Source organism: Hemitrygon akajei, chromosome 8, assembly GCF_048418815.1.
Source record: "Hemitrygon akajei chromosome 8, sHemAka1.3, whole genome shotgun sequence".
Classification (NCBI taxonomy): Eukaryota; Metazoa; Chordata; class Chondrichthyes; order Myliobatiformes; family Dasyatidae; genus Hemitrygon; species Hemitrygon akajei.
Window position 1 is genome coordinate 119,672,961 of NC_133131.1, and position 121,896 is coordinate 119,794,856.

General features: G+C 39.9%; 1 protein-coding gene across 3 annotated transcripts; it reads left to right on the forward strand.

Annotated features, from left to right (window-relative positions):
- The first annotated feature begins 24,209 nt into the window (after nt 1-24,209).
- On the forward strand, nt 24,210-121,365 carry LOC140732196 (V-type proton ATPase 116 kDa subunit a 1-like). 3 transcript variants are annotated; one of them, XM_073054466.1, is made up of 21 exons: nt 24,210-24,370; nt 24,537-24,727; nt 25,046-25,124; nt 25,259-25,356; nt 28,737-28,865; nt 36,825-36,934; nt 41,464-41,590; nt 45,137-45,219; nt 45,304-45,397; nt 56,618-56,830; nt 59,608-59,758; nt 82,059-82,198; nt 82,501-82,661; nt 85,196-85,289; nt 85,830-85,948; nt 92,917-93,133; nt 98,474-98,581; nt 103,262-103,339; nt 103,699-103,816; nt 111,763-111,934; nt 119,208-121,365. In XM_073054466.1, exons 2-21 carry the CDS (start codon nt 24,611-24,613, stop codon nt 119,287-119,289), a joined length of 2,490 nt encoding a protein of 829 aa, XP_072910567.1. In that variant the 5' UTR covers nt 24,210-24,370; nt 24,537-24,610; the 3' UTR covers nt 119,290-121,365. The 3 variants fall into 3 exon arrangements, with proteins under 3 accessions (XP_072910567.1, XP_072910568.1, XP_072910569.1); XM_073054467.1 differs by having other exon boundaries at nt 103,277-103,339; XM_073054468.1 differs by lacking the exon at nt 111,763-111,934.
- Nucleotides 121,366-121,896: the final 531 nt, after the last annotated feature.

Genomic DNA, 121,896 nt, shown 5'->3' on the forward strand with positions numbered 1-121,896 from the left:
AACAACTGTTGGAAAGTTTCAAAGGCCCGTACAGTAAGGGTGGGAGGCAGCAGAAAGAAATCTATAGACCTGTTAGCCTGACACGAGTGGTTGGGAAGTTGTTGGAATCGTTTGTTAGGGATGAGATTATGGAGTACCTGGAGGCACATGACAAGATAGGCCAAGCCAGCATAGTCTCCTGAAAGGAAAATCCTGCCTAACAAACCTACTGCAATTTTTTGAGGAAATTACAAGCAGGGTAAACGCAGTAGATGAGGTGTACTTAGATTTTCAGAAGGCTTTTAACAAGGTGCTGCACATGAGGCTGCTTAGCAAGATAAGTGCCCGTGGAATTACAGGGTTGTTACTAGTATGATTGGAGCATTGGCTGGTTGGCAGAAAACAGAGAGTGGGAGTAAAGGGATCCTATTCTGGCTAGCTGCCGATTACCAGTGGAGTTCCACAGGGGTTGGTGTTGGGACTGCTGCTTTTTACAATGTATGTCAATGATTTGGACTATGGAGTTAATGAATTTGTGGCTAAATTTGCCAATGATACAAAGATAGGTGGAGGAGCGGGTAGTGTTGAGGAAACAGAGAGCCTGCAGAGAGACTTAGATAGTTTAGGGGAACGGGCAAAGAAGTGGCAAATGAAATACAATGTTGGAAAGTGTATGGTCATGCACTTTCGTGGAAGAAATAAACGGGCAGACTATTATTCAGAAGGGTAGAGAATTCAAAATAGAGATGCAAAGGGACTTGGGAGCCCTTGTGCAGGATACCCTAAATGTTAACCTCCAGGTTGAGTTGGTGGTGAAGAAGGCGAATGCAATGTTGGCATTCATTTCTAGAAAGTATAGAATATAAGAGCAGGGATGTGATGTTGAGGCTCAATAAGGCACTCGTGAGACCACACTTGGAGTATTGTGTGCAGTTTTAGGCTCCTTATTTTAGAAAGGATATACTGACAATGGAGAGGGTTCAGAGAAGATTCATGAGAATGATTCCAGGAATGAATGGGTTACTGTACAAGGCATGTCTGTTTAGAACAGAGGTGCGGAGAAATTTCTTTAGTCAGAGGGTGGTAAATCTGTGGAATTTGTTGCCATGAGCAGTTGTGGAGGCCAAGTCATTGGGTGAATTTAAGGCAGAGATAGATAGATTCTTGATTAGCCAGGGCATCAAAGGGTATGGGGAGAAGGCAGGGGAGTGGGGATGACTGGAAGAAGTGGATTTGTTGATGATTGTACGGCGGAGCAGACTCAATGGGCCAAATGGCCTACTTCTGCTCCTATATCTTGTGGTTTTATAGCACAGAGAAATATCCTCCATGAAATCTGAGTGACACATGACTATCCAGAGTACGGCGCGTTATTCTGCAGAGGGCCTGGACAAACCGTTTGAGAAAACACTGCAACAATTGCTCCAGGATCGTAACAGCAAGTCATTTCCCTCGTTATTTTTGCCCTCTGCAGGGTCCTGAAGGTGTTGCTGGTGGAAAACTACCAACCAATGCTGAACATTTTTTTTTTTAAATGCCTGCACGTTACTTTTTATGTAGCACCATCAAATCACTCGAGAGATTTGGGACCTATGGTTAATCATCTCCTACTTAGGTTAATGGTGCCCAGTCGGAGGGAAGTCTTTCAGTATTTATTTCCCTAAGGCATCGTTTTTACGTACAATAACTCTATATCCTATTCCGCTGAGTTTGAATATCAAGTTCCAAGTCTCTCCCAAGTAAGGAATGATGAGACAACGAAACGCTTACTCACTCATGTACCAGAAACACTGGGTGAAACAAAGTAATGAGGTGGGTTGAGGACTGTCTGCCGAACCTTTTAAAGTACGATTGGATTTGGCAAAACCCCTCCCATGCAAACATCAGTATCCCTGAAGCCAGTGGCAGAGAAAGGCATTCAGCCCGTATTGGAAGCATTCCGACAAAGGGGGATTTTCATTCCGACAGAGAGTCTATATAATATGCCCATATGCCAGTGTGGAAGCTGGGAAAGAACACCTGGAATTTTGTCCAAGTTCTGAAGGCTGTTAACAAACCTGTAATACTAACCTATCCCATAGTTCTGAACCCAGCCACGATTCCACAAACACTATATACTATACAGCTGCTGATATATGTGGGGCATTTTCTTCTCAATCCACATTCACCCAGATTAACAAGAGTTTTCACCCTTGCAGCCAGAACTACTGAGAATATAAAGACTCTTGTTATGTCTTCAAAATGGCACATGACTGCGGACAACGATGGAAGCTACATGGATTTCTCAGCTCCTCTGCAATGTCAATAAAACATGGCAGATAGATTGTTAATCTTCTCTCTGCTATTCGATTGCCATCTGCTATTGCAGTTATGGCTCACACTAACAGAAGTGATGCGGTATCTAAAGGTAAGTGGATAGATTTTACTGCCAGGGCAGCAGCAGATCTTTATGGGCATGTGGTACCTTAACGTGCTCAGGCTGCCAATTCTTTTTCAGATTCTATTGATGAACTTGTACAATTTCAGTGTGATGTACCCGAGGCCAAAAAGATTTCCAATATTTGGTGAAAAGAGTAGCGGTGAACTGTATGATTTGTCAGAGACACAGTCCTAGGAAAACTCTGCCTGGTTCCAGTGCTGTTAGACCCTCCCCCTGGAGACCATTCACACATTGCCAAATGGACTTCATGCAATTAACCAATTACATGAGTTATCATTATACACTTGTCATTGTACGTTTGTTTTCTCAGTGGGTAGTAGTGTACCTGGTTCATATAAATGATGCTAGAACTGTCACTAAACTCTTATTATGAGAACTTATACAAGAACTTAATCACCTACTGACACAACCGATCAACAGATGATGCAATAGCCACAGCCCTAGACACCTGGAGAAGAAGGATGCTTATGTGAGAATGCTGTTCTTGGACAACAGTTCACCATTCAACACCACAATTTCCTCCAAGCTTGACAAGAAGCTCAGAGACTCTAGCCTTCACCCTGCCTTGTGTAGCTGGATCCTGGACTTCCTGTCAGATCACCAGCAGGTGGTAAGAGTGGGCTCCTTCACCTCAAACCCTCTGACTCTCAACACAGGAGCCCCTCAGTGCTGTGTTATAAGCCCCCGCCTTTACTCTCTGTATACCCATGATTGTGTCGCCACCCACAGCTCCAATCTGCTGATGACACTGCACTGATTGGCCTAATCTCAAATAATAATGAGGCAGCCTACAGAGAAGAAGTCATCACCCTGACACAGTGGTGTCAAGAAAATAACCTCTCCCTCAATATCTCAAAAACAAAGGAGCTGGTTGTGGACAACAAGAGGAATGGAGACAGGCTAACTCCTGTTGACATCAATGGGGTTGAGAGAGTGAACAGCTTTATGTTCCTCAGCATAAACATCACTGAGGATCTCATATGGCCCGTAGGTACCCCAACCACAAACTGTTCCAGCTGCTACCATCCAGGAAACTATACTGCAGCACAAAAGCCAGGACCAACAGACTCCGGGACAGCTTCTTCCACCAATCTATCAGACTGATTAATTCATGCTGATACCATTGTATTTCTATGTCGTATTGACTGTCCTGTTGTACATACTATTTGTTATAACTTACTATAAATTGCACATTTAGACAGAAATGTAAAGATGTTTACTCATGTATATGAAGCATGTAAGTAATAAAGTCAATTCAATTTATCCCTAGCTCTGGAATTGCTGAAAAGATCAAGTGATCTGGTCCGCACTTCACAGGCAAAGCAATACAGGTGCAAGTGAAAGTCTTACAGTGTATGAGAAGCACAAGAAGTGGTGACAACTTCAGAGTGCCAGACCCACCAACCAGGACACTGGGTACTAGTGAGAGCCTACCAATGAAAGAACTGCCTGCGGCCTCGCTGGGAAGATCCATTCCAAGTGTTGCTGACAGCATATGCCAATTTAAAGGTCCAAAGAAAGCCGGCATCGATACATACCTCACGTATCAAGCCAGTGCCACTGGACCGGGGAAAAGGGGACCATAAGAATGGTGGTGATATATGTTTTTATTAATCCGGTAATCCGTTCAAGATGGCGGCGCGACGCAGCAGCTTGCGGCGGCCACTCCGGAGCTGATATCTGTATTTGTTAAGCAGGGTGCCGTGCTCAGTCCTAATCAGATGAAAAACGGACGTGGGAGCATGGAGGAACATCTGGAAATCTCCAGGAAGGCCCTCTTCGTTGCTGCTGCTGCTGTGAGGTCCGGGACTCTGCTAGGAAGAACAGGCCCCCAGTCCTCGGGGTCGCGTTGCCGGTGGCCATTGGTGGGGGCGTCTTAATACGCTCGGCAGAGGAAGGTGCTCGGAGAAGCTGTGCCAGAGGGGATGGTCAGAGGCTTGGAGTTTCGACAGACTCGGAGTCCGCTGCGGTCAGAGCACTTTCACTGTGTGCTGTGTCTGCAAGGCTGGGTTCAACGGAGCTTTCATTGTCTGCTGCATCTGCGAGGCTGAGTCCGGCGGCGCCGTGGAATCCATAGCGTGGGTACTCTCTTCTGCCGCCGGAGTGGGATGATGAGTCTATCGGGACCCTGAGGACTTGTGGAAGCTGTGTGGTGGTTTCTTTCAAACTTACAGTCTTTTAACATCTCTGGACTATTTTTACTGTCTGGTCTGGGTTTTTTTTAAAATCAATTATGCTATTGTTTGCATTGTTGTAACTACGTGGTTTTGTGCAGGTCTTGTAGCTTTAGTTTTTGGTCTTGTTTTGTCTGGTGGATTTGGAGCTCCTTTCCGGGGAACGCGCTAAGACGGTAGCGCAATATTAATACGCAGCAGCCTCTCCGGACTCTGAATTGGGGATTGCCAAACATTATGTGGATTTTCTGGTGTAGTCTGTTTTGTCATATGCTTTTGTGATATCATTCTGGAGGAACGTTCTCATTTTTTAAACTGCATTGCATTTGTGGTTTCTAAATGACAATAAAATGAATCTGAATCTATTTTCTGCCTAAGTGCAGAAGTATCACATAACACTAATACTCCTTCACCTTTGTTGTGAATATGCATTGTGTACTAACTGATCAGGCTGTAGGGTGTGCTCTAGACGGCCTACACATTTGAAAGGTGGGTTGCTAATGCAGTCTGTACCCCCTGAATCATAGCGAGTTTGATTCTGCGTTTTACTTTGATAACAAAACTCAAACTGCAAAAGGGAGCAGGGTACTGCACTGCCATGGGAATGGCCTTTGCAACTATTTTGAGGGTCAGTCTCAACCTACCTACAATGGAGTGAATAAACCACCACCACCCACCCTGAAACTGGTCCATGAGGATAGGGGTGAAGTATGTTACTGTAATCTGCAAGGGATGGGACTAGGCTATCCCACTGTTACCAGGTGTATGGCCACCAGGATGTCAGCAGTACTGGCTATCAAGACAAAATGGGAAACTTAGGCCTGAACCAAATCTGTGGAGGGTTGCTGTCATCTGGCCTACGTAGTACCATATATGTACCACCTGCTTACTCTCTCTCGACATCCCACTGTGCAGGGCTGCCGTTGAAGGAGCATTACAGAAGCTAAGTGTTTCTGAATAATAGCATCCCTGTTCTGGGGACTTACCAGCCACCCTCAGCTCAGCGCCGGAGAAAATGGTTAAAGATACAGCCTGAGTGCTATGAAATACGATTCAGGCCATCAATGTCATCAAGACCTAAATAGTGCCAATCCACACTGTGGCCCTTCAAAATCAATTAGCAATTAGACTTCTTGTTGGCCAAAAAGAGTAGCACGTGATATCATTCGCCAGGGGTGTTGGATGTACATCCCTGGTATAGAACATAAAAACATTTATCTGAGAATATCACCAGTTTAGCAGTGCACATCTGAGCAAAGCTGATAATTTAGGGCAATTGATCCTCACTTTGGGAATCCTTTAGCTGGCTTCACTCTTCACTCGTGACCTGGGGCAGCTCCATTGTACAGTGTGCAATTGGTGCTGTATTCTTGTTAGTTGTCATATTCCTTTTAGGCTCTTGCCTGAGATTACCTTGTGGGAAGTTAGCCCGCAGAGCAGTCATTTCCAATCACCCCTGACGATTCTGTCACAGAGTTTCAGAGATTCTGTTATAGAAATTCAGTAAGATTTATGCAGGGCAAAGAGGACAGAGAGTGGAAGTCACAGTAAGACAAGGATAGCCTGGAGCAGTTATAACCAAGTGATACCTTTGAGGTGAAACAACAGAGACTCCTCTGCCTACTACAGATGAGATATTGTGCAATCAAGCCAAACGAGTGAGGCCTGTGCCGAGATTTCCAGAACAATCTTCCTAAAACACAACTTCCCTTCACAAAACAGGGGGTGTTGGGGACAGATGTGAAAAATGCCCAAAAACTGTGGCTCTGTTGTCTTTACCAACCTCAAAGTATCTTCGGATGTCTGTTTGAAGTTTTGATAGACTTCTAACACCACAGTTGCGATCTTCCGAGTAAGGAACTCAAACATATACAATTTACAATAATCAATATCCCCAATTGATAAGCCAATTCTATACAAAATAGTAGTTTTCTGTTCAGACTTCAGAACAGTGTGGGTGACAAGGGCCCTTGCTGTTCTCCTTGTGCACAAACAAAGTTAAAGAAATACTTAAGTTGCAAGAAAGCATGTATTCAGGGCCCAGTTATTTCATTTTATTATCAGCAATGACAGGTACTTTGACATCGCAACAGATCTATAGTGAACACAATCACACTGGCTCTCCACTGGGCTTTAGAGAACCTGGCTAACAACAATACCAACATCAGGCTGCTGTTTATTAAATACAGTTTGGTGTTCAACACCATTTCCTTTTCAATACCAGTCAACAAACTTTAAAACTTGGGCCTCTGTACTGTCCTCTACAACTGGATCCTTGCCTTCCTCATCAGGAGACCACAGTCAGTTCAGACCAGAAGTAACATCTCCTTCTCACCGACATTCAACGTGGGTACACCCCAAGGATGCATGCTGAGCCCACTGCTCTACTCCCTGCACTCATGACTGGATGGCTATGCACAGCTCAAACACCATCTACAAACTAGCTGATCATACAACAGCTGGCAGAATCTCATTTGACAACAAGAGACCATATAGGAATGAAATAGATCGACTGATCAAGTGGCGTCACAACAGCACCTTGCACACAATGTCAGCAAGACCAAGGAATTGATTGTGGACTTCAGGAAGGGGGAGTTAGGAGAACACACGTCAATCCTCTTTGATGGGTCAGCAGTGGAAAGAGGGAGAAGCTTCAATCTCCTGGGCATCAGCATCTCAGAAGATCTATCCTCGGCCCACTATACTGAGGCAATCACAACAAAGGCAAGCCACCAGCTATACTTCTTTAGGAGTCTGAGGATATTGAAAGGTGTACCATGGTGAGCATTCTGACTGGTAGCATTACAGTCTGGTGAGGAGGCCCCAGTTCACAGGATTATAAGAGCCTTTAGAGGGTTATAGACTCAGCCAACTGCATCACAGGCACAAGCCTTGTAGTGAACTACATATACCTGTCTGGACACGCTCCCCACCCCCCCCCGCTGACTGCTCCTGTGACTCCTCCCACAGACCCCGGTATAAAGGCGATTGGAGGCACAGACCCTTCCTCAGTCTCCAGGATGTAGTGTGGTGGTCACTTGCTGCTTGTGCTTTCTTCCAGCCAATAAAAGCCTACCTTAACTCACGTCTCAGAGTTATTGATGGTGCATCAAGCCTCCACCGTTGAGGATACCTTCCAAAGGTGGGGTCTCAAGAAGGTGGTATCCATCATTAAAGGCCTTCATCACCCAGGATGTCCCAATTCTCTTACTATCATCAAGGAGGAGGCACAGGAGCCTGAAGACACACACTCAATGTTTTAGGAACAACTTCTTCCCCTCCACCATCAGATTTCAGAATGATCAATGAACCCATGAACACCACCACGCTACTCCTCTTTTGTGTTGTTTAGTTATCTTCATTGTAAGTTCTAGTGATCTGTCATGCCTGCACTGTACTGCTGCCACTGAACAACAAATTTCATGCCTCATGTCAGTGACAATAAATCTGATTCTGAAAAACATCACATGATTAATACGAAGTCATATTTAGGCCTTTTACACAGTATCATTTTAGTATATCTGTTTGATGAACTAATAAATTTCTACACAGGTTTGAAACAGGATTACTTTTGCAGAGACTGACTTCTCAGTGGTAACTGCAGCTGAGTTCTCATGCTGACTGAACACTTTACTATAAAAGCAAGTCAGCAAGCTTCTGGCAAACAGTGGATTCTGTCAAATCATTTAAGCAGTTAAAATAGTCTGTGCTTCGGAAGAAGAAAAAATATTTGTCCACCTGAGTCCTTACTTGCCTTAAAGGCAGCAGACATGGTTCCACACGAGCAGTCTGTGCATTTAATTTTCATCTGGTTCCTTCAGAAGATCTGAGAGCAGCAAACAGCAAGACCATGGATCGACCAAAGAGAGAAATGTCTTTTGAAATGAAATCCATTCTTGAACACTAAACAACTTTGGCAGCGCCATAATAATTTTTTGGGTATTTTCTAATTTACTAAACAATGAACAACAGACAGAAAAAACAGGCACTGCAATTCCTTTTTTGAAGGGTTTCATGCTTTCTTGTCCTGCAGCAGTGTTTGTTTGAACCAGCTATGGTGGGCCTGTCAATGCAAGGGTGTATTAATGGAACATTTGGTATGAAGCAGCCTGGCGATGTAAACCAGAGTACACACAGGTACACTCCGCCCAGGTAACGTAGCCACAAAACTAGAGGGCAAGGAACTCATTAAAATACTTATAAGATTTTAGTGCCTAAATTTTGTTAGAAGCATGTTTCAAAAACAATTCTAAGGAATCAATGAATAAAGAAATATTTCACAGTTATGACTTTAGAAAAATATTAAGACTCACTTCTCTTTTGCATTGTTTTCTATTAAAGAACCATAGAAAAATCATTCTTCTTCAAATATAGAGTTATTACAGAGGCAGTCAAGGTCATTTTGTGCTCAAGGACATCACCATTCATATTTCAGTTCAAAGCAAAAGCTGCTTCCAACAGCAGTTCACTTTGGATTTTATCCAGCAGAATAACTTTGAAAAATATATCAGAATTAATCTGCTTTCCATGCATTTTTATTAACATGCAGAACAGAATAATAATAAGCTACTGACAAAAACCACCAAGTGATTCTGTCTAGTTTTAACGATAGAAGAGCTTAAAATTATTCAAATGTAAACTTAGTGAAGTGAAAAGAATTTGCTCTCATTTCCAATTTGCCTAAAAGCAAGAACAATTCTGTCACATAAACAAAGTGAATAAATATAATACACACTTTTTCAAAAAGAGTCACAGAATCCTTAGCAGTGATCTATATTGCTCTATATGTAACTGTTGTTACATATAAACTGAACACCAACACAATGTATTTGTGGACTTTAAATCATCTTGTAAAAAGATCAAAATTACTTAAATACCAAGACACAGTTGTGATGCAGCTGTTTGAATTTTGAAAGATACAACTCTTCATATTCACAGTTAAATCCATTGACTACTTTAGATTCAACCCAAAATTATTAAGGACCTCCAGCACCCAGGATATGCCCTTTTCTCACTGTTACCATCAGGTAGGAGGTACAGAAGCCTGAAGGCACACACTCAGCAATTCAGGAACAGCTCCTTCCCCTCTGCCATCCAATTCCTAAATGGACATTGAAGCTTTGGACACTAATGCACTTTTTTTTTATATAAAGTATACAGATTTCTGTTTTTGCACATTTAAAAAAAATCTATTCAATATATGTAATTGATTTACTTGTTTATTTATTGTTATGTTTTATTATTTTTCCTTTCTCTGCTAGATTATGCATTGCATTGAACTGGTGCTACTACGTTAACAAATTTCACATCACATTCCAGTGATAATAAACCTAATTCTGATTCTGAGAGGTTATTGCCTGAAATTATCCTCCCAAATCTGTCCTTCTATCAGAACACTCGAAAGCATTGGTCCTGACAACCCTCATCACTCAGCAAATCCACATTCTCAGCAAGATTCCCTTCCCTCAATCAAAATGGGTTTCCCCTTAAATGCAAGAGATTCTGCAGGTACTGGAATTCCAGAATAACACAGAAAATGCTGAAGGAACTCATCAGGTCAGCTACCAACTACAGAAAGGAACAAAGAGACAACATTGAGCTGAGGCCCTTCATCATGATTGATGTTGGGTCTTGGCTGAAAACATTGACTCCTTTTTTATCCCCCACAGATGCTTTCTGAATTGCAAGTCCCTTCAGCATTTTGTATACATTACTCCAGCTTTCCACACATCATACCTTTCTATTGAAAGCTGTACTTCCGTCCAACCAGAATAATCCCACACAGGAAGATCTCTCCCACCATTGCTTAAAGTTGATGGGATTTATTCATATATGCAAATTGATCACCTGGGAATAATCAGAAGCTCTAACTCCCAATTCTCTTCAAATTGTTGCATGTATTAACAAGCATTTCAGGTCATTTATAGAAATTTGGTTCAAATGCAGTGTAATTTCCTTACATTCATGAATTCAGTAGAAAAATATATTTTCAAGGTATGTTTTTAAACTTTTTGTTTTCACCTCAGAATCTTTGAGGAAACAGTTCACATTGGGGCTGTATCTCTCTACATCTTTCCTATCCAAATACCTGTCCAGGTGCCTTTTGTACTTTATAATTGTATCTGCTTCTATTTCTTCCTCCAAGATAGTCATCATCCTCCATGTGAAAACCCAAGTTCAGAGTAAATTTATTACCAAAATATGTACAATGTACCGTATGCAACTTTGAGATTCACTTTCTTGTGGGCACCCACTGAAAAACAAAGAAATACAATAGAATCCACACACAACAAAATCCAGCAAGCGTCCAATGTGCAAAAGAGGACAAAACATGCAAAAATAATTAAAAAGTATGCAAATAATGTAAAATGAGTCCATAGGCTGTGGAGTCAGTTTAGCACTGAGGCAAGTGAAGCCAGTTCAGGGACCAGTGGCTGCAGAGTAATAACTGCTCCCACACTTGGTGGCGTGGGACTCAACACCTCCTGCCTGACGGTATTAACGAGAAAAGAGGGAGACAGGTCAAACACGGGCAGACTCAGGTGGGATATCCTGACTGGGCTGAACTCTGTTTTGTTTACCACTCTCAGGCCTCAAAGCTTCAGTCTGGCTTGAAGTCTGCCCCAGTGATGGCTGACCTTTGCCTTCAGAGTGCTTCATCTGCATTTCCAAGAGTCAAGTTTGCAGAACCCTTCAGGAGATCACAAAATTGCTAGTTTGTTTACTTTAGACAGTTCAAAAGAACATTTCTTAAATGGGAAATTACATGCTGCTCATTGCAGCAATTGCAGTTCAGAAGTATATCTAATAGAATATCTAGAATATCATGTTATCGTATATCCTCAGCACCACCTTGCCCCCAGATTTCCGTCTTCTCAGTTTAAATCAGTGTTCTCTTGATCTAGATGCTCATTCCCAAAGGGAAGAAAAGATTCCATCAGCATCCCTCATTATAATGCTGAGGCTTTATGAGGCTTCACTCAGACTGCACTCAGAGTACTGTGAGCAGTTTTAGGTCCCTTATGCAAGAAAGGGTGTCCTGACCTTGGAAAGAGTCCAGAGGAGGTTCAGGAGAATGATCCTGGATTAAAGGGTTAACCACGTGAGGGGCATTTGATGGTTCAAGGCCAGTACTTGCTAGATTGGGGGAGGGAGTGTGCAGAATCTCATTGATACTTATCCAATATAGAAAGGCCTAGATAGGGTGGATGTGGAGATTCTTCCTATAGTGGGGGAGTTTAGGACCAGAAGGCAGAGCCTCCAAGTACAAAGATGTCCCTTGAGAACAGAGATGAGGAGACATGGAGGCCAAGTAATTGGGTATATTTAAAGTGGAGATTGATAGGTCTTTGATTAGTAAAGCCATCAAAGGTTATATGGAGATGATAGGAGAATGGGGTTGAGAGGGAAGATAAATCAGCCTTGATTTAATGAGTGAGTCGACTCAATGAGCTGAATGGTCTAATTCTACTCCTATGCCTTACGGTCTAATTGTAATCAGCTTCCTACATTCCACTGAGAACAAACCCAGCCAATTCCATCTCTTTATAATTACAGTTCTCCATTCCAGCAAACAGCCCAATGAATCCCTTCTGTACTTCACATTCTTCCTGTAGTGTGGCAATCAAAATATACAGACGTGATATTCCAAACACACTCCAATCAATGTTTTGTGAAGTTGTAACATTACATCACAACCCGTACTCAGTGTCTCCTTAAAGAACATTAAGGACTCCACTGAAACTGATCTAGGTATGTTACTTCAAGGAAAGAGTGTGGATGGAAAGCTCCAGCTTTGGCATAAGACTAGCAGAATCATTACATGCCTTTTTTCTGTAAATGTAATTACAATTTTCTCATTATCCTCTTCATAGAACTTCTCTCACAATGTTGTCCAACTATCTTTTATTAGTTGTGATAAATCAAAAGGCAATGCTCACTCCAATCCTTTTATGGTCTAAATCGGTATGTTGTTAAACAATTCAAATTTGAAAGCTACTATACTTGTAGAGATGGAGTCCATTAGTTAGTCTTTTTCTACAATAATACTCTATCACCAATAATGACTTATTTTTTGTACCATAAAGCCCACAGAATATAATATCTTGGAAGGTATTCCAAGGGACCAGATATAGAAGTAGTTGTGTAAACAAGGACTGACTAAGGATAGTCTGCATGCCTTCATGCAAATAGGTCATGTCTAACCAATATTATAGAGATTTTCAAGGAAGTTACCAGGAAAGTCGTTGAAGGCAAAGCAGTGGATATTGTCTACATGGACCTTAATAAGGCATGGGAGGCTGGTCAAGAAGCTTCAGTCACTCAGCATTCAGGACGAGGTACTAAATTGTATTAGACATTGGCTTTGTGGGAGAAGCCAGACAGTGGTAATTGAGGACTGCATCTCTGACAGGAGACCTGTGACCAGTGGTGTGCCGCAAGGATCGGTGCTGGTTCCTTTGTTGTTTGTCATCTATATCAATGATCTGGATGGTAATGTGATTAACTGAATCAGCAAATTTGTGGATGACATCAAGATTGGGGATGTAGTAGACAGTGAGAAAGGTTATCATGGCTTGCAGAGGAATCTGGATCAGCTGGAAAAATTATCTGAAAAATGGCAGATGGAGTTTAATGCAGACGAGCGTGAGGTTTTGCCCTTCGGTAGGTCCAACCAGGCTAGGTCTTACACAGTAAATAGTAGGGTACTGAGTGTGGCAGAACAAAGGGAACTGAGAATACAGGTCTATAATTCTTTGAAAGTGGGGTCACAGGTAGATAAGGTCATAAAGAAAGCTTTCCTACATTGGCCTTCATTAATCAATGTACTGAGTACAGAAGATGGAATGTTATGTTGAAGTTAATCAAGATGCTGGGAAGGTCTAATTTGGAGTATTGTGCGCAGTTTTGGTCACCTACCTACAGGAAAGATGTAAACAAGATTGAAAGAGTACAGAGATAATTGACAAGGATGTTGCCAAGTCTGGAGGGACGACAACTAGAGTGTGGAAGCTCATGCATGCAAGCTTGACCTCAACATTTCAAGGAAGTTTGGATAAGTACATGGATAGTAGGGATATGGAGGGCTATGTTGCCAATCCAGGTCAATGGGAGTTTAAATGGTTTCAGCAGGGACTAGATGGACTGAAGGGTTGTTTCTGTGTTGTACTTCTCTATGTCTCTATGGATCTGTGTATTGAGACACAAACCATTGCTAATGTGGCCCAATCCATTTTATATCCTCTTGGTGCCTTTGTGATGGATATTCACTGTCTGGGGCCAGGGACCTTTCTGTTTTGTTAAGCTCTGCTTTCTAACATAGTAATTAAACTTCTAAAGATCAAATGGTTGTTTTTGAGTAAGATAAACATCCAATATTCTTTGTTCAGCCTTTTGTCATAAACAGGTGTCAGTCTTCAGTTCTTAATGTAAATGGCAAGTAATTATCAATGTGAAGTTAAAAGAACAGCTTTGTAAACAAACATAAGACCATAAGAAAGAGGAGCAGAATTAAGCCATTCAGCCCATTGAGTCTGCTCTGCCATTTCATCATGGCTGATCCAATTTCCTCTCAGCCCCAATCTCCTACCTTCTCCCTGTATCCCTTCATGACCAATCAAGAATCTATTAATCTCTGCCTTAAATATAAATAAAGACTTGGCCTCCACAGCTACCTGTGCAAAGAATTCCATGGTTCACCACTTTCTGGCTCGAAAGATTCCTCCTAATCTCCATTCTAAAAGGACACCCCTCTATTCTGAAGCTGTGGTAAGTGAACAATTTTTTGAACAGTAGGTAGTCGCAGTATAACCTCCCTTTAGTGAGTGGACCCAAAGCTATCTATATCAGATAGGGGTTAAAGTCTTTGAGTTTAGAAATTAGCAGTCAGCAAACCCAATACCATCACACCTTCTTATAGAGATGCTTAAAGTTTCATTTATATTAAATCCAAAAGATCACAGATAATTATTGACAACATTATATCAAAAGACCAAGCCAATTCCATTTCATAGGAACACATAAAATGCTGGGTTAATAAAAAGGCACTGTACCAGTAAGTTCACATGCTCTCATCCTGTTAAAAGGGAGAATGTGTTGAAAGTGAAGTTGTTGACAAATGATACCATCTATTCCTATCAACTAGTCTACAACTGACAAAACTAATAAGCAAGGGTGTACCTTGTCAATGACTCAATTAACAAGATGCATTCTTAACTAATGAGCAAGCATACATCTTCCCACAGTTCAGCTAACAAGATGATACCATCTTATTGCTGTTATTTAATTACACAGGACTTCCTTCCTGCAGTTAACTGCTGCTCAACCATCAACATTTCTTGATTCTGCATTCTTGATTCCCTCGATTCTGCTTTCTTGGTTCTTAGATCTGCATTTCTGTAAACTAGCCGATTAGTTTACTCAATCATGACCCAATTAAGAACCCCAAAAACTACATTATTAAAGTGTTTTTCAATCGGATGGTTAACTCAGTGAGGCAATCATGAATTAAAGTGGCCAATGCTGTAAGGGTTAATTTCAGATCAAACATTTATTACAGAGTGCTCATTTGGTGGAAGACAAGCTGGAATGTGTATGTGTTGACAGATCACTGAGAACTGCTTGTTCTTGCCCACAACACACATGCACTAGCAATTTACAGGTCATGTCACTTGGGGACTTGGATTATATATATTATTTTTGTTGGATTGTATGTTTACTTCTGTCTTATATGTGCCTGTGCTGTGTGTGACTGCTGATACTGTCCATCTTGGCCCTGGAGGAACTCTGTTTCATTTGGCTCTATTTATGGGTGTTCATGTATGTTTGAATGACAATTGAACTAGAACTTACTTTTAATTCAGTACAAACAATCCTGACTGGAAGCATAACTAGTCAGCAATTATATTTCAAAAGCAAAATACTGCCGATGCGGATGAAAAGTCATAAATGCTGCCTGACATGCTGAGTATTTCCAGCACATCGTACTTTTATATGTAATTGATTTTGATTTTGTATTAAAACATCTGCTTAAATACAACATGCAAGGAGGTGAACAACATGCAGTAATTATTTCAACATTTTCCAAGCATATTCTACAAAACATGACCTGCTTCTTTTCATTATTTAAATAGAGAAGAGATAGTTAGTTTAGATGTTTTTATGGTACCCCACAAAAGATCTTGGAATGAGCATTTTTGTTTTTAAGTGCAGTTGTGATGCTATTATTGTAACACCAAGTGCAAGAGTAAGAATGTACCTGCACTATTGCTTCTCTTGTCCGTACTTGTAGACATTTAAATCTTTATTCAATTTCTGATCATGCAGCTTTCTTCTCTGACTTCTTTGTTGAAGACCTGTGGTGAAGCATTGACATCATTTAAGAAGTGTCTAGGTCAAGTCCTGGAAGATGGGGGTAATATAAATGAGCGCCATTGGTTGGTGTGGGTTGGGGTGGGCCAAATAACCTGTTTCAATTCGGCGTGACTATGTCTCTGTGATTCTGTGCTCAGAAGCAACCTCCTGAAAATTCATCTTGCAATGACCCTTCATTTCTTTTTGGTTTCAAGCAAAATGCCTTTTCTGAATTTACTAAGATTCTCTCCTATTTAGAAGTTGATTAAGAATGTCTACCTCAACAGATCTCTAATTCCAGACAACCATGTTTCCAGTCCAGATCCTATTGTCTGTATTCCTGTAATTGGCAACACTTTGGAAGCCCAGCAAAGGAGCTGCTTCCCCACTCCTGGCACAAGTCCATCTGTACTGTAAGAGGGCATTTCTTGAAATTATTTGCATCACAATTTCAGGACTGCAGTTATCTTAAGTGTGTATATTACTCTTTGGTAATTAGCATAGTAAATTAATCTTGCATATGAAAAAATTGAATCTAATGGTTCATAATGATTTATGAACTCTCTGTAGCAGTTTCTTAATGTCTATTCTTTCACAAAATCAATAAAAAAAGTTTCATACTTAGATTTGTCTGGAGCTGCAGTCAATAGTATGGTCTCAGACAATGCTTGAACTTGCTTGAACAATACTAAAACAGAAACAAAAATTATGGCACTGCCTTACCACTGTTAATATTTTCTTAAAGAAGTAATTAGCCACAGGCATCCAAATATGGGGACTGGGAAATGAGTGAAGAGCCAATTCCACAAAAGGGGGAGAGATTAATTAAAAATGGAGGTTTAGAACAGGAGCTAAACCTGGTAATAAAGAATGCATAGATATTATTAAAATACTCATACTGGGTGGCATGGACCATAGCAGTTCATGTAAAACTACTGCAGAGCCAGCCATCACAGATTCAATTCCCCCTGCTGTCTGCAAGAAGTTCATTATGTTCTTCCTGTGACTGTGGGGGTTTCCTCTGGGTGAATCAGCTCCCTCCCATATTCCAAAGAAGTTCACGTTAGAGTTGAGGAGCTGTGCCTTTATTGATGCTTTGCTGCATGCTTGAGTGCTCGGTGGTTGGTGTCGATGCTTTTATTTGCCGGTGGGGGAAGGAGAGCTGGGGGGGGGGGGCTTTGGGGTTCTAACATCTAACTGTCATTCATTCTCTGGGGCACTCCTCTGTTTTTGTGGATGTTTGCGAAGAAAAAGAATTTCAGGATGCATATTGTATGCACTTCTCTGACATTAAATGTACCTTTGAACCTTTGCAGGCATGTTATGTTGGACCTGGAAGTGTGGTGACACATGTAGGCTGCCCAGCGTAATCCTCACTGATTTGCTTTGACGAAAACAACACACTTCATTGTATGTTTCAGTGTTTTGATGTACGTTACAAATAAAGCTAATCTTTAAGATTGTTATCTTGATTGAAATTGTATATTATAATTTGTTTTGAGTACCTCAGATCACTTCAAGCTTTTCTCTTTAAAGATTATCCATTTGCTTGTACTGGAGCCTTCAGGCAAGAACTTGGGATCTAAGAGTAATGCAGGTGCTGTAGTACTTGGAGTATGTGATTGCTGGCGCTGACAAATGCTTTGGCATTATGATATATGGTGTTCAGCAAGCCATTCAATTGTATTGTTACTACAGCGGTGCAAGTAAGAAAGTGCCCTTCCAACACCTTCTCAAGGGCAACTGGGGCAGGCAATAAATGGGTTTTCTTTTAGTGCCCATATCCTGAACAATGAATACAAAGTTTAAAAAAAAGCATTAGAATGCTTGTGAAATGATTGACAATTCTGCTGAGTTTAAAACCTGCCCAGGACGATCTCAATGTTCCCATCTTCCTCGCATCCTCCTGCAGCACTGACAATTTTGTCTGGCTCACCCAGCTCTGCTTCTTCCGTTCCTGTTTATTCTGGTGCCCTTATGAACTCCCCCCCCCCCCCCACCACCCCACCCACATCATGCCACCCCCACCACCCCACCCACATCATGCCACACTCTGTGCCTCCAGTGCTTTTGCTGACATGTTCCACAACATTAGGACCCACATGGGGAATTTTGTATTGCTGCTGTAAATACCCTCACACATACAAAAGTAGCATCTTTCACATCACCACAGCAGCTGGTTAGCAGAACCTTGAATGTGATTTTTACTCTATGTTTGAAAACATTGAACAGTACTTATAAAAAATAATAATGTGAATGAATGAAGTCTGTCCACGATGGCTTTCAAAGTTCAAAGTAAATTTGTTATCGAAGTACATATATGTCACCACATACACATTGAGATTAATTTTCTTGTGGACATCGGTAAATACAAGAAACATGATAGAATCAATGAAAGACCGTGTCCAATGTGCAAAACAAAAACAACAAACTGTGCAAATACAGAAAGAAAATAAATAAAGAATTAAGCAATAAAGATCGGTAACATGAGGTGAAGAGTTCTTGAAAGTGAGTCCAGTTCAGTTGGAACTGTTCAGTGATGGAGCGAGCGAAGTTATCCCCTCTGGATTGGATATTATGCTCTTACTTCCTGCAGGAGTTCCCTAGCTGAGATCATCAAACCCTTTGCTTAATGGTATTGGTCCATGGCATAGAATAGATTGCGAACCCCTGCAAAGTCATGGAGTCATAGAAAAGTTCAGCAAAGAAACAGGCCCTTTGACCCATCAGGTCAGTGTCAAACTATTTAAACTGCCTACTCCCATTGGCCTGCACTGGGAACAAAGCACTCGATATCCCTACTATCCATGTACCTATCCAAACTTCTCTTAAATATTGAAATCAAACTTGCATGCACCACATGTGCTGGCGGCTCATTCCACACTCTCATAACAGTCTGACCGAAGTTTCCCCTCATGTTCCCCATAAACCTTTCACTCTTAGCCCATGATCTTTAGTTGTAGTTCCACAAAACTTCATTAGAAAAAGCCTACTTGCATTTAACCTATCTATACCCCTCATATTTTTCTATAGCTCTATCAAATCTCCTCTCAACCTTCTATGTTCTAAAGAATACAGTCCTAACCTGATCAATTTTTCCTCTTACTCAGGTCCTCCAGACCCAGCAACATTCTTGGAAAATTTCTCTGCACTCTTTCAAACTTGTTTACATCTTTCCTGCAGGTGGATGAACAAAACTGCATGCAGTACTCCAAATTAGGCCTCACAAATGTCTTGTACAAATTCAACATAACATTTCATTTCCTGTACTTTGATTTATGAAGGCCAATGTGCCAAAAGCTTTCTTCACAACCTACCTACTTGTGACGCCATGTTCAATGAACCATGGACCTGTATTCCCAAATCCCTTTGTCCTACCACACTCCTCAGGGCCCTACCACTCACTGTCTAAGTCCTACCCTGGTTGGTCCTCCTGAAGTGCAGAACCTCGCACTTGTCTGCATTAAATTCCATCTGCCATTTTCCCAGGGTCCAGATCCCTCTGCAAGGCATAATGGCCTTCCTCACTGTCCACTATGCCCCCAATCTTGGTGTTGGCTCCAAATTTGCTGATGCAGTTAACCGCATTATCATCCAGGTCATGGATATTGATGACAAACAACAAGGGACCAACAACGATCCCTATGGTACTCCATAGTCACAGACATCCAATCAGAGAGGCAACCATCTACTACCACTCTCTGACTACTCCCACAAAGCCAATGTTCAATCCAATTTTCTGCATCCATGCCAAGTGACTGAACCTCCTGACCAACCTCCCATGTGGGATTTTATCAAATGCCTTGATAAAGTCCATCTACTGCCTTGCATTCATCAATTTTCCTGGTTACGTCTTCAAAAAACTTTATAAGATTGGTTAGACATGACCTACCATGCACAAAGCCATGCTGACTATCACTAATTAATCCCTGTCTATCCAAATACTCATATATCTGATTCCTTAGAATACCTTCCAATAACTTTCCCACTATTGATATCAGGCTCACTGGCTATAATTTTCTGGTTTATTTTTAGAGCCTTTCTTAAACAACTGAACAACATTAGTTTTCCTCCAATCCTTTGTTACCTCAATTGTCACTTGGGATGATTTAAATATCTTTGCTAGGGCCCCTCCAATTTCTGCATGCCTCCCATAGGGTCACACAGAACATCTTGTCAGGCTCTGGGGATTTATCCACCCTAATTTGCCCCAAGACAGCTAACAATTCCTCCTCTATAATCTATATAGGGTCCATGACCTCACTGTTGCTTTGTGTCACTTCTATAGACTCTGAGTCCATCTCTGGAGTAAATACCAATGCAAAAATTCCATTTAAGATCTCCCCCGTCTCTTTTAGCTCCATGCATAAATTACCATTCTGATCTTCCAAAGGACCAATTTTGTCCCTTGCAATCCTTCTGCTCTTAACATTTCCATAGAATTCCAAAGGAGTCTTCTTCACCTTGTCTGCTAGGGCAACCTTGGGCCTTCTTTTAGCCCTCCTGATTTCTTCCTTAGGCTACGTCCACACTACACCAGATAAATCTGTAACAAAGCTATTGCTCTTCATTTTTACCCTCCGTCCACACTAAAACGGCACTTTCGTCCCCCGAAAACGGAGATTTTCAGAAACACTCTCCAGAATGTGTAATTTTGAAAACGCTGGATTGGCCGGAGCAGTGTGGACGGGGTAACTGGAGAAATCTAAAAACGCTGTTATGACGTGCCGGAACAGATGGTGACGGCAGCACGCCATTTCATTGTTTTCTTGAACGCAACCTAACAATTTCAGAACAGACGGCAACGAGACTGAAGCCAGAAGAGTTAGAAATGTACTCACCAAATACTTCGACCCATAACTTACTGAATAAATAAGTATACTCACTTTGCCCTGTTTTCTGTCCTTGCTCGTATGAAGGTGGTTTACCTATTTATGCAAGTACTTCTCTGACAATAGATGTGTAACAGCCTAATGTAACATTGTATGGAAATACAAGATAACACTGATGCAGACGTATTTTATACATTTAACAAGGGGTTTTATTAATGCAATAAAGTTCGTCAGTTTTTCAATGTTCGTCATCAGCCGTGTCATACTATCTGTGAACTCCCTGTCGGTTGCCTCCATACGCTCCAGTATTTGTTTTTTCTAGTTATAAGTCCTCCTGCGCGAGAGCCAACAGCTGTCCGTCATTTAAGTTTTTCTAGTCTATAACTGGACAAACACGTACCAAGTCTTTCACAGCGAGATTCGACACAAACATGTCACTTGTTTTTGGTAGATGTGTCCTGCACATGTGCAGTAGGAGATTCACCGAAATATCCATTTTAATGTGGACAGAGATATTTTTTTAAATGCCTAGTGTGGATGCCTATCATTTTTACACGAAACCAGCATTTTCAAAATTATCTGGTCTAGTGTGGACGTAGACTTAAATGTTCTCTAACATTCTTATATTCCATAAGCACCTCATTTGTTCCCACCTACCTATAACTGCTATGCAGCTCTTTTCTTTCAGAAGGAAGGCCTCAGTATCTCTTGAAAACCAAAGTTCCCTTAACCTGTTATCTTTAACTTTTATTCTGACAGGCACATACAAGCTTTGCACTCTCAAAATTCAGGTCTTGAAGGCATCCCAATTGCCAAGTACACCTTTGGCAGAAAACAGCCCATCCCAATCCACACTTGCCAGATCCTTTCTGATACCATTTATACTGGCTTTTCTCCAATTAAGAATCTCATCCCAAGGACCAGGCCTATCTATTTCCATCTTTACTTTGAAACTAATGGCATTATGATCATTAGATGCAAAGTGTCCTCTACACAAACTTCTGTCACCTGCCCTGTCTCACTCCCTAATGGGAGAACAAGTATCGCACACTCTCTCATTGTGACTTCTATGTACTGATTAAGGAAACTCTCCTGAACACATCGGACAATCTCTATCCTATCTAGTCCTTGTACAGTATGGAAGTGCCAATCAAAAGGCGGAAAGTTAAAATCACCTACTATAACAACATTACGTTTCTTCCAACAGTCTGCGTTCTCTCTACAAATTTGTTCATCTAAATCCCGTAGACTGTTGCTTTTATATGATAGAACCCCACTAATTGCATACCCTTCTTATTCTTATTCCTGGGTTCCACCCAGAAAGCCTCACTAGATGAGTTCTCCAGTCTGTCCTGGCTGAGCTTTGCCATGACATTTTCCATGACCAGTAACACCACCACTCCCACTTTAATCACTGCCGCTCAGACGCGTCTAAAACAACAGAGCCCTGGAGCTGCTATTCTCTATCTATTTAAGAACTGTTTCTGCCTGTCATCCTATATGCTTTTCCTCTCTGCATATAGGCTGGTCTGCTGGGTACATCCCAATATGCCATAAACACATCTGAAACAAATAACAGCTTCACCTAATTTCACCTGCCATATTCCCTCACTCTATTGTAGAAATTCCCTTTGTTTCCACCCACATTTCACCGAAACCAAGATGAACTTATTTTTCTCTTTCCTCGGGTCTGATGAAGGGGCTCTCATCTGAAATATTAATGGTTTCTCTTTCCACAGAAGCTGCATGACTTGCTTAATTTTTCCAGTACGTTCCACTTTTCTAATACTGTATTTACCCAGTTATTCTAATCCTACTGGGTAAGTCCCACCAACTTACCATTAAAAGCTCCAGACATTACCTGTCCATGAATCTGCCAAACTATCTTTAAAATGTTGTAATTGTACCCACACCTACCACTTTCTCTGGCAGCTCATCCACTGTGGTCTGTGTGAAAACAATGCCTGTCTGGTCCCCTTTAAATCTTTTCCTTCTCATCTTAAACCTGTGCTATTAGCTGTAGAACCCCTATGCTGGGGGAAGGCTGTGGCCATCCACCTTTTCTATGTCCTCTCATGATATAAACCTCCATAAGGTCATCCCACAGCCTCCTTCAAAGTTGCATGCTTTGTCACAAATTTGAGTCAGAGTACTGAATAATGTAAATGTTGTCCAGGGCTAGTGTCAACTTCATATAGTCTGTGGAGTCAAAGACAAAGCATTCTCAAATGAGGATGCTCAGTGGGAAGAAACTGAATTTCTTGCAGGCATTTAGTGTTGCTTTGGTAGTAGATACACCAGCAGATACACTGGCACAAAGTTTGCTGAGTCTCTCAAGAAAGGCTCAGGGTGTTAACAGATTGACACCAGGTTCTACAACATCTGTGGGAAACAGAAGAACTTCCTGTTGAGAAAACACTATTGCATTGAACTTTGAACTTACTCTGAACTTTGAACTTCATAGTAGCAGCATGCGATGTCAAGCTAATGAGTGCAGTTGCAAGGAGTCTGTTGCCATAATTGCGATATTAAGGGATATCTGTCATCAATTTCCCAGAAAGCAAAACAAAACTATGAAAACTGAAGCAACCAACCAGTATGAAGCTGATTAGGAAGAACTTTGAAGACTTTGGTATATATGAAAACAGTAATGACCTGCAAAGATCAAGAAGACTGTTTACACTAAGACAAATTCTAATGAATCTTTCCATTTATTAGTTTAGAAGGAAATCCAGACCAAAAAAAAAGTACAAGTATCCCCTTAATGGCCCCAGAAACCATTTTGCCATAGGATCACCCTATCATGGATATTCCTTTTGTCCTTTCCATGTATGTTGCCACTTTCTCAGCAGCTGAAAATTGTGTTTATTATCTCTCTATTGTAATTATGATGAAGGACCTTTGATCTGAAACATTAACCGTTTCTTTGTCTGTAGGCCCAAGTGTATACAACATTTTCTGTTTTTATACCAGTTTTACAGCATCTTTTTTCTTTCATCTTCCTTTAAATAAGCACATCGCGAAATCCTTCGATTGCCTTTTGCCATATAACACAGCCATCTCCTCAAGCTCTGCCTCAGCCTAAATCATCCATTCCCCTAGTTCTGGCCCCCTGTGAATACATTCTCTTTATATTCCCCAGGCTGTAATGGAACTTCAGAATTCTTTCTGTAGTATTGTACAAATCTATACTTTTGTTCTAGATGGTATGTGACTTTCACAATTTGACAGTGAATGATCACAGTAAGTATGAACGGGTTGAGAGATTATATTGGCAATTCTGTCACATTAAATATATTGATTAATGACTGAAGAGCCCTGAGAAAAGTTTTACTGTTTTGCCTTTGGATATGGCCACTAATTGAGTTTTTGTACAATTAAAGGGGGTCCGTAGTCACATTGTTCATAGTTCATTTTTGTGCATCACCAGAACACATTTGCTTGTGTTTGTCTCAGTGACTGGTCTCATTTGTATATTATGCTTAGTTTTATCATAGAGTATAAATATAAACAGTTGTGTGATAAGATAAGGTTTTCCTAAGCTCTGTTAGACAAATTTACATTCATGTTTGCTGAACGGTGAAACAACGGACGTGGGTATTCCTTGCAATCCTATTGTATGCAGCTGAATTTCCATGAAAGTTAACCATAAAGAATCAATGCTAATTATCTTAAATATGCTTTTCATCTTAAATCCTTGGAGAAGGAAGAAGACTCAGGATTAATATATGAACTGATTGTGCAACTTTTTTTTTCCAGGAGAGAACTCTGAGATCAAATAGAATGAAGTAAATCTTCTGACTTCGACTTCTTGGAGAGAAATCGCAAGTGAAATGGGTTCAATTTTCAGGAGTGAAGAAATGTGCTTGGTTCAACTCTTCTTTCAGACTGAAACAGCATACTGTTCGGTTAATGAATTGGGAGAACTAGGACTTGTACAATTCAGAGATGTAAGTACCTTTACATGCAAAACAAAATCTGCTGACAATGCTGTTTTCTTCCTGTTTGCAAAAAATTGACAGTGTAATAAAATGTATTCAAGCATATCTTTATAACTCTTGAAAACAAAAAGAGCTCTTAGATATTTCACTACTGAAACCACGTAACAGATGTGACATGTTTCCTGTATTCATTTAGCAAATTTTGAGTAAATGATTAATAGTTTCAATTGAAATTGAAACATTTCCATATTGGACAAAATACTGTCTATCAATAAGCCTTTCACATTGTTAATAACATCTCATCTGATTCTTCCCTTACACTTGGAGCTGAATCCAGGGATTGTTGCATTCCAGAGAAAATTTGTGAATGAAGTCAGGCGATGTGAAGAAATGGAAAGAATTCTACGTAGGTTTCCAGAGAGAGATTGTACCCCAGTTGCATAATTACAATTTTACTTATATAATTTATTTAGAAAAAATATCACCATTGTTAAAAGTTAATGTGCTTCAAGCTGAGTGTTATTTATTTCCCTTCTGCAGGCTTTTTAGAAAAAGAAATTACAAAAGCTAATATCCCAATCATTGAAAGTGCAGAAAATGATAAAGCCCCCTGCCCCAGGGATGTCATTGAATTGGAGGTAAGCATTGATTTCTGCAACTACTAATGTTACTGGTTATGCAGGATATTCTTACCTTCTTCCTCCATGATTCCTTTATAACATGGATAACATTTTAAGAAATATTGAGTCATGTTTAGATTTTAAAAATCCCTTAAGGTTGATGTTGTAGTATTACATAGCATGATTAGGTTTGCTCCTTGGAAACCTTCCATGATGTAAACATAATTGTTCTTGGTAAATAAGATTCAAAATTTAATTTAGATTTGATTTAATATTTATCACTTTCTTCTGATATATTTATGAGGAATATGCAAATTAATTACTGTATTTTACACATTGTTGTCCACTGTTGGTTATATTTTCCTTGCTGTATTTCCACACACAGATCTCATTTCCAAATGACTTTCATCTTTCACATTATTGTACTATTCACTGACTTATGAGAAGACAAGATGACTATTCCTTCTACTCCTTTTTGTTCTGTACCAATTTCCTTGTTAGAAATTGGTGAGCCACATTCAGTTAAGGAGTCAATCAAAAAATATTTTTTAAAATGTATGACTTCTGATTGAGAGTTGAATGGCCAATCACTATTCATTATTATAGTCATTTTCTTTTTATTTAGATTCTAACCTCTTCCAGTATTACTCCTTTGGTAACTATTTGGAGCATTTTGATTATCATGCATGTGACAATAATCATTCTGGACAGTACAACGATCTAGAAGTCATAGACCATAAGACATATCGTAGGAGCATAATTAGGCCCTTTGGCCCATCAAGTCTGCTCTCCCATTCCATCATGGCTGATTTATTATCCTTCTCAATCCCATTCTCCTCTCTTCACCTTTCACACCCTTACTAATCAAGCTCTGCTAATCAATTTAGTGAACCGGTTCCACAGCCATATGTAGCAATGAATTCCACAGATTCACCACCCTCTGGCTAAAGAAATTCCTCCTCATTTCTGTTCTAAAAGGACATCCCTCTATTCTGAGGCAGGTCCTCTGGCCCTAGACTCCCCCACTATAGAAAAAAATTCTCTCAACATCCACTCTATCTGTGCCTTTCAATTTTCAATAGGTTTCAGTGAAGTCCCCTGTCATTTTTTTAGCTCCAGCGAGTGTAGGCCCAGAGCCATCAAACACTCATCATATGTTAATCCTTTCATTCCTATGAACCTCTTCTGGACTCTCTCCAATGACAGCACATCTTTTCTTAGATAAGGGCCTCAAAACAGCTCACGATACTCCAAGTGTGGTCGGACCAATGCATTATAAAGCCTCAGCATTAAATACTACATTTATATTCGAGTGCTCTTGAAATGAATGCTAACTTTGCATCTGGTTTCCTTGCCACCAATTCAACCTGCAAGTTAACCTTTAGGGAATCCTACATGGGGACTCCCAAATCTCTTTACACCTCCAATTTCTGAACTTTTTCCCCATATAGGAACTAGTCAACACCTTTATTCCTTCTACCAAATTGCATGACCATACAATTCCCTTCACTATATTCCATCAGCTTCTTCTTTGCCCATTCTCCTAATCGGTCCTTCTTCCCTTCTCCCTGCTTCCTCAATTGTACCTGCCCCTTCAGCTATCTTCTTATTGTGTGCAAATTTGGACAAATAATTTGGACATCCAAATCATTTACTTATCTTCCTACTGCCTTAACAGGGACCAACCCCTGTGGAAAACCATGGTTTTTGTCTTGTTTAGGAGCCTCATGTGCAGCGCCTTATCAAAGGTCTTCTGAAAATCCAAGTAAACAATATCCACTGACTCTCTTTTGTCTATCCACCTTTTATTTCCTCAAAGAATTCAACAGATTTATCAGGCAATATTTCCCCTTAGGAAAACTATGCTGATCTTGGGTTATTTTATCATGTGCCTCCAAGTACTCCGAGTTCTGACTCCTCATCTTTTTTCTCCAGTCCTGCTGACATGTTTTGGCCCGAAATGTCAACTGTACTCTTTTCCATATATGCTGCCTGACCTGCTGAGCTCCTCCAGCATTTTGGGGTCCTTTTACCTCAAGGATTCTACATCTTCTGATCCTATCACCTCTTTCTAAGGATTTAATTTCATTTTTTACCTATCAAACCACCCCACCCGACCCCCTCTGCCTACCTACCTGTCCTGTCAATACAAGGTGTATCCCAGAATGTCAAGCTCTCAGCTATGATCTTCTTTCAGCCAAGACACAACTATGCCAAGAACATCATACCTGCCAATTTCTAACTGCGCAAAAATGATCATCTACCTTATTCCCTAGACTGTGTGCATTCAAATATAATGCCTACAGTCTTGTTTTCATCAGCTTTTTTGATTTTGCCCCATGTTACACTTCAATTCATCCCACTGACTGCAATTTTGTACTATTATTTGCCCGTCCTTCCTGACACTGCATCTGTTTGTATACCAACTACCCAACCTCAGCCATATCATTCTGGTCCCTTTCCCCCTGCCAAATTAGTTTAAACCATCCCAAACAGTTCTAGTAAACCTACCCACAAGAATATTGGTTCCCCCTTAATTTCAGGGCAACCCATCCCTTTTTGTACAGGTCAGATATTCCCAGGAAGAGAACCTAATGATCCAGAAATCTGAAACTATCCGGGCTTCTAGGATAAACATAAAACAGCATTTCTGAAATAATAAATGGCTACTAATTTCACAATTTAACACAATCACAATAGCAGAATCAGTTGGACATAATTTTTTTTCATCAGAGTGCAGTAAGATCAAGCACAATTTTATTGAAGGGGGGAAGATGTCTGTAAGGACTGGGGGGCTGCAATTTTGCTCATTGTTTGTGTGCACCTTCAGCTTGTACTGGACTTTATAATCCTATTCTCGAAGGACTATGTAGATCTCCTCTGGTTTCTAGAAATAGTTTTTGCCAATATTTTCTTCCCCAAATGGTTGTCCTCACAATCTGAGCAATGAGTGCCACAGACCCTAATGAAGTATATGATCCTATGTTCCACATAACCAAACCTTGTCACAATGGTTCAGAATAATTACAGTTAAAATTAATCCTGGAAGCTATTTCCATTGAAATGTAACAAATGTTCTAAGTACTAACTGAGAAAAATTACTCAATCTTATCTCCATAATTTCTATCTTTAAAGAATATTTATATACTTATAGATTCATAGCAATCTGTCTGTGATTTAAAGCAACAAAAAGGCAAAGTGCAAAACAATTTATATTTTGCTTATAATTTCAAAGGATATTTTAATCTTTTTTATAAAATGATCTTTTACCTATTAACATTTCAATCCATTGTTTTCTCCGTAAATTAATTTTAATTGTGCTTATCTGCTCCCTATAAGGGTTTTTAGCAGAGCAATAAGTAATTGAAGGGGTAACATCCTCGTGGTTTCTCATTTAGACTGCTTTTGAAAGGCTAGAAAAGGAGTTGAAAGAGATCAACACAAACCAAGAAGCTTTGAAAAATAATTGCCTGGAGCTGACAGAGCTAAAATTTCTTCTTCAGATAACTGAAGACTTCTTTGAAGAGGTATGTCAGTTATTACCACAGAGAGAATTTATTGCAGATGATGTTATTGCAGCATCATCAAGTAACAAGTGCCATCAAGAGAAATATTAAAGTGTTCTCTACTTGGGATAGCTCTACTAATATGTCCAATTTAGTATTTATTTTGTGTTTCATTCTTGTAACTGCTTAATAGGTAGATCTGGGATTTAAAGATTATTTTGTTTAGGAAAACATTTTTGCCAACTGTGACATTATCCTTCATCTTCCACACTAGTCCCAACACACATATTCAAACAAACGCATAAACCCACATCGAGACAGTAAATGAAAAACAAATTAAAAATGCAGATGTTGTAAATCTGAAATAAAAACAGAAAATGCTGGAAATACTTAGCAGGAAAGGCAGCATATGTAGAGAGAGAAACAGAGTTAGTGTTTCAGGTCAGGAACTTTTTATTCATCATTACACTACTCTTCCATACTGTTAGGATTGGAAGACTCTTGGCTGTTAGTCAGGCAGTTACTTTATCCTTGCCCAAATTATTATATAACTGATAACCAAAACTGTGAAAAGAAAACAAAATAATTAAGGCCACTGGACAATTTTTTTCTAGGCTGCTTAGAGATAAACTCCGAGACACTCCTGGATGAATAACAACCTCCAGGTCACTGTCTATTTGGTGGAGACTCTTGCTTACTAGAAGTTCAAGAACAAAGCAGAACCTTGCCTGCATTTGGCATAGATGTAGCCCTGATAAAACAGTCAGATTCAATGACAGAGACAATTCTCAGAAATTAACTGTAGTAGACATAGGTCCTTACAGAAAGGTGGAATATTAAAAGTAGATCTGCATATGCAGGAATTTGAAGCAACAAACAATTTGCTGAAGACACTCAACATTTTGGGTCAAAATGTCCTGATGAAGAGTCTCTGCCCGAAACGTCGACCGTGCTTCTTCTTATAGATGCTGCCTGGCCTGCTGTGTTCCACCAGCATTTTGTGTGTGTTATTTTGGGTCAAACCCTTGCTTCGGGCTTTAGAAGTACTACTCATAAAATATTGGGACAGCATAAGGTGAGGCCAGGAGAGCTGCCCTGTACTTCTGTACACAATGAAGATGGGAATGCAAAGTAGGCAAAAAATATAGGGATGTGTGTGTATTTTGTTGGAAAGGTTGGATAACCAGAATTTCGAGAACCAGATTTGATGCTAATACTGCAACTGTATGAACAGTGAACTAGTTGCATGTACTTCAGCAGGGACTTTATCTCTGATCTGCATAGTCAAGGAGCAGAACCCAGAAATGGGACCCTGTAGAATTAAAAACAGGCCATTGCATTTAGTTTCCATGCTTCTGGATCTTTTAACATACCGTACCTGTAGTACATATCAATTGTACACCACTGGCATTTAGGGCACCAATGAAGGTCCTCCATCTCTAGCAGTGTCCAGGGCATCCAAGAGGATCAAAACCTCATTGCATTTGGAGGCTTGCGTGCTTCAATGACCCAGAGAGTTATGTTGGCTGAAATCACGGTTTTATGCCTTGGCTCTTGTTAGGGTCACCCATGCCAAACAGGTCAGAGGGTAGAGAACATACTAAGAGTGGTCCACCGGTCCTCCAGGTTCTGGGCTTCAGCTCAGGAATAACAACTCTGCCTAGTAAAACAAAATCGTTACTGAAACAGCAATGAAAAATCCTTCTACATCATCACATTTACCTACGGTAAAACAGTAGTTTAATAATGACCTGTTAAAGAGACAGGAGTGATTTTCCCAACTGTGGTGGGTTTCCTATTGACAAAATATTTCATTATCTTTATTTTGCCTTCTAGATGATTATTGTCTTCCCTTGGTCAACTGGAAGAATTACAGTCACCATAAGAATTTGCATGCCAATAATACTTCACTTATTCCAAGATACCACTTTGAAATTTAAACTAAAAATATAAACTAGAAACTAATGCCTGTATATTGGGTGTGTTCATGAGGTACACATTTTGAAAGTTTTAAACGTATTCAAGTAGAGGAGAAAATGGAATCTTGGCTCCTGTACCAAAAGAATGCCTGACTGTTCTTCTTTGAGAGTCTTATTCCCTCAACCTCGCAGTTACTCAGTGAGAATCAAAATTATAGAAAGTATTCAAATTGGCTCTAATGATTCCTATTCAATCATATAATCCAAACTTCATTATAAGCAAATTTTGACTTCTAATTATTAAATTCTGACTTAGGGGACTAAATATTGGAACCTTAAGGAAAAGTTACATCTATTCTTTAAATCCATCTGCCATTCTTGCTGCCTATCCTATGTGGACATTAGATGATACCTAATGTCATCATTAGGCATCATCTAATGTCCACATCATTCTTTTGGGCACCATCAGGCTTTATAACCTTTACGTCCCCCTAAGGTACAATGTCTCAGTCTTTCCTCCCACCATCTTCAATACCTCACACTGCCCAATGACCTACCACATCAGGTCTGGGATTTCAGACCAGGCTGTGTCTGGTTTGAGTGATGAGACAGTGCAGAGAACAAAGCAGTTTTGGAGTAATCATATCCAACTCTGAGCCAATGGTTAATGAGCACAGGAGAATTTTCAGTAGTTCCTGTGAAAGAACAGGGAATAGTCCACAAATGAGCACATACTTCAGACTATTTGATGATAGTGTGAACTCTATTCGGAATAAATATTGTCACCCTCTCGTTACTCTGAATTCCAAATGATTATGTCTATGATTCTATTCCTAAAGCAGATAAGTTTATTTACTTACTGTCTCTCCAATGATCAACAGCTTGTCAGGCATCATATGCGAATTTGTTTGTGATATGAATAGCAGATTGGAAGAAGAAATAACAACGGAACTACAAACAAAAATTGAGAATGTTGTAAACACTCAGCAGGTCTGCCAGCATCTGTAGAAAGAAAAACAGAGCTACTGATTTAAGCAAAGACTTTTTAACTGATCAGTAAAGTTTAGTAGAGCTACCTTTGTTTCCTATTTACCTCTGAGCTTTATTACAAGGAGATTGAGAAATAAAATAACATACCAGTCATGTTCACTTACTGCCAGATATATACCTATTTCCACTTTCTAATGGACCTTGATCCTGCCAAAAGCACCTTAGATCCTAACTTAAGTTTAAAATGTAATTGTTTTGTAATACCACAGTCAAATAATGTCCACTCTGAACAATATTTAAAGTGATTTTAATTACATCCTCATGAGCAACATACAATAGCTGCCATTTCAGAGAGCATTGTGTGAGAGAAACTTTGCTTTGCCAGACTGGTTACGTCATTCCTGCAACAAGAAATGTAACTGACAGATGGCAAAGTATTGTTTAGAGCAGTCGAAGGTATTACAGTTTCGTACTTTACAAATGGCACCTTCCAAGCTGTTACAAGAGATAGCAGCAGAGCCAGCCTGTTTGCTGTTCAAACATACATTACAAAATGATAAATCTCTTGTTTGCTAGACATTCATTCACCATGGATTACTGGAAGCAGCAACTAGAAATCGGAGTTTCACCAGTCCAGGGCATCACTATATGAAGCTATGGCTTTATTCAGATGATTTAACCTCAGGAAAGTACAGTAATGCCCTATTACTGGATGTTCACCAAATGTCCATCATGGTTTTTACCACTCACAAGGTGCTTTTATGTTGCACCGATCCACCAAATCCCTACCCTGTGTCCCATGACGGGAAGTGTGAGGCTGGAAACTGAAGGACAGGAGGTACCATCAGAATATCTGTCTTGCAAGAAAAAAAACTGCAATTCTGTTTTTATATTCTATGTTTAATGTAATTAAAATGGGTGTTACAATATGGTTCTGATAGCCTTGAAAACCCTAAAAAAAACTTCATAAATTACCAAACTATTTCTTGTACCTTCAGCCAAATTACATTACAGAAATGAGAAATCTAGTGCTGTATCAGCAAATCAATTGCATTTCAGCAAAACCTAGAGAATATAAACAGAAAGTGCTGGAAATAATAGGTAAGAACTCTATAGCTACCATTTCAGCCCAATAACCTTTCATCAAAATCTGACAGCTCCCTTATCCACCTTCTTCACATACAACATTGACAATAAAAAGTATCAATCCTCTGAAAGCTAGTACATTTAAAATTACTGCATAGTAAACAAGACTGTAGGAAGCATAACGTACAGTGCCTTGAAAAAGTATTCGGCCTCCACAATTATTTTCACATTTTACTGTCTCATTTTCGAAATTTAAAACATATTGAAGTAGGATATTTTGAGCTAATCATTTTGTATCATGTCAAATCAAAAGAAAAATTCTAAAATTCAAAAACCTATCAACAATTTACTTAAAATTAAAAACCAAAATTGTGAGGCTGGAAAAGTTTCCTTCCCCTTTATAATTACTACTCTAACTTTCCTCCGGCGAGATACTATATGTCACCTTTGCAACTACCCAATTTGTTGATATAGTGACGTACAAAAAAGCTGGATGAACTCAGCAGGTCGGGCAGCATCGGTTGAAAGAAGCAGTCAACGTCTTGGGTTGAGACCCTTGGTCAGGACACATCTGTTGCTTCTTTCAACGCATGCTGCCCGACCTGCTGAGTTCATCCAGCTTTTTTGTACATCTTGATTTGACCACAGCATCTGCAGTGTACTTTGTTGTTGATATAGTGTAGGAAGTCAGAGGATCACCTGAATAAATACCCCTCTCTCTGTAAGGTCCAACAGTATGATAGATGTTCAACAGACCAAACCAAAATGAAACAAAAAACAGCATTCAAGGCAAGTCAGGGAAATGATAATGGAGAAGTTCAAATCTGGGGAACAGTACAAGGCCGTATCAAAGGCACTGAACACACCTTGGAGCTCAGTGCAGTCCATCATGGAGAAGTGGAAAAGATATGAAACCACAGCCACACTGCCTAAGTCAGGCCGCCCCTTTGTACTTCATCACCGGAGAAATATGGCACACATAGGAGAGGTTACTGTGATGCCAACAGGCACTCTGAGTGAGCAGCAATAGTCAATGGCTGCAATTAGAGATGAAGTTCATGGCTCCACAATCTCTAAGGCCTTGCATAAAAAGTGTATTTATGGAAGAATGGCAAGGAAGAAACCCTGGCTAAAAAACAAATATATACCCTTGTCCATAAAGACTTTACAAGCCATCACTTAGAAAATACTATAAAGATGTGGAAAAAGGTCTTGTGGTTAGATGAAACTAAAGTAGAACATTTTAGCCTTAAGATTAAGCGGTACATGTGGTGTAAATCTTATACTATGCATCAGCTAGGTAACACCATTCCTGCTGTAAAGTTTGGTGGTGGTAGCATCACGTTATGGGGATGCTTTTTAGCAGCAGGGACTGGAAATCTGGTCAGGATTGATGGGAAGATGAAGACTGCTAAATACAGAGAGATCCTGGATAAAAACTTGCCGGAAAGCTTAAAATCGGGAGGAAATTCATCTTTCAGAAGGGCAAAATTCCAAAGCACACTAACAGAACAACCATGGAGTGGCTTAAAATGAAGAAAATTGATGCCTTTGAGTCTTCCGGTCAGTAGCCTGACCTCAATTTGATTGAACATCACTGGCAAGACTACAAGATTGCTGTCCACCTGTGGTGAACTACATATACCTGTCTGGACACGCCCCCCCCCCCCCCCCCAGCTGACTGCTTCTGTGGCTCCTCCCACAGACCCCAGTATAAAGGCGATTGGAGCCTGAGCCCTGGTCTCAGTCTCCAGGATGTAGTATGGTGGTCAATTGCTGCTTGTTCTCTCTTCCAGCCAATAAAAGCCTATATCTCGCCTCACGTCTCGGAGAGTTATTGATGGTGCGTCACCACCACCACTCCCCAACTAACACGTACAGTTTGAGCAGTTTTGCTGGGAGGAATGGGCAAATATTGCTCTATCATGGTGGTCAAAGCAAATAGAGACTTACCTGTATCCAAGAAGACTCTAATAGCTGCGAGAGGTGGTTTAACTAAGTACTGAGCAAAGGGGGATGAATACTTTTGAATTGCTGACATTTCAGTTTTTAAATCTTTAGTTTTTCATGCTTTACAATTTTTTTCTGTTTATTTGGGGACTCTACTATGATAAAAGAGCATATAATTCACAAATAAATATTCTCAGTTAAAGTGATCAAAATTGCTGGTTAATACCCATTTATGTGAACATAGGGTTGGGGGATGAATATTTTTACAAAGCACTGTATCATTCATCATACTTGCTGGGAAGTGTGTTTCCTCATTCCCTTCTATCCTGCATGAGAAAGGAATAATTCAAAGTTAAAATCCAACTAATTGTCATATGCACAAGTACAGGAATGCACAGGTACAATGGAAAAAATACTTGTAGCAGCAGCACAGGCACATAGCATCAAATACACAACATTCAAAAGAAATAAAAACATAAATTATGCACAACTTTTGCAAGAAAGAACACAATTACAATAAATAGCAAAGCTATTGTAGTACAAAATGATCTAAACAGCCATACAGTTGGGGTAGTGATTAAAACTGCACAGGTTGGTTCAAGAACCAAACGATTGAAGAGAAACTGTCCTTGAATCTGGTGGTGTGGGACTTTAGGTTTCAGTACCTCCTTACCAATGGAATTTTACACATTCCTCGGCATAGTAATGAAGGAATTAGTGTTAAAATGGAAGCTGACAAGAAGATAATAAATTTCCAGTTATCACAAGTTGTGTGAAGGTTTATGAGATGTACAAATTGGAGTCAAGAGGCACTATTCCCATTGTTCATCAAATAATAGAGTTAAATAATGATCTTCAAAATGCCATATGATTAATTGTTATACATTCACCGTGAAGTGCAAAATTCAAACATCTGCCCAAATACTTCAGTTTAGTTTGCATATGAAATCATACTCAATCAGCATTAGAATTACATTTTTTATGTATGATTTCTCAAAAGTCTACAAAGGACTTTCAACTCAAATATATTAAAGATTAAACAGGATTATGTAAGAAACAGGTTCTGATCAGAATACTTAAACATTCGTGGTCAGATTTGATTTGCTGTCTTCATCGTTTCATCGCCACATATTGCTCAGCTTATGAATAAATGTTCAGCATCACACACAAAATGATGGAGGAACTCAGCAGGCCAGGCATCATCTGTGGAAAAAAGCACAGCCGACGTTTCAGGCTGAGACTGTCCGGCAGGACTAAATGTTTAGTTTTGGTTTACTAACAAATGTGATACTACTTTTTAAGAGGACAGAATATGTCGTCCAGTGCATTATAGCATGACACGTTTAAAACTGTTGGAGATGATGCAAGTTACAGTATTTATGAACACTCGCAATTTACTAGGAGGGAACAACATTGTAGCAGCTGTAGAACTGCCTCGCCCCTACACATCTGGATCAGGGTGCTGCTTCAAAATCTATCTTATCTCCATATTAAACCTCCCAAAATTGAAATATTTTATCCCCATTAGTAATGAAATTTGCAAGGAAAATATCCCCAAAGCAAGCCACAGTTTCCGGGATCAACACCTTGGAGATGTGGGGGAGGAGATTGGGGTGGGGTGGGCAGAGAGAAGGGAAGGAGCAGAGGGGGGAAGGCATCAAGTATACAGCCCAAATTTTCTGGATATCCATTACCAATACTTAATTTACATGATTTCCAGCTGAGCTGACAATCTCTTGACAGGGTCAGTACTGGCATCAGCACTGAGCTCATTCAACACCTCAAACAGGCTGGGCATCTGTGAGCTTTCAGTAATAAAAATTGTTTTTTTATCAATTTGTTCTATTCTCATTTGTAGGAATAAATTAGATTCTTTTACAATAGTCCTGCAAATGGGTCTTCTGCATGGGTGCCCTGTATTTACATAATTGATAAACAATCTTCACTTCATGGAAAACAAGCTTTTAGTCTGCAGTAGTCGAAGAATAAAAGCACTTTGCAGCCATTAAAGTGCATTGGGCTTTGTCTTCTCCAGGCGGAATCCCAGCTGTCAGGCTCCGAGCTGCCCTCTGAAGAGTCCGTCTACGTAACAGGGTTTTCAAGGAGACATAGCAGTACTAGCGGAGGAGGTCGTCTGAAACTGGGGTAAATATGGTCCTTTAAATGGCAGTCTACAACAGGCTTTACTAGCACAAAATATTCAGAAATACAATTGGCAGAAACAGCTCAAAGGGATGAAACACACAGCACATGAAATATGCAGTTTACAGTTCTCTCCTTCCCTACAGGTTGTTGCTCTGACAGACTCTTCCATCCTTTTCCAGATAATTTGACTTTCTACATTTTAGTTTTATTTTCATTTAGAATTCAGCTAGCTATGTTTGTTACAAGTTAAATTATGCAGTGTGGTTTCCTCTAGAAGTGCTGAAAATGTGTAGAAGGTAGTCTGCAATACATAACCTGTAGTCCTTGGGTTTGTATTTCTTTATATTTCTGAAATCTTTAATTACAAAAATATAATATTTATGCCTGTGTACTGGCTGGATTGACTCGTTTTTGATAATGCTGGAAGGATGTCAGCAACAGGTACATCCTATTAACTAAGTCAGTTTGCCTCTGCTGAATAAACAAACATCAGTTACACTGCCTCTCTCCAGGATGTACAAGACAGCTTTTAAGAGCAGCATATGATTGAGCCCACTAGAAGAAAGGCAATTCTGGATTGGGTGTTGTGTAATGAACCAGATTTGATTAGGGAGCTTAAGGTAAAGGAGCTCTTGGGAGACAGTGATTAGAATTTAATTACAGTTTGAGAGGGAGAAGATAAAGTCAGATGTATCAGTATTACAGTGGAGTAAAGGGAATTACAAAAGTCATGAGAGAGGAGCTGGCCAAAGTTGATTGAAATGCTCAGATATACAAATATTAGAAGAAAAGTAAGAAAGAATAAAAAAAAGGTTACCTCAAACAGTCTAACAGGAGGGGATCATCACTTTCCCGGCTATAGATTAACTGAGGGTAAGAATGACCTCATATAGAGCTCTTTGGAGCAGCACAGTTTCAAAATGTTTCAAAGGTTTCATTTAATGTCAGAGAAATGTATACAATATACATCCTCAAATTCTTTTTCTTCGCAAACATCCACAGAAACAGAGCAGTGCCCCAAAGAATGAATGACAGTTAAATGTTAGAACCCTAAGCGCCCCCCAGCTCCATCCCCACACGTAAGCAGCAGCAGAGCAATGATCCCCCCCCCCCCCCACCAGCAGAAAAAAGCATCGGCACCCTCCACTGAGCACTCAGGCGTGCAGCAAAGCATCAATAAAGACACAGACTTGCAGTACCCCAAAGACTACTCGTTCACCCGGTAATTCGACACACCACAGGCTCTCTCTCCCCAGTAAGGGAAAAAGAGGTACCTCCGTTTCACAGCAAAAGGGGAGACATAACAAACAACTCGCTGATTTACGATGTTAAAACTCCATTGTGTCTCTTTTTCCGAGCTCTGTGCCCAAAGAACTCGGGTCTCTGGACACACAGCCAGCAGCCTGCTTGCTGCTTTCCATCTTCTGTCTCCCACAGCACACCGAATTCCTGCAGAGGCACCAAACTCGAGTCCACCCGCCTCCAGAGCCACGAAATCCCAAAACCCTGAAGGCGTGCTAGTCTTCTCAGACGCCTCCTTGGTATATCGAATGACAGCCAGTCGCGAGACCCCCGAGAGCAGGTCTCGTTCCTGCAAAGAACTGTAGTCAGTGTGTAACTCCAGGTCAGGGTCTTCAAAAGAACCCTGAAAGGAAAAAGTAGAGATATTAAAGATAGAAATAGAGCTGTTTCTGAAGATGCATGCTAAGGAGTTGCCGTTTGGCACCATCATCTCCTAAGTTCCACCAACTGAAGTTGTCTTAGTCTATACTAAAAGTGCTCCTCTGTTCAGAGGGTGAGAAACATTGTCCAGAGTTGCCAGGATTTTCTGTAGGGTCCTTTGTTCTACCACAGTCTCCAGTGTGTCCAGTTTGACTCCTATGACAGAGCCAGCCTTTCTACTCAGGTTATTGAGCCTCTTGGCATTACCCGTGTTGATGCCATTGCCCCAGCAAACCACTGCATAGGAGATTGTACTGGCAATGACAGACTGGCAGAAAATGTGAAGGAGAGGCCTACATACTCTAAAGGACCTCAATGTCCTCAGGAAGTAGAGGTGACTCTGGCCCTACTTGTACACAGCCCGTTTGTTGGTGCTCCACTCAAGCCTGTCATCCTGATTGCCTTTAGTGGTTGAGATGTTGGAGTCCATTATTAGGAATGAGGTTTCAGGGTACTTAGGGGCACATGAGAAAATAGGCCATTATCAGCATGGTTTTCTTAAGGAGGAATCTTGCCTGACAAATCTGTTGAAATTTTTTGAAAAAATAACAGGCAGGTAGACAAAGGAGATGTTGTTTACTTGGATATTCAGCAAGCCTTTAACACAGCAACATACGTGAGGCTGCTTAACAAGATAAGTGTTCATGATGTTACAAGAATGATACTAGCATGCATAGAAGATTGGCTTACTGGCAGGAGACAACGAGTGGGAATAAAGGGAGCCTTTTCTGCTTGGCTGCCAGTGGCAAATAGTGTTCTGCAGGGGTCAGTATAGGGTCTCCATTTCACATTGTATCTCAACAATTTGGATGATGGAATTGATGCCTTTGTTGTCACGTTTGCAGATGATACACAGACACATGGAGGGGCAGATGGTGCTGAGGAAGCAGGGAGTTTGCGGAAGGGCTTGGACAGATTTGGGAGAACAGGCAAAGAAGTGGCAGGTGGAATATAGCGTCGGGATGTTCAAAGTTCAAAGTAAGTTTATTATCATAGAAGAAATAAAGGCATAAAATACTTTCTAAACAGGGAGAAAATTCAAAAATCAGAGGTGCAAAGGGAGTCCTTATGCTGGGTTCCCTAAAGGTGAACATGCAGGTTGAGTCAGTGGTAAGGAAGGCAAATGCAAAGGTAGCATTCAGTTTGACAGGACTAGAATATAAGAGCAAGGATGTGACACTGAGGGTTTACAAGGCATTGGTCAAACTGCACTTGGAATATTGTGAGGAATGTTGAGCCCCTGATCTATGAAAAGATATGCTGCCATTGGAGAAGGTCCAGCGGAGGTTCACAAGAATGATTCCGGGAATGGAAGGATTAATGTATGAGGTGTGTTTGATGGCTCCGGGCCCTTTACATACTGGAGTTTAGAAGAATGATGGACGGGATCCCATTGAAACCTATCGAGTATTGAAAGGGCTAGATAGAGTGGATGTGGAGACGATGTATCCTATATTGGGGGGGGGGGGGGGGTGGGTTCTAGGACCAGAGGGCACAGTCTCAGATTAGAAGGATGCCCATTTAGAACAGAATTGAAAAACAATTTCTTTAGTCTGAACATAATGAATCTGTGGAACTATTTGCCATGAATAGCTGTAGAGTCAAGTCGTTGAGTATACTTAAAGCAGAGGTTGATAGGTTTTTAGTTTGTCAGGTGTCAAAGTTTATGGGGAGAAGGCGAGAGAAGGGGTTGAGAGGGATAATAAATCAGCCATGATGGAACAGCGGAGCAGACTCGATAACCTGAGTGGTCTAAATGTGCTCCTAAGTCTTACCATCTGTGGTCTTATATTACGAGTTACTTCCTAGATGGTGCTGATCTATTACTTACATCCTATGGTTTTGAGATCTACTTTGATTAACAAAGATTAGATGGGCAGTTTCTTTTTCATTTGCCTTCTTTACATGGTTTACCCTAAAGGACACAAAAGCCACCATTTCATTTCTTGACGTTAAGCAAATGACAAGACAATCCATAATAATTCCATCACATTGAATGCTTTTTATAACAATAATTAAAGAGAATTGCTGTAACATTGTTTTACTTCAAGGTACTTGAAGAATGAGTAAGGAACATTTGCTGAAGGTAGGGGTGTTTGTGCTCTTACCTCTGCTTAAAATTGCCATTAAGTAATTTACATCAATTGCTTGTACCATGGTTATTTAATCATGATGTTTGGAAAGATCCAAAGAGCACGCTGATATTTTTATTTCTTCTAGCGTAAGTTTCCATATCGAATTGCCTCTTGTTCACTCACTCTGAACTTTCTGAGATAGAATGCACCCATTATTAAGTTCTGGTTTGTAAGATGCATACCATTGGCCTCCTATTGCATTGGACTCAACTAGGAAGTATCTTGGGAGACTTCAAATTGACACCGGTTAACAGTTGTCTGTTACCACCTAAAATGTCTATTTTAAAGCTTATTAATATTAGAACAACCTTATGAACAAACAGCATTTCATTTTACCTTATATTTTTCAAGTCTGAGGCTAGGAAGTTCATACTCCCAGACTACACAAATGTAATTATCAAAGTCATCAATTGCATTAAACTCAGCTTCCAGCAGAAATCATCCAATGTTATTGATGTGTCTGATTTTTCAATACTTTGCAGCCCAAGGACATTGACCCAGTTGCAGCAGTGCAACATTTGGCCTGGCTGAAATCAATATCCTTATCAGCAGGTGGAAATGACTTCCTGTTTGCATATCTCAGGACAACCTCATACAGTCAAATTATGTACCGAGCTACCAGAGAAATTAAAGATAATCCGCTCTCATAGATTTCTTTTTCTCTTTATGCAGTTTTGTCACTGGGGTGATCAAGCGCGAACGATTTTCTGCTTTTGAGAGGTTACTATGGCGGGTGTGTCATGGCAATATTGTCTTACGTCATGTACAAATCAATGTCCCACCGGAGGACCCAGTGGCTGTAAGAAAAACATTTATACTCACAATATTGGCTAATTTGGGGTGATTTCCCAAACTTGTGATATTCTGGTGGCATTGTGCGCAACTTGAGTCACTCCATTACAGGAAGGATGTAGAGGGTTTGTAAAGGGTTCAGAAGGGGTTTATCAGGATGCTGCCTGGATTACAGGTTATGAGCTAAAATGAGAGGATTCAACAAACTGGAGCTGTTTCTCTAGACCATTGGAGGCAGAGGGGAGACCTGATGGATTTTATAAAATTACGAAGTATTGTAATAAAATATCCAGAGTAATTAAATAGGATGGACACTTGGAATCTTTATCACAGGTAGAAATGTCATGTAGTAGAGGACATGAATTTGAGAAGGACAAAGTTTTTTGCAGAATGCCGAGTGCCTGGAACAGGCTGCTGGGATAGTGGTGGGAACAAATGAGCTCGTGGCATTCAAGAGGCTTTTAGATGAACACATAAAAATGCAGGGAATAGAGGCTATATGGATCATGTGCAAGCTGAAGAGAATTAGTGTAATTTGGCATCATGTTTGGCACAGACATCACGAGCTGAAAGGCCTTTTCCTACTGATTGTTTTGTGTTCTATTGACACCCTTGCACTTGGCTGCATTTTGTTGCTTCGAGTCAGAATTTATGAGGATCCTATAGGTGGGATGGATGCTGAAGGTAGCCGGAACACTGAAGCAATAATACTCCAATGCATACCTCTGTGGCACTAAAGTTTTCTTCTGGATGCCTGCAAGTTTTACTGTGAAGACTGTGCCATGGCAATGTTCCACTCTGTGAAACATTAAGATAGCATCAGGTTTCTATACTTAGATAGGAACTAATCTGCACGTACTTACATTGCACTGAGGTGAGTCAGATGGGCAGCTCAATCAGCCAGGGAAAGGCTGATATTAAAGTGAAGCAGAATCTGAAAGCACAGTTATACGGGTTGTGTTATAACTCTCCTTTAGTAGAGGGTAGAGTAGTTTGACCTTTTCCTAAGGGGATTGTTGCAGTTCAAAATATTTTATTACAAATACTGTAATACAAATATTACAATTACAAAAAAAATTTACAAATACCCAAGGAAAATACTGCACATGGAATCACCGAAATCTGTTGTGCAGGAACAAGCCCTTCAGCTCACCAGGTCCACACCAGCCGTTGAATTTCTCTACACTAATTCCATTTGCCTGTACTTGGCCTGTAGCCTTCTAAGCCTTGGTAATTCATGCTTGTCTGGATGCTTCTACCATCTCCTCAGAGTCCAACTTCATTCTGTGTGAGAAGTTTCCATAAGACATAGAAGAAGAATTAATCCATTCGGCCCTTCAAGTCTGCTCCGCTATTAAATCATGGCTAATATATTTTCCCTCGCAACCCCATTCTCCTGTCTTCTTCCCATAACCATTGATGCCCTTAAGAACCTATCAACCTCCACTTTAAATATACCCAACTTCTTGGCCTCAACTGCGATGAGTTCCATGGAAACACAGTCCTCTGGCTAAATAAATTTCTCTTCTCTGTTTTAAGGGGATGTCCTTCTATTCTGAAGCTGTGCCTCTGAACCTATACCTTCTCTCTATTAGAAACATCCTCTTCACAGCCACTCTATCTTGGCCTTTCAACATTTGACAGATTTCAATGAGATCTCACCTCATTCTTCTAAACTCCTGTGAGTACAGGCCCAGAGTCATCAAACACTCCTCACATGTCACATGTTAACTCTTTCAATGCCGGGATAATTCATCAACCCCCCCCCCCCACTCCAGCTCATCCTTTCTTGGATATGCTTCTCCAAGGATTGTCAGCTTGTCATGGTGGGAAGGCTTGTGAGTTCCTAAGAGCATGAGCATGATGCTGTCTGGAGTTTAGCCATCTGATACTTAACTCCTGGTAGGGTCACCCATGGTGGTAAGGTCAAAGAGAAGGTTCCAGACAAACAGCAATCCAACCAATAGTTCGACAGAGCAGCTGACAGAAGATGATGACACGTCACAATGGCAGTGAAGCTGGAGGAATACTGAAGCAGTGAAACATCCCCAGTCATCTTGCATTCCATACCACTGTACCCTGAACCCTGAACCCAATTTGTCAATGACCATGTGGTGGCAGCCCGTGTATCAGAGTCCCACGTTAAACAAAGTCACACGCAGGTATTCTCCATTAAGCAAGTCTCCTAACATCCTATGTGGAGCCTGGGTCAGCCTTTAAAGCCACCTGAAGACCCACCAATAGACAACCACCTCAGAACATCATCCTCCAGCTGAGTAATTACACAACTCACACTACTCTTAGATATGGGGCCCAAAACTACTCACAAAATTCCAAATGTATTCTGACCAAATGTGGACTGTCCAATCCTCTGGAAATGAGGATTAGAATACAAAATACAGATCCAGACATGAAGTTTGCCCCTCAAATTCCCTCTAAGCCTCCTACCTCTTACCTCATACCCATGCCCACCCACCCCCACCAAGGGAGAAGGTTATTATCAACTACCCTACCTATCCCCATCATAATTTTATATACCTCTATTAGATCACACTTCAGCCTCCTCCATTCCAAGGAAAACAACTATATTTTTCCTATCCAGATAACATCCTGCTGAAGGTTCACTGTGCTCTCTCCAGTACACGCCAATTTTCCATAGTGTGGTTACCTGAAGTAGGCACGGTATAATACGTGTGTGACCTAATGAAGGTCTGACATTAAGTTGTAACATGGCGTCCTGCTCTTGTGTCACTGAGAACAAAATTGAATAAGTCAAGGGTGAAGAATTCAAAACTATACAGAGAAAATCCTGAGAAAAGGAATTAGAACAGGCAATTTCATTTAAGAATAGTATTGCACAGAAACAAGAACCTCTGTCTGTAATGTGAATTTAGTGACCACTTCTAGTGAAAACAGGGATAAGAGTTTAGTTTCACAATTCTATTTTCTCTGAGAACAACATCCACATTAACCAAGTGATCTGTGATCTTTTGGCAGTGTCATAGACTGTCATATCCGTGAAGCTTGTGATAAATGAACCTGTCAAGTTCACCAATGAACTTGAGCAAAACACTGTTTCTGGTTCATGACCTAAGACTTAGACATTTCAAGACAATATTGGCAGAGCTATTTTTGAAAGATGGTTGAATGTTAATGCTGGACTCCGAAATAATTACATATCCTTCAGCAATAGCCTTAGGTATTTTTCATGCTTTACTGATTATTCTGTACAGGAAATGAAAACTGGCATTGACTTAGCCTTTATAAGTGCCCTTTTGAATATATTATGTACATACGTAACATGAAATACTAAGAAACTGTAAGGATAACTTAAAAAAATAATCCTCTGTCATGAAATAAACACAATTGGATTTATGCCTTGAATGATTTTGCCCTTCACTGAAGTTCATGAAGGATAACATTAGTTACTGAGAAAAAAACTGTGTTTGACTCAGTACTGTTTCCCATAGAACAAATTAGCTTGTAATCAACCACAATGTCATCCAGATATATTCAGATGAATAGTTATATTTTTCCCTTTCTTTATTCACAGGATGATTTCATCGGTAAAGATGTGTTCATCGTTTTCTTCCAAGGCGAACAGTTCAAAAACAAAGTGAAAAAAATATGTGATGGGTGAGCACAGTAATGAGTAAATCTCCTTCACAGAAGAATGATTTAAGACAGAGGTTAAAGTGCTCATTTTCCTATTTATTACAGGTTCCATGCCACAGTGTATCCTTGCCCAGAAACCCTACATGAAAGAATGGAAATGAGTGTTGATGTAAATATGCGAATCGAGGACATTAACATGGTATGTTCAAAAAAAATCTGATAAACACAGGATAAGGTGTTAATATCCCTCGTGTCAATGGGTTGTGAGGACTTGCTCGAGACTACCTTGAATTTGGGAGTGGTACAGGGTTGACACACAGAGGTTTTTAAGTGGGCACCCTCCTTCATTGATTAGCCCACTATGTCTCCAGAGGGCTTGATGATGACTTCTGGCATCCCATTGTGTCTTCTCTTGATGCTAACTTGGAGCAGAGGAGAGCTCTTTTTGCTTAAACCTAAGCCAGTGACAGCTTCTTTCCACTGGCTCTGATGTCTTGCCATAGAGTCTGACCATGGATCCCAAGTTGCTTCAGGAATTTGATGGCAGATGTGCTATAAACCCCCTACAACCCACATCCACAGGATAAACTTTGGTTTTCCAGCCCCGTTGCTGAGCTTCAGCTGCTAGATCTGCATAGTGTAGCCTCTGGCACTCATATGCTTCAGCCACTGAATTCTCCCATGGGACTGTGAGTTCCACAATATAGATGATCTGTAATGAATTGGACCAGAAGAATGCTATGTAGAAGTGGGCAAGTAGTCAAAGTCAAGTTAATTGTCATCTGCACAAGTACGTATATGCATAGGTGCAATGAAAAAGCTGCATGCAGCAGCATCACAGGCATACTACAACTGAATTTCTCATACAAATGGATGGTGCAATAGTTCAATCTAACACCAGGGTATTATGCCTAAACAATGGAGACTACAATGGGAATAGGGAGGATTTGGCTAGTGCAAATTGGGAACACAGGCTATATGGTGGGATAATTGAGGAACAGAGGAAGACTTTCAAAGAGATTTTTCACGGTGCTCAACAAAACTATATTCCAGTTCAAAGCAAAGACAGTAAGGGTGGGGCGAGCCAGCCTTGGATAACTCAGGAAATAAAAGAAGGCATCAAGCTAAAAGCTCGTGTATACAAAGTCACCAAGAGTAGGAGGAAACTGGAAAACTGGGAAATTATATAAAGTGGAAAAGGGTAGCTAAAGTGAATGTAGGACCCTTGGAAGACGAGAAGGGGAAATGGATAATGGGTAATGAGGAAATGGCAAAGGTTTTGAATGACTGTCTTGTGTCCTTTATGGTGGAGGACACATCTAACACGCCAAAAAGGGATGTTATTGATGCGAAGCGAGGTGAGGACTTCGACACAATGACTATCGCTAAAGAGGTAGTGCTGAGCAAACTGTGGGCCTGAAGACAGACAAGTCCCCTGGTCCTGATGGAATGCATCCCAAGTTACTGAAAGAAATGGCAGAAGTTATAGTTGAGGCTTTGGTGATGATTTACCAAAATTCTCTGGACTCTGGGCAGGTCCTGGCAGATTGGAAGACAACGAGTGTCACGCCACAATTCAAATAAGGATGCAGGCAAAAGGCAGTTAACTATAGGCCAGTTAGCTTAACAGCTGTAGTTGGGAAAATGCTTGAAGCTATCATTAAAGAAGAAATAGTGAGGCACCTGGAAAGAAATGGATCCATCAGGCAGACACAGATTGAATTCAGCAAAGGCAGGTCCTTTTTGACAAACTTACTTGAGTTCTTTGAGGATAAAATGAGTGCAGTGGATAGAAGGGGAACAAATGGACATTATTTACTTGGATTTCCAGAAGGTGTTCAATAAGGTGCCACATAGAAAACTTATCTTTAAGATAAGGATGCATAGAGTTGGGGGTGACGTATTAGCATGGATAGTGGATTTGTTAATTAATAAAAAACAGAATTGGGATACATAGGTGTTACTCTGGTTGGCAATCAGTGCTGGGCCCACAACTGTTCACGACATACATTTATGATCTGGAAGAGGGGACCGAGTGTAGTATATCTAAGTTTGCTGATGATACTAAATTGAGTGGGAAAGCAAATTGTGCAGAAAAAAAGGAGAATCTGCAGTGAGATATAGATAGGTTAAGTGAGTGGGCAAGGGTCTAGTGGATGGAGTACAATGTTGGTAAATGTGAGGTCATCCACTTCGGAGGGAGAAGTGAAGGGCAGTAGATTGTTATTTAAATGGTAAAAAATTGCAGGATGCTGCTGTGCAAAGGGACTTGGGAGTATTTGTGCATGAATCACAAAAGGTTGGTTTGCAGGTGCAGCAGGCAATCAAGAAGGCAAATGAAATATTGTCCTTCATTGCTAGAGGGATTGAATGTAAGAACAGGAAGATTATGCTACAACTATACAGGGTACTGGTGAGGCCGCACCTGGAGTACTGCGTGCAGTTCTGGTCTCCTTTCTCGAGGAAGGATATACTGGCTTTGGAGGCCTTGCAGAGGAGGTTCACCAGGTTGATTCTGGAGATGAAGGGGTTGGACTATGAGGAGAGATTGAGTCGCCTGGGACGGCACTCGCTGGAATTCAGAAGGATGAGAAGAGATCTTACAGAAACATATAAAAATATGAAAGGGATAGATAAGATAGAGGCAGGGAAGTTGTTTCCACTGGTAGGTGAGACCGGAACTAGGGGACATAGCCTCAAGATTCAGAGTGTAGACTTGGGATGGAGATGAGGAGGAACTGCTTTACTCAGAGAGTGGTGAATCTGTGGACTTCTCTGCCAAATGAAGCAGTGGAGGCTACCTCAGTAAATATATTTAAGACAAGGTTGGATAGATTTTTGCATAGTAGGAGAATTATGGGGAAAAGGCAGGTAGGTGGAGATGAGTCCATGGCCAGATCAGCCATGATCTTATTGAATGGTGGAGCAGATTCAATGAGCCAGGTGGCCTACTCCTGCTCCTATTTCTTATGTTGATAGCACCAGAAACATCAAATATTCACAAGAAAAACTTAAATTATACACAGTTTTTATCAGAAAATGCACAATTTGAACAAAAAAAATCATTGTAGTGCAAAGCACTCATGGTGTTGCTATACTGAAGTCATGATTAGGGTGACGCAGGCTGATTTGCTCCCTGGGCCTCCGTTATAGTGGCACTACCATAGCATAGTGGTTAATGTGACACTATTATAGCTCAGTATTTCAGAGCTTGGAGTTCAGTTGTGGCACCAACTGTAAGGAGCTTGTACGTTATCTCCGAGTCTGCTTAGGTTTCCTCCGGGTGCTCCAGTTTCCTCCCACAGTCCAGAGCTATACTGGTTAGTAGGTTAATTGGACATTGTAAATTGCCCTGTGAATAGGCTAGGGTTAAATAGGCAGGTTGCTGGGTAGTGCAGCTTGTTGGGCAGTGAAGGGCCTGTTCCACACTGTATCTCTAAATAAAATAAATAAATTACTGGGTTCCCAACTGGTTTATCTCATTGCATCTGTTTTTGGAAAAAATTCTGCAGCTTGCCTGCTTCAGGGCAATGTGAATGTTTCAGACGCATGCCAGAGGCACACACTATGTAACCAGTGAGGTTCAAACCTCCAAGCACACATGAGGAAGTTGCCATTGAAGCGCAATAGACAAAGACAGAATCAGCACCCACTTCCATCTCCACCATTCCCTACAAGATTCCTCAATGATCCCAGTCTCCCTAAGGATGAAAGTGTGAGAATTGCACTGCATGGATCAGGCATCATTCATATGATTGTGAGTGCCTGTCCATTGCTTCACATTTTACATATCTCCTCACGTAAGTGAATGAAGAGAATACCAATCTGAACAAGGCTATGTCCTGCCCTAAATTCCACCCAGCCACCATGAATTAAAATGACAAATCGTGAGAGAATTTTTCACCCTATATTCTTTGAGTAAAAGCCCCCTATGCTTTAGGTATAATTATGAGAAAATTTGTAACTCTGTTCTCAATTTCCAGCATACACACAGAGTTTAATTTATTCACCACTTTCTTACTTAGCCAAAGCCTTCACTTCCTATCTGCACAGATATTTTCCTACCATATGAGTATCTCATACTAAGTTGAGAAAGGCCAATTAAGTTCATTGAAAACACTTGTCACCTTAATAGATACTGAATATTACCTTATGTTGCTATCACCTGCATGTATATCAATCCTGGCTGTAGAGATGTAAGACTGCTTCCCATGCCACTCTTGCTTCCTACACCATAACCATCTTTTACAATAGAAAATACATTAGTGATCTGGCATGAATTTGGTTCAAATAAATTTTGCTAGCAGTAAGCAAGCTGAAGTCTAGTTTCACTGTTTCAACGCAAAGAGTTAAACATTTTCCCTATCGAACCACCATTGCAATAGAAATATTTTGATCAAATTTATTTAAAAAATGAAAAATTGTGAAAAGTAATTCATACGAGATCCACTTATCAGATGAAATCTTAAGAAGCTTGACTTTTTTACAACAGAGTAGACTTGTCAGACTATCAGTCCATTCTGGTTCTGAACAGACCAATCTAATCAATCCCACTTCATCCTCTTCTTCCTGTGAATATATTTTCTCCCACATGCCCACCAACTCCCCTTTAATTCCTTTACCACCCACCTATACTATCAGTGGCCAATCAACCTACTAACATGTCTTTGAGATATGAAAGGAATCTGGAGCACCCAGAGAAAACCCTGGCAGTCATGGAGAAAATGTGAAAGGAAAATGGAGAGCTATGTGGGAGGGTTGGATTAGATTAATCTTGGAATAGGTTAAAACATTAGCACAATATCATGAGATGAAAAGCCTATACTGTGTGATAGTGTTCTATATTCTATGTTTCAAATAGATGGCAACTGAGGTCAGGGTTGCCCGCGCTGTGAGACAGTTTATAACTCAAACACTAAATATATCATGCAAGTGGTTAAATTACTGGATCAGATATATCCAGCACCATTGATCTCAGTAATTGGGGAACCACATCAGAAGATATAAAAGCTTTTAAGACGTGCCTACATTAGTTGGCTGTTGTGCAGTAATTTCACCAAGAATAGTATGTTCTTTACAATTATTTTAGCATAAGAATTTCAGGGATAAATTCAGACAACAAATGGATGGCAAAGGATATTGAAAGCATGATCAGTAATGAAAAAGGAAACATATGGAACGTGTCGACAACTGGGATCAAGGGAGTCACTGGAAGGAAATAGAGCATGTAAGAGAGAACTTAAGAAAAAAAATTAAAGGCCATAAGGGGGCTATGGCAAACAAGATTAAGAAGAATCACGAGGTATTCCATAGTTTCTGTATATCAGGAGCAAGAAGACTCCCAGGAAAATAATGGGTCTCCTTATGGATCAGAGGGGTTATCATCTCTTTTTCTCAAGTCCTGCTGAATGGTCTCGGCCTGAAACGTCGACTGTACTCATTTCCATAGATGCTGCCTGGCCTGCTGAGTTCCTCCAGCATTTTGTGTGTGTTGCTTTGGATTTCCAGCATCTGCAGGTTTTCTCCTGCTTTGCTGATTATCTGTCGTGTAGTCAAGTGATGTGACCAACATCCTAAATGAGTACTTCTCATCTGTATCCAAGGAGAAGCATATGGAGGATAGTGACTTCAGGGACGAATATGCTGATAGTCTGGAGAATATCAGAACTAAGAAGGGGGTGCTTTTATATATCTTGCAACATATGAAACAGGACAAATACCCAGAGCTGTATGAGACCTATCACAATTTTCTATGGGAAACAAGGGAGAAGATTACTGACAAAGATCTTTGCATTTTCATTAACCACAGGAGAAGTGCCAGAAGACTGTAGGGTAGTTAATGTTGTTCCTTCATTTAAGCAGTGCATTATGGATAATCCAGGATACTATAGGTCTGTGAGCTTCACGTCAGTGATACAGAAATTACTGGGGAAAATCCCAAGTTGTAGGATTTGGAAAGGCAGGGACTGATCAGGGGTAGTCAGCATGGTTTTGTGCAGGCAAAATCCTGTCTCACTAATTTGATTGAATTTTTTAGGAGGTTAAATAAAAAACACTGATGAAGACAGGAGGTACAGGTTGTCTATATGGACGATGTAAGCCATTTTATAACGTAAACTAATGAATTGGTTTATTATGATTTATCACTAGTTTACATAGGTTTGTTATAGCTACATGTACCAAAGATTTTGCTCTGCATGCCATCCAATCTGATCATGTCGTACATAATTACAGCAAGGTAGTAAAAAGCAAACCAATCTTGCAATGGTAAGCTGGTCCAGAAGGTTAAAGTACATGGGATCCAAGACCAACTGGCTAACTGGATCCAAAGCTGGTCACAATGGAGACTGCTGTAGCTGGAGTCTGGATACAAAATGAATTGACAGAGGAACTCAAGCAGCGGAGGGATGGTTGACATTTTGAGTTGAGACCCTGCGTCAGGACTGATCGAGGGAGAATAGTTAGTTCTGAAGCAGTTTCTTCCCCTCCACCATCGGATTTCTGAACAGTCCATGAACCACGAACACTACCTTATTATTCATGTTTTTCTACCATTTATTTATTTTGTAATTTATAGGTAGGTTATGCCTGTGCACTGTTCTGCAGCCGAAAAGAAAACAAATTACACATCTTATGAGGCAGTGATAATAAGCTTGATTCCGATTCTGAGTGAGAGGCTGGGGTGAGATGGGCTGGTGGCTGATTGGTGGAATGATGAGCAGATGGAGATAAGAGAAGGAGGCAAGAAGGAAAGTTGAGACAAAGGTTGGAAGGTGATAAGCGGATGCAGATAGTGGAGGAATGAAGGGCGGGTGGAACCGGAGGGGGGAAAGCGATGAATCTCGGTAATGGATGGGGTGGAATATGGAAAAGGTGAACAAAAGCAGCAAGAGAATGTAGGTGGACTAGTGGGGGCAAAAAATAAACACAAGGGGTTGGGGTTAACTGAAACTGGAAAATAACAATATGATAACAATATGATTTTTATTGAAAGGAAACCATTTGGGTCTTCGTTCCAAAATGAAACAAAGAGCCCCCGGACCTTCCTGATGGGAAATGGAAGTGCATAAACTTGATTCCTATGGTGAAGATGAAGCTATGGGGGATGGGCAATTGGTTTAGTTGTAGGACATGGAGGTTAGTGGTGGAAGGATGCTCTACTGCTTGGAAATCTGTAACCAGTGGGATACCATAGGGATCAGTGCTGGGACCTTTGTTATTTGTGATCAATAAGAGCAGCCTGGTTATGAATGTAGGAGGTATAATTAGTAAGTTTATGGATGATTGGTGGTGAGGTAGATAGTGAGGAAGATTATCTTAGGTTACAGCAGGATATATAGTAGTACAGACAGAAAACTGGGCAGAGCGTTAGCACATGGAATTTAATCTCGACAATGTCCAGGTAAAGCATTTTGGGAAGTCATATAGGGTTAGGATAGTTACAGTAAATAGTAGGAAAGTTGGTGAACCAAAGGATTTTGAGTTTTAAGTGCATAGTTTCCTGAAAGTAGCAAAAAGGGTAATGAAGAAGGTATATGACATACTTGCCTTCACAGGGTGAGGGATGGAATGGAAAATTTGGAAGGTTATGTTCCAACTTTATTAAACACTGGCCTATTGTAAACAATTTTGGTCATCACACTATAGGAAAGATATAGATGTGCTGAGAGTCCAGAGGCAGTTCGCCAGGATGTTCCTTGAATTGAGAGATTGGGTGAGAGTTTGGAGAGTCTGAGCTTGTTTTTCCTGGAGTGAAGTAGATTGAAGGATGACCTGATAAGAGTTATGTAAAATTATAAGAGGTATAGATAGGGTAGATAGTCAGGATCTTTTTCCCACTAGAGGGGGATTAAAAGCAAGAAGACATCAGTTTGAAAGAGGTTTTGTGGAGATTTTGTTTTGCACAGAGAGTGGTTTTTATTTGAAGTTGCTGTCAGGGGAGGTGGTGGAGTCAGAAATATAAGAGGCATTCAAACAGGTACCTACATAGGTAGGGCATAGAAGGACACAAGGTTAATGGCGGAAATAGGATTAACATAAATTAGCATAAAGGTCACCAATGGATGTGAAGGATGAAAGGGCCTGTTTCTGTGCTGTACAAGTCTAAGAATCTGTGACTTTTTGGCATGTTCATCAAGGCAAAGCTATGTGCTTTCTATTCACTGGTATATCTTTGGACCTTTGATACTTCCATTTGATGTATTTTTCATATCCTCATCAATAGATACTTCATGCTTATCCCTAGTTCATTCCTTGGAGTAGCTCAAGTTCAAGTTGGAGTTCAAGTTTAATTGTCATTGAACCATACACATGAATACAGCCAAACAAGTGTTCCTCCAGGGCCAAGGTGCAAAACACAGTAGCAACACTCATTCACAGCACAAGGCACACATTGCACAAATAAGATAGCAATAAACATACAGTCAAACACAAAAATATATACAGTCCAAGGACTCAAGAATCTGCAGTTGAACACAATACAGCTTGTCTTCAGCCGAGTGAACCCCAGAGAGCAGCACCGACTCCAGTATGGCTGCCATAGCACACTGCCTCCAGCTCCACTTCGCACCACTTCAACGCGTCTCTCCTGGGCGGCAGCAAACAGGTGACACTGTACCTTGAGGCCTCGTCCTCACTACGACAGAAGCCACACAGTTCCCCTGACGTACACCCCTGCTGTCCACCAATAAAATAGTGAATCGAGCTTGCAGCATTCCCCACTACCAATGTTCAACGGGGTCAAGTGATCACAAAAAAAGTGACTAAGATAATCACTTGCTGCTAGACTGCACACCTACACCTCTCTGATGCAGGCAACAAGAAGATCTACACCAAGTCCAGCTCCATCAGTTTCTCCACCAACAAGCAACTTGCTGATGGGGTGGACCTGCAGCACTTTAAATTCTTAATGTTAAATTTTCAATATTCTTTTCAGCGTATAAATCTTGGCAGAAAGATTAGAAAGTGTTGAATGAAACAATTTGGTGAAGCTACCAAAATATTCCCAACTAGTTTAACTTTTATGGCTGAGACTACAATTAAATATACACCAAATCAGAATATATATCAGAATGTGGGCAATACACAATCAATGGTAATTGAAACTTTAAACTTTAAAAGACAGGTTTAGAAAAGGAAAACACTTGTGAATCTATTGTACAGTACATAAATCCTTTTAAATCTGTTTTATGTAAGAATAGTTAATTTGCACACTCTACAGCTATTCATCCTCTCATAATTCCTTTACTATTATGAAATGTGTTCCATGCACAGAATAGGGACTCAGACTTCATATAGGAATGTAACTGACAATGTGCTAGTCAAAAGTAATTGACAATGTGCCAGTTCATATCTAGTGCTCGACAGAATTGAATGAAAGTGCACAATTTGCTGTGTATATTTGGTGGATTTGAAGCAGTCTATTAGGAAATAATAAACATAAGAGATTCTGCAGAGGCTGGATATCCAGAATAACACGCAGGAACTCAGCACATCAAGCAGCATCTTTGGAAAGAAATAAAAAGTCGATGTTTTGGGCTGAGACTCTTCATCACGACTCTTTATTCCTTCCCATAGATGCTGACTGACCTGTTGAGTTTCTCCTGCATTATGTGTGTGTTATAAAAACAACTGTCATTCTAAATTTCTATGAGCCATCACACCATCAAAATGAACACAGAGAAAGTGAGATTAACATAGCAAAATAGTGAAATCTTTGTCACAAACTATGCAAGTTATGAGAAGCAATGAAAGAAAGCAGCAAAGTTGCTTAGCAATTGAGAACTTTATGGTGTGTTAAGAAACAAGACCATTGCAATAAATTGATGAGCTCCCAAGCTGTTTGCACTTCCAGCATAATTCATTGGCTATAGAGTGAGATAACCCAGAGTCATGAAAAGTGTTATCTAAATGCAGTTTATATTTCAATCGCTGTTATAAATCTGTATCAGCTGTGAATACATCAGTAAAAGAATGAGCTTTACCAAATCCAAAGACATCAGTGAATCTGGCTGAGGAATAAGAGTTATGCAGAACTGGAACATCTGTGCTAAAAGCCTCCTTGAAGAAATACAAAAACACCACAGACCCCTGAGAACCTCGGCACCATGACCTCAAAGTGCAGAAGAAGCATTTGGGATGGTATTGGAAATCTTGAGTCCGTGTATTTTTGGTGGATAAATCCTGCATATTTGTGGAAAGATCTCACCAACTCATAAACTACTCTCATGCTTGCCCCACCTGTAAAGGGTCTGGAAATCATCACTGGTCATCAGTCACTTCACAACCCATATAACAAAAGAAATGCACTACAGAAGTATTCTTATACCATGATGCTTCTGTTCTGTACAGTTATACTTCCCAGATGTAGTCACACCTGGAAGCAAAACTACAATCACCAAGGCCAGAAAATTGGCTGAAACATAGTGTGATAAGCAGATTCAGTGAGGGAAGATTGACTGAGCAGTTAATATTAAATACTCAGAAAAGAGAGAAAATGTGATTTAATTTTCAATTGTTCTAGTTATTTTGGAGGTAGTCCTTTCATGATGAACTAAAATTGTGTCCTCTTGTTCCATATGTTTAAACGTGGTGGAATAAATCAATTAGTGATCTCTTGTTTTGAAATAGCCAATCAGTCTCAACTCGTTGATATCCTCCAAGTGAGAGCCTGTGAGCCTGTGATTAAAACCTTCAGAAGTATCCAGTGGCTAAATTTTCAAATACATACAGTGTAGTTTGAATTTATAATTACAACATTCTTTGCTCTGACAATAAATCTCCTCTTTCCCTTACAGTCCTTGGGGCCAAAAGGATTACCTTAGATAAATATATTTAATCAAGAACCCGCACAACCCCCATGATGAAACTATATGAACTAAAATCTGTAATCTTGACGTTTCTTTTGGTTTAAGAGCTGACCTATACTGAGTACTTGCCAAATTAATGCAATTTATGTTGTACTGTCTGACATATTAAAAAATATGTATCATGTTTCCTCCTGGGAGTGATTAAAATAATGACTTATTGAAGTATCATAAGTTATTTTCACAAACGGCTGAGCTTCTGTGCACTGCCAACATTTTCTCTTTTTATTTTCAGGTTTCTAGCTTCTACAGATTCACACCTTTTGTTTAGGATTTGTACTTTTCCTTTCGTCTAAGTAAATCTGCCCAATATCATTCATATACAGTTTACTCTGAGTTCACAAGTTTTCAATGAGCTTTGGCCAAAAACGTGCATATCCATTGCTGCACTTAATAATTTCCTGAATGATTGATCTGAGCATTAACCAAGAATATTAGAGTTGTATTTCTGTGCTGCAACTCATAACAGTTCACCTCATTTTATTTACTCTGATGAGATTGGATCCAACACAAATTCTTTAATTTAAAAAGGATTTTTTTCATTTTTCTAACAGATACTTGTCCAGACAGAGAAACACTGTAAGAACCTACTGCTCTCTGCTGCTAAGGATATCTACAAGTGGAATGTTAAAGTAAAGAAGATGAAGGCAATTTATTACACACTAAATCTCTGTAACATCGATATCACCCAGAAGTGTTTGATAGCTGAAATCTGGTGTCCTGCTACAGACCTTAAGAAAGTTCACTGCACGTTAACAAAAGAAGCGGTAAATATTTCAGGTGTCAAAAAATAAGGAAACTAAATTTAGCTATGACTCTATAACTGCCTTGAGAATTGTCAGTTGACCTACAAGCTTTGTTGTAAAACTGTCATTAATTTATATTTATGCTATCATTATTCCCTGTACGTGTTTTAATCATGCCAATAATCAGCTTTGAGTTTGCAGTTTAAAGGTTGAGCTAATTGTCATTAACTATTCTGAAGTGTATGAGGATTTGTATAATACAGATATAATATATAGTTATTCTGCAGTTAATGAGGCTTAAAAAAAAGAATTAGAACAATTTTTCGCCTTCAAAATATCTGTAAGTGCAGAGCAGAGAGGGATTTCTGCACCATTGATAATATGGGATGGAGCCAAAGAATTAGTGAGGGAGAAAGGTTTTTAATAGGGGGAAAAATAACATATCCTGGAAGAAGTAAGGGGAATTTCAGAAGCAACACACACACACAAAATGCTGGAGGAAATCAGCAGCTCTATTAGCATTTATGGAGTGGAATGAACACTTGGCGTTTGGGATAGTGACCCTTCATCAGGACCAAATATGTCAAAAATCTTCATGAAAGATCTCGACCCAAAACTTTTCCTGTTCATTTCTCTCCATAGATGCTGGCTGACATTTTGTGAGTGTGTTGCTTCAGATTTCCAGCCTCTGCAGAATCTGTTGTGTCAGGGGAATTTCAGACGGAGTTTAGAAATCTAAAGAGTTTGTGTTTAAAAGAATGGCTGGAAGACTGACCAGAGAATGAAGAGCAAGAACTGCACATATATTTAGATGAAGTAGGCTTTAGTGAGAGTGTGGTTTCATATTATGAAGCCGTTGGATACAAAGGCAAGAACTTTGACCCAAGAGGTACATGGATTTAATTAAATGTACCAAACTGAAGAAAATTTGATCCTGTCACATGAAATGTTACAGAGAAAGCAAATGAAACGCTGCAAACCATGCATCCACTGCTCTGCAGCAACCTTACAGTACTCAACACTAAGGTTGCAAAATTATGAGGTCACAGATCCTTCCTCCAGCTGTTCAGTGAGCAGATGCAGGGCAGGAAGAAATGAGCAGGCAATCTATTCTGCCTCTTTTTACCTAGCAAATCAATGAAATGAGTCCAAAAGAAAGCACAGGAAACCACATTCTCAATTCCCATTCACCAAAAGACCCACACTCACCTTATCATTGTCGCTGGCAGTTACGTGGCTGATTTGCCCACAACATAGAAGTAAATGCCACCACTAAATAAACAAACCAAATTCATAAATTAATTAATGCTTGCTTAAGCAAAACTTGTACGAAAATGGTTTAGGTGGCACATGGCTGAAATGCCTACCTGACTAGGGACAAAGGACAAAGTACTCACTGTGAAAGAATGAAATATGTCTCCCTAATTGAGGGCAGATAAAAGACAAAAAAAATGGTAAAAACACTCAGTAAGTCAGACAGCATCTGTACAAAGCAAGAAAAAGCTGAATTAAAGATTAAGGTCTTTAGCTTTTCATCAGTTTTGGTATGAAAGATGACAATCTGTAATGCATGAGAGCTGATTTACAACATGATAATCACTTTATAATATATGCGGATTGGATTATTCAGCACCATAGAGCATTTGGTGTGTAATCACCGACAACACTTATGCTGCCATACATGTATATGGATTAGTTATATTCATTACGCAGTTCACAGGAGCTGGAATGCTGATCTACAGTAACTTTGCACTGTGTGAGACATGATGGTGATGAATCATCATTCTGCAGTGAATAGCAACTGGAAAAGTATTGATCACTTCACAGTGATTTAGTGATTAGCTTATTCTTTAGACTGTATATATGGTCACTTGCATCTGAACATCCTAGGCAGAAACAGAGTTTAGCAGAAAGAGCAGTTCATAAAAATAATGAAAGGAAGCGATTAAATTAGAAAGAATAGATTATGCTGAATTCTGTGAGAGTCTATCTGAAGTGTTGCACAAAATTTTCAGCCTGACGTGTAGATCTAATATTATTCAGTCAGTTCATTTGCAATGTTTATTCCAGTCACATATGTGAATAGCAGCTCATGAAAAATGGATAACCAATACAGTTAAAAGAAAGAGGCAAATTTGGCCTTTTCGCTTTGGAGTTATTGATCTTTGACAGGGCATGCTGGCAATGTTTTGTGCATAGATAACATAATCGATGAGCCATTCCTATTGTTCAACATTTTCCTTCTGGGTGCTCTTTCATGTTTTTTCTCTCTCTGTATTGATTGCTATACCCCTCGTCTGATCGGTTAAACAACTCCCCAGTCAGCCTGCTTTTTTATTTGATTCAATTTTTCCTGCCCTCTCCGCTTTCTTTCCTGCCCCACCATCATTAATTTATCTTTCAAAAGCTGGGAGGATGGGCAAACAAGGCACAATTTCAACATACCCTTCCCCCCACTCTGCTGCTCGTTATATTATTGCTGTTCTGGTCCCTTTTTGACTAGTTATTTTCATTTCCTGCTAATGTAACTCCAGTACTATTCTGTCTCTGAGAGTTTACATCAGACTGAACAGTGACACAGTACACGGATAATAGGAACATGTTTGATGAACTCAATTCACCAGCCACATTATTGTTAGGCATTGTTCACATTTCAGACTCACAGCAGAAGCTCTTTAAAACTAATTGTCAAAAGATAGGGCATTGAAAGAGAAAAGTATTTAATATATTTGCCTGTTACACTCAAGCCTTTGCCTAGGTACATTGATGACAGAACTGATAAGATTTTTTTTCTCTAGGTCCGGAACGGTTCCACTATGCCTCCTATTTTGAACAGAATAGAGGCAAAACAAACCCCTCCAACATATAACAAGACAAACACATTTACTGAGGGCTTTCAAAACATTGTCGATGCATATGGAGTCGGAAACTATCGAGAAGTTAATCCAGGTAAAGTGCTTAATATTTTTAAGTGCTTATATTCAGTTGCTTCGTAAAAAGTGGAGAAGTCATATCACCACAGGATAAAATTTTCATTAGGCCACATTTGGAGTATTGTGTACAATTCTGGTAACCACATTACAGGAAGAATGTGAAGGGTTTGTAGAGGGTGCAAAAGAGATTCACCAGGAGGTTGCCTGGCTTAGGGAGTGTTTGACAGATTTGGAGTGTTTACTTTGGAGGCTGAGTGGTGCCCTGATAAAGGTATATGTACTTACGAGTGGCATTGAGAGGATAAATAGTCAGCGTCCTTTTCCCAGGGTAGAAATCTCAAATAGCAGAAGGTATAGCTTTAAGCTGAAAGGAAAGAAGTTTTAAGTTTGTACACTGAGAGTGGTAGGTGCCAGGGAGATGATGGAAGCAGATACAAAGAAGATAGCAACATTTAAGAGGCATTTAGGAAGCTGTATAAACAGACAGGGACTGGAAGGATATACTGCAAGCTCAGTGCGAGCACACGTGTGCAGTTTACATTGGCATTATGGTCGGCACATGCATAAAGGGCCAAAGGGTCTGATCCTCTCCATTGCTATCACTCAAACTGTGGTTGTTGATGGAATGCATTCAAATCCAGTTCAGCTTGCTGGTCTTCACGGTTTTTTGCAATTTAGTTTTTTGTTTATCCAGTGGCTATCATAATTTTATAAATAGAACTGCACATGATATAAAGCTGTCATCTGCTACAGGGCAAAACATTATCAGCTTAATCTCCATTCCTGCTAAAACCTTAATACCAAATGTGGAAATCGATCTGATCACCAATAATGCAATCAAAACTTGTAGCCTTTATCCTCTCAAAAGTATTTCTTTGGATATCAACATGATTGCTTGTCTTTTTGTAATCCCAAATTCATATGATATACTCAGTACAGTTGCAATAGCATTATCGTCAATGAAATAAAGACCAGAGGGTCATTGCTTGCTATTGGCTGTACATTAGCGCAAAGTAGATGCCAGTAAATTGGTAGCTCATTTTACATCTCTATCAGCTTTTATTTCTATTGACTATGAAATGTAAACAAAACACCCAGGGTTCGCTTCTCAAGTAATAGTACTAAAAACCAAAGAAGTTAAAACAGCCGGTCAGAGGTTTCAGAAAATGACTCGTCTCCTGCCATCCCAAAGCCTTTCTGTCATCTACAAGGCACAAATCAGAGGCAAAAATGGAAAAATCTCCACTTGCCTGGGGATTACTCTATTACTATCAATGACAAAACAGCCTTCTTGATTGGCACCCCATCAATCACAAAAATATCCATTCCCTCCACCACTGACAACCTGTCACAATTGCCTTTATCATGTGCAAAATGCATTGTGGTTACTTCATCTTTAAAATCAGTGACTTGGAAGGAAAGAGGCAACAGGAACATGGAAACACCAGGTTCTTATTGCAGTCGTACTCTTGGAAATACATATGGATTCTTTCATTGCCTCTTCGTCCAGATCCTGGAAAACTGTACCCAATACTTTTGACGTTATTGCCCGCATTATATAATAAAGTATAATAAACAGGAGCCACATTAGTGTAATAGATAGCGCAATGCTCTTACAGCTCAGGGGATCGGAGTTCGAAGTTCAATTACAAAACCGACTGTAAGTTTGTACATCCTTCCCACGAGTACGTGGGTTTTCTTTGGGTACTCCAGTTTCCTCCCACAATCCAAAGACATGCCGGTTAGTACATTCATGGATCATTTCAAATTGTTCTGTGATTAGGCTAGGGTTAAATAGACTGGTTGCTGGGTGTGCAGTTCTTTGGGCCAGGAAGGCCAGCTTCACACTGCACGTATCTCTCAATAAAATATAATGATCTGGTCCAATGCATTCAGAAATAGACTAGTAGCTTAATAATTACTTATAAATAATTATTATACAAGCCCCTGCAGGTTAGAAACTCCCAACTTGGATATCCCCAACATACAACAGAGCTCCTAACATTCATTAATTATGTGCTGTGTTGTATGACATGGGTGATTGTAGCCTTTCCATGACCATGATTGTTTCAAATATTTCTAATGAAGTGGTTTGCCGTTGCCTTCTTCTGGGCAGTGTCTTTACAAGACGGGTGACCACAGCCGTTATGAATACTCCTCAGAGGTTGTCTGCTGGTGTCACCTGTTGCAGAGCCAAGACATGTGTTAGCACCACGACCATCTACCACCTGCTCCCATAGCTTTGCGGAGGCTAAGCAGGTGCTACACCTTGCCCAACAATGACTCTCAGGCTAGCAGAGGGAAGGAGCGCCTGACACCTCCTTTGGTAGAGATGTATCTGCACCATCCACCCCAATGATATTATTAAATTCCAATGTCTAATGTACTTACATACATTCATTCCTATGAACAACAGAACTACAGTAGTATCCTCTATCTTTTGTTCTTTTAGTGACTGTTCTTTTGATGCCATTCATTACTGTGGATTTGTGGTTACCATATCAAGTATGTATTTTGTGACTAACAGACAAAATCGACTGAGGACATCTGTAAGAGTAGGCACTTTCATTACCCAGGGACGACCTGTCACAGAAAAAACTTCATTGCAAATATGTTTAATAATTGTGATCTTTTATCTATTTACTCTGGGGGATGTGAGCCCAATGCCTATCAGCACTTGAGAAGGTGGTGTTGAACCATCTCTTGAACTGCTGCAGCTCTCCTGGTGAGTGTATTCTGCTGGGCACACTGTTCCAGGATTTACAGCTGATGGTGACTCTCAATGTGTGATTTGGAGAGCAAATGGCTGTTCTTATTCTCTGCAATTCCTGTCCCTTGTCATTCACAGAACCTCTTATCACCAGTAATGTTAGATTTTATCATACTAATATGCATTATTCTAAGCTGAATGACTGCTTTTGGTTACAGCATAAGTATCCTCATTCCAGCTCACTATTGCTAATCAGATTTAGTTTCACGCTGCAGTACTTTAGTTTCTTCAATCAACTCCTTTCTCATCAAGTCTTATTTTCAGATATTTAGATGAAATCTCTTCTGCTATATGTTAGCTGTCCGTTTATCACGTGACACCCGATAAGCTGACTTATATCAGATGCTTCTTAGTTTTTGTTCACGTTTGCCATGTCCCTAGACTCTCACTATCTCTCCCAGTAACGAACAACTGTCCTCAGAATCAGATGTTGTGAAGTTTGTTGTTTTGCAGTAGGACCTTGCAATACATAATAATAGAAACTATAATTACAATAAGGAGTTAATTGTCCATTCAGAAATCCAATGGCAGAGAGGAAGAAGCCGTTCCTGAGACACTGAGTTTGTATCTTTAGGCTCCTGTACCTCCTTCCTGGTGGTAGCAATGTGAAGAGAGTATGTCATGGGTGATGGAGATCCTTAATGATGGATGTCACCTTTTTGAGGATCACCTTTAGAAGGTGTCCTGATGCTGGGGAGGTTGGTGCCCATCAAACTGGCTGAGTTTACAACTTACTGCAGGTTTTTCCAATCCAGGTCATTGACACAACCAGTTAAAATACTCTCCATAGTACTGTAGAAATTTGCAACTAAATTTAGGGACATACCAATTCTCTTCAAATTCCTAATAAAATACCATCACTGTCATGCCTTGTTTGTAATTGCGTCAATATGTTGGGCCCAGGATAGATCCTCAGAGAAGTTGAAACCCAGGAACTTGAAACTACTCACCTTTTCCACTTCTGATCCCTTGATGAGGACTGGTGTGTGTTCCCTCAACTTCCTTTTTCTGAAGCCCATAATCAATTCTTTGGTTTTACTGACATTGTGTGCAAAGTTGTTGCTGTGACACCACTCAGCCAACAGATCTATCTCGCTCCTCGTCACCATATGAAATTCTGCCGACAATAGTTGTGTTGTCAACAAATTTATAGATGGCATCTGAGTTATGCCTAGCCACGTTATCACAGGTGTAGAAAGAGTAGAGCAGTGGGTTAAGCATGCATCCTTGCGGTGCACCAGCATTGATTGTCAACGAGGAGGATATGTTATTTCTGATCCACACAACCTTTGGTCTTCCTGTGAGAAAGTCATGGATCCAGTTGCAGAGGGAGGTACAGAGGCCCAGGTTTGGGAGCTTATTGATTATAACTGAGGGTACGATTGGTTGAACACTGAGCTGTAGTCAAAAACTAAACAGCCTGATGTAGGTATTATTATCGTCCAGGTGATCCAAGACCAAGTGGAAAATTGGAGCACATTCTTTATTTACTTATCGGACCAGATCAAGCTCTGATATGGGCAACAATCCCAGAGGAAAGCACCAATGAACTACCACTCAAAGTTCAAGGACCTTCAGTTTCTACCTCTGTGCACTAAAACAGAGAAGTCAGAAATATGTTGGGTGTTAGATTCCACTGCATCAGACCTTGCACTCACCCATTGTATTTAACACTGAGGTTCGTGGGAGCTCCTGAACAGACTAAGCTAAAGAACTGGAGGCACTTTGCAACTAGCTCTTCAGTATTACTGTAGCCAAAGATGGTATACAGATCACTCCATTCATTTGAATAAGATTACTGGCTTCTATTTAAAAAGGTAAATTGAGGTTAAGTAATTTATTTTCTTTCATTTTACATTTTTATTGCTCTTATTCTTAATTACTATTTTAATAACATAAATCTATTAGAACTGTTCTTAATGAAAAAGTTCTTAAAAATAGAGAGGTTATGAGCAGGTTGCCATTTGTGTCACAAATCAATCAGTAAGTGATGGAACTCCACAGTCGGTACCATATTTCTTCTTCATCTTGAGTTGCAGCTGATTTGCATATTAGTAGTGATGTATTTCATGAATTTGCCATTCTACTTCCAGGAATATAGGTTTACTTCTGCAGTATAAATCCATTATCTAAAACTATTTGTTCTGGCTTATTTTATCTAACAAACTGCTGCCTACAATGTTCTGGATTGTAACTGCTACATTTCAAGCCTCAGTGTCAATTAATGCACTAAGGACAAAAGATTTGGAGAGCAGTGATTAGATATTGATTTGGTTTGAATTCACATGCATCAGGGTATCAGGTCAAGCTTTTTACCAGAAGCCACCAGAATGTCATGCGCTATCATGGGCTCTTTGACACTTCATTTCTCTTGGTATTTTTTATCAGATATTGGTTAATGAGAAGTTCCACAAGTGCCAACAAGTCATATTAAAATGCTAGAGAGTACTTAGATCATAATAGGCTGCATTTCATGGATGCTGCTTGGGAAATGCCAATTTGTCCCAGTGTGCACGCATACACACACTCACAGACAAACCTTATGCAAGGTCTTGCACAATTCTGAGGTGCCAAACAATGATACACATGTGAAATAAATGTGTGGTCATGGCAAGAGGAGGGGAAGGAAGAAAGGACGTGCTTTAACTTGAACATGTATAGCAGAAGTCAGAAATATGTTGGGAGTTAGAGTCCAATGCATCAGGTCTCGCACTCAGCCACTGTATTTATCACTGAGTTTAGTGGGGGCTCCTGAATAGACAGAGCTAAAGAACTGGAGGCACTTTGCATCTAGCTCTTCAGTATTACTGTCGCCAAAGCTGGTATACAGGTCACTCCATTCATTTGAATAAGTATAGTGGCTTTTATTTAAAAAGATAAATATCGGTTAAGTCATTTTCTTTATTTTCTTTCATATTGCATTTTTATTGTTCTTATTTCTAATTACTATTTTATTAACATAAATCTATTATAATTGTTCTTGATTAAAACATGGTTAAAAATAGAGAGAAGGAAGTGTGATATGGGCATACCATCATCTGCAGTAATTCCCCAGTCCATCCTTATCCAGCAACAGCTTCTGCTACAAATTCCAGAGTGAGAGGGGAAAGAAAGGACCGTCTCGCCATATCTGAAAGGTCAGACCCACCAACAGGCATTGAGCAGTTTACAGATTGGGTGGGTGGGCATAAGGTGAATTATTCCACAGAGATGGCATTTGATAGGCTGAGGGGAAAAAGGGATAGACTGTGTATCATTTTCTCAATAGTCAAGATCACACTCCAGTTCTGCATCACTTGACAACTATGATGGGGCAGCCTTTGAACAAATGCTCATGTAGGTAAATGAACTTTGAGAAGATAGGGCATTACTATCCTGTCTGAAAGTCTGTCTGACCTGTCCAAGAACCAGGTCATTAAATACTATCAACTCTACATTCAAGGCAATCCTATCACCTGGATGAATAGATCTTTTGCAGAAGGTAAAAGATCTCTGAAACCACTGACTTTGAAAATATTAGCTTCTGGGTGCATTTTTCATCAAACAGTTAAGTTAGGTGTTTGCCTCCTTGAAGATACTTGGACATAGTCTTCCTCCTCACTTTTCTCTCTGTCCCATTGAAACACCCTCCCTTTAACCCCTGTCCTTTTGCTCCTCTTCTTGCTGGAAGCCCAGGAAGCCAGTATCCAAACAATGATTGTAAATTCCAGTGCATTGTTAATTGCAGCTTTTCCACCAAATGATTTCTTTAAATAGCTTAGGTCCGACACTTTTTCCTGCCTTGCTCTGTAAACTGGGCATTTAACAAGTCACTGATCTGTATATGTATATCATATCTCTGATTTAATCACAAAGAAGAATTAACTGACCATTGGCTGGAAATTGCTTCACACCAAGCGCTTTGCCTCGAGCACAATATGGCTAATTTTACACCTCTATTTAATCACACATTTCATAAGTAACCTCCCCAATAAAATTGCTAGGCCAACAACTCTTGTTCATTATTTAGATTTTCAATTTTATTGACAGTTTCATCAACAAAAACTGACTAGGAAGATCAGTCAACCCACCATGGATCACCTAACCATAAGATCCATAAAGGTTCCCCATCTCAGTGCCATTTTCTCCACACTTCCAAAGTAAGTTTTACTTGTCTGAAATTATCTAAGAAACAGAAATTTCCTGTTCCATCCCAGTTCAGACAAAACACAATATTTGTCCATAAATTTTTAAAAAGCATTAATATTTGAATCCTAATATAAAGCACACAAAATGCATTTTATGCCTCATAGTTCAAAATTGCACTTGAGATCTTTCAACCTAATGGATATGTTATCCTACCATTATATTAAACTGACTTTTTTTCAACAAATTTGTTATGTATTGTAAGTATACCCTGTTATACTGTTAGAGTTGTCCAGAGTTGCCAATTAAAAGCAGCACGTGACAAAACACCCCAGGCAACGTATGGAAGCATCTATTTGTTGATGCTGTAACTGAGGCAACAACTTGCATTAGACATTGCGGTGCAGTGGCCCCAGTAAGTGCAATTACCAACTTGGAATCAAGTTGCATTTGAGATTGTGCTGGTCTTCAGTCGTAAAGGTATGGCGGGAGTTTCAGCTATAGCTCATTTGCATAATTATATGAGTAAATTCTTCCGTGAATTGAAGTATTTGGGGTAACTGAAGAATAGACCCATTTTCTTGGAGAGGCAGGGAAATTATTTCTGGTAGTGACTAAAAAGGCAGAGAGTGGTCCGTGGAATATGAAAGCGGGTGGAATGCAAGCTCAGGAAACAACTTTCAGTGAATACTTACAAGTTGAACAAATATACTTCTTTATTAATCACAATTGATTCAAACAATGCGAAGATCTGCTACATAGTTCCAAGCAGCTCTTAAGTTAACACTTCATTAACTCGTAAAGTTTCACAATTCTTTTAGTTATAGGGATATGATTTACTGCTACAACTTTGAAAACCCCCTTCTTATATTCGGACATTACCCACACGATGAACCTGGCCAGCGTGCAGCCTCCGTGAGCCCGTCTCCAAGTGCCTGACTCAGAGTTTTCTTTCGTGTTTGCTCTCGGGAGTGACTGGTCGTCTCATATATATTCTTTTTTATATATTCCTTTGCATATCATTCAAACACTGCTTTGTTCCTTATTCCTATTTTCACAGCTATAATATCAATCCTTATCCATACAAATAAGCATTTCTTTAACTTCTTTTGATCCTGCTAACAAAATTCTACATTTATTTCAATTACTTGGTTCCTGAGTTACAAAAATGCTTGTTTGTGCTTTGCTGCAATTTATCAAATTGTCCATTTCATAAGGTATCATTCCCAAAAATAGCCCCATTCATTTGTTCTGCCCTCCAGAAAGCTCACAGGGGAATAGTTTACAATGGGATAGCTCACAGTGCTATAAATCCGTCTCAGCTATGTTCTCAGTTACAGCTTGACCAAGTGTTAATTACATGACCCTCTTTAATTGTGCTTATTTGATCTGTGTTTTCCAGCATCTCTTCCTAATCATTAGTGTCTTCCCAGAGCCTGATGGGATTCTTGATATCGATCTGGTTTCTATACCAGTAACTGTCCACTGATGATTATTTGCTGACCTTGTATTCCACTTGCCTTCATTATCCATGGACCACTCTCTACCATTACAGTCACACCCAGAGAAAAGCCACTACCAGAAATAATTTCTCTCCCTCTCCAGTCTACTCTTCAATCACCCCAATTGCTGCAGTTCATGGAAGAATTTATTTGCATGATTTTGCATTGAGTTTCAGTAGACACTTCAGTCATAATTTTACTTTATATAAATTTGCATAGTTATGGGGAAAAGGCAGGTAGGTGGAGATGAGTCCATGGTCAGATCAGCCATAATCTTATTGAATGGTGGAGCAGACTCAATGGGCTAGATGGCCTACTCCTGCTCCTATTTCTTATGTTCTTATGTAATATGGAAAACCAGGGCAATTTCAAATGCAACTTAGCCGCTCATTTGTGATTGCTCTCATGGTGGCAACTCTACCACAATATCTTTAGGAAGTTGTTGACTCAGCTACATTTTCAACAAACAGATACTTCCATACAGTACATATGGCATATAGATGCCAAGGAACTTCATATGTATATCCTCAAGCAATGCTTGACACAAAGCTGCCTCAGAAGAAGTCAAAGCACATGACCAGTTTGTTCAAAGAGGTAGATTTGAAGAGACATCTTAAAGGTGTAGAGCTAGATACAAAGGCAGACACTGTCAAGAATGAGGCACTCACATCTACAATGATGAAATGCTTTGAGTGGTTGGTCATGGCCATAATCAACTGCCTCAGCAAGTACTGGACCCACTGCAATTTGTCTATAACCACAATAAGTCTATGGCTCAATCTCAATGGTTAATCACACGGCCTTAGATCACCAGGACAGTACAAATACCTACATCAGGATGCTGTTCATTGACTGTGGCTCAGCATTTAACACCATCATTCCTACAGTCCAGATCAATAAACTACAGAACTTGAGTCCTGTATTGGATCCTCAACTTCCTAACAGGAAGACCACTATCTGTGCGGATTGGTGTTAATAACTCATCCTCGCTGACGATCGACCCTGGTGCACCTCAGGGAAGTGTGCTAAGCCTACTCTCTCTATACCCAGGACTGTGTTGCTAGGCATAGCTCAAATGTCATCTATAAATTTGCTGATGATACAACCACTGTTGGCAGAATCTCAGATGGAGTTGAAAGGGCATACAGGAGTAAGATATAAGACCATAAGACAAAGGAGCAGAATTAGGCCATTTGGCCCATCATGTCTGCTGCACCATTAAATCATGGCGGATCCTATTTTTCCCCTCCTCAGCCTCACTCCCCAGCCTTCTCCCCATGACCTTTGATGCCATGTCCAATCAAGAACCAATCAAGCTGTCCCTTAAATACACCCAACAACTTGGCCTCCACAGCTGCCTGTGGTAATAAATTCCACAAATTCACCACCTGCTGGCTAGAGAAAATTTTCTGCATCTCCATTTTAAATGGACGCCGCTCTATCCTGAGGCTGTGCCCTCTTGTCCTGGACTCCCCCACCATAGGAAACATCCTTTCCACATCTGCTCAGTCTATGCTTTTCAACATTCAAAAGGTTTCAATGAGATTTCCCCTCATCCTTCTAAATTCTGGTGAGTCCAGACCCAGAGCTATCAAACGTTCCTTGTATGATAACTCTTTTATTTGCTGAAACATCCTTGTGAACCTCCTCTGAACTCTCTCCAGTGTAAGCTCTGCCGCCACCAAGTTAACAAATTTCATGATATATGCCGTTGACATTAAACCTGATTCTGATGAGTTCCAGAACGAGGCTTTGGCTGTCAGTGGTGGAGAGATACAGGTCAAACAGAAATGAGTGCAGAGGTCTTGGAGGTTGTGGTGATGGAGTAAGGTACAAAGATGGGGAGTGGTGAAGCCACATAGAGATTTGACGAATGTTCTAAGAAACACAGGTTTGAAAGCAATTAAACATTTTTGGATTGTCACTCTAGATCAGGGGTTCCCAACTAAAGCATCTGCTAGATAGGAAAGAAACCTGAAATTGTCCAAAGGAGCTAGCAATGCAGAGCTTTAGATGCAAAAAAGAGGGACTTTCCGTACTTAATTAGCACACCACATTGCCATTAATGGGCCAGAGTTTAGATAATATAAAAGCAAAACATTGCTGACAGAGTAAAAGAATCAGACAGCTCAGAAACAGGCCCTTCAGCCCAATTCATCCATGACAACCAAGATTCCCTCATAAGCTATTCCCATTTCCTATTGGCCCGTGTCACTCTAACCCTTCCTTGCACCTGTCCAAATATTTTAAATGTTAGTAATGTACCTGCCTCTCGGGCAGGTAGGGGGTCATCAGCCTTGGACAGCAGCAGCCGAGGAGAAGGAAAACTCTGATGTTAAACCTCCACTGCCTTGTGGCCATACCCAGCCATGGGAAAGGCTTTGGAAGTAAACCCTTCCCTTGGACAACATCAGTGATGTGGAGAGGGGAACCTGCTACATGGCAACAGCCATTTCTTCAAATCTTCCTGCCCAGGCTTGTGCCCTGGAGAGGACACAGTCCACCAGGGGCGCAAACCCATGATCCCCTGGGATCAACGGCTGCCGATGATGATGATAACCTGCCTCAACCAGCTCATTCCACATATGGATCGCCTTCCAGGTATAAAAGTTGCCCATCAGGTTCCTATTAAATTTCTCCCCTGTCACCTTTAAACAATGCACTTGAGTTCTTGACTCCCCAAACCTGGGGGAAAAGATTAGTGCTTTCACCTTATCCATTCCACTCATCATTTTATATACTTCTATAAGTTCACTCCTCAGTCTCCTATGCTCCAATGAACAAGTACCAACCCGCTCCACCTCTCTCCTTAACTCCTTTCACTGTGAATGTCCTAGCCTTATTTGTTTTCCAGAATGCAGCACCTCACACTTATCCGAATTGAGCTCCACTCACCATTCCACAGCCCACTTACCCAGTTGATCAAGAGACCGCTGTAAGGATTACCATCGTGACTGTCAACACCACCAATTGTAGTGTCATCTGCAAGCTTACTAACCATGCCCTGTACATTCTCAACCATTTGATTGAAACAGATGATAAATAACAATGGGCCCTGGAGTGCATCACTAGCCCAAGAAACAAACTTCCACCATTGCCCTCCACTTCCTACCATCAAGCCAAGGTTTATCTTATTAGCTATCTCTCTCTGGATCCCCTGCAATCTACCTTTCCTCCTGGATCCAGGTAGAATTCTCCTGGGTCCATGCAGGAAATAAAAATCAAAACTCTTAGAAATACCCAAAAGGTTAAGAAGAATCTGTAGAGAGAAGAGTTCATATTTCAGGCACCTGTTATTTAAGATTAGAGTAATTGTGGTTTCTTAAAGTTGTTGTAGTGGTAGTGGGGATAAGCTCCCACTACTTATTAAGTGCTCCTAATGGCAGGTGCCTCAAGTAACCTCTGAAAATCAAGTCCAGCTCCTGGCTTTCATGCGTGGCTTAGCTACTAAGCCCAGCAAAACCGTTTCTAGTAATAGGAGAAGAGGCATAGGTGGGTTACTGGAAACTCAAAACCAGTCGCTTTGGGCAGACAGGGGCCGTCAGCCATGGCTGGCAGCTCATCTAGGAGAAGGAAAACTCCAGACCTCAAACCTCTTCTGCCTTGTGGCTATATCCACTCATGGGTTTCTGGAGTAAACCCCATCCCTAAGGCAGTCCAGCGCTGACAGGCGACTCCTGCAACATCGCTGGTGCCAAACTGTACCGGTCTGTGCCGTTCCTTTGGATTCATCAGCTGCATGGAGAAGGGGAGCCTGCTACTTGGGCAACAGCTTGCTCTCCATATCATACTGCCCAGGCTTGCGTATCTAGACCGCCAGGAAGCAATATCCGTGGTCCACCCCGACCAACGGAGGGCCCGAAGATAGAAATTAGTAAAGATGGCAAATTATCAATGTTCTCATCTGAAATATTAAAGCTTTAGTGTCATTCCATTAAACAGACTGCATATGGACTTAGAATAGATGTTTGATTAATGAAACTGCTTCTTTGCTAAACACAGATAGAACACGTCAGTACTCCAGGTACTGCTGGTGAGTGTAATTATATGACATTTTTGGTTTCAGTAAATTTTCTATCCTAATAGACCCATCAGCATTGATTTCATTTGAAATGATGACTCCTTCCTATGAGATACTGTTGCAGGCGATGAAGAATGGAAATCTGTTTGTAGCGTCAATGTACACAAATTTATTGCTAACCTTGTCACATTTGTTTGACAGAATGAGAACTTGCAGCTGCTGCCCCATTCTCCAACATCAGCAGTCTACATCTTCAAATTATGGTTCGACTATAGTGTATAACAACAGCAATGTAAAAGCACCTTAACTGCAGCTCTTTTGGGAATCTTTAGGGTGTTTATGAGCATCAAATCATGCTATTAATTTAAAAAATTCCCTTAGCTCATAGAACCAAACAAACTTCATTAAAGCTGTGAAGGCTTCTGGTGAAATAGATTTTTTGCACCACAACTAACCGTACTTTTGCTCAAAGCAGCATCTTCATTCTTCAGTACTGATGCACTTGGCTTTGCATGAAGCTCTTTCCTAGTAGATCTTGTCAACATGATGATTGCCCTTGCAGCCTCTCCTGCATCTTATGTCTGCCACTTTAAGCCCTCTTGTTTCACTGAGTGAAATCTAATCCTGCAGGAAGGCACTGCTCTCTTCAACTGAAACACTTCTTCTATTTTCTCCTTGGAGCGACGGAGGATGAGAGGTGACCTGATAGAGGTGTATAAGATGGTGAGAGGCATTGATCGTGTGAATAGTCAGAGGCTTTTTCCCAGGGCTGAAATGGTTGCCACAGGAGAACACAGGTTTAAGGTGCTGGGGAGTAGGTACAGAGGAGAAGTCGAGGTAAGTTTTTTACTCAGAGAGTGGTGAGTGCGTGGAATGGGCTGCCGGCAACGGTGGTGGACGGGGATACGATAGGGTCTTTTAAGAGACTCCTGGATGGCTACATGGAGTTTAGAAAAGTAGAGGGCTATGGGAAAGTCTAGTAATTTCTAGGGTAGGGACATGTTCGGCACAACTTTGTGAGCCAAAGGGCCTGCATGGTGCTGCAGGTTTTCAATGTTTCTATAATTGTCAGAGTGTGCACCCAACTTAACTTTCAAGCAGGCCTCATCTGGCTGGAGGTTCCAGAGAATATCGACACCAATCTAAATCATGAAACTGCTTTGATACTAAGTATTCAACGTATATTAGGACATACATCAAATCCTCCATGGAATTTATGTTCCATTCCTAATTTTCCTGATTGTATTCAGTGTAATACATCCTAGCAAGCCACTGTGTGAGAGGTAACAAGGCAGCAGTGCTGCTGATTTACCTAGTCCAGGAGGTGCTTCACCCATGCTGGTCGTTATCCAGCATCATGTCACAGCTCCAGCCACCTCTGCTTTCACACTGCAGTCACAGACCTCCAGTGCGACTGTCAGATCTCCCACTCCCCACAACTTGAGGACTGCCTGTCGGCTCCCATCATCACTAGCAGCTTGTAGATCACATTCAAATGCAACCAATCTGACTTCTACTTCCACTGCCAGCTTGATGTGCTCAGTAGCTAAAAAAATAGTTTTCTTTGTCTGTGTACCATAGTATATTAAAAAAAAAACATAAAGAATGGAGGTAGCAGGAGGCTCAGGAGCCTTCAGACACACATCCAACCAATCAGAAGTGTGATAGCAGGTCAGCTAACTCCAGACCCTTTCGCTGCCCAACCGCAGAATCCCCCAATTCTGTGGAGTCCGGAAATCAATCAACACAAGTTCTGATGGGCTCTTGCACTTTGATCATTTGCATTTTAGGAGAGGAGGAAGGTACAAATCACTTTTATCACAATCATGTCTCATGCAAGCAGCTTATGAGCATATAAATGCCTGTATATACTCGGAACAGGCTCTTGTCAAAGATCAAAGATCATTCTACCTGATGCTGCACCTACAGTACATTGGAACAGTGTATCCATTACATGATTCTGAGCCGTGACTCTCAGGTAGTCAGCTCCCTGAGGCATCCTTTCTCTGGTGACAGTGCAGCAGGAGAGGCCATGCAGGTAATAGTATACATGGATTGGAACAGCAGCCAGCTGGGAGAGGCAGCCCACCTTGTATATTTCAGATACCTCGGTCTCCCATTTGTACATTTGATGGGTTTCAGGTGACCAGTGCCAGACAAGTATCCCTAGGGTCAACATAACCTGTAGAACCAGAGACAGAGAGGGATGATATTCAACATGGCCATGACCCAGGTTTTCAGAACGTAAGAAATAGGAGCAGGAGTAGGTCAGCTAGCCTGTCGAGCCTGCTTTGCCATTCAAAAAGATCATGGCTGATCATCTCCACCTACCTGCCTTTCCCCTTGTTTATGCACCTCATGAATACTCTCATTCCTTCGATCCAACACAAATAAAGCCTTAATTTTGATTTCCTCTTTTGCTGGACTGCCAACTGAAACTGGGCAGAATATACCCCAGGCTTAGCCGGAAGTTGTCTATGACAATGCCCCTTAAAAGTGTCTACCATTCTGAAAAAAACCGTATTGCTATAGTATGCAGTACAAAAATAAGAAAATATGTAGCCTTACTTCAGTCACTATAGAATAATACATTTATTTTAGAGAATAGTGAAAAAGTCAACACTTTGTGAGGTGAGGTTGCTTATTCTGTTGGTTGCATCAGTTTCCTTTCCACATTAGATCTGAACAAAGAGCTTTAAAAAATTCCTACCAGTGTGCTGTGTCCTTTCATCATGGGCCCCATTAATTCAGCTGAAAGGAGAACTTGAATGCTATGCTGGGGAATCCCAGATGACAGAATGAACTACTGAACTGGCATGCTGCACTACAGATGGTTGAGCTCACTTTTATATGCCTGAAATTCCCAACAGCATACTGGTACTGCAGTGAAATCGGATAACTACATTGCTTATTGTGCGGGAACAGCGTCTAATTTACTTACTAGTTAAAAGAATGTGATACAAGTTAAAACTGGAAACAGTAATTGCTGGAAATAAATTACAAACCTATCAGCAGCTGAAGAAAAAACAGATTCCTGTATTGCCTGCAGTCTCTTAAGTGAATTACAAATTGGAGAATAATCTGCCCTTCTGCATGTATGCTTATAACTAACAAAGGTGGAAAAACAGAGTCATCATCCTTGTACTTCAAGCAGACTTTTGCTGCAGATCTTTAATCATTGAGTCATTCAGCATGGAAACAAGTCTTATGGCCTAACTGGTTAGTGCTAACCAAGATTCCTATCTAACTTAGTCCAATTTTCCCTGTTTGGTCCATTTCCCTCCAAACATTTCCTATCAGAGATGGAGAGCATCAGACATTATTTGTGGTTTAATATTAAAACATAACTGTGTAAAAATTTCGGAGGATCCATTTCTGAATGTCCCCATTTCTTCACGAGGCATTTGTCGTGTGAGTAGCCAGAGGATTTTTCCCAGGGCTGAAATGGCTAACACAAGGGGGCATAGTTTTAAGGTATTTGGAAATAGGTATAGAGGGGATGTCAGGGATAAGTTTTTCACATAGAGAGTGGTGGGTGCGTGGAATGTTCTGCCGGCAATGGTGATGGAGGTGGATATGATAGGGTCTTTCAAGAGACTCTTAGATAGGTACATGAAGCTTAGAGAGTTATGCGGTAGGGAAATTCTAGGCAGTCTCTAGAGTAGGTTACATGGTTGGCACAACGTTGTGGGCCAAAGGGCCTGTAATGTGCCGATATTTTCTCTGTTCTGTGTTCTAGGATAGCAGAGAAACCGTAGGCCCTGAAGGATATTGGGTCTCAGGCATGATTACACTGGTGACCATGCAGCAGGAGGAGCCATGCACGCAACGTTTCCTGTCATGGATCAGGACAGGAAGCACAAAGCATGGGCCCCAGATATTCATTATGGTGACTTTCTGGATATGAAGCTTCAAGATAATTTAGACAAGTTGAATGAGTGGGCCTGAATGGGGAAGATGCAGCTTATCCTTGATTAATTTGGCACCAGAGAGTGTGGCGACTCTTCGGAGTTGCCCCAGCATCCTTAAGTGTGTTAGCTGTTAATGGAAATGACACATTTCACTGTATGTTACACCATTCACTGAGCTTTTCACACAGAGAGTGGTGGGTGCAAACACACAGGTGTAGCCAGCAGTTAGGAAATACGAATGCTATGCTTGACCTTCTTTGTAAGAGGTATGAATACAGGAGCAGAGATGTTTTGTTGTTATACACAGAGCCAGTGAAAGCACACAGAGGTTTGTGTGCAGTTTTGTCTCTTTGCCTAAGAGAGGATACACTTGTCACAAAGTTAATGCAACAAGCTTTCACCAAACTGGTTTGTGGAACAGTAGGTCAGTTGTACAGGGAAGGATTGGGTTGACTGGGCTTGCATTCACCAGAGAGTGAGTGGGAATCTCATTAAAACACACAAAATTCAAATGGGGAGGGTATCTTTCCTAGCTTTAGGTGTTGGGGAGGCAGAGATTTGGAATTAAGGGTCATACTCTGAACGTAGAGGGTATGGTATTTAGGACTTAGTTAAGGAGAAATTTCTTCAGTCGAGGGTGATGAATCTGGAAAACTCTACATCCATCCTCATCCGCCCCAGCAGTCTCCTAAGCACTTGTTTATACATGCAGGATGTCCATAATTTGAGTGTTCACAACTCTGGGAGGGCCTGTAGAGCAACAGCCAAGAATGGCAGAATGGCTGGAAGGGCCTAACAGCCTATGTTCTATAGTTCTATGGTCCTACATCTACAAAGCAGGTACCAAGAGGCCTCTGGAGCCAGCTAGGCATGGGAATCAAGGTGGAAGTGATTAGGATGCAGGATACTGGGTTGAATTGTTGCCATTGTTCAGGGAATTGAGTGACAATTTCCAACTCAAAGCTGCCCCGGCGATCAGCAGAGCACAGTCAGGTTGACTGGTGACTACAGCGTGTTACGCATTCCCTTTCTTAGGGTTCTGATGCTTTGTAAAAGGACGTAATAGGAGCGTATGGATTTCCAGGTATGAACTTCTGTAAACAAAATCCTGCCTGATGGATTGCAAGCAGATTCTGAGGATTCCACCACCCGCAGATTAGCATTTGCTCGAAATAGTTCTCCCAGAAGTTCGTTTGTGTCCCCTCTGCCCGGCAGTGCTGAGCAACACTTCCGCTGTCTGATCTGAGAATTAAGTCAGGATCCTTTTGATGCTTCAGGAACAGAACAGCAATGGAACCGTGTGCATCCAGTGACTCCTCTCCATCCAGAGTAGTGATCGATAAACTTGCCCCTAAAGGTGAAGAGTTACATGGAATGAAGTTGTGCTGCAACTGTGCTGTAGCAACATGTGAACAGGTGGAAGATTTTCCCAAATGAGTGTCCTGAATGATTGGATTATGTAGATGCAGCAAAAATCAAAGGCTCGCAGTACATACACATCCACACTCGCTCTATCATACCACTTCCCCAAATGCTTGTTTCTCTGCACCTGGAAAATCATGTGACCCAGTTGCAGCCTCAAGAATCTTTGATTTATTTTTATTGTATTTTAATCAGAAATAATAGCTATAAATTGATAATTGTCTAGTTACAGCCCTGTGGCAGCTCTTTGTGTGTGAACCTTTTGTATTTGACAAGCTTCCACAGAAAAATTTCAAAAAAAATATAAATTTCTGAGCATGAAAGTCAAGAAAGGATTTTAAGTCAGCCTTCAGAATCAGCAGCATGATGGAAAGTGGGAATTAGATCGTTTCAGCTCCTTGTAATATATATCAACATATATTACAACAGTTGTATTTTATAATAGACCTTCATAACCAGAACAATTAATCACAAATTGAATAACTATTGGTGCAATATTGTGAGTGAGAATATGAAATTGTGCTCATTTTTGTTTGTTAAGCTCAGAGATTAGTTTGCCAGTTGTAAAGCAAAATCTCATTTGTTATAAATCACAGGAAAATACATTTAATTTTAACTAGCTTCTCTGTATGCCTCCAGTCATAAAAGCACACATTAGCCAAATTGTATGTGACTGAATGAAATCAGTCAATTGCTAAATTTCTAATTAAGTAACTTACAGGAACAGGTTTGAATTAATAGCTTCAGTAAATAAGGTGTTCACAGGTTTTAAAATCAGGGAATAGTTGTTCTTATGATATTCAGATAGATGCACTACATCGTTCTTTTTCAAGGCTTTTGGGTTATTTTCTCATCATGGTAGATTTACTTTTGCTAATATAGCAACTTCAGATAGTTCAATGAAGAAATACTTAACTGCTACAAAAAATGTAAAGACGTGAAACCAGCACACACAGTACAGCCAATCTATTCACTGTTGGAGCAGCTGGAGCAGTATTAGTGTCAAGGGCAGTGTTAGCACCCAGTGTTATCACCAGTACATCTGTCAGTTTCAGAGGCTGTGTCACAGCTCTGATATTTCAGGATTGCCACAGATGGCTAGAGCATCACAAAGACAATACTGTAGAGTAAACAATTCATCTGAGCCACTGAAAAAAGTGCACCTCCTGCCAAAGTGTTGCTGGTAGCAACCTGATAATTTCCCTCATCCACATTTATATTTGCACCACCTATTTACTTCCCTTCATAGGCTGATGAACATGCTACCAGATGTGATCTATATAAACAGAACAAAGAAAATGAACACAAATAGATGTCATCCATAATATAGAAGATGCCCAGTGATCATCAATCTCAATGACTGATCAACACTACAAGCCAGACAGCCCAGCTCACTAATGCAATCTCAATGCATCATCAGCGCAGTTTTGATTGCTTTTTAACTTTTGGAATACCAAATCAATACTTCCCACTTTTGTTGCCTCATTTCCTGCACCGTTTCAAAAGGAAGCGGCAGGCAACATTGCAATGAGGTAAACTTCATGGGTCTGGCAGAGGGAGACAGCAGAAGGTAATTTGAAATAGCACTGCATACATAGGCGTCAGACTGAGTGGAAAACTAAGCAGGTGAGGTGTTCCAGGAATTGGTAAAGTCTAAATATGCGATTTACCTATAGCTTCTAGCCTTAAATGTGAATATCAAAGTAATCAGGCTGAATCATGCTACAAAACAGCTGGCATTCAGCCATTTGTTCTTTCATAAAACTTGAGATAACACAGAACTGTTTTAAGTCCAGCATTTACTGTGTGAAAGTCTGCTGTTGGTCTCCATGGGGGCTCTGGGAGTGGGACTCTTAGTCTTGTTGGAACTCCCCAGTGTATTCAGATCATTTGAATGGAGGTTTTTGCCTGCAGAATGGAGGTTTGGCATTTTAATTGTTTTAATGTTTTTCAAAATTATATGCTTTTGGAAAATGAGTTAAGGAATATTATAATTTACATCAATTACACTTGCAATAATAGACCAGGAAGAGTGCTACAATAATTTCAAAGTGCACCCCACATTCTCAATTGTATACAAGTAGACATATTGTACACGCGCACATCAGTCAGAGTGAAAAATTCCAAGAATGACTCAAGAGGGCAGCGAAGAAGCAATGCAGTTTAGTGGGGAGTTCTTATCATGTTGTTCAAATAGTACTTTAAACTCACTGTCATATTTAAGGGGCCTTACAACCTGGCGTAGTCAGCCACTAGGAACATAAGTGTATGGTCTTTTTCAAGAGGGGCTTTGGATCTTGTGCCATAAAATTTGTCCTTTTTCTCTTTGTATTCTAATCAGAAAATTGATGCAAAGTAAAATCTATCCTCTTTGTTACTTAGATAACAGATAACTTTGTTTCTTGTATTTCTGCACAGCTATCCTATTAATTGCCCCTCCTCCTCTATTCTCCACTCTGACCTTTTACCTCTTCTTACCTGCCTATTACTTCCCCGGGTCTCCCATCCACTCCATAATGTACTGGTTAGGCACAGGAGTACGTTCAGCCAGAGACTCATTCCACCGAGATGCAACACTGAACGTCACAGGAAGTCATTCCTGCCTGTGGCCATCAAACTTTACATCTCCTCCCTCGGAGTGTCAGACACCCTGAGCCAAATAGGCTGGTCCTGGACTTATTTCCACTTGGCATGATGAACTTATTATTATTTAATTATTTATGGTTTTATATTGCTATCCTTGGTTGGTGCGACTGTAACAAAACCCAATTTCCCTCGGGATCAATAAAGTATGTCTGTCTGTCTGTCCCCTCCTCCATCCCTTTCTCCTCTTGTCCACTCTCCTCTCCTATCAAATTCTCTTTTCTCTGGCCCTTGACTTTCCCACCCACTTGGCTTCACCTATCACCTTGTAATTCAGGCAGCTACCCACTTCCCTTTCTGTCCAAAAGAAGGGTCTCAGTCCCAAAACATTGATTGTTTACTCATTTCCATAGATGCTGCCTGACCTGCTGAGCTCCCCCAGCATTTTGTGTGTGTTGCTTTCAATTTGCAGCATCTGCAGATTTTCTGTTGTTTCCCATCCTATTATTTTACAGACTTAGGGCACAAGTGCCTGCTCTGTGGAGTTCCCTCCCTAATCCTCTCCACCACTCCTCCTTTCTGTTCTCTACCCAATATCTAGTTTTCCACAAGGCTTTTAGATTGCCTCTGTTTCATCAGCCAGCATGTTTCACAAGGCCGCACATACAGAACGTATTTTTATTTAAATACAGCTTGTTAGTTTATCTTTATAGCTATCACTCTATTATGAAAACAAATCTCATTCAGTGTTACTTGCTGCAGCTTAGTAATTCCCATTGCTGATATTAGTTGACAAATATTTAATGAGCTACAAGAAATATTCTGCTTTCTGCTAAGTTAGAAGTGACAATAAATCGTTTAAAATAAGCAAACTAGCTAAATTGTGGGAGGAGGAACATCATACAAATCGGCTAAGTACTTGTCCACCAGCTGTAGTTTGTAGGATTATAGACCTAATTACAATGATGACAACCTTATGAAACTATATAGAAGATCTAATCTGATTATTTTATCTTGAAGTCAGAAGGTTATGAGTTGCAGCCCAATATAAGCATCAGAGCTATCACGTAATCGTTAGCTGTGTCTTCCTAAAACTGAGGCCCAAGCTGCTCCCTCGGGTGGATGTAAAACATTCCACTGCATCATACAAAGAGAAGAGAAATCGCCTTGTCCAACATCTGTGCCTCAGCTAACAAAGCCCACCCATTGGAAATAATCATCCAGATCACCAATTTGAGTAACTTCAGCTTTTCCTACTAAACAAGTGTTACACTTCAAAAATTATTCATACAGCAAGGATGGCAAAGATCTTTTGTAAATAAACTTTTTTTCTGTAGGCAAACACCAAGGCTAAAGCTTTATAAGGCATTGGTCAGACTATGCTTGGAATATTGTGAGCTATTTTGGGCCCCTTATCTAAGAAAGGATGTGCAAACGCTGGAGAGATGTCAGAGGAGGCTCACAAGAATGATCCCGGGAATGAAAAGTTTAATGTATGAGGAGTTCAGAAGAATGAGGGGAGATTTCATTGAAACCTATCAAATGTTGAAAGGCCTAGATAGAGTGGACATGGAAAGGATGGTTCCATAGGGGGTGAGTCTCGGACCAGAGGGCACAGCCTCAGAATAGAAGGATGTTCATTTAGAACAGAAATGAAGAGAGATACTTTTAGCCAGAGGTGGCGAATCTGTGAATTTATTGCCACAGATGGCTGTGGAAACCCCCAAGTCATTGGGCATATTTTAAATGGAGGCTGACAGGCTCTTGATTAGTATGGGTGTGAAATGCTAGAGTGAAAGCAGGAGAATGGAGTTGAGAGGGATAATAAATCAGCCATGATGGTACGGCAGAACAAACAATGGACCAAATGGCTTAAATCTGCTTTTTTATGTTTATGGTCTTATGGTCTCAGAAATTACTCTTATAATACTTGTGTATTGATACTAATCATGTCTTGCATTTGTTTATTTGTCTCCATGAAGCCCCTTATAGCATCATCACATTCCCTTTCATTTTCGCCATTATGTTTGGTGACTGTGGGCATGGACTGATCATGGCTATAGCAGCTCTAGGGATGATATTTTATGAAAAACACCAGAGAAACAAAAAAATGAAAAATGAAGTAAGTTGCTTCCTTCATTAAATTACCAACCTAGCCAATGATAAGATGAACGACAGGATAACTGTCATCAACCTAATGATGACACAGTAGGAAATCAAACCCAAAAATATTTTAAAATACTTACTGATGAATAATATTTCAATATTGAAATGATTTGTAATTTTGTCTGATATAGGTCGACAACACTTAGAACTATTTGCTTTATAAAAGTATAATTAATCTATTAATATTTAAAGTGATGAGCAAAACTACTTTTTTTGTATTGTAATAATTAGATTAAAAGAACTTCAATTTTGTTTTAGATTTTAAACATTTTGTGTCATGGACGGTACATTCTTCTGCTGATGGGCCTCTTCTCAATCTATACTGGCCTCATTTATAATGACTGCTTCTCCAAAGCTTTTAACATCTTTGGATCAGCCTGGAGTGTCAAACCTATGTTCCAGCCAAATGGACACTGGAAGTGAGTATGCCACATGAGAATTCCTCTGAATTCTATAAGGATGCTTGTAAAATAATGTGAAACCTTCTCACAGAACACAAATGGATTTCATTTGCAACACTAATTATTTCCACCACATTTCCTGCATCTTTATGAGCAAATATCTAACAGATCAATAGGAAACCCCAAGGGAATTCTTCTGTGAATCAACAGTTGAAATACTACCCATATATGATTCCTTCTCTCATCAAGGAAGATGTGCAGAAAAGTGTTCTATCAAGTAAGAGTGGCGTAGAAGTAGAGTTAGGAAAAAGCCTCTAGCATCTGCTAGGTAGTAGTTGCATTTTAAAAGGCAACTAAAAAAGCTATAAGAAGGAAAAAGATGAAATATGAAGGCAAACTAGCCAATAATATAAAGCAGGATACCAAAAGCTTTTTTCAGTTATATAAAGAATAAAAGGGAGGTGGGAGTTGATATTGGATCACTGGAAAATGATGCTGGTGTGGTAGTGATGGTGGACAAAGAAACGGCAGATGAACTTAATGGGTACTTTGCATCAACCTTCACTGTGGAAGACACTAGCAGTGTGCCAGAGGTCTGTGAATGCCAGGGAACATGAGTGGATGCCATTGCTATTACAAAGGAGAAAGTGCTGGGTAAACCGAAAGGTCTTAAGGTGGATAAGTCACCTGGACCAGATGGACTACGTCCCAGAGTCCTGAGAGAGGTTGCTGAAGAGATAACGGATGCATTGGTCATGATCTTTCAAAAATCATTTGATTCTGGCATGGTCCTGGAGGACTGCAAAATTGCAAATGTTACTCCACTCTTTAAGAAGTGAGGAAGGCAAAAGAAAGGAAATTATAGGCCATTTAGCCTACCCTCAGTGGTTGAGAAAGTGTTGGAATCTCATATTAAGGATGAGGTTTTGTGGTACTTGGAGACTAATGATAAAATAAGTCAAAGTCAGCATAGTTTCTGTAAAGGGAAATCTTGCCTGACAAATCTGTTAGAGTCCTTCAAGGAAGTAACAAGCAGGGTGGACAAAGGAGAGGCTGTGGATGCCATTTACAGTACATAGACTTTCAGAAGGCATTTGATAAGGTGCCTCACATGAGACTGCTTAACATGATGAAATCCTATAGTGTCAAGTATACCGGCATGGATAAAGGAATGGCTGACAGCCAGGAGGCAGCAATTGGAAATAAAGGGGACCTTTTCTGGTTGGCTGCCAGAGACTAGCAGTGTTCCTCAGGGGTCAGTGTTGGAACTGTTACTTTTCACATTGTTTGTCAATGATTTAGATAATGGAATTGATGGCTTTGTGGCAAAGTTTGCAGATGATACAAAGATAGGTGAAGAGGTAGATAGTGCTAAGAAAGTAATGCAATTGCAGTGGGACTTAGACAAATTGAAAGAATAAGCAAAAAAGTGGCAGATGCAATATGGTGTTGGGAAATGTATGAAAATGCATTTTTGTAAAAGGAACAATAGTGCAGACTAATATCTAAATGGGGAGAAAATTCAACCATCAGAAGTGCAAAGGGACTTAGGAGTCCTCGTGCAAGACTCCCAGAAGGTTAATTCACAGTTTGAGTCTGTGGTAAAGAAGGCAAATGCAATGTTGGCATTTATTTCAAGGGGAATAGAATATAACAACAAGGAGATAATGCTGAAGTTTTATAAGACACTAGTCAGGCCACACTTGAAGTATTGTCAACAGTTTTGAGCCCCTTATCTCAGAAAGGATGTATTGTCATTAAAGAGAGTCCTGAGGACCAGGAATGAAGGGGTTAACATCTGAGGAGCATTTGGCAGCTTTAGACCTGCACTCACTAGAATTTAGAAGAATGTGTTGGAATCTCATTGCAACGTACTGAATGTTGAAAGAATGCGATAAAGTGGATGTGGAATGGATGTTTCCTCTGATAGGGGTATCCAGAACTAGAAAAAACAACCTCAAAATTGAGGGGTGACCTTTTAGAACAGAAATGAGAAGGAATTGTTTAGCCAAAGAGTGATGAATCTGTGGAATGCTCTGCCACAGACTGCGATAGAGGCCAAGTCCGTGGGTATATTCAGAGCAGAAGCTGATAGATTCCTGATTGGTCAGGGCATCAAAAGATATGGTGAGAGGGCAGGTGTATGGGGTTGAATGGGATCCTGGATCATCCATGATGAAATGGCGGAGAGGACTCGATGGGCTGAATGGCCTGAGTCTGCTCCTATCTCTTAAGATATTAAGTTATCAAATTAAAATTCTGATTAAATATTACATTTAGAAATCAAATGTATGTATATATATTTGCTCTACCACAGTCAGTTGTATTATACAATACACCTGATTTTCAAAAAATTTATATGGCTTGATAACTCTATTAGTCATTATCATACTTTAAAAGGCAGAGTTTAGAAACCCTTTTAGAATTTGTATGTAAACATAACATTGTAAAAGCAATGTACGTCATATGAAAGTGGCTTAGTTAATGTAACTTCAGTAGTTGTAGGGTCAGGAATTGATTTTGATGGTTTCCATATCTCTATATTTTTTCAGTAATGAAACATTACAAAAATCAGCTGTACTTCAGCTGAATCCTGCTCTGCTGGGAGTGTTTTCAGGAAAACCCTATCCATTTGGCATTGATCCAGTAAGTTGCATTAAACTCTGATTCCATGCTCCTTGTTATAACTCCCCATTGTAACTTCAGTATTCTGTTTTCTGAATTGTTATGTGTTTTACCTAAGTTCATTTTGTTTCCTTTTGTCTTCCTAAAACAATCATCATCTTGAATCACGTTTAATCTTTCAACCTCTGGATATCTTAAAAAATAAGAAGATCTCAAAAGACCCAGCAAAGTGTGGAGGTATAGAGAGAGAGTTCAGGGTACATATTACAGTTATCAGTACTTGCCCCAGTTAACCATAGCATCTTGTAGCCTTCCAATCTTCCTTTCAGCACCATTTAAAAATCAACTTAGGCATTATCTAAACAGTGCTTTTCGTCTGCCCTATTCTCTTATTCAATTTTCTAATCCAGTGGAGTCCTAAAGTTTGCACATAATTTTTAAAATACTGCTCCTGTTGTTATTGTTTATATATTCTTGTTGGGTTTTTGTATGTTCTTAAATGATAAAAACCTAACATTGCTGTAAGCATAGGTATTACATTTTATTCTTTTTTTTTCCCAGATTTGGAACATTGCTGTAAATAAGTTAACATTTCTGAACTCCTATAAAATGAAAATGTCAATCATCCTGGGGATTGTTCACATGCTTTTTGGAGTAATTCTAAGTTTATTGAACCACATGTGAGTACAGAGCACTGGCTACAAGATTATAAAAGCACAAAGAAAATGAGAAGTTTGATTAAAGAATATTATGTCACAATTGTCCATCTGCTTTTTTAAATTCTGCTTTTTTACTGTTTTGTGCATCCTATCTCAATCAGAATATAATGTAGTTATTTAATTTGGTTGGGATCCCACTAAATACTTTCTAATCCAAATCCACATGGCAAAGTACAAGCAATTCTACACAGATTATCAAACTTCTATAAAATTAAAAATATTCTCTCTGACATTACTGAAAAGTGGTCATGAGACTACTATGAAGGCATGAAAGATCAATCAAAAGGGTCCCCACCATGGATTGAAATCTTAGTGAAGAGTCTAAATAAAAATTCATAAATGATTCTTTCTCCAGGGATCATGCGCATCTTCCATTGAATATCAGCACTAGGAGCAGGAGTACACCCAGAACCAGAACTCCAACTCCAACTCCATCTGCAACTTCCTTTCCATCTTACTCACACTTACCACACACACACACACACACACACACACACACACACACACACACACACACACACACACACACACACACACACACACACACACACACACACACACACACACACACACACACACACACACGTCTCTTTTGTCCTATACATAATTACTATTCCACCAAATAAATTACAAACAGCTGAAAATAAAATAAATAAATGCTAGTTGGAAAAGCAGTTAGATATACTACTTTTCCAAATAGCTTAGAACACTTCCCTAGAAGGAAAATGTAGGCATGACGATCAGTTGGCATATTGAGCATAAAATTGGTCAAATCATAACACAGTTGTAAAAAAAATCTTTGGTTAAGCCACATTTGGAATATTGTGTGCATTTCTAGTTTCAACATTACAGGAAGGATGTGGAAGCTTTGGGGAGGTTGTAGAAGAGATTCACCAAAATGCTGTCTGGATTGGTGCGTATTAGTTAAAGAAAGATAGGACCTGATGGCAGTATATAAAATTATGAGAGACATAGATAAGGCGGATAGTCAGAGTTTTTTTTCTCCAGAGGGCATATTTTTAAGGTGAGGGGGGGTAAGTGTGAATGAAATGTCTTTCCTCAGACACTGATAGGTGCCTTAAACATGTGGTAGAAGCAAATGATAGCAAAGTTTAAGAGGCATTTAAACAGGCACATGAACAAGCAAGGAACAGAGGGATAAGAGCCATGTGCAGGCAGATGGAATTAGTCAGGGAATAGATGGATGCAACCATCTGCCTGCATATGATCCATTTCCCTCTATTCCCTACCTGCTCCTGAGCTGTACTGTTCCATTCTCTGCAGAGCACGTTCCTGCGTTGTGCTGTTCTATTTTCAATGATGCCTATAAAATCCCAAAGATTCAAGGTTGTACAATACATCTTGAAGAGGCTATGTATTGACTTATCAAAATTAGTTTAACACATAAAGGTCAGTAGGAGTCAATAGCAAAAAGCGTCTCAATGTTACAGTGAGAAATAATGCTTTCCTTAGTGTTAAGAGACATAGTGCTGGGGTGAAGCAGTTAGGGATTTGGCTTATACTTAATTAATGAGTGATCTAACTGTATAAATGGGGAAAATGCTTTCATTTCCCAGCACTGAATCCTCTATCCTGATTTAAAATGAAATTATTCTTTGAATCTAATGCAGAGTTAAAGCTTGTTTTATATATATGGTGAAAGATTTCCACCTAGTGTTGAAAAAACATGTTTTTCAAAAATTCTTTTAGTTGATCAGCTCTTCCAGTAGGTCAGTTGATTCTGCTTAATCAAGAGTTAAATTGACATTCACATGCTGAGTGTTCCACATTGATAGGACTAGCAAAGCAAAAATGTTAGACAATCCAAAAAGTCTAAATGGTATAATCAAAATTAAATGTGGTAGACCATAGAGAAAGAGGAAAACTTTGCCTTTAAAGAAATAAAAGAAAATATTTCTAAAATTCATTCCTCTGCAATAGTGCTAAATGAGCTTCACCACAGCAGGTGTACAATGTTTTCTACTGCTGAAATTATCAGTGGAAACTTATTTAGGAACTGGTATAGAATATGTAACTGCAACTGTTTAGTGCTACCAATTGAACGAATTTTCACACAATTTTCTTTACTTCAGTGGAAAGGATCTAGAAGTAATGATGCAGCCATTGTAGATTGGAGATAGTACGAACATAATACCAAAAGGAAACACAGATGGAATAATTAGCAATAATCAGGATTGGATGATAGAATCACTGATTATCAAACCTGTGAGTTAACAGAGGAAAAAGCAAAGGATAACCCACCACCAAAAGTTAATCGCATTAAGAAACCAGAATATCAATTTGGAGACTTAAGAGTAACTCTGGTGAGAACCATGGGTTACGTAGGTCTAGGTTACCTTTAGGAACTAGATTGTATCACATTGTATGATTCTTGAAACATTCTTGTGCCCAGACACTGCAATTTAAATGAGAGTTTCTGCCTTTTATAAAGGATTTTCTGTTTTATAGTCCAATCGCTTTAAACTTGTCTATGCACACAGCAACACAAAAGAACCTAAAGAAACAATAGAGCAGTAATTTGTATCAAAGAAACTTGTTCCATACATGTTGGCAGAGGTGGGTGGACAAAACTATCAGCAATTATCACCAGTGGATAGTTATTCAGAGATACATCCTGCAATTTACAAATGATCAGAATCAGAATCAGCTTTAATATCACCGCCATAAGTCATGAAATTTGTTAACTTAGCAGCAGCAGTATAATGCAATACATGATAGTAGAGAGAAAAAAACTGAATTAAAGGATATATATTGATATAAATTGATATGTATTAAATAGCTAAACAAGTAGTGCAAAGTAGTGAGATCATGTTCGTGGGTTCAATGTCCATTCAGAAATTGGACATTATGGGCTACCCTACAAGTATTGTCCTGTGGAATTATTTAAGAATGAGAGCAGAATACACAAACTGAATTCCTTAGAACGTGGTGCTGGCAGCTCCATAGGGTAATGTCCATTTCTGAATTGACCCCACTGGAGTTGTTTGGTTGGTGGAAGGTTCCCTAATTAGCATGAGGCAGACAGATAACATAGCTACAGATTTATTGATTTTATTTATTTAGAGATACAGCATGGTGTAGTCCATTCTAGTCCTTCATGCCATACTGCCCCAGCAACCCCTAACAACCCAGATTGAACCCTAACCTAATGATGGGACAACTTACAATGACCAATTCAATATCAATACAGTAGATTTAACCTAACTGGTATGTCTTTGAACTGTGGGAGAAAACTGGAGGACCCAGGGAAAACCATAAGATTGGACCATAAGATATAGGAGCAGAGGTAGGCCATTCGGCCCATTGAGTCTGCTCCACCATTCAATCATGAGCTGATCCAATTCTTCCAGTCATCCCCACTCCCCTGCCTTCTCCCCATATCCTTTGATGCCCTGGCTAATCAAGAACTTAGCTATCTCTGCCTTAAATACACCCAATGACTTGGCCTCCACAGCTGCTCGTGGCAACAAATTCCACAGATTCACCGCCCTCTGACTAAAGTAATTTCTCTGCATCTCAGTTCTAAATGGACATCCTTCAATCCTGAAGTCATGCCTTCTTGTCCTAAATCCCCCTACCATGGGAAATAACTTTGCCATATCTAATCTGTTCAGGCCTTTTAACATTCAAATTGTTTCTATGAGATCCCCCCTCATTCTCTTGAACTCAAAGGAATACAGCCCAAGTGCATGACCATATACTTTCCAACATTGTATTTCATTTACCCCTTCTTTGCCCATTCCCCTAAACTATCTAAGTCTCTCTGCAGGCTCTCTGTTTCCCCAACACTACCAGCTTCTCCATCTATCCTTGTATCATCGGCAAATTTAGCCACAAATCCATTAACTCCATAGTCCAAATCATTGACATGCATCATAAAAAGCAGCGGTCCCAACACCAAACCCTGTGGAACTCCACTGGTAACCAGCAGCCAGCCAGAATAGGATCCCTTTATTCCCTCTCTCTGTTTTCTGCTGATCAGCCAATGCTCCATCCATGCTAGTAAATTCCTTGTAATTCGATGATCTTGCTAAGCAGCCTCATGTGTGTCACCTTCTCAAATGCCTTCTGAAAATCCAAGTACACCACATCCACTGCATCTCTTTTGTCTGCCCTGCTTGTAATATCCTCAAAAAATTTCAGTAGGTTTGTCAGGCAGGATTTTCCTCTCAGGAAACCATGCTGGCTTTGGCCTATTTTGTCATGTGCCTCCAGATACACCGTAATCTCATCCCTAACAATCGATTCCAACAACTTCCCAACCAGTGAGGTCAGACTAACAGGTCTATAGTGTCCTTTCTGCTGCCTCCCACTCTTCTTAAATAGTGGGGTAACAGTTGCAATTTTCCAATCATCTATCGATTCTTAAAAGATCATTGTTAATGTCACCTCTCTCCGGCTACATCCTTCAAAACCCAAGGGTGCATTCCATCAGGTCCAAGAGATTTATTCACCCTCAGACGATTAAGCTTCCTGAGCAACTTCTCAGTTGTAATTTTCACTACACAGACTTCACTTCCCTGACACTGTGAAGACTGATGGAAAATACACATTCAGTTCCTCTGCCATCTCTTCATCGCTCAATACAATATCTCCCGCGTCATTTTCTATTGGTCCTATATCTACCCTCAACTCTCTTTCACCTTTTATATACTTAAAAAAGACTTTAGTATCTTCTTTGATATTTGTCACCAGCTTCCTTTCATAATCCATCTTTTCCTTTTCCTTTCCTTCTGGAAGTTTTAAAAAGCTTCCCAATCCCCTAACTTCCCACTAGCTTTGGCTTCCTTGTATGCTCTCTCTTTTTCTTTTACATTGGCTCTGACTTCACTGGTCAGCCATGGTAGTGTCCTTCCATTCGAAAATTTCTTCTTATTTGGAATACATCTGTCTTGTACTCCCTCATTTTTCACAGAAACTCCAGCCATTGCTGGTCTGCTATCCTCCCTGCTAGTGTCCCTTTCCAGTCAACTTTGGCCAGTTCCCCTCACATGCCATTGTAATTTCCTTTATTCCACTGCAATACTAACACATTGGAATTTAGTTTCTCCTTCTCAAAATTCAAAATGAACTTGATCATATTGTAATCACTGTTCCCTAGTAGTTCCTTAACTTTAAGTTCTCTTATCACCTCCAGATCATTGCTACAACACTCAATCCAGCACAGCCAATCACCTAGTGGGCTCAACAACAAGCTATTCTAAAAAGCCGTCCCTTAGACAGTCTACAAATTCTTTCTCTTGAGGTCCAGCACTGACCTGGTTTTCCCAATCCACTTTCATGTTAAAATCCCCAACGCTTATCATCACATTGTCTTTCTGACACGCTTTTTCTATCTCCTGCTGTAATTTGTAATCCACATCCTGGCTGCTGTTCGGAGGCCTGTATTGAACAGCCATTAGGGTCCTTTTACCCCTACCATTTCTTAACTCAACCCATAAAGACTCTACACCTTCCGATCCTATGTCATCCCTTTCTAATGATTTAATATTATTTCTTATAAACAGGGCCATACACCTCCTCTGCCTACTAACCTATGTTTCCGTTACACCATATATCTTTGGATGTTCAGCTCCCAATGGTAGCCATCCTTTAGCTAAGTTGATGTTTAGCCATCCAAAACCCACGCATTGTACAAGGAGGACTCATTACAGAGGACGCCCGAATTGAACTGTGAACTCCATGCCCCAAGCTGAAATAGCCTTGTGCTAACCTCTATGCTACCATGGTGCCCAAGGGGCAGGTGGGTAGTTCTGTTTCCTGCCTGTTCCTTGTTCAGGGAAACTTTAGTTTTCACCAACCAATTGGGGAAGGAATCTGCTATTTCAGATCATTCATGTTATTGCACATGCCTGGGGGACCTTGACTTTACCAACGGGCCTTGTTCAGAAAGTCAGTGGAGTGACAATTATGTAAAACTCTCTTAAAGATGTTAGGAGTCCTCCTCAGACTTTTTTAATTTTTACAGCTGTACCTAAGAGGGAAAATTGATTTAGTTGTGTACTTCTTTACATTTCATTGAACTTAAACCGTTGATAATACAAAAAAAACTACATTATTGATTCCTTTGCTTCAACAGATACTGAATCACTTTGTTTTGTTACAGAAGAAAATACAGAGTAGAAATGTCCATTTTCAATATTACTAGACTTAAATGGTTATTAATGCTATAATGTTTCCATTAAAATATTAGATGAATTAACTTAAAGGATTCATATCAGTACTGTTAATAAAATCTTAAGGCTTATATGTGAATAATTACAAATGTGATGACTACTTCATTATAAATAATAGAGAGAACTTATTACTTCCTGATTAAACATCAATGTTATATCATCATTTAACAAGATTGTCAAATGTTTCTTTGCAGAAAGAAGAGAAAAATCCTAATATCAGAACATCATTTATTGGTAGAATGTTCTTCAATTATCTTCAGACCTATACAGGCCCAACATCTGAAAGCTTCCATAACATTTTAGTCAGCCTAGTGATTATTCTAAGACTTTGTTCGGATACTAGAGTGTAGTCTTCACTTTTAGTACCTCAGAAAAGAGCAATACCCAGATGGAACACAAAAAGGAAGGTGTGATGGGAAATAGAGATTTTTTTTTTCTCATTGAAATTACTGAATGGAAGAATTATTCAAGAGCTTCTACGAGCAACATTTAACCATATTTTATTATCTACACCCCCTATTATGCATTCCCGAACACCTAGGTGAAAATCTGACCCTCTATTTAGATATTAAGTACATTTTGTCGTTTTTAAATGGTATGCCTCTTTAGGTTTATATTGGCTATAGTGGCAGATAGAAATTACAAAATATTAATCTCACAAAGTTGTAGAATAACAGTTCTTCTATTAATAAATACTAACTCTAACTAGAAAATGTTTGTATTTCTTTTCAGTTACTTTAAGGAGCTTAACAACATTTTCCTGCAGTTCATCCCAGAGATTATTTTCATGACTGCTCTGTTTGGTTACTTGGTTTTCTTGATAATCTTCAAGTGGTGCCAATTTACCGTGGCTGAGTCTGAAATTGCTCCCAGCATCCTCGTCCATTTCATCAACATGCTAATGTTTAACTACAGTGATCCAACAATTACATACTTCTACTGTAAGCAGGTGGGCACTGGAGAAATCTGAGTTTATCTTTCTGGTTTGTTTAGCAAAATGGAATTGCTAAACTTACTTAAGTCACCTTAAACTTTTTATTAAACTTATACAGATATAATAAGAAACACCATTTCAGAAAGGGCACCATTGCTTGGGTAAGGCTGAACACCTCTTATCCAAAATGCTTGAGGCCAGAAGTGTTTCAGATTTCAGAATATTTGCATCAGTGAGATACCTTGGGATGGGTAAACATGAAACCCATTTACATTACATATACAGCTCATGTACAGCTGGTGTGAAGCTCACAGAGTGAAAAGTCTACAGTTGGAGCACAGTTTGACATGATGGAACTGGGTCCTCCACAGACTCTCAGAGTTGAATGACTGCCCCTGACGCATCTATACCGGGTTCCAGTGCAGTGATTGGCTTCATATCCACCATAAATTTCAAACAGCTGCCTGGTCCACATTAACTGTGATGGAGGGGGTTAATTTTATATTATTTTTTAATAATTTTACTCATGAAACAATTCCCATCAATTTTCAGTTTGTTGTGATATATCTTTGCTTGTTTTATGATCAGCATAACATCAGGTGGCATATGTTCACTCGACGCTGACAAATTTACTCTTTCAATACACAATCGAGATCTTCATTTCTCGTTTTATGCAGTGTTTTTCTATTTTTCATTAAATTCTCTTCATTAAGTCTGTGAGGTCACTTGTCAAATGTGTCTGTGGCACGCAGAGATCTTCATATTGCCTGGGAACCTTCCCTGTGCCTTGTGGAACTTCCCATTTGTGACTTGATGTCAGCGCTCAGAAAATTTCAGATTTCGAAGGGTTTTAGATTTTGGGATTTGAGATAAGCGGTACTCAACTTGCATTATTAAGATAGGTGTTGTCTCAAGTTTTGAAGTAATCCCTGATATTCCAATATCAGCATAATTATCACTAATTACACTATTGAGCATTCAGTTTAGTTACAAAACCATCAGATAAATTGATCACACTACTAACCTGTCATTTATTTTATTATCTGAGAACCTTAAATCTGAATACTGAAATGTAATATTCAAATATTAATATTGGTTATCATAACCACCCATTAACAGCAGTTTAATGGATGTTAAAAACAAGAACATTAGGCTCATAACTTCAAAAGGGAAGTTCAGAGGTTTTCAGATCTCTGCAATTAATGCATAAACTGGAACAGTGAGATACATTTCATATCTCTCCCATTAGGAAAACTGCAAGCAAAATTTTGAGTAAAGCAAGTTTATGCCAGTGTTAATTGTAGATTTCTGCTTCTTATCCAATGGAGTGTTTTAATTAACTCAGTGTGTCACCATTTTGTTCTGCATTAGATATTTCCTGAGGTTCATCATCATTAGTCACTCTTAAGGTTTTCTGAACCACTGAGCTTGATTTAGACCTAAGGGGGTGTGACAATAAAACATGTTAACATAAGCTTTTAAAAACTTGCAGAAGGTCATTAAGAAGGAAAAGATTAATTATGAAAGGAAGCTGGCGACTAATATCAAAGAAGATACTAATAAACTTTTTTAAGTATATAAAGGGTAAAAGAGAGCTGGGGGTAGATATAGGACCAATAGAAAATGATGCTGGAGATATTGTAATGAGCGACGCAGAGATGGCAAAGGAACTGAATGCATATTTTGCATCAATCTTCATCTGTAGAATAGCAGATATTCAAGAATGTTGGGGAAGTAAAGTGTGTGCAGTGGAAATTACGACTGAGAAGGTACTCAGGAAGCTTCATGGTCTGAGGGTGGATAAATCTCCTGGACCTGATGGAATGCACCCTCGGGTTCTGAAGGAAGTAGCTGGAGAGATTGAGGAGGCATTAACAATGATGTTTCAAGAATCGATAGAATCTGGCATTGTACCAGATGACTGGAAAATTGGAAATGTTACTCCGCTATTTAAGAAGAGTGGGAGGTAGCAGAACGGAAACTATAGACCTGTTAGCCTGACATCAGTGGTTGGGCATTTGTTGGAACTGATTGTCAGGGATGAGATTATAGAGTACCTGGAGGCACATGACAAGATAGGCCAATGTCAGCATGGTTTCCTGAAAGGAAAATCCTGCTCTCAAACCAACTGCAATTTTTTGAGGAAATTACAAGCAAGGTAGATAGAGGAGATGCAGTAGATGTGGTGTACTTGGATTTTCAGAAGGTCTTTGAGAAGGTGCCGCACATGAGGCTGCTTAGCAAGATAAGAGCCCATTGAATTACAGGGAAGTTACTAGCATGGGTGGAGCATTGGCTGATAGGTAGAAAACAGAAAGAGGGAATAAAGGGATCCTGTACTGGCTGGCTGCCAGTTACCAGTGGAGCTCTACAGGAGTCGTTGTTGGGACAGCTGCTTTTTACAATGTATGTCAATGATTTGGATTATGGGATTAATGGATTTGTGGCTAAATTTGCCGATGATACAAAGACAGGTAGAGGAACAGGTAGTGTTGAGGAAACAGAGAGCCTGCAGAGAGACTTAGATACTTTAGGGGAATGCACTTTGGTGGAAGAAATAAATGGGAAGACTATTATTTAGATGGGGAGAGAATTCAAAATGCAGAGATGTAAAGGGACTTGGGAGTCCTTGTGCTAGATACCCTAAATGTTAACCTCTAGGTTGAGTCGATAGTGAAGAAGGCAAATGCAATGTTAGGATTCATTTCTAGAGCTATAGAATGTAAGAGCAGGGATGTGATGTTGAGGCTTTATAAGGCACTCGTGAGACCACACTTGGAGTATTGTGTGCAGTTATTTTAGAATGGATATACTGACAATGGAGAGAGTTCAGAGAAGATTCATGAGAATGATTCCAGGAATGAAAGGGTTACCATATGAGGAACATTTGGCAGCTCTTGGACCATCTTTCTTGGAGTTCAGGAGAATGAGTGGGGATTTCATAGGAACATATCAAATGTTAAAAGGCCTGAACAGATTAGATATGGCAAAGTTATTTCCCATAGTAGAGGAGTCTAGGACAAGAAGGCATGACTTCAGGATTGAAGGATGTCATTTAGAACAGAGATGCAGAGAAATTATTTTAGTCAGAGGATAGTAAATCTGTGGAATTTGTAGCCCATAAGCGGCTGTGGAGGCCAAGTTATTGGGTGTATTTAAGGCAGAGATAAATAGATTCTTGATTAGCCAAGGCATCAAAGGGTGTGGGGAGAAGGCAGGGGAATGGTGATGACTGTAAGAATTGGATCAGCCCATGATTGAATGGTGGAGCAGACTTGATGGCCCAAATGGCCTACTTCTGCTCCTATATCTTATAGTCTTATGGTCTCATGTACATTAGGTCTCACAAAGCATGAAGGAGGTTCCATTTCTCTCCTCTATCCTACAGACAACAATTTAGTTGGACGGGGATAAACATAAACTAAAATAATTTCTTTAGAGTTCATGCATGAATGAACAGAATACAATTTTGAAATAAAATTCTTTTTCCAATTCCTCAGTTTAAGGAAGTGATTTGATCATGAAAGATTCAAGAAATGTACTATCCTTGCCCTCCAGGATGATCCTACAATTGTCAGGATTTTTAACCTTAGTGAGTGTTTTTTTAAATATTAGTCTCAGGAAATAGACACCGCAACAGGGGAACATTTATTATTTAGATCTAGATGTCCTAAGGAAAATGTTGGAGATTCCTTTTAGACCTTCAACACTCCATGTCATGATGGTGCTTTTCAAGTGGTGAATCCCATGATTCTGACTCATTAACAATGAAATGTATTGCATTCATTCATGGAGCTGGGAATTTCCAGCCATTACAGAGAAGGCAGTTGTGAGCTGCTTTCTTAAAATGATGTTGGGAATTAATCTTGGCCCAGAGATCATGAAGGAATTACAATATGTGCCCAAACCAGGATGGGGATGATTTGGAGGGAAACTTGCACGTTCTCATTCACTTGCTGTGATTTTCCTTTTACATGATAGAGGTTACCAACTTAAGGTGCTAACAAGACCTTAATGTTTAACAGAGACCATCCTGTAGATGGTGTGCATTAATAAGATGGTGGACAGATTGCAGTTTAAGTATGTTATTTAACATTAATGGAGCTGTGTTTCAGCAGTTTCTGGAGCTGCACTCATTCGAGAAAGTGAACAGTACTTCATGGCACCTCTGAGTTAAGCCCTGTAAATGTTTGTAAAAGTTGGGAAAGTCAGAATGTGAATCACTTGCCAAAGAATAGCCAGACTCTGAATTATTTTAGTTATGTAAAATGGCACAATGCTTTCCACTCTCATTTGTGCAATTGCTAGTATAAGAGAACAAATATTAGGGAATATTGTTAAATGCAAATTAATAAATGTAAATAAAATGAGAGGATATCCCTTTGATAATCAGCGATCGTTCCATCAAAAACTTCCCTGACTGGCATTACATCAATATCTTTAATTCCTCCATTCTGGTCCGCCATGTAAACAGCTTGCAGGTTGCTCTGCAGCAATTTGCCAAGACTTCATCTCCAAAATCCCTAATCGCTACCACAGAGAAGAACAGAAACGGCATGCACCACTTTCAAGCTGCCTCTATGTGTCACCCACCTGACCAGAATATAGGTCAATACTGAGTCAAAATTATGGAACTCCTTACGTGTGAGTATTATGGGTACCTTCACCACACAAGGCTGCTGTAGTTATAGAAGTCAGCTGACCTCTGCATTCTCAGTTACATTTAAAGACAGGCAATAAATTCTGCCCAAGACAGCAACACCCACATGCCATGAAAGTTTAAGAAAATCCCAGTCTTCTTCACACTGGAAAGCTAGGTTCATAAAGGAAAATGACATGTACAAAGGGAACAAAATGAGTGTTTGTCAGAGGTAGAGAAATGGGTAACTTAACGTATATGGCAAGTAGTGAAGTACAAATCTTAACAAAAAGGCAATCATTTTTAAGGATGTGCTTCAAAGTCTGTAAGAGAGATTCAGTAAATAAAGGCACAGAGAAGATATAAGGGAGCCAGGGAAGATATCACTAATTTTGATACAATACCTTCTCTGCATGTGTAAGATCTATTTCTTCTTAACATTACGATGAATAATTGAAAACTTAGACTGAATTAATAATAAAAACTATGCACAGTGGTATGCAACACTATTAATTCAAACAGTTCCAACAGGAATACGAGAATGCAGACAATAAGCAGGACCTGCTTCTTGGATGTGAGTTGCAAAAAAAAATTAATTATAAAAAGTTATTATGAAAATTCACTGCCCTTTATCTTTCAATTAAAAATGAAGTGGTACTTTCATTGTCCATTCTTCATCAGTACATTTTAAAATATTTTAAAACACGTTTCCACAGAGGAGTGTGCAAACGTTCTTGGTCCTCTTGGCTCTGCTGACGGTTCCATGGATGCTCTTTATAAAGCCCTACCTGCTGTACAATGACTACCAGAGAAAAAGGCTGAAGGTGAGGATATTTGACCTTGTTACTCTTTTGAATGTAGAAGTTACTCTTGCAATGTTGGCCAAGGAATGCGTAATGTTTTTAAGTAATCTTCCCCTGAATGCATTTTTAAGATGAGCATATTTTTATTTCAAACTGGTCTATGCACAATGCCATTACTGATGATAAAGCAAAATTCCTACTGCTTTTGACATTCACCAGCATAATAATATACAAAGCATAATACATTATTGTGTGTTGTGTAACAGTGTTGAATTAATCTGTTCCTTTAATGTTTAACCACAAGCTAAACATAACAGGTAAGTGGATTCCCAAGTATATTAAAGAAAAATTCCTCTTTCTGAGGTCAGTTCAAGAATAATTTTTTATTCCAAAAAGTAACAGGATGCAAAGCTTTTTATTGACTTTCATGGGAATTAACCATGCAATGCTTATAAATAATTTATGCACAGTGTTTATTTATTTAAATTGTTATTGACTTGGGTTTTTCCAAGTAAATAAACTGATATTTACTTGAAGGCATCACACACAAAGCTGCTAACCAAGATAAGAGCCCATGGTGTTAGACACAAGGTACTAGCACAGATAGATTTGATGATTTGCAGAATGCAGAGAGTGGGGATAAAGGTGTTCTTTTCAGGATGGCTGCCAGTGATTAGTGGAGCTCTATAGAGGTTAGTGTTGGGACCACAACTTTTCCCTTTATACATTAATTACCTGGATTAATGATCCACAGCTGATGTCATTGTGGCCAAGTATGCAAACGATACAAAAATAGGTGGAGGGATAGATAGTGTCTCAATTGCAGAGAGTTGGTCAGGTTGGGAGGGTTAGATTGCAGTGTAAGGAAGAGTGGAGTTACACACACTGGTTTAGACTATTTTCTAAATGGGGAAAGAATACAGAAATCATAGATGCAAAGGGACTTGAGAGTCATAGTTCAGAATTCCCTTCTGGTTAACTTTTAGGTTGAGTCGGTAATAAAGAAGTTAAATGTAATAAAAACACAAAATGCTAGCAGAACTCAGCAGGCCAGACAGCATCTATGGGAGGAGGTAGTGACGACGTTTTGGGCTGAAACCCTTCATGCAGATTCACTCGTGTTGCCTTTGAAGTTAAATGTAATGTTGTTATTCATTTCAAGAGGACTAGAATATAAAAGCATGAATGTAATGCTGAAGCTTTATAAGGTGCCAGACCACATTTGCTTCAAGCATATTTGTTCAGACTGCATTTGGAAAATTGTAGGCAATTCTTGGCCCTGTAGCTAAGGAAGGATATGCCAGCCCTCGAGAGGGTCCAGAGAAGCTTCACATGAATGATCCTGGGAATGCAAAGCTTTAATCTATGAAGAGGGTTTGAATGTTTTAGCCCTGTTCTCAATGAAATTCAGAAGATGAGACGAAGATCTCATTGAAACCTACCTGACAGTGTAAGGCTTAGATAAAGTAGATGTGGAAAGGATATATCTATTAGTAGGAGAGTCCAGGTTTCTAGAGCAAAGCCTCAGAATAAAGAGAGATCCCTTTAGGACTGAGATGAGGAGGAATATATTCAGCTTGAGGGAGGTGAATCTGTGGAATTAATTGCTGAAGAGGACAATAGAGGCCAAGTCATTGGATGTATCTTGAGCAGATTAATAGATTCGTGTTTGGTAAAAGAGCAGACACGATGGACCGAATAGCCTAATTCTGCACCGACATATTATGGTCTTTTGGTCTATAATCATATTTGTGCAATGATAGTTATTAATAATTATACATAGACAATAATAGTTTTCAATAATAATTACTCATACAATTAAGGACCCACTTATGGTACATCAGGCTTGGAGTTTGAAGCTTGAATAGCCAGCCAAGCTTTGTGAATCTACCACAATCTATTCTAACAGATGGCTTTTATTACTTTTACTTCACCTTGCCTTTGTAAGAGGTATAGTATCTTTCAAAGTAGGTGGATTTTAGATTTAAAAAGAATAACTCTCCATACCTTCACCCTGTCTGAATTGCCATTCAGCTGAATAGTTACCATATTATGGAGAGTTAATACTTCGTTATTTTGTAAGAAATGTTCGCAGAAGAATTACCTCTACTCATATGGATGAGACTGTTAACCACCTGCCCACTATCTCATAGTAGAGCAAATTGCTGAAGTTGATAAAGCCATCACATGTAACAAAGGAAGTTTGTTTTAGACCTCAGCTGAAATCTTATCAGTTATAACACATTCTGTTTGTTCCATATCTATGCAATAACCTGTTATCACTTAAAGCCCACGGATAGAATGACTTTTAATTTTGAAAATCCTCCCTATAGAAGCATAACAGGGAAAAACTTAAAAGAATTAACTGTTTGCCTACTCTTTCAACACCACCATTCAGGTAATCAATTTATTTCAAAAAATAAAAATGATCACATATGAACAAACCTAAACCCTGAAACTCGGATCCATTAGATATTTGACTATGGTTCAGAACCAGAATCAGAATCAGGTTTATTATCACCGGCATGTGATGTGAAATTTGTTAGCAGCAGCAGTTCAGTGCAATACATAATATAGAAGAAAAAAGAAACAAAAATAAATATATAAGTGAATCAATTACAGAATATGTATATTGAATAGATTTAAAATCATTCAAAAAACAGAAATAACATATATTTTAAAAGTGAGGTAGTGTCCAAGAGTTCAATGTCCATTTAGGAATCGGATGGCAGAGGGGAAGAAGATGTTCCTGAATCACTGAGTGTGTGCCTTCAGGCTTCTGTTCCTCCCACCTGATGGTAACAGTGAGAAAAGGGCATGCCCTGGGTGCTGCAGGTCCTTAATAATGGACACTGTCTTTCTGAGACACCTCAAAGATGTCCTGGGTACTTTGTAGTTAAGTGCCCAAGATGGAGCCAACTAAATTTACAACCCTCTGTAATTTCTTTCGGTCCAGTGCAGTAGCCCCCATTCCCATTCCAAACAGTGATGCAGCCTGTAGAATGCTCTCCACGGTACATCTATCTTAAGTTCTTGAGTGTATTTGTTGACATTCCAAATCTCTTCAGAATCCTAATGAAGCATAGCTGCTGTTTTGCCTCAATATTCTGGGACCAGATTAGATCCTCAGAGATCTTGACACCCAGGAACTTGAAACTGCTCACTCTCTCCACTTCTGATCACTCTATGAGGATTGGGATGTGCTCCTTTGTCTTACCCTTCCTGAAGTCAACAATCAGCACTTTTATCTTACTGACGTTGAGTGCCAGGTTGTTGCTGCGACACCACTCCACTATTTGGCATATCTCACTCCTGTACACCCTCTCATCACCACCTGAGATTCTACTAACAATGGTTGTATCATCAACAAATGTATAGATGGTATTTGAGCTATGCCGAGCTGCATAGTCATGGGTATAGGGAGAGTAGAGCAGGAGGTTAAGCACATACAGCTGAGGTGCACCAGTGTTGATTGTCAGTGAGAAGGAGATGTTATCACAAATCCCCACAGATTGTGGTCTTCTGGTTAGGAAGTCAAGGATCCAATTACAGAGGGAGGTACAGAGGCCCAGGTTCTGCAACTTCTCAATCAAGATTGTGGGAATGATGGTATTAACTGCTGAGCTATAGTTGATGAACAGCATCCTGACATAGATGTGTGTGTTGTCCAGGTTGTCTAAAGCCATGTGGAGAACCATTGAGATTGCATCTGGTGTTGACCTATTGTGATGATAGGCAAATTGTGATGGGTCCAGGTCCTTGCTGAGGCAGGAGTTCAGTCTAGTCGTGACCAACATCTCAAAGCATTTTGTCACAGTGGATGTGAGTGCTACCGGGCGATAGTCATTAAGGCAGCTCACATTATTCTTCTTTGGCACTGGTATAATTGTAAGTTAATAATGTTAATCCTGTAATTCATTAGAAAAGTTCACTAATTCTGCACATAGCCTTCATACTGATTTCACAGTTTCAAACCCAAAGGACAGTAAATACTGCAGAATGAGTTGAAGTGGTCTTCCTAACATTGAAGCAAGTGTCTACTGAGGACGACAAAACAGTAACTCTATCAACACACTATAAAGTTATCAACCCCACCTGCTGGACCATTACCCTGCAGCCAATCCTCTTCCACCTGTATTTCATCATCCTTCCTCAATTATCAATTAAGCAATGTCTCAATCTATACTCATCTCTACCAGACATGAGAAATACATAATAGTCATCATTCATACTCAATCATTAAGCTGCATTTAATATTTTAGAGCTAACACCTGAAGTATTGCTGTGGTAATTGGAAAACTGCCCCTCAGCCAAGCACTATTGCTACGTTCCACCAAAACATCCTAACCCCATCCCAACCATCACTATCAACACGAGGAAATCTGCAGATGCTGGAAATTCAAGCAACACACACAAAATGCTGGTGGAACGCAGCAGGCCAGGCAGCATCTATAGGGAGAAACGCTGTCGATGTAAACGTCCACAGGCATCACTATCAACCACGGTTTTGATTCGAGTCCACAAACTCCGCAAATAATTGAGGACACTCGGATTAATTTTTGTTAAGAACCACATTGATGCAATGTCCTTTTACTGATTTGTTTGGATGTACCAGTACCATTGCCTTATTTTGGTCCAAGTTTGTCTTACAAGCAGATATTCTAATTGATAATTTATTTTAAATAATGTGACATCTCAAAGGTTTCCATCCTCCAGACAGAATGCAGTGGACCAGAAATAAATGGAGGAAGTAGCAAGAATCATTGGGAAGAAGAAAAGGTAAATTAGCATGGAAAGTAAGGTAAGGTGGTGATGCAGATAAAAAGTAGGTTTATTAGTATTTCCCTGGTTGTTTATATTGTGCTTAAAGGGCTCAGACTAGCCAGCTATGAGATTATTCCTTTCCACTTCTACTGCAATGTGTTGACTTTTTTAACTAATCCTTTCCACAACAGCAGATTGGAATCAATGTCTATTATGCTATAAGTACTTCACTTTTAAAAGCATAGCTTTCTTATTATTTAATTACTTGATTAACTTACAGGTCAGTCATAAGTCCACATGTTTTCCATATTAACTAATGTGTTAATGCTGCAAACCTCAAGTTACTACAGAATTCATTTTGTTATATTTAACAGTTCAGCTTTGGTGATACCTTTGTACAGCAAGGGATCCATACAATTGAGTACTGCCTGGGTTGTGTGTCGAACACTGCCTCTTACCTGCGTTTATGGGCCCTGAGCTTGGCTCATGCTGGTGAGTACTGATAGCTTAACCTTTTCATTACCTAGCAGAAATCAGATAATATCTTGACTGGCAAGTGTTGAGAATTCAAGCAATTTGGTACTCATGAAAGATGCCACTGCTGAGAAATAAACTATTTTATCCTGTAGAAACATTGCAAGCATGAAGCATTATCAAGTCAGGGGAAAAAAGTATCAAAGAACTATTCCTCACATACAGTCCCTAACTGAGGAGTGAAAGTACAGGGGAAAACTTTCCTAAAGAGTGACGGTTCCGAAGTTTGGATGTAAATGACATTTATTTCTCACATCTAATCCGTACATTCAGTGAAATACAAAAAAAGGTTTGTCTTCCCCAATGATCATGGATTCCCTACTGATTTATGGCACTGTTGTGAAAATATTGATGCTTCATTCTCAGTATGGCTTGAAATTCTGCTTTCAAATGCTAACTTCTAATTATTTGTAAACCAATTATTTAAATCTGTGCTGTGAAGTATCAACAGAAAAGATAGAGATAAATTCTGAAAAGCAAGAAACAACAGATTCTAAAAAATAGACCTCAAGAAAAGGAGAAAATCCTGGAAATTCAACACATACAAATCTCTGCGACATAAAACAAACGTGTTCTCACTTTGCTAGGTTTGTTGAAAGATCAATGACCTGAAACACTGACTCTGTCTCCCTCGTCCTGCCCTGTCAAGTACCTTCAGCATATTCTATTTTGTATTGGAGATAGAAATAAACTAATTTCATGAAATCAAATTGATAAGGCCACCCTCAGAAGCCAGTCCTTGCTGAAAATGTCTAAACATTTATCCTGCTGTGGTGATCAATGCATTAATGGAAAATAATTGCCCCCCCCCCAGACTTGTCCTGCTTCAGCCACAGGTTTTGGAAAATTATTTTTTTAAATAATTATTAAAATTATTTTTTAAATAATTATTAAAATAATTATTTTTTTATTTCTTAAAAAAATTATTAATTAAGGTGTTCTTCCTAATGTTTTCTCTGAACAGTGTCATTAAAATGGAGGTCTCCCTAGCCTTACTAGCAAAATGATTATGGAGTCTTTCATAGACATAGAACATAAAACAGTCCAGCAGATGAACAGGCACCTCGGACCATGATGTTGTTCCAAACTAATTAAACTGGTAATTAATTAACAAAACTAAACTAATTTATTAATAAACTAACCCTTTCTGTCTACTCAACGTCTATATCCCTCAAATTTCTGCACACTTACATGCCTATCTAAGAGCCTCTTGAATGCCCTTCTGCATTTGCCTCCACCACCACCCCAAGCATTCATCACCCTCTGTGTAACAGATGCCCTGCGTATCTCCTTTCAATGTATTCCCTCTTGCCTTAAGCACATGCCCTCTTGTATTAAACACCTTGACCCTGGGAAAAAGATATCGATAATAATCTTACAAATTCATCGTGTGGAGAGTCAGAGGCTTTTTCCCAGGGCTGAAATGGCTGCCACAAGAGGACACAGGTTTAAGGTGCTGGGGAGTAGCTACAGAGGAGATGTCAGGGGTACGTTTTTTACTCAGAGAGTGGTGAGTGCGTGGAATGGGCTGCCGGCAATGGTGGTGGAGGCGAATATGATAGGATCTTTTAAGAGGCTTTTAGATAGGTACATGGAGCTTAGTAAAATAAAGGGCTATAGGTAAGCCTAGTAATTTCTAAGGTAGGGACGTGTTCGGCACAACTTTGTGGGCCGAAGGGCCTGTATTGTGCTGTAGGTTTTTTATGTTCTAAATCTTTATCAAATGAATCCTCAGGCTCACCATTCCAGAGAAAACAACCCAAGTTTGTCTAACTTCTCATTTCACGTGCCCCCTGATCCAGGCAGCATTCTGGTCAACCTCCCCATACCCTTTCCTCAGCCTGCATATCCTTCCTACAATGGGGCAACCAGAATTTAATGCAATACTCCAGATGCAGTTTTATAAAGCTGCAACATAATATCCCAACTCTTGAACTCAGTGCCTCAACTAATAATGACAAGCATGCCATATGCGAACAAGAGAAAATCTGCAGATGCTGGAAGTCCGAGCAACACACACAAAATGCTGGAGGAGCATAGCAGGTCAGGCAGCATCTAGGAAAAAAGTACAGTCGATGTTTCAGACTGAGACCATTTGGCAAGACATATGCCTTCTTTACCACCATTTCAAACTGTATATCTACTTTCATAGAGCTATGGACTTGGAACCCAATGTCCCTCTGCTCATCAATCCTATTAAGAGCCTTGCTATTAACAGTGTACTGTCCTTTTATATTTGTTCTCCCAAAATGCAACATTCCATATTTGGCCAGGCTAACTCCATCTGCCATTTCTCCAATCATATCTTCAACTAAGCACTGGAAGATATTACAGGAAAGTTACTGGCATGGTCAGAGCATTGGCTGATTGGTAGGAGGCAGTGAGTGGGAATAAAAGGGTCCTTTTCTGGTTGGCTGCCAGTGACTAGTGGTGTTCTGCAGGGGTCAGTGTTGGGACTGCTTCTTTTTATGCTGTATACCAATGATATAAATGATGGAATAGATGGCTTTGTTGTTATGTTTGCAGATGATATGAAGATTGGTGGAAGGACAGGTAGTGTTGAGGAAACAGGAAGACTGCAGAAGGACTTAGACAGATTAGGAGAATGGGCAAGAAAGTGGCAAATGAAATACAATGTTGGAAAATGCATGGTCATGCACTTTAGTAGTAGAAATAAATGTACAGACTTTCTTCTAAACAGGGAGAAAACCCAAAAATCTGAGATGCAAAGGGACTTGGGAGTCCTTGTGCAGAACCCCATAAAGGTTAACTTGCAGGTTGAGTCGGTGGTGAGGAAGCCAAATGCCATTTTAGCATTCATTTCAAGAGATCTAGAATACAAGAGCACGGATGTGATGCTGAGGCTTTATAAAGCACTGGTGAGGCCTCACCTTGAGTATTAACAGTTTTGGGCTCTTCATCTAAGAAAAGATGTGCTGGCATTGGAGAGGGTTCAGAGGAGGTTCACATGGATGATTCCAGGAATGAAAGGGTTATCATACGATGAACATTTGATAGCTCTGGGTTTGTACTCACTGGAATTTAAAAGGATGAGGGGGGAATTTCATTGAAACCTTCCAAATGTTGAAAGGCCTAGACTGAGTAGATATGGAAAGGATGTTTCCCATGTTCAGGGAGTCTAGGACAAGAGGGCACAGACTCAGGAGAGAGGGGCGTCCATTTAAAACTGAGATGCGGAGAGTGAATAGCCACACAGAGGTGAATTTGTGGAATTTATTAGCACAGGCAGCTGTGGAGCTCAGGTCATTGGGTGTCTTTAAGGCAGAGATTGATAGGTTCTTGATTGGCCATGGCATCAAAGGTTACAGGGAGAAGGCTGGGAAGTGAGGCTGAAGAGAGTAAAACAGGGTCAGCAGACTTGATGGGCCAGATGTTCTAATTCTGCTCCAATGTCTTATGGTCTTATGGTGTTATGATCTGTATCCTTTGACAATCTTCAGTGCTATCCACAACACCGCCAATCTTTGTATTGTCTGCTAACTTACTAGCCCATCCATCAACATGACCAGTACTCCAGCATGCACGAAGCGACCTCACGAAAGCTGTAGGAAAACATCAACTGGGCTAGAATGAAAAGCAAACCCAGCAAGTCATGAAGCATCCCCATAGTCAAGGGCATGCTGAAAGACTTAAAGTTCTTCATTGGTGATGACCCAATTCCAGCAGTGTCTGAACAGCCTGTCCGACACCTGGGTAGATGGTACAACACCAGCTTCATAACAAAGAGCAAGTGCAGCAACTAAAGTAACACATCGCCAACGGCCTGGATGACATCGACAAAACCATGCTGCCTGGAAAACTGAAGCTCTGGTGCTTACAGTTTGGACGCCTACCCTGGGTGATGTGGTCTATGCGGTCCCACCAACATGAATAAACTCGATCAAACTATTACATCAGTTGCAAAGAATTGGTTTGTTGTCCCAAGGTGTATCAGAAACATCAGTCTCAGTGGTAAAGGAGTCCTTGAACTGCCTTTCACTGGCTTTACAGAGGAATTCAAAGTGTACTAGGTCGTGTCTACAGATGACACTCAAAGATCTGGTGACAAGACCATCAGTAACGCTGCTCAGACCTTATCAACTGGATGGTAATGGACCCCAGCTGATGCAGTGCAGCAAGCAATGGCAGCCCTTAGGCATAGAGACATTGTGGGGCAAGTCCAACAGGGCAGGGGTGGCTTTGGTCTGGCAGCAAGTGGACCCAATTGGCCACAATTCCAGAGCAAAGGGAGGTGGTTGTCGAGGAAGTGTGGCGACAAGAAGAGTCAGACAGAAGCGCAAAGGCTGTCTCCCTAGCTAAGCAGGGGCAGTAGATGTGGTGGAAAAGCACTGAGAGGAGGAAAATCAGCTGGAAGGACATATGGGAGATGGAAGCAATCAGACTTGGCTTTCTCATCAGAGCTACATATGATGCACTTCCCTCACAAAAAAAAACCCTCCACCAGTTGTTTGGAAAGGACCCAACTTGTGCCCTGTGCCTGACTCCAGCAACCCTCAAATATATCCTAGCAAGCTGCAAAACCAGCCTCACAGAAGGCAGATACACATGGCATCACAACCAGGCTTTGAAGAGTCTGGCGGCAGCAATCAAGACCAAGAGGATAGCAACCAACTCCTTGCCCCCTAGAGTGACTAATGCTCTGATACCAGCAGCATTCATCCGGGAGGGAAGGAAAAGACCAACTAATCTCTCCCCTAAGCCAGAAACAAGACAGATGAGCATGGCCCGTGACTGGAAATTGCTGATGGATGTCAATCAACAACTCAACTTTCCACCGGAAATTGCTACCAACAACCTTAGGCCAAATTTGGTTCTCTGGTCCAATTCATTACAGATTGTCTACATCGTGGAACTCACAGTCCCGTGGGAGGATTCAGTGGCTGAAGCATATGAGCACAAGTAGCTACGCTATGTAGATCTAGCAACTGAAGCTCAGTGAGAGGGCTGGAAAACCACCATTGGGCCTGTGGAAGTGGGTTGTAGGGGATTTGTAGCCACATCCACCTAGGAATCTCCCTCATCAGATTATGCTAATATGTGAGGTACTTCAGCTTTTTCTGCAATAACTGTAATATATCAAACCCTATATAATAAATGTTTGAATGAATTGTTCTGCCTTCTCCCCATCCCTTTGATGCCCTTACTGATCAAGAACCTATCAATCTCCACTTTAAATATACCCAGTGACTTGGCCTCATCTGTGGCAATGAATTCCATGGATTCACCACCCTCTGGCTAAAGAAATTCCTCCTCATTGTTCTGAAGGGACATCATTGTATTTTGAAGCTGTGCTCTTTGGACCTAGACTCTCCCACTATAGGAAACATCCTATACATGTTCACTCTATATTTCAATACTTGTTATTGACCTTTAACCAAACACTTCACTAAAATCCATGAAGACAACATGCAAAACGCTACCTTTAACAATTACTTTTATCACCTCCTTGAGTCAAATCAGCAGGACATGTCTTGCTCTACACAAAGCCACACTAATGCTCCCTAATTAGGCCATAGTTCTCCAAATACTCATAAAGCCCTTTCATCAGTGTGTACTCTGGATCCCATCCAAGCCCTAACTCAGCATCTTCCCCCAAGACTTATGCTGGTTGTCCAAAATGGCAGCATGGAAGACACAAATATCAATGTAGGACCCATCACACATGGTCCAATCTCCAACCTTACATTTATAGCTTTGTAAGGCTGTTGAAAACTTCACAACTAGAAGGCTGCGCTGGAAATTTTGGTAAAGGCTGGGCATATCCAGTTTTGTGAATATTACAGCAGGCTCGTGGATTCATCTGGCAAGATTACAAAAATCATATTTTCAGAAGATACTTTATCTGAACACAGGTGTAAAAGGTCCCCATCTTAACTCTCAGTATCAAGAATTTCAAGATGAGGTGGTTATTGTATGACCTTCACTACTGATCCAATCATTTACCTTTTTGTACTTGACAGACCAAAACAAAAGGTTGGATTAAGTGACAAGTCAAGTCTAAATAAAGTTTGAGAATGAAAACAGAAGGCAAAGAGCAAAGAGATGACAAGCTTGTTCAACTTAAGCTTAATTAAAAATTCTTCATTTAATGTTACATTTATTTCATCTAATTTCATAGTTCTAAATGAACTCATATTTCCTTGTCCAAATTCATACAGTGATTCTTAGGTAAAAAATGACAGTCATTGTCAAACCATCAGGAGTAATGGCTGAGAATTGATAATAAGTATGATGGCTGGAAGTAAGCACCTGGTCTAGAAATCTTGCACAATTGACCTTCAAATGAATTGAATTTACTTTATTACTTACATCCTTCATATACATGAGGAGTAAGAATCTTTACATTACGTCTCCATCTAAGTGTGCAATGTGCAATTTATAGTAATTTATAATAAATATTATGTACAACAGGATAGTCAATAACATAGAAATACAGTTGTGTCAGTATGAATTAACCAGTCTGATGGCCTGGTGGAAGAAGCTGTCCTGCAGCCTGTTGGTCCTGGCTTTTATGTTGCAGTACCGTTTCCCAGATGGTAGCAGCTGGAACAGTTTCTGGTTGGGATGACTCAGTTCCTCAATGATCCTTCGGGCCCTTTTTACAAACCTGTATTTGTAAATGTCCTGAATAGTGGGAAGTTCACATCTACGGATGCGCTAAGCTGTCCACACCACTCTCTGCAGAGTCCTGTGATTCAGTTCCCATACCAGGCAGTGATGCAGCCAGTCAGGATGCTCTCAGTTGTGCCCCTGGAGAAAGTTCTTAGGATTTGGGAGCCCATAACAAACTTCTTCAGCAATCTGAGGTGAAAGAGGAGCTGTTGTGCCTTTTTCACCACACAGCTGTTATGTACAGACCACGTGAGATCCTCACTGATATTTAAAGCCAAGGAACTTAAAGCTGTTCACCCTCTCAACCCCAGATCCATTAATATCTACAGGAGTTAGCCTATCTCCATTCCTCCTGTAATCCACAACCAGCTCCTTTTTTTTTGGCAACATTGAGGGAGAGGTTGTTTTCTTGACACCACTGTATCAGGGTGAAGATTTCTTCTTTGTAGGCTGCCTCATTATTATTTCAGATCAGGCCAATCAGCGTAGTGTCGTCAGCAAATTTGATTATCAGATTGGAGCTGTGGGTGGCGACACAGTCATGGGTATGGAGGGGGCTTAATACACAGCCCTGAGGGGCACCTGTGTTGAAGGTCAGGGGGCAGAAGTGAGGGAGTGCACTCTTAGCGGCTTAAACTAGAAAAACATTTAAACTACATTTATGCAAATTCAGTAAATTCAATAAAGATTCGTGAGAACTGGAAAATGACAAATATAGCCTCTCTATTATCTCAGAAAAGCAGCTAAAAGTAGAAGACCAGCAAGTAAATAGAGATAATATAATGCCATTAACAAATGCAACCCACGTACTGGATCATTGTCATAAATCAAATGTCAGTGCAGTCAAACAGATATGCCCACTTATTGTGAATTGCTATGGAAACAGCTAGAAATCATTGAAATCCCACTGAAGAGACAAGTTAAGTATTAATTCCAAATATAGGCTCACTCTTGTCGCTATATGATTGTCTATGACTGAAATTATAGAAGCAACAATTTTTTGTCAAATAACGGGCTTGAAATTATACTCCCAGTCCAAGTTAAAACTTTCTGTAACACTTCTAATGCAACCTGCACCAGTCAAAAACTGAACAGCAAAATACCTGATGTGCTATATTCAATAATTATGCAGAACTGCCAATGCAGTTTTGTCCTTGTATCATCAAAACCCAACCAGTATTGGTAAAGCAATCTTAACATCGCAAGGACTCTCCTACTTTTGATTCTACTCTCACATGATACGCTTGACCCTTACAATCTATTTATTCCAGAACTTTCTGAAGTGTTGTGGCATATGGTTCTACACAATGGCTTCTCTACAAGTAAAGGCTTAAACGCAATGGGTCTTGCAATCACATTTGCTGCATTTGCTGTTCTCACCGTGGCCATTCTACTGGTTATGGAAGGTCTTTCTGCATTTCTACATGCCCTACGTCTACACTGGTGGGTACATAAGAATATTTAATATTATGTTTGACTCCAGTTTATAAATTAAGTAACAACTAAAATGTTTGTGATTATTTCAGGGTATAAATTAATATGTCAGTAATTCGATTCCCGAAAACTGTATGTAAAAGAGTTTAGTCACTTTGCCCGATTACTTAAAGGGGTAATTATGACAATTAATTCTGATCAATAGTTGTTTTAAATGTGAACCTGTTGCTTGAGGATTTGACTACTAGGGCAAAACAATTCATTCAAATATTTTGGCTGATGCCAAAGAAACGGGTACAAAGGGTAGGTTTTTCCTTTTCTTATTGCTGATTTGGTCCTGGTTGCACATAGTACAGTGCAGGCAGGATGGCAGATATGGCAGTGGAATGCTCCTCCTGTAGGATGTGGGAATTCATGGCCTCCCTGAGGACTACACCTGCGGGAAGTGCAGCCAACTCCAGCTCCTGAAAGATCACATTAAGGAGCTGGAGGTGGATGAACTAAGGATCATCTGGGAGGTAGAACAATTGATAGATTAGGTAGAGCAGTGGATGCAGTGTATATGGATTTCAGTAAGGCATTTGACAAGGTTCCCCATGCAAGGCTCCTTCAGAAAGAAAGGAGGCATGGGATCCAAGGAGACCTTCCTTTGTGGATTCAGAATTGGCTTGCCAGCAGAAGGTTGTAGATGGTTCGTATCCTGCATGGAGGTCAGTGACCAGTGGTGTTCCGCAGGGAGCTGTTCTGAGGCCCGCTCCACTGTGATTTTTATAAACGACCTAGATGAAGAAGTGGAGGGATGGGTTAATAAATTTGCTGATGACACAAAGGTTGGGGGTGTTGTGAATAGTCTGGAGGGTTGTCAGAGGTTCCAGCGGGACATTGATAGGATGCAGAACTGGGTTGAGAAGTGGCAGATGGACTTCAACCCAGATAAGTGTGAAGTGGTTCATTTTGGTAAGTCCGATTTGAAGTCAGAATATAATATTAATGGTAAGACTCTTGGCAGCGTGGAGGATCCAAGAGATCTCGAGTTCCATGTCGATAGGACACTCAAAGCTGCTGTGTAGGTTGACAATGTTGTTAAGAAGGCATAATGGTGTGTTGGCATTCATCAATCATGGGATTGAGTTCAAGAGTCATGAGGTAATGTTACAGCTATACAAAACCTTGGTCAGACCCCACTTGGAGTACTGTGTTCAGTTCTGGTCACCTCACTAAAGGAAGGATGTGGATACTACAGAGAGAGTGCAGAGGAGATTTACAAGGTTGTTGCCTGGATTGGAGCGCATGCCTTATGAGAATAGGTTGAGTGAACTTGGCCTTTGCTCCTTAGATCAATGGAGGATGAGAGGTGACCTGATAGAGGTGTATAAGATGATGAGGGGCATTGATCATGTGGATAGTCAGAGGCTTTATTCTGGGGCTGAAATGGCTAACATGAGGGGGCATAGTTTTAAGGTGCTTGGAAGTAGGTACAGAGGGGATGTCAGGGGTAAGTATTTTACACAGAGAGTGGTGGGTGCATGGAATGGGCTGCCAGCAATGGTGGTGGAGACGGACACAATAGGGGCTTTCCAGAGACTCTTAGGTAGATACATGGAGCTTAGGAAAATAGAGCACTATGCGCTAGGGAAATTCTGGACCAGTTTCTAGAGTAGGTTACATGGTCGGCACAACATTGCAGGCCAAAGGGCCTGTAATGTGCTGCAGATGTCTATGTTCTATATTCTATTATATAAAGTTTGATATATTGTTCAGATTTCTAGCATTTGCATTTTTTCTTTTGGAATGCACAGACATGTTTTTATAAAAATCATCCTTCCCCATCATGCCTTTGTTGTTATGGCAATCCTAATGCCCTTCTCTCATTATTAAAGCACATTCAGCTCCGAAGGCAAGTGGGTCTGCACATGAACTTCTGGAATTCATCTACCACATACCTTTTAAAGTGAGGCAGTGTTTCCAGTTATTGTCTAAGCTCCCCTTGAAGAGTTCTTTCTGAGGCTTTCAATAACCCTGTCCTTGCCTTGGTCCCAACATAATACAATCTTGTCCGATTATCCCCAATTTAATTACAAAAAAATCTCTATTTTATAGAATTAACCAGGAATAGTCCAGTAAATTGTTTTTTAATTTTCCAGAATTCCCAGATTTGGGGAAAGATACCCTTAAATTAGAAAATAGCATGGGAGAGAGTGAGTTGAAAACAATGAGTCAGAAACAACAGTATTAGGGAAAATACTTGGAGTTTTTGGTAGATGTGTTCTTGCAGCATACTTTTAAATGTTCCAGCCTATCAGATAAAGTCAACGGGGTTTTGTGAAAGGCAAGTCAGGTTTGATCATTTGTTGGAGTTCTTGGAAGAAGTAACATGTGGTCTGAATAAAGGGAAACTTGTGGATGTTCTATAGTTAGGCATTCAGAAGGTGCTGCACTAAAAGTAATTGCAGAAAGTAAAAACTCATAGTATAGGAAATAGCATATAGTCATGGATTGAAGATATGGAAACACAGGGTAGGCATAAATGAGTCTTTTTGACACAATATAATGAATGGTGTTTCACAGGGATCAATGCTTTTACAATTTATATAAATTACTTTCATGAAGGCACTAAAGCTTTGGCCGCTGGATTTGCTGATGACACAAAAATAGACAAGATGGAAAGGTATGGAAAGGACATCAGGAGGCTACAATGTTAGGCCTGCACAGGCTTGCACCTCCCAGTCTTCACCCAGCTAACAGGAGTCATTTCAAACACATCACCTGCAACCTATTTAAACCCAGTGCCCATCCACAGTCCTTGTTCACCCATTGAACCAACCAGCTGCTCCTAGTTTTCACTTACGTTGTTGCCTGTGAGTTTGGTATCGGTTCTCTTTTTTATGGCCTCTCGTGACTTGTCATTTTGCAGTTGATTATTAAATCTATCATCTCTGCTGCTCTGTTTTTGGGTCAAGTAATCCTCTACATCTCCTCACGTACAAAGCATAGGATTAAATTAAATAAGTGAGCAAAGATATGGCAAATGAGAAATAATATATGAAAATGTAGCAGGAACGATAATGAAATGCATATTATTTGAATGATGCAATTTTGCGGAGTTTTAAGTTGCAAAGGGATCTGGTTGTCAAGGAGCACCATTCACGAAAGGTTATTTGGCAAATCAGAAAGTTATCAGTAGGTATTATTGTTTATTGGTGGGAATTGAATACAAAAGGGGGGCAATTACACTTCAATATATAAGGTATCACAGTTGAGTTGAGTGCCCTTCATTAGGTAAGGAAAGACATTAATGCACTGGAAGCAGTTCAGAGGTGGTTTACTAGACCAATTTCACAAATGGGCTGATTAACTAATAAAGGGAAACTGAACAAGCTGGGCTTGTATCCAATGGAGTTTTGAAAAATGAGAGGGAATGATTGAAACGTAAAAATTTTTAAAAGGTCCTGGCAGAGTATATGTGGTGGTGATATTTCTATTGTAGAAGAATCTAGAACTAGAGTTCATTCTTTCAAAATAAGGGATTGTCAGTAGAAGACAAAGAAGAGGTCATTATTTTCCCTCAGAAGATCACAAATCTTAGAGCTCGCTTTTTAAAAAAGTGCTAGAATATTGTACAGCAGAAATCGATAATAAGTGAGGAATGTGAAAGTTTACTGTAGGTAGATTAAAATTTTGAGCTGAGCTTACAACCAAATCAGTCACGATTTTATTAGTGAACCAGGCTTAAGAGGCCATGTAGTCTCCTCTTAATGTGTCAGAGCTTTAACTTGTTCAGGAAGTCTCTGCACTATTACAATCATGGTTTTACCATCCACTGTTCCATATATTGGAACAGTGAAAATATTTGGTGTTGAATAACTGGCAGTGATGGTTAAATTTAATAAGCAGATCAACTCCAAGCAGCCATGTCGTCATATCTCCCACACTGGCACTCTAACATTCTCTTCTTGTGATTCTTTCCCTCTGCTCAGAGGTCTTTACAGGAACTTTTCAGCCATCGATTCTGTGGACAAAAATTTCATCTCATCCCTTTTGTAGTGTTCTCGCACAGGTGTAAAAACTCTGAACTAAACACCTAGTATAAACCGGAGTCAATGAGGCGCGATCCCAGTAAGATTAACTGTTTACTGTTCACTCTTCCACATTAACTGTTGATAAAACAATACAAAATATATACAGTATTTGTTTCCTTCTTGGCATCACATTTACATCATAAATACTTGCAAAAATAAAACTACAACAAACTATATTACATTAAAGTACAACATACGGTCAGAATCTACCTACGCCATCAACTGCTTTAAATACACTTCAACACAAACTATCCGTAACTCTTTAAATAACAAAGAACATAAACTTTATCAACCATCATTACTTTTAACAGAATCAGCGTTAACATTTTTACTTCAATATATCGATTATCTTATGAACTTACGGCATTGCTTCTATGATGTTTCTAGTGCGTAGAAAGAAAACTTTTCTCGTGCTGATCCTGCACACACAAGCCCCCTCCTTCCCGTTTCTCCAAACCGGTATTTTCCCACAAGATGCAGCGAAACCGGGTGTGACGTCATCGCATGCCGCAATATATCACAGACAACGAATTTACTTTCAACAACCTTAACTTTAACTAGAAAACTATTACAAACGAATTACTAAAGTGAAAATATAATAAACTAAACGAATGCCTTAAGGGCAACACACCTTTTATCGCTGAAAACTATTACCTCATTTCTAGCCTCCTTTCCTTCTCTTGTTGTTGCTTTCTGAAATGCCCTCATTCATCCAGGCTCATATTAGATTCTTTCCAATAAAGTTTGCATCCTTCTAACTGTACAAAGCAATGGAAAGCATTGGTGTAACATCAAACACAATTATTTTCTATCTTCAACCTATGACATATCAACCACAGCATCTTTCTCCAATATCTGTTGCTCTAACTAGTGAAATTGCCCTAATTTAAATTTATTCACCCTATCTGATCAAAACAAGAATTTCTTCTCTTCCAAACCTCACACCATTGCATCTTAATTCTCCAATGGTCACTATTTCCCCTTTTTCAAGATCTCACTTGATCTTGTCTCAGTTTTGTCAGGGTATTTCTGCAACACCCAAAAATAGATGACCTGCAAATTCATCCATCTAAATTCTGAAACCCTAAAATCACCAGCCTTGCCCCAACTATGTTACCTTACTAAAATTTCCATCTCTTCCCAGACTATAGTCAAATACAAACTAAACAAGATGGACCTTCTGTGACCTTGAGCTGAGATTTTGATTCCACATTCTCTCCAGCACAAAGCTCCTTTTGCCTCTGCACCATAACACCGCTTTGTTTTTTCCTCGGCTAGTCTGCCACAGAAATCCTCAGCCATGCTTCTTTCATCTCTGCACTTAACGATTCCAATGCTATTCTTTGTAAGCTTCTTTTCTTCCCTTAAATCCCATCTCATCCAAAACTTTGCTGCTCACATTCTGTTCTCCTGTAGTTCATAACAAATTCCCAATGGCCTTTCGATGTTGACCTATATTTCTCCTTACCCTCTGTACCTCAATGTTCTCAGCTTTTCATTTAAATCCTTTCATAACTTTATTCTTTCTTGTTTCATTATCTTCTTCTAGCATATGGATCTTTCCAAACTCTATTTATATAGCACTTGTAGCTCCCATTAACCCAGCTTTGGCACCTGTGCCTTCAGCTATCTAGCCCTACATTTGAGAATTCCTTCCCAAAATACTTCTGCTTCTTCCCTACTTACCATCTACTATCTTAACAAAACATTTGCAACCCACTTAACAACATTTTTGGCTCAGCAGCTATCATTTTAACCTGAAGCTTCTGCAATCAGCAAAACATTTTCCTTCAATAAAGGCAGTGTATAAAGCTGAAAATGCTAAAATTACTGTGCTGTTGTGTAAGAAGTATTGCCAGCTTAGGAGTTATATTCTCAGCTAAAAAAATAAGTCTTCCAAGGGAAGTAGATGTCTCTATAGACGTAACCCTGACCTATTTTACATTCATCAGTTCAATGAATTGGACAACTTGGAATATTATTGAAATTGCTTAGAGATTCCATAGTTTCTCCATTTATATTAATTCCATAGCTTCTGCTGCCAATGTGCAATCCTTACACATTGGCAGCAGAAACTAAACCCAGAAGGTACAGTATATCCTCCCCTTTCAATATATGGGAGCTTAAAAAATGTGTTAAATCAATATATCTCTGCTCTGAAGCTGCAACTCACAGTTGAACCAAAGGAGGGGAGAGAGTACAAGGGAATAGAGAGAGCTTTTGGCTTCATGCCAAAAACAAACCTCTCAGCTTTCAACAAACAGCAATGTGTGCATTGATTCTGCCTAATCACCAGGTATTTTATCTTCAATTGCAGCAGCAATACTTGTTATAGCAAAGGTGACAGTCTCAATTAATTTCTGCCACAGGCTCTTTCAGGAACCCCAAAGGGAATATGGCAACATTGCACAAAATTGACAATTTATAATAGTACTGGGGAGATGACAGATGCTCTATCTTTAAAAATAGTGAAATGCCTCTAGTTATCCAAGTCACTAAAAACATAAATTGTCTTCAGCAAGTGTATTACAACATTGCTGGACTTCAGTCTTTTGTACTGCATTAATATTATCAAAACAACATTAAGATACAATCTTGTCACATGCATCTCTGCTTCATTGTGTAGATCGGCCCCAGTTTCAGACAAAAAAAACCTATAACGACTGGAATATTCCCTAGCCTGAACTCAAAATGTTTTAATATTATATCAGAAAAAAATTGAAAAATACCTCCCAGTTAAATAATGTTTTAGTCAAAAACACAGTTCATTGCAACACCATGTTAACATGTTAATTCATGAGCCATTCTCTGATATATACCTGAAGCAACTCTGGGACAAAGAAACCGGTCCTCATACACATATTCCCATAACAATGTGTACTGGGTACCAGCTTAAATATGGTGGATCCCAGCAAAAGCGTAACAAAAATGTAGAACTAAAATGAGGATATTTCTTAAGTATTTTATAAATGTGTTCACATGAGGGAGCATTTGCAAGAATTTCCATTGCACATTTTCTTCTTTTTGACTTTAATATGGAAATTATTAGAACTAATATAGCATCAACTACTGATAACAGGAATAACTGCAGTTTGACAAAATTTTCATTTTACAGATCAACATTCTATTCTACAGAAAATATTCTTATGATGTTGTTCCCTTTGCTGGATTTGTATCAAATTGTCTTCTTTTTTTCCTTGTAGGGTGGAATTTCAAAACAAATTTTACAAAGGATCAGGTTATAAATTTATACCCTTCTCTTTTACAGACATCTGTAAAAGATAAATTAGCAATGAATGGCTTCATTGTCTATCAGTTATTTCTCACAATGTACGCAATTGAAATGCTATAACGTATAAGAATATGGTTGTCCTATATTGTAAAATATAACAAACTATGTATTTAGTAGTGTCAAACATAAACAGAAGATACCAACAGAACTGGTACTGTAAATGCAAGTACAGGTTATATTACTCCTCAAGCTCGTCTGTATTCCTCAACGTCACAACTGATCCTAAACTTCAGGTTGATTTTCCCAGCCAATTCCCAAATATGTGATGCTTTAGAGACTAACATGGTATCAATCCCAGTGTAAACATGCACAGTTGTTTGTTGCTAAGAATTCTGAGAAAATTATGTACTGTAAGAAATGCTGTTACTGCATCTCATTGAAAAAGCATCGTAGTCAAGTGCTTTGAAATGAAAATATTCAGAATCATGTTAATTGTGATTGTTATAAATGTTTCTGTCCAGTTCAGTATGCAAATGAATTAATTAAAAATGTCAGCCCTTGTGATCAGCTTAATGAATTGATAACTTCATCTTGCGAACTGTTTTCTTTTCTTCAGGGCATTCATAGCAGTCACAAAACCTACTCCGTACCAGGACCTTTATAAACACAATGACAACTAAAGCTTTTACACGCTCCACGCTTATAGTAATTCTGAGTGATTTATGTAAAATTATAGAATTTTATAAGATGAGAAGTCATTAAGTTCATTCTTTCTCTGCTTGATCTACATTGAGCCATTTGTTTAGTCCAATTTTCCTGCCATTCCCAACATCATTTACATTTATGTACCAGTGGTTACCTACTTCTATTTTATAGATTCATTTTCCACCACTCGGGATATTAGGGCATTTTTGTCTGGAATATCAAAAAGGGTGCATCGGGGCATTTCAGGCACTGCTGAATGAGTGTCACATCTTCTTAATCTTGGTTGACAGTCTGCAGGCAATTGGTCGTGTTCTGTATTTGGGTGTGGTTTATGAGGATATAAAAATAGAAGCAGGAATGCTGCATTTGCCACATCATCCCTGCTCAGCAATTCAATTAGATCATGGCAAATCTCATACCTCAATGCATCAATCCAGTATCACTTGATTACTTTTATGTATAAAAGTCTATCTAGCCTGGTCTTCATAATCTCCGTGGCCAGCCAGACTTCCACATTCATCTTGGCAGAGGATTCCAAAGTTTTATCCGTTGATAGATTAAGACATTTCTCTGCATCCCTAGCCTGAATGGCTACTCTTTGTTTTGAGGCAGTGATCCGTGTTAATAGACACCAACCAGGGAGGTGGTTGCATTAGCTTTGATTCTACCCTGTTAAGAATTACAAGAATTTTCAATATTCCATATAACCATATAACAATTACAGCATGGAAACAGGCCATCTCGGCCCTTCTAATCCATGCCGAACGCTTACTCTCACCTAGTCCCACCTACCTGCACTCAGCCCATAACCCTCTAATCCTTTCCTGTCCATATACCTATCCAATTTTTTTTTAATTACAAAATCTACCACTTCTACTGGAAGCTCGTTCCACACAGCTACCACTCTCTGAGTAAAGAAGTTCCCCCTTGTGTTACCCCTAAACTTTTGCTCCTTAACTCTCAACTCATGTCCTCTTGTTTGAATCTCCCCTACCCTCAATGGAAAAAGCCTATCCACGTCAACTCTATCTATACTCCTCATAATTTTAAATACCTCTATCAAGTCCCCCCTCAACTTTCTATGCTCCAACGAATAAAGACATAACTTGTTCAACCTTTCTCTGTAACTTAGGTGCTGAAACCCAGGTAACATTCTAGTAAATCTCCGCTGTACTCTCTCTATTTTGTTGACAACTTTCCTATAATTCAATGACCAGAACTGTACACAATACTCCAAATTTGGCCTCACCAATGCCTTGTACAATTTTAGCATTACATCCCAACTCCTATACTCAATGTCTCTGATTTATAAAGGCCAGCATATCAAAAGCTTTCTTCACCACCCTATCTACATGAGATTCCACCTTCAGGGAACTATGCACCATTATTCCTAGATCACTCTGTTCTACTGCATTCCTCAATGCCCTACCATTTACCACGTATGTCCTATTTTGATTATTCCTACCAAAATGTAGCACCTCACACTTATCAGCATTAAACTGTATCTGCCATCTTTCAGCCCACTCTTCTAACTGGCCTAAGTCTCTCTGCAAGCTTTGAAAACTTACTTCATTATCTACAACGCCACCTATTTTAGTATCATCTGCATACTTACTAATCCAATTTACCACCCCATCATCCAGATCATTAATGTATATGCCAAACAATGTTGGACCCAGTACAAATCCCTGAAGCACACCACTAGTCACCGGCCTCCAACCTGACAAACAGTTATCCACCACTACTCTTTGGCATCTCCCATCCAGCCACTGTTGAATCCATTTTACTACTTCAATATTAATACCTAACGATTGAACCTTCCTAACTAACCTTCCATATGGAACTTTGTCAAAGGCCTTACTAAAGTCCATATAGACAACATCCACTGCTTTACCCTCGTCAACTTTCCTAGTAACCTCTTCAAAAAATTCAATATGATTTGTCAAACATGACCT

What these genes read in the sequence shown, in the direction of transcription:
- LOC140732196 (XM_073054466.1), top strand. Translation starts at nt 24,611, where the DNA reads ATGGGTTCAATTTTCAGGAGTGAAGAAATGTGCTTGGTTCAACTCTTC. An exon ending in CAGCCAAATGGACACTGGAA is followed by an intron (nt 82,662 to 85,195) that starts GTGAGTATGCCA and finishes ATATTTTTTCAG; the next exon opens with TAATGAAACATTACAAAAAT. An exon ending in CCTGAGCTTGGCTCATGCTG is followed by an intron (nt 103,817 to 111,762) that starts GTGAGTACTGAT and finishes TATTTATTCCAG; the next exon opens with AACTTTCTGAAGTGTTGTGG.